This window comes from Mytilus californianus, unplaced genomic scaffold, assembly GCF_021869535.1.
Source record: "Mytilus californianus isolate M0D057914Y unplaced genomic scaffold, xbMytCali1.0.p SCAF_1, whole genome shotgun sequence".
NCBI classification, from domain to species: Eukaryota; Metazoa; Mollusca; class Bivalvia; order Mytilida; family Mytilidae; genus Mytilus; species Mytilus californianus.
In genome coordinates this window covers 82684271-82825146 of record NW_026262581.1, presented here as the reverse complement: position 1 = coordinate 82825146, position 140876 = coordinate 82684271, and the positions used below count along the sequence as shown (strand labels likewise).

The 140876-nt window shown below is 32.3% G+C and overlaps 4 protein-coding genes and 1 long non-coding RNA gene across 6 annotated transcripts; 1 reads left to right on the top strand and 4 right to left on the bottom strand.

The window, feature by feature from the left end:
• Positions 1–8061: 8061 nt before the first annotated feature.
• LOC127738107 (octopamine receptor beta-2R-like) lies at positions 8062–12834 on the bottom strand (the record flags this gene model as incomplete). The annotated part of the gene is made up of 2 exons (XM_052249226.1): positions 12607–12834; positions 8062–8166 (listed from the first exon to the last, which is right to left on the bottom strand). Coding segments are annotated over exons 1-2 (333 nt in total), but the record flags the coding sequence as incomplete, so codon positions are not given.
• A 32065-nt stretch (positions 12835–44899) lies between these two features.
• LOC127724895 (NADH dehydrogenase [ubiquinone] 1 alpha subcomplex subunit 7-like) lies at positions 44900–62196 on the bottom strand. Its single transcript, XM_052231901.1, has 4 exons — positions 62037–62196; positions 51069–51133; positions 49764–49925; positions 44900–45035 (listed from the first exon to the last, which is right to left on the bottom strand). The coding sequence occupies exons 1-4, from the start codon at positions 62112–62114 to the stop codon at positions 44981–44983; spliced, it is 360 nt and encodes a 119-aa protein (XP_052087861.1). The 5' UTR covers positions 62115–62196; the 3' UTR covers positions 44900–44980.
• A 1637-nt stretch (positions 62197–63833) lies between these two features.
• LOC127724877 (putative oxidoreductase YteT) lies at positions 63834–87242 on the bottom strand. Of its 2 annotated transcripts, none has more exons than XM_052231883.1 (12): positions 87147–87242; positions 85074–85192; positions 84517–84601; positions 83744–83817; positions 83036–83095; positions 81261–81425; positions 79317–79505; positions 70210–70308; positions 69274–69504; positions 67286–67352; positions 66557–66651; positions 63834–65854 (listed from the first exon to the last, which is right to left on the bottom strand). In XM_052231883.1, exons 2-12 carry the CDS (start codon positions 85185–85187, stop codon positions 65723–65725), a joined length of 1311 nt encoding a protein of 436 aa, XP_052087843.1. In that variant the 5' UTR covers positions 85188–85192; positions 87147–87242; the 3' UTR covers positions 63834–65722. The 2 variants fall into 2 exon arrangements, with proteins under 2 accessions (XP_052087843.1, XP_052087850.1); XM_052231890.1 differs by lacking the exon at positions 79317–79505 and adding an exon at positions 79093–79278.
• Positions 87243–87338: 96 nt separating this feature from the next.
• On the top strand, positions 87339–115867 carry LOC127724858 (GPI mannosyltransferase 3-like). The gene is made up of 8 exons (XM_052231868.1): positions 87339–87413; positions 90711–91087; positions 94455–94572; positions 96166–96392; positions 99417–99566; positions 106879–107136; positions 107847–108398; positions 111033–115867. The coding sequence occupies exons 2-8, from the start codon at positions 90756–90758 to the stop codon at positions 111325–111327; spliced, it is 1932 nt and encodes a 643-aa protein (XP_052087828.1). The 5' UTR covers positions 87339–87413; positions 90711–90755; the 3' UTR covers positions 111328–115867.
• Positions 101438–102820, bottom strand: LOC127724869 (uncharacterized). Its single transcript, XR_007992763.1, has 2 exons — positions 102568–102820; positions 101438–101884 (listed from the first exon to the last, which is right to left on the bottom strand). It is a non-coding gene; the product is annotated as an uncharacterized LOC127724869 (long non-coding RNA).
• Positions 115868–140876: the final 25009 nt, after the last annotated feature.

The window sequence follows — 140876 nt, the reverse complement described above, 5'->3', positions numbered from 1 at the left end:
TTGACAATATTAGTGGAAGCTTGTGAATATTTGTGTGTGTCTGTAGAGTCAAAGAATGGGACGTTTTTCAATGTTAATTTGCGTTGATTCGTGTCACTAAAACCTAAAAATTCGAGGCGAAGGCATTGATAAGTATAGTATCCGGGATATATCGATAGAAAGTTGGAATACTCGACAGTAAGCCTAGAACAAACAAAACATCGAAATGACGCTAATAAACTCTTAAATTACAGAAATCCTTTTGAGGAGTGTGGGAAAAAAATCCTAAGTGTTAATTTTTAGAAGTTGTAAGTTCCTGGAAGATCGTGGTTTTGATTAAAACTGTCAAAAAAAATTGTCTCTGTTTTATTTGTCGAATCTAGAGCTACCCTTCCCATTGCCTGTGCTCTTTAAAATGATACTGCTTCTTAGAATTTGACTATAAAGGTGTTACTTTTTTTTGAGACGTTACAGTATAATAGAATTTAGTTTAATATTAGCACTTTGATATGAAAAAGCCATATACCATTTAAAATAATAGTGTCTATTGTCTTTAACATAATCTCCACTCCTTCGCAACTCGATCATAAATAAAATTCTACGGGTACACAGTGTATATATAAACATCATTGAAAAAGCCTACATACGGTCAGTAACTGTATCATACACGTTAATATTATTTGACTGCACTGGGTTAAGTCCAATAACCTTTAAAAATCAGTTGATTTTCTTATTGAGCTTGTTGTTTTCGATTTTACCGTATGATGTGTCGTTTTTCTCACAAGCTGAACTTCTGAGAAAGTCAATATTTTACTCAAATTCAGAGTTTCATAGCTTCACGGATGTATCTTTAGGTTCTACATTTGTAACAACATTATGGTGAAATTCTGAACAATTTGGCCAACTTATGAATGTCTAAATAGGGGCTCTAAACCGTAATTTTGGTAAAGTTGAAAATTTTGAGTACTAGTATTTTAAAAAAATGAATGAGAACATTTTTGAAAAAAAAAATCGGAAGTAAAATTTTATTTTATTTTCAGTAATTTATTAATACATAATGGTTAAAGGTGTCATGGATTTAAATAAGTTTACGAAATATACCGGTAATACAATTTTTAAATTGATCCAAGTCTTCAACAACAATGTTTAACACTTAATAACATTTTAATGTTATAGTTATACATGTACTGTATGTAAATATCATTTAAGTAAATTATTTAGTCTCTTTGATTTGCAGGTTCTAATAGGATCCAACAACTTTCTAATTTCCAATTAATTTTTAACCTATGCAGGGAATAAGACAGGTGAAAATGGCCTTATACATATCTCTCTTTCTTCTATAATATGGGTAAGCGAACATATATTTATTGATTTGACATGTCTTTTTCCATCTCGGCCCTGGTATCACCCCAACACATATGAGAGCTCATATGAAGGCCAATATGGAAAAGTATGACATTGATCATTCCCTCCACTGAAATATTTTCATTATTACGAGGTTTCCCAAGTGTTCCGAACTATAGCCATTGACTATTATAATGTCAATGTCAGTTTTTCTTTTAGTGTTGCTGTTCTTTTTTGCTAAACAAATTCCGTCGTGTCATTTTGATAGGCGTTAACAAAACGAGAATCTCTTCTTTCGTCATAATAGTAATGTAAAACTTAGGATGCCCTTGAGAGCAGGACAGAATAAACGGTTATTTGCCCGCGGCAGAAATATGATTAGAGAAATTATATAGTCTTCACATATGCTATACCCAGTGTTTTCGCTACAAATATGCGCTAAAGAGCATAACGTTACTCATGATATTATCAATTAATTTTTGGTTGTCATGAATTATTTCTGATTTAGAAAAGTATAAATACGTATTAGGTAATGTTTAATCTAATAATTAATATACACGAATATCAAGATTTTGAACATGTCTTTGACTGTTGACCTTGAACTTAATATCCTGCTAATGACCCAAATACATCCGCCTGAGAAGTATTTTTGACATATGATGTATGACGGTATCATCGACATACCACTTATGTCAAACGTAAAAAGGGGGAAATCATTCTTATAAGATTTCTCCGGATTGATTCGGGGAAAATTAAACAGCTCAAACAGAGGAATTAAAGAACATTTTGTAAAAAAAAATAGTCGATATCTTTTACTGTTTCCGGGAAACGATAACAAGAAAACATTGAACGGGGAGATAAATCACATAAAAAAATGTCCGGTAGAACAGGCTGAATTTCAAAAGCGCAATATCTGTTCAATATCATATGTCAAATATCTTATCACCATGTTGCGAAACAAAAGCGACATTTCAGAAAAAAGTGTCAGATGATCACAACAAATTCAAAAGGTCTTTTACAGAAAAGTGGAAAGACCTTATTTAATTCCACACAGAAAGAGACGATCACATTTACCTAGCATAAAGCACGAACATAGGAACTATATTTGAGGACAAACGAATACGACCGACTAACAGATCAAATAAAGCAGAGGTTTAGGCGAAAAATTTTATTAAACATTACACTGTTGCTTCATATTTGAGCCCATTGTGAATTTTTGGACATGCATAGGACGATGCGAGTACTTCATAACCCTGGCTCCTTTACACACCCCCCCCCCCCCCTTTCCACCCCACCCAAACAGAATTCTCCAGGTACATACTTTTAATATAAACAGCACAGGAAAGGCTCTCAAACGGTCAGTGACTGCATATATCATTACATTTATATACTGTGACTGTGTTAATATATAGCATGGGTTCAATGTGCTTGTTGTTATCGATTTTACTTTATGGTGTGTTGTATTCTAAAAATAAAAAGTCAATCTTTACTAAAACAGAGTGGGAAGATACCAAAGTGATAAGTTATCACATGTCTCATGTACATGTATCTCAAGATATTAACAACATTAGGATAAGTTATCACATGTGTCATGTACATGTATCCCAAGGTTATAACAACATTAGGATAAGTTATCACATGTGTCATGTACATGTATCTCAAGGTTATAACAACATTAGGATAAGTTATCACATGTCTCATGTACATGTATCTCAAGGTTATAACAACATTAGGATAAGTTATCACATGTCTCATGTACATGTATCTCAAGGTTTTAACAACATTATGGCGTATTTTGTTACAATTTAATGAAATTTTAAGTCTAAACAGTTACTATAATTTTGGTAAACTTTTACAAATATTGAGTATCTAATCTCAAAAAAAAAAATGAAACGATGTTGAACTTTGTAAGTGTTGGTAAGTTTATGCATGCGAGGTACACTATTTGTTCGGATAAATCATCCGAATTTATTTAATCTAGAAACTTTATATCATACAGGAGAGGCAGAAGATACAAAAAGGATATTCAAACTCATAAGTTGAAAACAAACTGACACCACCATGGCAAAACTCATAAGTTGAAAACAAACTGACACCACCATGGCAAAAAAAAACTGCGAAAAGACAAACAACTGTCTACAAAACACAACAGCGAAAAACTAAACACTGAGCAGCACGAACCCCTCCAAAATCAAGGGTTATACATAAATATTAAAAGTGTGCATATTGCCATGATTTTAGTTTTTATCAAAATCTTTAAATCTTCCACAAATACTAGATATTTAATTCAGGCATGTTTGTATCGGACGAAAAGTTTGGTATCTTATTTGACAATGCCATTACATTATGAAGTAGATACATATAATATTAGCTATTGTTTTATCTGTCCCATATTCGCAAGTTGTTAACTGGATATGGGACTTACAATGACTGGATGTTGAACTGATTCATATTTTGGTGAAATTATGCATACTGGGTACATGGATTATCCCTCTAACTCCTCGTACAGTTTTAAAAATAATACTCAAATTTTCCTGCATTTTTGCGGATTCAGCAGAACATATAACAAGCCTTGTAGTTTCAGAAATGGCTTCGCAACTAATGCAAGTGCTAAAACGCTGTTAAATGAAAGAAAGGAAATCTGATGCGTTCAAATTGTATTTTAGCCAATTAGGTCAAATTTCAAACCTTTAATCAACCTCGTCAGTACTAGTACAATATATTTGTGTGAACAAATTACTGTTGATTATCATTTTATATTTTGTACAAGGGTTGTGAATCACAGCTTTATATTACATATTGCATACATATAATAACTTTAACGAAACCAATTTTACTTTACTAAAATGTGCATTTCGACAATTAATGTCTCGTCAGTCATGTGACATAATGGCAGTATATTGCAGAACATGTTGACAAACGAAAATGTATGAATCAGCTGATGTTAGGACAAATATGATACTGAAATAATACGTTTACTGTAAAATGTTTAACGCCTACTTATAGGAAATATTTGTAAGTTAAAAGCTTTAACAATGAATTCAATATTATATAAAACTGTAATCTGATAACGATTGATTAGAAAGATGTTTTGGGTTCTAATATGTTGATTTTGCTTGTTTTAGGTGAACATGTTATTGATAGGGTTGGGTTATTACATGATTGTTTCGTTACCACACTTTGTAAACGGTGTCCTCCACATTGTGCCTTCGCTTTTCGGTTTACTGTGACTTCACAACATGGCGACTGGCCATTAGTGTGGTCACTGTCAGTCGACAGCCATCTATTTTTATTTTAAAGATGACATTAATGTTGCAATGTTTTTTTTTATCAAAACAAGTGTGGACACAGATCAGTGTGGATAATATGATTGGATGTTTGACAGTGTTTTATATGACAAAAGGAGTTCTGTGTTTTATGTTTTATGTTTTCTACGTATTAACTGTGTTGCACAATGACAACCAACCTGAGCATTAGGAGTGTTGTTTATTTAATATTTAGTTTTTTTTATGTTCAACACGGGCATGGAAGAGACACTAATTGCATTAATTACCAAATGATTATGATAGAATATGTTCCACATCTTTGATTTTGGATACATTTTGTAGCTAGGAGAGGAACACATAATAGGTTCATTTTTTCATAATGTGATTTTTTCATATGGGAGATGGTATCTGAGAACATGTATTTGCTTACTATTTGTATGGTTCTATTTATATTACTTTGTGGTGGATCGTCAGTATCATAAGTAAAAGATTTCGTTTAAATGTCGAAATTGTTTCTCAGATTAGAAGACATTTAATGGTTTTTAGTAATGACAATGCCTGACATGATGATTGGGGCTAGATGAGCTAGAAAGTAAGCTTCTGTGTTATTTTTTTTATTAATTCTTTGAAAATATCTCCTACAAAGCTAGTCAAAGCAAAAAAAGTTTTGACCAGTATGAAAATGATATCAACAAAAGAACCTTTGTGAGCATGCTTCAAAGACTCATAACTAACTACAGAAGTCATCTGATAAAATTTCAAGTGGATATTATGAACATCTACTTAATATGTCTAAATATCTAAAAAAATTATAGTATTCAATATGAAAAAGGTATTGCAAAAATATTCTCTTTTCAATTTGTTTTTGTTATATGGATACAAATATAAGTGATACCAATACAGTAAGGCAGTTTTGTTGTGGTATGAAAGTGTAGTAATTAACATTTACTGTTAATTCACACAAATTAAGAAATAAACCAATGAATGATAAATGTTGAACATGGACAATGAAATATAGTTTTAGAAATCAATTAGGCCAGATAGGCTTTAGAAATTTTGGGTTTTTTTTTAACATACTGAATGACCATTTACACTCAGGACTGAGTCGTCAGTAGGCAGTACAGATGTATAAAAATAATGTGTAACAAAACAACCTAGCATCATATTGCTAGTAGCGCGAGTATCATTGTTTGGTAAATTTGTGCTTTTTTTTTAAATTTGGCTAATGGACAAAAAATGTTTGGTTCAAATCTAAATAAAATGCGTTTATCTCCCTATTACTTACATTGTACATAGAATGGATACTACTTTGACAATTCCTTGTACATGAGAGTTGTCTGTCAAATCTGTATTTCACAAAGAATGAATTGCATAACAATGAACTGAGCTCAAAGCAAAGCACTTTAATAATACACTTAGACAAAGAGCTCAATCCAGTGATATACTTTGTACAACAGGTCCTTCATGAACATCCTATCGGCCAAAACCATATTTCACAAACATGCCATGCTACATGGTTGGATCAGAAGTCCTGAAAAAGACATGAATTTTATTATCGTATTTTAAGTATATACACCGGTTAAAACTTTCACAAATTTGTGGTAAAATCATTCAGTATCTAGCAACTTGCTTCATGCACAAATTGATATAGGTTGAGTGCCCCTCTGTCGGAAATAAGAACATACCTCCGCCTAATTTTAGTTAACTGATGAAGAAACATTCAAAACTATAAAATGTTATCTAAGATTTGTCAGTGTCTATTTACCATCACCACTGAATCAATAATATATGTATATATATATAAGACTAACATTGACGTACATATATAAGACTAAAACTGACATTCGGTCTTTACTCCACCTTCATTCCTTAAGTCGTTTTCAAATCTGACTTCATGGACTTCATGATAAAATAAGATTCCATATCTACAACCAATGAAATACCCTTCTAATAGACTAGCCGCAATGAAATCCCAGTTTTCTAAAATAGTAGGTGGAACCTAAAACTCAAAAAATTTTAAACGATATATTTTAAATATTGCAAATACATGTAATAATAATTCTTCTCAAAAATTCGCTATATTTTTCCTTATTTTGTCTTTTGTTCGAAACTGTATATTGACCTCTAGATGTCTTTCAAATACATCCAGTTTGGTGTGGGTTGATGTTTGATTGTTGTACATGTTATATATATCGACGTGGGATTTGTTTATATGAATAACAACTATTCCCTTAAATTCAAATAAAATAGATGTAAATAAGAAATTATAGGCAACCATATGCATACCACCTTCAATAAACAGCTGCGCCATGAGCGTATGATACGCCCGTCACATTTACAAAGAATAAAGTTCACTTACTTCTCAATGTCATATTAGAAATTTAAGGGAGCTTACATCAATAAAAATAAACAATTCACCAAACTTTAATGAGAATTGCTGAAAAAAATTGTCCAAAACTGTAAAATCCCCCCTTTTTAATATATAAAACCCCATAACTTGGAAATGTAAACTGTAAAATTTATAAAATTCTAAAGGCAGCAGCTTACATCACTAGATATAAACAATTCACCAATGTTTCATGAGAACTGCTGAAAGCATTTTTGAATTATAGTCTGAAAATGGAAAATCCCCCTTTTTTTAAGAATAAACTCGGAAATGTAAAATCTAAAATTTATAAAAAATGAAAGGGAGCTCACGTCGATAGATATAAACAATTCACCAAAGTTTTATGCAAATTTATTAAAGCGTTTTTAAGTTAATGTCTGATATGTTGACGACGGACGGACAGACAGACGGACAACGGTATGCCATAATACGTCCCGTAAACAGGCCTATGAAAATGAGAAAACCCCATACTGTATATTCTGCTGTAAAAGAGCCCAACATGTTTATATTGGGATACAGTTTATATTGATATAAAGATTCGAGATTTATTAAAAAACCTTTCATGATATCATAATTATTTGCATTTGTTCTGTTGATTGATAGTGGTACATGTATAAGGACTGGGATGAAATCACTTATATATAGTTCTGATCAACAGTTTCATGGTAAATAAGTTGTAGTAGGTTGTTTGTAGTTTGCAGCATATTCAACTTTGAACATCTTTTTCAGGTCTGCAATCCATGTAATAATCTGTTTATGTGCTATGATTGCCAATGAGACAACTATCCACAGATGTTCAAATAACAAAGTTATTATAGGCAACCATACAGCCTTCAAAAATAAGAAATAACAAGTCCGACATGTTAAGTATGCAACAATTAAATTGAGAAAAGTAATGGCCTGATTTACAACTTATAAACAACAGGTTGGGAACCCCTCCCCTCAAAAAAAAAGTTATAAAGAAGATAAAAAAGAAGATGTACGGTAGCCTTTTTAACTTTTAAAGGGGAATCTGGAGGGGATTCATTACATTCGGAACAACTTTTCTAAAGGATGGATACAAATAAAAATTACAATATGTAATATGATTGCCAAGGAGACAACTATCAACAGAGGTTCAAATGACAAAGCAATTATAGGCAACCATACAGCCTTCAAAAATGAGGAAAACTGTCCTGACATTAAAAGTATGCATCAATACAATTGAGAAGAGTAATGGCCTGATTCACAATTCCACTTATAAACAGGTTGGGAACACCCCCCCCCCCCCCCCCCCCCCAAATGAGGGATATTTTGCGGTTTTAAAAAAAGGAAAAAAAGATGTAGCCTTTTTAACTTATAAAAGGGGGGATTCATTTAATACCATAGGAACACAACTTTTCTAAAAGATGATTCTACTTATTTTTAAAAAATAATAAATATTGAAGTCTATCTCAGGCATCTGGGAACAGACTCAACAGTATTTCTATACATGTATTAATATATTCCAAAATGTGGACAAATCCGACATCAAATGTTCTACTTGAATGACTTTAGTGGATGAGATCAAATTAAAAAGTTGCAGTGGTGATATACTCCAATGGCAGTCTTTCCTGCTAAAATGTCACGAGTAGAACGTGATATACCATTTTTAGGACTATATACTGTCCTTTATATTTAGGTCATTTTGACACAGCAAAATATAAAGAAAACGTTAACTATCGGGAAATTGAGTTCTTTTTCGCAAAATAAACCCACTTAAACTAAACTTTGAACGCAAACGAACCCTTAATGGCTAACAGATATTGGTATAAAGAATAGTCCATGGCGATTCTTGTTAACAGTTCATGAAATGTACACCGATTCTAATCTAATGTCAATGGAAGAAATTCCCGCGCGAATGTCATGACTGAGATAGACCAAAAAGAATTTTAGGTCTATGTATCATTCACATTCCGATCAATTTACTCAGTTAAAATAAAATATATATGTTAACTATATTTATATTGGTTTTGAATTTAGTTAATCTATCAGAAAAATGATTTATTTCTCGCAGACAACCCTCAATACTATACACCAACTCGACACTGAAGCTGAAAACCCCTAAAACATAATGGTATATGGAATCGTCCATACGGATTTCCTAATATTGATAAAGGTGAAATATGTAGATTCAGAATAGTGTACATAGAAATAAGATCAGAAATAAAGCCCGATGTAAGGTGAAAACAATAAAACAACTGTATAAAATCATTGTTTATCAAATTTGCTTGCATAAGAACCATGAAGTTAAAATTTATAACGATTACGTGTATCCTGTCAACCCCTGAAAAAATAATAATGTCTTCTTGACTACTTCCGCGCGGGGTGGACTGAAAAATTAATATTTTGTTATATAGTATGTTAACCATGAAGTTAAAATTTATAACGATTACGTGTATCCTGTCAACCCCTGAAAAAATAATAATAAAATTGAGAATGGAAATGGGGAATGTGTCAAAGAGACAACAGCCCGACCATAGAGCAGACAACAGCCGAAGGCCACCAATGGGTCTTCAATGCAGCGAGAAACTCCCGCACCCGAAGGCGTCCCTCAAATGTCTTCTTGACTACTTCCGCGCGGGGTGGACTGAAAAATTAATATTTTGTTATATAGTATGTTAATAAACATGCACATACAATGATCAGTTGTTGTAATGTTGTTAACTTTATTTATGCTTATTGATATATGTTAACGTGGAATTCGGGTAGTTGTTTTGGGGTTTCTGACAAGTGTGTTTTGCAATGGCATTCACATTCAGAATAAGGATGATGGTGTCAGTTTCTTATTGGTATAATGACGTGTTAGATGTTAAGTGTGTCGTCTAAGTTTATTTTTGAGGTTTATTATTCTATTGTTTGTAACCCTTTTTTATTACATTTGATTAGGCACAATGTTTGTTAATAGTGTCCTGAAAGTATATATTTTGGTAAAACTACTTTGTTGGTGGTGTCAAGTGTGAGTACGCTAACTCTTGCTAAATGGTGGTGCATTGTGTAAAACAAGTTTTCATAGTGACACAAAGGGTTTTTGTTGGCAGTGCGCTAGTTCAAATTTAACGAAATGCTAGTAATAACATGTTACACGGGTTGACAATTTACAAGAGGCAGAAGATATCAAAACTCATAGATCGAAGAGAGACTGATCTCGGGTGCTCCGAAAGGGTAAGTAGATCCTGCTTCATAAGAGTTATGGCCAATGAGGTTATTCTACCAGAAATAAATATTTACAGAACAGTTGATTAAGTATTACTAGTCCAATTGTTCAACACCCTCAGTTTGTGTAATTTTAGATGAAATAAAGGGTAATCAGGCTTTGTCTTTCTACCTTTCCGTGGAAATACCTTTCGATTTCGTTTTGATTTTTTCCGCCAGTTTTGTTTCTAAAATGTAGCTTTTGTTTCGCCGAAACAAGTCGATTAGATATTTTGTATATGGCATCGAACAATTATTGGGTTTTAGAAACTCATCCTGTTTACTGACCACTTTTCCATATGGAAGTTATCTCTTAGTATACTGTTTTGTTGATATGCTTCTCCTCAGTTACCTTGATTTTTTTCTCCAAAATCTTTGTTACTTCTTCAGGATGATCTGTTCAATTTTGATCGAAGCGATGTGGTTACATGTACCAAGAGTTATTTATCTTTTTGCGTTAGACATAAAGAGAATGTCAATGTAGCTCATTAAACGATTCCAGTGAGTGGTCAATACTATTCGTTTCATATTTTCAAGATGGACTTCACTATTAATTGTAGTATTACAGTGATAGGTGGAGGGAAATAAATAAAACCTTTTTTGTATGATTCAGTTTGTAACCGGAGAGCATGATACTTCTTACAAATCATCTTTGTCTCCTCCGGGAATCGAACCCGGGACCTCTGTGTTACAAGTCAGCGCGTTAACCGACTAAGCTAAAGAACTACTTCATTAGCTCAACCGCTTACGGCAGACTAAGTATCTACTACTGAAGGGAAGCAATCCCGTCACACTTCCCCCACCTCAAGAGTCATCATACCATTATGCCTCTCACACACATACCCTAGCTAGAAATCCTCTCTTACTACCGTGGGTTTTTTAGTTGGGCTCAAAATGTAACCGGAGAGCATGAGTCTTCTTACAAAATCATCTTTGTCTCCTCCGGGAATCAAACCCGGGACCTCTGTGTTACAAGTCAGCGCGTTAACCGACTAAGCTAAAGAAGTACTTCCTTAGCTCAACCGCTTACGACTGACTAAGTATCTACCCCCGAAGGGAAGCAAACCCGTCACAAGTTTTTTTTTTAAATTAATGATAATGCAATTCATAAAGGTGTAACAGATTTTAAACTAACTAAAGCAACAGCCCCCAATAAATGTTTACATAAAAGGGAAACAAATTATAAAACTAAGCAATATTTGATCTCGTTTTAATCAATGAATAATTTCTTGTCTATTCGATTGTGAGACAAAGAAATGTGTGAATGCAGGAAATGGAAATTTTGAAGAACCTTTACTTTTACAAGAGATAGTTCAGTCTAAACCAAGTCGATGACACCTTATTACACGAAGGACATTTGCAACCAAGTGATGAATGTGATGAATGTGATGAGAAAACTAAATACAAAATAAACTAAATGATTTTATTATTTCATAATATATAATATTATTTCATTAATAATCATCTGAATATTCTAACGAGAATGATATTGTTTTAGATTATTTTACACTTGCCCTACTTTTAAACAGATGCAATAGTTAGTTTTATATTCCCAATCGTATATCATCCATAGTTCTATCCGGAATTGGTAATACGTTTACAAAAATTGAATTCGATGCCTGCCTAGGTATTGGTAGTACTTGCACATGTCTTTTTTTATATTTCCAATCGTATATCATCCATAGTTCTACCCGGAATTGGCAATACGTTTACAAAAATTGAATTCGATGCCTGCCTAGGTATTGGTAGTACTTGCCCGTGTCTTCTTTTAAATCGTTTGAATAGTTTGAAATATACTGATCGTATATTCCCGTTGAATAATCCATACAACAAAGCGTTCATAGTACTGCACGTGTAGACCAAATAAACTGATATTGTGTGAAACATATCTGGAAGTGTCTCTTTTCTGAGCAAACATGTTATTCCAAACGGAATATACAACAACAAATAAGCAATCAACACACAAAACTGGAGTCTGATTGATGCAAGTTTATCTGAATTTCTATTTACTGTGTGAACATAACTTAAATGAATTCTTCTTCGACTTTCAGTGACGATGTGATATGTTCTCATGTAACACACAATTGTAACACCGACAGGTACAAATAAACATGCTGTTACGAAAACCCAAGAATACATCTTGCTTTCGAACCGGCTAAAAATACACATGTGCAGGGATCGATCAAAGATGACATTTTCTTCAAAATCAAAAACTAACGGAAGAACAAACGCCACATTCAACAGCATACAATAAACATATATGAAGACAGTGTTCACTGGACTAAAAACTGAGATAAAGTTCTGAGGATGACATATTTTTACGTATCTAGAAATACTAATCACCATGACATACTGGAGGCTGCTCGTAAACAACATATGGACCATTATTCCGTTGATTTTACACAGTGTTTTACTTACATACTCGCCATTTGTCAGAACTGTATACAAATTAAACGGCAAGAGACACGAAATGATAAGAAGATCTATAAACGCCAGTAATGCAACGAATACATTCATCATAACTCGGAGTTTCTTGTTCTTTAGGATTGTAAGTATGATCATAATGTTTCCCAGAATTCCAAATATCATCAATACAGAACATACAACCGTTATTGATATCCTCATTTCCTCTTCAAAAGTATCCATTGTGCTAATTTTTAAAACTAAATATGTTATCAGCTTGTCTTTATATATGGACAGCTGGATATTTTGATTTGACAGGTATGACTTTCACTAGTGACCAATGAAAATTCAACAGCAATGGAATTAATTCAAGATATTAAAGGATGGGTCTTCGCTAAAGTTCAAGTAATGGCCTATTATAACCTTTCAAAGGTAAGTTTTTTTCTCTCATAACACTCAATTAGCACAATGAAGCCTACCCATATAAGCAAAAAAAATCAATTTAGCATCTGCAAGCCTCTACAAGTATGATATGGTTTGCACGCCTCTACAAACGTAATACGGTTATATCCTTTGTTTCACTCAGCATTTATTAGAACCCAGACTGTTATAGATATATAGACAATTTAGTACTTACGATTTTTTACAAGAATCTCGTATCTACTGTCATGAAGATTGATAGAATACCAAAAAAAGATTTTAAATGATTTTGCACAAACTCAGAAAGCGGGTAAACATTTTTTAAAATGTTTACGCGATTTGTTCATCCTGCAAGTCTTTTTTTAAACAAAGAGAGATATGAATATCACAGTATAAATAAAATGTAATCACGTGATTAATCTTTAAGAACCACGAAAGGTTCATCTGATTTTTACACATAACTCAATAAGGATAAAAGTTTCATAAGAGTATTCAACGAGTTCCATACAGTGTATAGGTTTGACAGATACAACTACTTTTACAATATTTGGTCACTACAGGTTTAGTAGATTAAAATAACGTATGACCTCCTAAAGTCTCCCGCAATAATGTTTCAACTGGAGCCACGAATGACTATGACACAAATGCGTGGTTTGTAGTCATGAAACAGGATATTATTGACCACCTTGATAAGTGACCGAACCAAGTACTAGGGAAGAATATATCTGTTGTTACCCCTTTGTTTCACCATCTATAGTTAGTGTTTTACAAACATCTAAGACCAAACATAGCACCAAATATACACGAAAAAAAGTACATTTTGTAGAACACACAATGTATTTGGTTTTAAGAAGATTATTTAATTGACGTAACAGACCACAGCAAACTGAATAAATGACATGCAACTATTTACAATAACATAGTTAGATAGGTTTGGATGAATCTAAATGATAATTGTACTTATATGTCTTATATGTATACAAAAATGGCTTATATAACACATTTAACCCTCTTAATGCCAAAGCGACATATATGTCGTTTCAGTGTTGATGCCAAAGCGACATATAAGTCGTTTGGGGGTTTGATGCCAAGGCGACATATATGTCGTTTCAGCAATATTACAATAAGTATGTATTATAAATCAAAACTTTGCAACCTATACTACACTAAATAATTAATGCGTTATAACATTGTTGACCATCGGTCATCTAAGTGTATTTTGGAGCAATGACGTAATATCCATGACGTCATTGTGACGTTATAATTATGGCACAAGTAAATTGAGTTTTCTTTCTCTGAAAAAAAAACTTGTCTTCCAGCGGCAAACGACAACGTTGGTTTTTATATTTGCATGCACGCACATGACACTGATGCTGACGATTTAAAGATCGACATAAGAGCTGGAAACACAAGATAATTGAACAACAAGACCGGGCCGCCCTTTTCTTGGCATTGTAACTTACCAGACTAACATAATATAAAACACTTTATTAACCGCATATCCGACATATTCGCCAGGCTGTGTGTTGAAAAGTACTTTAGAAAGTTTCGCACATTACGCATGTTCGAATAGTAATGTTTATGTGTTTACCCTCTCAGTCCGAAACGGGAAATCGGTCCACCCATGAGAACGCACAGTTAGGAATCGCTAAATATCAAAAGAATATTGAGATTTGGAGTTATGAAAATTTAGAAAAACACTAATTTTAAACATGGAACTCAACAGAAATTCCCTAACATTGTCGATAAAATACACACTGCCAATGCCTACAGTTTCTTATCTAAATTGAGTTCCTTTTATCCAAATGGTGTTTGACTGATAAGCGACAAATACTTTACTTTAATTTGGTAAACAAAATTTCGTATTTATTAGTTTTCGATAATTGAAATTTAACCATGTTTTTAACTCCTTTTGATGTTTCAAAGTGTTCTTTATTGTTGCTAGCTGAGTTCCTGTCGTGAAGGAGGAAAGGTTTAATTCCATTTTTTACAAACATATATTTCGTGAACTTCTACTGTTTTATTTGTGTGAACACCGCAGGAAAAATATTTAACAAACATTTTAGAATGAAATCGTATCTTTAACATTATATGGTGCATTATTGACGGACAATTTCAGTCGGCTCCACATAGTTGATAGACGAAATATTTAATTCAAATTTTAAGTAAAGCTATTTTAAAACTGAATTTACGATTAATTAATTGCATGTCATTTAGTTCAGCGACCAATATTTTATACTTATAATATAAAAATAAGGGAATGTGGTATAACTGCAAATGAGACAACAATAAACCAAAGTTGAAAAGAAGTGGATGTCAGCAGCATTGCAGGCAACCGTACGGCCTTCAACGATGAGAAAAACAATACCACTAGTCGCCTATAGAAGGCCCCGAAATAAAAAAATGTGAAATAATTCAATTGAGAAAATTAATGACCTAATTCATAATACTACATAAGGTCTTATTAAATATAGACTAGACTGTAGTGAAAAACCTCATCTCTAATACTATATGGCTTATTCATACTCATGTTCAAGTATAACACACAAGTTTTTAATCATTTATTGAAAAAAAAATGAAAGTTACTGAATGTTTTTGATATTATTTTGGTATTTTTAGCCATGCATGCACCATCTGTATCCAGCTTGAAATTTTAAAGCCTGAGGGACCAGTATTTTTTATTTGAAGTCTGACTTTTCCGGATTTAACAGAAGCTAGGGATTTGAATTTCACTAAACAGATACCACAGACCTGGTCATGAAATATTCATAAATAAATTATAGAGAATAAACTGATGAAACAATATGTTCTCCGAGTGTTCGAAAGTCATTTTTGTAATTTAACTTAAAAGGATCTTGTCGATAATCGTACTTCTCTGTGCGATGATTCACATTAAAAAATACAAAATGAACACCCAATGTCTATGCATTCGTTAGAAGAGAACACGAAAAGATATATAAGAGGAGACACCCTCTACTGGCACAATTTTTTTTACACAAAACCAGCAGCGGTTATTACGGCCTCTAAAATCTGGAACTATTTTTTACCTTTTGATTCGGTTAATGATGTAAAATATACCATTTAGAAATGATATAAGTTGTTTTGCAGGTGAAGAATACAAGGAGTATGGGTACTAAAATTATTTTCGATAATAGTTACGGGCAATACTTTCTTTCATACTGTTTTTTATTTGCTGTACGTTTTTGAAATTGAGGTTGTTCTACAGAAATTTACACAAAATGAATCTTGTTACCTTCAATACCCCATCTCCAAGATAAAAAGAAGTGGTATAGGCCTACATCAAAAGACACAATAAATTAAAAAAAATCATGACAAACAGAGGTTGACAAACATTCAATACGCAATCACATCTATATAACTTCATATATTTAATAGTCCCGTGTCGAGACAAGTTAAGATAAATTTAAGCCCGTCTTCTGAATTTATTCCTAAACATTAAATGCAAGAAAAAAATGTTCTTACATGTAATATAAAAAAAAGACTACTGCTCACATGGTTTATGTATAGAGACAGCACAGGACAATGTTGCTAGGTTAAAATATCACGACATTACTCGCCTTCTTTTTTATCGGTAATTGTTAAATCAAAATGTTACTTATAGATAAATAAAAGTTCTTGAACATGGGGAAAAACGATTATAACTGACCTTTCATTACCCTTTTAGAAGAAATTATGTACAACTCCTTTTTATACAGTGGCCGAGAAGTATTTTTCACGAACAACTTTTGGCTATATATTACATTTTTTAAATATAAATTTTATAAAGTTATTTCTAATTGGATTTCAATCAACTAATAGAAAAAAATTATCACAAATCTAATATGTTTATAAGTAATATTTATCCTTGGACAATTATCTTTTACTGGTGATATAAACAATAATTTTTCATCCCGAAGTTTGTCATATACTTTACCCAAATTAGTTTGCAAAATATTAATATCAATGTTCACATCAGTAGAAAACAAAAACAATCGAAGATAAAACCCTAAAATATATTTTTAAAGACTGTTATGATATGAAAATATATAGCCAAAATTGTAGGTGGTAAATACGTATTGCATAATACTTTACAATATTCCCTTGCAATTAAAAAAAGAACTTTTAATAATTGGTCTTGCGTTTTGGAGAATTATATCAGCCGAAAATTTAAATGGGTAAAGTAATTAACACGTAAATTGCACAAATTCAACAGTATTTTCAAAAATGTATCAGTTAACTTTACATTCATGAGTCTCCTTGGTCCATCAAGAAGCAAATTTGTATAGAAAATTTTAATCGGTCAATTACATGATTAAGCATTATCAAAATGATCTCCTGGTCACCGCTATTGTGAATGCCGGTCGCGTAGAAAAAACAACTTTATAAATCAATATGAGAAAAAAAAAAACGCCAAAAAGACGACGTCAAAAGAATTTGGTACTGGCGACGTCAAATTGTCATTGCCCATTGGCAACGTCGAAACGTTGATTTTTTTAATGTGGCATCAAGAGGGTTAAGGATGTTCGCTACTCTCTTTCAAAATAACAAGCTTTTTAAAAGACTGTCATAAATTGATAGTATATAAATGAAGGAACTGAAAAAGCAGAAAAAAATGAAGGGTCCGTGTGCTTGTTTTCGAGATATAAGCCATTGAAAATTTGGCGGGAAATGATTCTCTCTAGACTTTTCATACATTTAACATTGGCACCTTTTTTCTTTCAAAAACATTGAAAAAGTAACAAGGATTTCATAAGGTTTTCAAATATGGCTTTTTAAACTATATGTTATAAAATCATGAAAAGAAAAGTAGGGTTTAGTGGACAAAATTTCTAAATGGAAAAACATGGATAAAACCAGAGGATTCCGAATATCTGACAAAAAATAAAAAACAAGAGGAGCGAACATCCTTAAGCATCGTCTGTTTACGTTTCCTTGTTGTGATGATTTTCGGTTTCACAAGCGTGTATTTTCCCGTAAAATGCTTATATTCTTACGTCATCGTTCTATGACGTCGGGTAGCTCATTCATGAAAAAGCATATGACGCGGGAGTACGATCGGAACAGCCCAAACAATATATTCATATTTTACCACGGGTGCGTACTCAAAGCGTTCGAAGAACGTCATGTTAGAATTGATGGTATATATTGTAAGTACACACTGGCTATCGAGTGCTCGAGTCGACACCTGAGATCGAAGGGTCACAGAGTTATGTTCGACGTTATAATTATAACACCGGCGAACCAAGACTTATTACAGGAGAAGTGAAACAAGTCTTTTTGAAATTATTGATGAATTATGATATCTGATACAAATATAACTTCTATATTTTGTTAATATACAGTCAAATAATCGCAGAGCAGAAGGAATGGTGAGTTGAGAGTCTATTACTGGTCTTGTCGGGTCCCAAAATTTGATTGGTCTTACATAGAAAAAAAAGGTCTTGTAAATGAACTATTGAATCATCTCAATCAACTGTTGAAAACAAAAGAGCATCACAATTTGAACTACAATGTATATACATCGTTGCTTATTGTATAATTTTACAACAAAACCAAGATACTCCACTGTGACCAGCAGAATGCATTTACCATATGCAACCACAACCTGGAAATACCATATAACATCACATGTACAGAATGATTATTAACGTGCACCAACAACCAACAGTCTAGTCACCGGCACCGGCAACCGATGAATCATCTTAAATGGTGGTTTTCTCGTTTAATTTCACTCCGTAAAGTAATGGCATTTTCCTGCGCATGTATCTTGTACTATTTGAGAGAATAAATGTCTTAGTTGTTCAGCCATACCTGTTATTACTATTGCCTTTCAAGTAAAGGATCCCAAAGGGTTGACTGCGGCATAGAAATACATACATGTATAGTGACTTTGACTTCCCCTGTCCGACAGTAAACCCATGCTGAAGAGGAGAGCCCGTTTACTTGTGAGGGATTTATAAAAAGATATTGTCACATCTGTCTGAATGGAATGTGGACGTCACATCCGATGCCTCGTGTAAGGTGAATGACCCGCAGTCTGCGCGTTAAAGAACACTTGTACCATCTCTTTTAGGGGTCTCAGGTGGTTTGTTGCGAGGCTACATCTCTGTAAGTGTCCCTATCCAACAGACTCTCTTGTTCTAGTAGCATTCAAGGTCACGACACTTTGCAAGCCTTTGATTTATTGATAATGTCTTTTGGTCCTGAATATGCATGAAATATTTGTAACTGGACGTCTGCCAAAAAACAATTTTTTGATCTCTAGATGATATCCTATCAATGCACAAATTCTCCAATACCACTTGACAGAAATCAACCAACTATATCAGAATTGGTTTTGGTTTTCCAAACATTTGTGCTCGATTTTACCTCAAGAGATATAAACATACATTTACGAATTACCGTATGTAATGGTTATAAGTAAAAGTAAGGCATGATTATAAATGACAATTTGTGACGAATTTTGCTATTTTTGCCAATCAAGAACTATAACCGATAGATAAAAAACTATCAGTAATATACAATTATAGCCTTTGTATGAGGTCGATACAAGGATATATTGACCTGAAAGAAGTATATTGACTGAGGACGAAGTCCGAGGTCGATATACTTCTTTGGGTCGATATATCCTGTATTGACCTCATCAATAGGCTATAATTGTTATATTATTAATTTCCGACCATATTTGTATCAAGATCCTGATTGATTTTTTGATTTTGTTGGAATTTTATAGATATCATATTGTCTCCTAGACAATAACAACATATAAATTGTTATTTCATTTACTTTTTTTTTTTACATCTTATGTATATGAAGATTTTTTTCTTCAAATAATCAATCATAGATATTTTTTTATAAAACTTTTAACAATATCATGAAATTCATTACATGACGTCACAAAGTATATCGGTTTTTAGATATTCTAAAAATATCCGTGCAATATGCTTTTTGCTGTGCAATATGCTTTTTGCTATCCGCCGTTTTCTCTCTACCTTCGAAAATATAGTTTAACATGTGACTATCTCTAAACGAATCAAATTAGTTAAAAAATACGAATTAATAATATTACAGGTTATACAAAAAACTTCATATAACTGAAACCATTGGATGATACCTTATAGCAGTTGTTGCCCTTACATCAATTTGTTTTACTAACTTTCATTATTTTGCAAATTATCCAGAAAACTATAACAGATAGGTAGAAGCATTAAATAGCAAAGATGATCAGTTATACAAGATGTACCGGGTTAAGTTTTATCTCCGCATTGATTTTAATTGACGTATACTAATACTATGTTACATCTGATTTTCCATTAGACAAAAAAAAAACAATTATAATGTTTTACTTCTTGAAGACTTGGATACATACATTGTTTAGAAGTGAAGAACTTTGACATTTGTATACAGGGGCGCTATCTTGATATTCTCTATATTTAAACACAAATCAATCTCTTTTACAGAATTTCATGTTTTAGTTGGTCTTTTTTCTGTTTGCATGACAATTTTTAACAAAAAAAGAAACAGTTGTTGAACTGTATATTTCATTAAAATCCATGTACAATCTTTTGATTACTTGTCATTTTGGAATTTATCAACAAATAGAATTACACAAATTGTACTGCCGCACATTTAAACTGTCGAAGAAATGTCAACTTGTTTGAAGGTATTTGTAAATAACCAGAACATGTTTACGTAAAATCAAAATATGTTGTTTTGCTAGAAATTATTGGATGCTGTCAGGTGTTATCGACCGAGGAAGTAATATTTCTTTTTGTTTCGAATATTTAACTTAAATTATAAGTAACCATTATAGCACAAAATGATTGATATGAGATTCAATGATTGCTGAATCAAATAAAGTGCAACTAAATAAAGTAATTTGAGAAACTGAATACACACTTAAAAATATTTCTATAACAAAATAGTAAAGACAAGAAATATTGCAATGAATGACATTACAGGATTAAGGATAAACGATCGACGAACGTACGTTACAACATTAGGAATGAACGCACGATGATTGCATTTTGCAAGGAAAACTTGCGGAAAGATAAACTACGAGCGCACGTACGATGAATGGACGATGAAAGAACGGAAAATGCACACTGAATGGACGATGCACGATGAATGCACTGAAAATATGTCAGTTTGAATTTTAGGGGTATGTACCCACAAGAAAAGACCACACGGAAAACCAGTTTCTCCTTTTAAGTACACTTAGTGTGGTCGCTAATAAGGGGATAGAAATAACGAAGACCTGGTATATATCCCTTAAACAATTTTTTAGGCACGTGCGACCTGTTTATCTGTATCTAGATTTTGGTATTTTTTTAGAAAACTTGAAAGAATTTGATAACGAACTATAACAGCATTGTCTCTTTGTTTATAGACCACGTTATTACTTTTTTTCCGTTTACTCAGGTTTTCATTTTTTAGAGGAGCCTGCTGTCTCGGTTAGGGTTAGCGTTAGGTTGGGTTTTGTTTTAATATTTAGGGTTAGGAGTTAGGAGTGGATAGATAAGAGTTAGTTTTAAGGTTCAGGTTAACTTAGTAAAGCTAAGGATTTTATAGTAGTAATTCTTATTTAAATATTTGGTAAGCCCCATATGGTTCGGGTCCCCTAAAGTAAACGAAGCCACCCCCACTAAAAAATGTTTTTTTATGTAGATGCGGAGCCAGACAGTGCATTAACAACTTCTGGTATTGAATGTTATGCACTGGTCTTAGCTTCTCTCATTCTTTTCTTTTCCTACAACAAACGGTTTACGGCGGATATGGTAAGAGCAATAACAAGCAAATGTCTTGTTAATGCACTTATCAATATATATCAGAAGTGAACTCACTCGAATATCAAAGGAAAAGTTACTATTCATGTTACGAATATTATATTAGAAAAAAGGGTTATGCACGTTGAAATTGGTATCACACGTTTATCATAAATTGTTTGAAGTACATAAATTAAAGATGATCATTTCCCATTTCGTTTGTCATTTCGTTTATCTTTTTATAGATTCCCTCAAACAGGCATTTTAAAGTGGTTTCAGAGATGACACATTTTAAATCCGCAATCCCTGCACTCTAAACAGATGTATATCAAACTTCCAGAACTTGAAGTTGTGCTCGTTTTGTTTTATGATTTGGGAAATCGCTGTTCTATATAGCGGTCACACATCTCAGATACTCGACCTGAACTTTTGCATGTCACACTTGTTTTGACCGCAATGAGTTTTGCAGTTCATATAAAGAGGTGGAAAGGCACCACTCAATCCTCTCTACACCATTCAACAATAATTAATAAAATTTGCAATTGTCTTCGTCACCAAGTGACTTTGTGCTATTCCAATTTTATTTTTTTATCACAATGATGTTTGTGTTATATCTTTGTTAAACGGGAAATCAGGCGACATAACATAAATTATGTCTCCCATCTAATACAGTCTCTACCGAAATTTTTTGTAAAAAAAGAGGCAAACGAAAGATACCAAAGGGATATTCAAACTCACAAGTCGAAAACAAACTGACAAAGCCATGAAAAAAAAACACAAAACACAACACAGAAAACTACAGACTGAGCAAAAAGAACCCCACCGAAAACCGATGGTGATCTCAGGAACTCCGGAAGGAACTCCGTAAGGGTAAGCAGATCTTGGCCTACGTGTGGCATCCGTTCGGGTTGTGCATGTAAGTACAAACCCGGTGATAAGTTTACTTCGGTAGGTCACATTCTAGGAAAAGAGGACGGAATTTGGTTACGACAATTGGAACATATTTGACAGATATTCTATAACGGTCAACATACTTGTGATGACCTCCGTTAAATTTTCGATTGGATGATTTCAACTTCCAACTTGAAACTCTTGGTTTAATAGCTTACATGTAAGCTGCGACCCTCGATCAAGGAAATCATGATAGGAAATGTAAGCTCTGGAATATCGTATCAACTAGGATATATATACTGCACATGCAAACGCTGCTGAAATTTTGATATATAGAAATGGAAAGTTCACAATCGGGAAGCTGAAATTATCTCTTTTGATGTAAAGTTTTGTTCTCAACTAAGTTAAACCCTTATTTTCAATTTCTAGATGTAAGTCAAGGTGAGAAGCAGATTGTAGGTATTCATATGGGCACCAATTGTGCCCCTTTAATAGCAGACTTTTTCCTGTACTGTTATGAATCACAGTTTATGGCCAAACTCAGTAAAAACCCGTCTCAATTCCATTTATTTTATAAATTCAACAACACTTACCGCTATCTTTATGAAATTTTTCGTTAAATAATTAAGAATTCTCTAAATTTAACCACAGCTACTTACTTTAACTAAATCAAATAACAACAGCAATAAGTGTCCTTTCCTAGTTTTAGATATTTCAGTTTTACACCAGAAACTCTACACAAAATTAAACTACAAAAGTAATGCATTTTCTTTCCTTATTGTTAATTTTCCTTTTTTTAGACGGTGATGTTCCTCTGGCACCGTCTTACGGTGTTTATATATCTCAACTCGTTCGTTATGCCCGTGTCTATAGTGACGTTTTGGTTTTCAGTGAGCTTAATCTATGTATTACTGGTAAATTATTAAATCGGGGATTTCGTTACCACAAATTACTTAAAACCTTTACTAAATTATTTCATAGATACAAAGATTTGGTTTACAAGTTTGACTGTACCTGTAAAAAACTTATTTCAGACGGAATAGCACATCCTAAATTTTACGGTGATGTGGTTTACCGAGCCCGGAAATTTATATACGATCCGGGTAAATTTATCAATCTTTTAAATAAATATTCTAAAAGGTTACCAATTCAACACTGTAGTTAGATCTTTGAATATTGTTTTTATTGGTATAAATATTGATTTTGTTATCAGTAAATTAAAATCAAATTTTTAGTTTTGTTATACACATATGCACTTTAACGGAACTACAATCTGTCGATCCCTTATTTTGGCATTGCACAAGGTTATGTTTTTCTCTGACTGTTAATGACGTCTTTACACTAAATCCATTGGATGTTGGATGTGTACTGATTGATATTTTAGTCTTAGATACATTTAGGGGTTTTATCAGTTGTTATTTGCTTTGAACTAGCTGTCAGTGACTGCGATTACTCTCAGATCTGTATTTAGTGTCCTTTTATGTTGTTAGGGATGAGGGTTGGATAAATACCCTGCCACGTCCGGTCTATGTTTATGTTTGATGTTTTTTGTGCTTTGAACCGACTTGATGAGTTAAGCTTTTTTCAACTGATTTTTATAGTTTGTTCTTATGATGTACTGTTACACCACTGTCCCATGTTAGGAGGAGGGTTGAGCGCTCACAAACATGTTTGACCACGCCACATTCTTTACAAAATGTATGTACCTGTCCCAAGTCATGAGCTTGTAGTTCAGTGGATGTTGTTTGTTCATTAATGTCATGTTTGTTTTTCGTTAATTGCTTTGTTATAAATAAGGCCGTTAGTTTTCTCAATTGAATTGTTTCATATTTTTTTATGTCGGGACCGTTTATATCCGACTATACGGTATGGGTAAGGCCGTACGGTTGCCTATAATTGCTTACATCCACTTTATTTGAACTTTGGTGGATCATTGTCTCATTGGCAATCATATCTCATCTCCTTATTTTTATATTAACTATATCTGGCGTATTCTTTATTTCATCAAGTTTATTATCAAGCTCGATGGGATAAATGCTTTCAACATAGTCACCACACTAAAAGGATTCCTTTAAGAAAAACCTATGTCTTACGAACCAGGACTAACACCAGATGTTTTTCTAACAACTCGGCTAATGCCTAGTATTTCTTTTAGGTATTGAGTTATATCATATCATAAGTCTACTTCTAATAATGGACTTTTGATCGCTAGGATAAGACTTATGATCATATTTCCATTAAGGTTATCAGTCAAAGTAATTAAAGGAACATACAAAATGATGATATGTAGAATAAAATCATGCTTCTTGAAAACAAAATACATAAGGATAACAGAAATTACAAAAATATATTTTGGCATTGCACAAGGTTGTGCCTTTCTCATACCAATTATGACGTCGTTTGTTCTAGATCCGTTGGATGTATACTGATTGATACTTTAATCTGGTTAAAACATGATTTAATTTGTTATTAGTTTTGAACTGGATATTAGTAACTGCAAGTATTCTTAAATTGGTTGGTTGTGTCTTGTGAATTTATGTTAGTTGTTTTTGTGTTAAATCACCAGAAACGTTGTAACCAATTTTTCTCTAACATTTATACTGTTAACCTAGATAAAAAAAATATATATAATGTACGTCCTTGTCTTTTTTATTGGTGGTTCATCTCTTTCATGGTCTTTACCAGGAGGAATTCCAACAGAAAACATATCATTTGCCAATAAAAATCTTTTTTCGTCATCAGCGTCCAGTTCCTCGATTTTCACATAACCACACCAAAGATTTATTCTCTTTGATTATGCAGTCGGATCATACAGTGATTAACGCATTACAAAATTAATTCTGAGGTTAATAAAATGATCATATGCTATAGATTGTAAGAGGATCAGGATATGCTATAGATTGTAAGAGGATCAGGATATGCTATAGATTGTAAGAGGATCAGGATATGCTATAGATTGTAAGAGGATGCTATAGATTGTAACAGGATCAGGATATGCTATAGATTGTAAGAGGATGTCATTCATTGCTTTATTCTTTAACTTTGTAGACCATTTCCCTCTGTTTATTTATCTTTAACTTTTTAGACCATTTCCCTCTGTTTATTTATCTTTAACTTTGTAGACCATTTCCCTCTGTTTATTTATCTTTAACTTTGTAGACCATTTCCCTCTGTTTATTTATCTTTAACTTTGTAGACCATTTCCCTCTGTTTATTTATTTTTAACTTTGTAGACCATTTCCCTCTGTTTATTTATCTTTAACTTTGTAGACCATTTCCCTCTGTTTATTTATTTTTAACTTTGTAGACCATTTCCCTCTGTTTATTTATCTTTAACTTTGTAGACCATTTCCCTCTGTTTATTTATCTTTAACTTTGTAGACCATTTCCCTCTGTTTATTTATCTTTAACTTTGTAGACCATTTCCCTCTGTTTATTTATCTTTAACTTTTTAGACCATTTCCCTCTGTTTATTTATCTTTACCCTCATTCTTTATTCTGTATATTTCAACGCACAATTATTCTCTATTTTCTTTTTGTTTGCCTATTTTCTCTAATCTTAATATTTGTTGCCATTTATTATGCACTTTTTGCCCATTATTCTCTATTCTGTAATTCCTTTCCAGACCCTCTTCTAATGTGTGTATTTCACTTCCTGACCAGCCAGCCGTCTCTCCTTTCGTTTGTTGACCAATATATTTAAACATCTTTGAAACTATGTTCAGGATTACAAGACACAGTATTCTTTCCCGTTTCTTTTATTGTTATCTTAACCTTGGATGTTGCGAAATACATTTCATTTAAGCACATAAATATGATGGCATTGTATATTCACAACTTAACACATCGGTGTCTAATTTACACACATCAAAATGGAAAAAAAAACCTCTGAGATTTTATTCTAGAGTTTGATTTGTTGCTCATCCTAATTTATGTTGTTTTTCACAATATTTGCTTAATATATCTTATGAGATTGTCCCAGGCTGTGCGGTGGCTTAAAAATGTTAAATGTAGTATTTATGTAAAAATCACGTCTGTGTACATGTGTAGTATTTACGTAAAAATCAGGATAAAAACAATGCATTTAACAGTCTTCAAAGAACCCATTCCTAAATAAAATACAACGGGTAGTCATTGTAATATCAAATGCAAATAAAATTATTTGCATGATTTTGTACTAACTCCTGTGGAGTCAACTGATCTTATCTTGCTGAAACTTTTTGCTTCTAAAGTTTCTATATATATGATTTGGTGCCACGATATCTCAGTAGCATGAGTTCGAATGTTGGGCTGTTGTTAAGACGAATTAATTTTCAGCCTTGTATCACCATCACTGCTGGTGATCCGATGGATAAAATCTGTTGTAGAGTCGTCACTGGTTCAGACGTACTTATATATAACTATACTATATATAAAAAGATGAGTTTGTCATATAGGTCATTAACTCCTATAAGAAATGAGATTATGGTCTCAGTCACACTGCACTCTTTGTTGATCTTGTTTGGATCATTTCTGCTGTTTCCAGTATCTTTATTACAGTTTTCAAGAGAGAACGCAAAATGTAAAAAAATGGTCAAAATTTAGGCACCCGAAAGGAGTCCTTTTCTACATCTTGCATTGCCAAGCATCTTGGCTATTTACAGTTTCTTCATATCTATTTTACTTCAAGATAAACTGGCCATTGGATCAGGTGAGATAAAAGGGAAAGTGAATAAAAACAGTTTTGACATAACAATTTGTAATGGGAGGGACAAATAAAACTTCGAATCCAAAAAATATAACTGGAACACATCATCAAATTGCAGGATTTTTTTTATTGACAACATATTTGTATGAAGTGTTTTTCAACAGACAATCAGCATTCTCCTATGAAAACCAAATGTGCCCCTCTGCTTGATTACTTGTTCATTTATTCTTATGAGGCAGACTTCATTCAGGAGCTTCTAAAAAAAACGTGAGTCACACATGTGTCCTGTATTACCTGGTGAAAAGTTTTCTTTTTAGGACTTTTTTTATGCACATACTATAGTTACTCTTTATGTTGCTGGTCATTTTTGCAATTTAAATGTTTAACCTTGCTCCTATAGTTTTTGAGATAACAGTCAAAACTGCAATAAAACAGTAAAAAATCAACGTGTAAGGGACATAAACTCCAAAAAAGGATGTAAAAAATTTCAGAAAAGATACCTTTTGTCAAGCTGATCATATTTTCAATTTATGATTTTAACCTAGTTCATATAGTTTTCAAAATAATAGCTAAATAATGCAAAAATAGGGAAAATGTACATTTCAGGGAAAATAACTCAAAATAAGGTTGACAAATTTTGTGAAATTTCAGGGAAGATCTAACTAGTGCTAATCATTTTTACCCCGTCGGTTTTTCTCTTATTGCTATAGTTTTAGAAATTTTGACCAATCATATAGTTTGACCCTTATGTTCTATTTTTAGACATGAAGGCCATTTTGGTTGAACAACCTGGACAAAAATCATAAACTTTATAGTTAACACCTAAAGAAGAAGCAAAAAAACTTTGGTTTCCATCCATTTAACATTTTCAGAGGAGTAAAGTTATGGACTAGGGACAGACGGACGGACGACGGGACACAAAGTGATGGCAAAAGTTTATTTGGCCTTTAAGGCCAGTTGGGCTAAAAACAAAAAGAAACTGACATTACTGCTTTCAAGGAAGCTATAGCATTAAGGGTTCCAAATGGTAAAGTTGAAGTGATCCCTTTGGAAAATTTTATAGAAGTTATGAAATATTTGTGTCACAGAGGACCATGGATATGTACCACTTGTCGTAACCATAGTCGTGTCTTTTTTGCCTCTATTGCGACATCACTGAATGAGATTTATCGATCATCAGATTTTTACTTGCATGACCAACTGGAGGGGTGCTCCTAGTGGAGCAGAAACCTCTTTACTCAGAGCACCTGAGTTCACCCCCAGTTTTTGGTTTGTTTTTTTGGCTCTATCTTAAGTTTTCTGTGTAATGTTTTGTTATTGTTATTTGTTGTTTTTCGGAAATAAACATGGCTTAAAAAGGCTGACTATCATTCACTGTCGCTAGCCAAGCCAATTATAAAAAAAGATAATAAATGGGATAACATCATAACTCTCGAGTCAGCAGACAGATGATTTTGGGAGCTGCTTTTGGACAAGGCTGTAAGGTTATTTCAAATAATCCGTTGGGCTAAAATTCTGTAAGATAATTCTTTTTTGAAGATAGGTGCATTCTTGTATGAATATCAAACAATCAATTAAAAAAATCAGTTTATCTAGAATTGTCTGTCCTGCTCTTGGCATTGATGGTGCAACAATACGCTTGGACACAGTAGCAGGGTTGTTTGTAAATAGAACAATGAATTATTGACTGAAATGCAGTGTACTTAACATTCATGATAAGCTTATAAAAAACATGAGCTGAAGTCTAGCTATTGCTAATAAGCTTATTTTATTTGAATACTAATGAAATGCAGAAAAAGAAAAAAAAACACGTTTTTTTTTCATGTGTTAAACCCTATGCAATAACTGCCTCATACCTATCATATAAAAGCTACTACAAAAGAAAAGTCAGGTTTCTTATCACGTACAAGTGACTAAAGCACTCAAAATCCTTGCGATAATCCTGCCTTAAATGAAATTTAAAAGATATGTAGGTTGTCATATGTCAAACAATACTCATCACTAAATATGATATTGAATAGACTGCTTTAACAAATACATTCCGTTTTGAATGTATGTGTCAAAATACATTAAAAAGATCACCGGTACTGTTATCCTCAAATTTGGACAATGCAGAGAGATAAAACAGTTGCACAAATGAAACCAGAACATGACAAGTAGATAAAGGTTAGGTGATTGTTTAAATTATGGAACCACAATTTCATCTAAATTATTAAGTCAGGGATTTCGTTACCAAAAATTACTTTAAACTTTTACTAAATTCTTCCATAGATATAAAGATTTGGTTTTTAAGTTAGGTTGTACCTGTAGAAAACTTATTTCAAACGGGATAGCACATCCTAACTTTTACGGAGATGTTGTTTACCGAGCCCGGAAATTTAGATACGATCCGGGTAAACTTATCTAACCTTTAAATAAAATTATTCTCAAAGGTTAACAATTCAACACTGTAATTTGATCTTTGAATATCGTTTTTATTGGTATTACTATTGATTTTGTTATCAGTAAATTGAAATCAAACTAAACATTATTTTTATATACATATGCACATTCATGACTCTACAATCTGTCGATACCTGTATTTTGGCATTGCACAAGGTAATGTTTTTCTCTGACTGTTAATGACGTCTTTTCGCTAAATCCATATGATGTTGGATGTGAACTGATTGATGCATGATTTTTTTTATTGGTTGTTATTGGCTTTGAACTAGCTGTCAGTAAGTGCGAGTATATCACTGCAGATAGATCTTGTCATGCTGATCATTTTTGCATGGTATCCTTTAACATTGTTCATATAGTTTTCAAAATAACAGCTAATAAAATGCTCCGCTGGGGCGCAGCTTGATACGACCGCAGAGGTCGAACCCTGAACAGTTGGGGCAAGTATGGACACAACATTCAAGCTTGATACAACACTGAATTTGGATTGTAATTAAATATTTGACACAGCATAGGTTTCTCACACAGAATGAAAGTGGTCTAAGAACTTAAAAAAATTTAATTTACCTATTCAAACCATATCATTATTATTTGCTTTTATATATAAATCAGAAATAACCAATTTAAAATTGAAAATTTTAAAGAAAAAAAAAGGAAAAAAAAAAATCCCTCCCCCCAATTTTTTGAACCCCCTTATGATTCATCACCCCCAAACTCAATCCTAGCTTTCCCTTTGTGATATGGAACCTTGTAGTACAATTTCATAAATATCCATACACTTACACACAAGTTATTGTCCTGAAACTAGAAAAATGCTTGTTTCTTGCCCCTTTTAGGCCCCAATTCCTAAAATTTTGAGGCAACTACCCCCAAAATCAATCCCAGCATTCCCTTTGTGGTATGGTACCTTGCAGTACAATTTCAGAGAGAGCCATACACTTGAACACAAGTTATTGTCTAGAAACTAGAAAAATGCTTGTTTTTTGGCCCCTTTTTGGCCCCAAATTACTAAACATTTAGGGCAATTACCCCCAAACTCAAACCCAGCTTTCCCTTTGTGAGATGGAACCTTGCAGTACAATTTCATAAAGATCCATACACTTACACACAAGTTATTGTCCTAGAAAAATGCTTGTTTTTTTGCCCTTTTATGGCCCCAAATTACTAAAATTTTGAGGGAATTACCCCCAAAATCAATCCCAGCCTTCCCTTTGTGGTATGATACCTTGCAGTACAATTTCAGAGAGATCCATACACTTGAACACAAGTTATTGTCTGGAAACTAGAAAAATGCTTATTTTTGGCCCCTTTTTGGCCCCAAATTCCGAAACTTTTGGGGCAATTACCCCCAAACTCAATTCCAGCTTTCCCTTTGTGATATGGAACCTTGTAGTACAATTTCATAAAGATCCATACACTTACACACAAGTTATTGTCATGAAACTAGAAAAATGCTTGTTTTTTGCCCCTTTTTGGCCCCTAATTCCTAAAATTTGGAAGCAATTACCCCCAAAATCAATCTCAGCATTCCCTTTGTGATATGGAACCTTGTGGTACAATGTCAGAGAGATCCATACACTTACACACAAGTTATGTCTGGAAGTTACAAAAATGCTTATTTTTGGCCCCTTTTTGGCCCCTAATTCCTTAACTGTTGGTACCATAACCCCCAAAATCAATCCCCACCTTCCTTTTGTGGTATTGAACCTTATGGTAAAATTTCATTGTGATCCATTCACTTAAACTAAAGTTAGAGTGCGAAAACTAATGTGTCTTCGGACGACGACGACGACTACGCCAACGTCATACCAATAAACGACCACAAACATTTTTTTAGGGTCGTAAAAAAATGTGAAAATTTTGGAAAATGTGCATATCAGGGACAGCAGACCTTGGGTCAATTACATGCAAAAGTAATTGATTACATTTCTTACATTAATTTTTAAATGTAATTAATTAAATCATAATTGCATTGAATTTCAAATGTATTTAATTACATCACAATTAATTACATTTCAATTACTTTTGTCCCCAGACATGCAAGAGCATGTAGAATAAAATCCTAATAAACAGCTGCGCCATGAGCGCATGATACGCCCGTCGTCTTGTGTGTGCATTTTTATGCAATAAGCATAAATAGTTTCTGACATGCGAAAAACCCCCCTTTTTTTTTTACAAAAAACTCAATATCTCTAAAATAAAATTTTGAATCAAAACCAAAAAGTATACAGATCTTTAGATTAATATAACTAAGAAGTGTGTAAAATTTTAAGCAATAATCATAAACCGTTTTTGAGATACGGCGCGACATGTGAAAACCCCCCCTTTTAAAAAAAATCAATATCTCAAAAACAAAATTTTGAATCAAAACCAAAAAGTATACAGATCTTTAGATTAATATAACTAAAAAGTGTGTAAAATTTTAAGCAATAATCATAAATTGTTTTTGAGATACGGCGCGACATGTGAACCCCCCCTTTTTTTTTTACAAAATACTCAATAACTCAAAAATAAAATTTTGAATCATCACCAAAAAGTATACAGATCTTAAGGTTAATATAACTAAGAAGTGTGTAAAGTTTTAAGCAATAATCATAAACTGTTTTTGAGATACGGCGCGACATGTGAAAAACCCCTCCCCCTTTTTTAACAAAATACTCAATATCTCTAAAATAAAATTTTGAATCATCACCAAAAAGTATACAGATCTTAAGATTAATATAACTAAGAAATGTGTAAAGATTTAAGCAATAATCATAAATTATTTTTGAGATACGGTGCGACATGTGAAAAAAAACACACACCTGTTTTAGTTACTAAGTCCCGTAACTCAAAAAGTTTTAATCTTATTTTCACCAAAAAGTATACAGATCGTATGACCATCATAAGAAACAACTATGTTAAGTTTCATGAAATTTGGATAAGTCATTCTCAAGTTACGGTGCGACATGTTTACGGCGGACAGACAGACAGACGGACGGACAGACGGACAGACGCCGGACATTTGTATACCATAATACGTCCCGTCAAAAATTTGACAGGCGTATAAAAATGACAACACACTAGAATGAAACTTTTATACACTATTTAACAGGGAAAATATTTGCACAAGCTTTGTTTTAAGTTTTCAAATTTCAAACGTCATTGTTACATTTAATAATCATTAGATTTTCAATGCTGATTATACACTGTGTATCATCGCCACCGGAAATTGGGTACTAACGAAGCGGAGAGAAATGGAAAAAAAAAGTAAACAAGGTAAGAATTCATTCAATTTAAAGCATTTCTACTGATTTGACGAGGGTACCGCTTAAGAAATGATTTTCTGATATATAATTCTTTAAATTATTAGGCCGATAAGTACAAAATTAAGACAATATTTTGTGTTATACTCCAAAGCTTGCCACTTAGTACCTGAAAATTTCGAGGTCGATTGTCCTCTGTCGCCCCATTGGCAAGATATTCAACTGTTTTTCATTATTTTTCCAGACACGTTTTTAGATTATGATAGTGTGACATCATATTGACTGAAATCTGTTGTCATAAAGATGTTTTTAAAGAATACAGACCAAAACATTGTTTGTTTATTGTACGGCGAATTGCAGGACGTTGTACGGCGAATTGCAAAATAACAACTTTTGTCTGTACGGCGTCTTGCAATATATTGTAATTTAAAAGATGAAATTAATCACTGTTTAGATAATATCAAGTGACGAAATTTTGGCTGTATCAAAGCTTTACCGGCTTACAAATATACAAAATAAACTACTTATCAACTATTATAAAATATATGCCGTTAATTTCGTTCAGAGGTCGTCGTTGCGTACCTCTATTTGACTTTTTGTTTTTAAATACAAAAAGTTTTTTTTCAACCATATTTTCCTAAATACATTCATATATCGTTATAATACTAACGACTGTTGTCTTATTTGTTGTCAAGGTGAAATTTTGTAAGTTCAATAAAAAAAAACCGACCATTCATCTTTTGTTGGCGCTGTTTTTTTTTTTTAAATATAAACAGTGGAGATGTTGTATGATTGCAAATAAGATAACTATCCACCAGGGTTAAATAAAGTGTATGTAAGCAATTATATGCTATCGTTTGGCCTTCAACAACGAAAAATCGTACCTTACAGTCGGCTATAAAAAGCCCCGACATGAAAATTGTGGAAGGATTCAACAAGAAAACTAACGGCCTAACTCATAACAAAACAATTAACGAAAAATAACAAATATGATAGAGATGAACCAACGACAACCACCAAACTACAGGCTCGTGGCTTCGGACAGACACATAAAGAATGTGCTGGGTTAAATAGATATAGGAAGATGTGGTATGAGTGCCAATGAGACAACTCTCCATCCAAGTCACAATTTATAAAAGTAAACCATTATAGGTCAAGGTACGGTCTTCAACATTGTTTATTGTTTATTTTTTAAATTTCTGAAATGAATAATTTGTTAAAAGAAAAGTGAAGAAAATACTTTGTTTTCATTGAAAATTACGAGAAATAAATCATGAATTGTGTTTCGAATTTATTTTCTTGTTTCTTATTGAAAATAAGATTGTATTTTTTTTTTTTAGTTTAAGTAAATTCAATCAATCTTTTTATTTACAGGGAAAAAATAATAAAAGACTGTTGCTAAGGCTGTTTGGCCTAAATTTAAATGAGTAGATGGAGGGGTAGTGAAAAGGAGTGTATTCGTCCGAATTTTCATTGTTACAGTAGTACATTTTCATGATTACTATGTATAATATTTCTCAGTAAATTTTAATGTGATGCTGTGCCAATTAAAATTAAAATTATATAATTAATACAAGTAAGACTTGCATTTGCCTTAAAAGATATAGCAGTACGTGATTATTTGTTTTCAAACACACCTTCTCTGTTTTGAAATTTATAAAGGTATGGATCTCGGCCTATCTGTTTGGTTGAATATAAATGTGAATTTATAGAGTTTCAAAATCAACAGTAAGCCCTATTTTTGTGTGTGTGTAAATAATCTAATCTTTAGATAGATGCTAAAATTAAAATCATTTTTCTAAATAAGAAGAAAAGAGTGCAACTTAAGCACGCCTGAATGTAAAAAGGTGTACCCGACTTATTCGTTCACGATAAGAATTTACCGATTTCGGTATTTTAACAAAACTGTTTACGAGGGCAAATAAATAAATGAACGCTATCAAATCAACATTTAAATTTACGTGGATTTTTCCAAAAGAATTTATGAGTATGTACCATCAGGATTCAAAAATATTTCAACCTGTCCTTATTAGATGTTATTTCATTATAATTCTTTAAACTTACAAGTCGAAGATGCTAGCTTTTGTGAATTGTATTAATAAGTATATAATATTAAGATGACAACCAAAAAAAATTTCATACAAGGTCATCTTTATTCTCAAGTAGAAAGTGTATATAAATAGTTTATGCCGTAACCACAGCCGGATTTGTATCCCTTGTATCGGATTCTTCTTTCATTCTTTCCAAAAATGATTAATCTAAGGTTAATATTTTTTAAAAATTTAAACAGTGTTAGCCACCGAGCTTGTTCATTTCTTTTTATATAGAGATGAATTTTTTTTTTAGAAAATTAATGTTCTTTATTCTAATATATTGGCTGTATCTGCCTTTTACAAATAAGACAATAACTGAAAAAGGAGACGTGGAATGGTTTTCACTGAGAGGACTTTCAAACACAGTCCAAATGAAATAGATTTGACCAACTATTGGTTACTATACACTTCACAATGAACAAAACCCATACCGTATCAAAATTGCCTGATTTATGACAAAATCATAAACAAATATGTCAGGCAGCAACTTACGCTATATTACATGTTCCTGACCAGGGACAGACACATATATATTGAGGCGGGCTTAAACATGTTTGTGAGCACTCAAACCTCCCTTAACATGGTGCCGTGGTGTAGCAATACAACATTTTTTTTTTGCAGAGAATGATAATTCATTTATACTTCATTTTATCTAAAAGTTGAAAGATAATTCATTCACTTAATGGTTCTAAATATTCAATGCGGAAAAATTCTCCTGCCATTACCTCCTTCCTTCCCTCCACCCACAACCCATCCCCGAAATGTGCATCACTTATATGCAAATGCTGACTAATGTTGTATGGTTAAAACATTTGGTTGAGGCAATCTAAAGTTTGAGAACAGAAACGACAGCTTTAGCTTTTTTTCATTTATAAAAGGCCATAACTCAAGAACGGTAACAGTGACGCTACCCAATCTATAACTTGATCTGTGTTTTGTGGTGATAAGCATTTCGTGTAAGTTTTAAAACATTTGGTTAAGGCATACTAAAGTTAGAGAACGGAAACCAATATTGGGACTTTCTGGACGAACGGGAGAGACGGGTCGGACGGACATGGGTAACATTTAACGCTACGTCAGGGCAGAACAACAGGTCTGTAAAACAGTGACATGCCTTTCCGAAAGTTACAACATTTGCCAGCTTTTGTATATGCCGTATTCATATTGTATACATCAGGTATGTAAAAGATGTAATAGGACTGTGTTCAAGCCTTATATTGTGTATACATCTTAAATGGTGTCAAGCGAATTGTATTTTTATCAAATGCATAATTAGATATTTGAACCTGATACTTTATTTTCTTTAAAAAGACGGCAAATAAATATTTTGAAATTAGCAAGTTGCCATACAGTTGAAAACAAGTTGCCATACAGTAAATTTGTCAACATGAGCAAGTTGCCGTACCCTAGACTTTATTTTTTATGGTCTTTATTCTTTAAAAACGTTCATTTTGACAACAAATTTCAGTAAATATGATGCCACACTATCATAATCTAAAAAAGTGTCTGGAAAAATAATGAAAAACAGTTGAATATCTTGCCAATGGGGCGACAGAGGACGATCGACCTCGAAATTTTCAGGTACTAAGTGGCAAGTTCTTGAGTATAACACAAAATCTTGTCTTAATTTTGTACTTATCGGCCTAATAATTTAAAGAATTATATATCAGAAAATCATTTCTTAAGCGGTACCCTCGTCAAATCAGTAGAAATGCTTTAAATTGAATGAATTCTTATCTTGTTTACTTTTTTTTCCATTTCTCGCCGCTTCGTTAGTACACAATTTCCGGTGGCGATGATACACAGTGTTATATGATTGCATTTTTTATTTTTATGGGAAAACATTTTTTATAGATACCGTAGAAAGGCTTGTATAGTCCGCGGTTTTATTCTCCAAAATTGGACCTTCCAGACGGGGTGCGGACTATAGAGTACAATAAGCAAGAAATAAGAGAAAAATTTCAATTTCGCGGTCGAGGTGGTTTGTTTACGTTCCGCCATCTTTGTTATTTCTATTGTAGAGGGCGTTCTTATCATTTTTCAAACTAATAATTTTAACTCATCCATATTAATAAGTTATTTCTATTCAATATCAAATTAATACTGATAAATATAATCAAAGCACTGTAAGCGCTGTAGGCAGTTAACCAAAAACCAAGGCAAACATAATTATGAAAACTGTGGCTATGTTGCTTCATTTTTTTTAAGATTTAAAGAACAAACATTAAACATTCATATATTGTGCATTTATGTTCATTTAATGAATTAATTATTAAGGCAAATAATTCATATTTTATCAAGGTTTTCCAAAGCAACGCATATATCAAGTATATTTTTAATGGTCATGTGTCTGCAGTGGTACAAGTTCGAAATGATTGCAGTTGTTCTAGTTGATAGTTAACGTTGGTATTAGTTGACTGTTAGTAGTTCAAGTTGACTTAGTACGAGCTTGTAATAGCATGCATGGACTTGTTTCCCTGGAAAGAAAACTGAGTTTGTGTTCTACAGTGCAAAAGTTATGAGACACAAATCAGACAAATGTTTACTACTACGGGGATCAAAGGTGAGGTCTGACTGACCTGCCCATAGTAAATGTAAATAACCCCCGCCTTCACCCCAAGTCCATGATGTCTAAGTTTGGAATAAAATGACAGGTGATTATAATAAAGTTGGTCAAACATTCTTGGGCTTGAAAGATATGTTTTCTTTAAAATGAGTCATATTAAAATGAAATTTTTTATAGAACCAGAAATTATTCAAAATATAATTAAAATAATTCTTTAAACCTACTCATTTTTTGCATCAATAAAATTTTATAATAAACAAGAAATAATTGTAACAGAATGCTGTTACGAAGTCTCCCAAACAAAGCTCCCATAATTATTCATTCCCATGGTCGCCTGACATTGGGCAAAGTCTAGTACACATTGATTAGGTCTAGTAAAGTGATATGCATATGTGATGCCTATGAGATTGACCTTGTATGTCATTCAAATCTGTTTGAAATGACGAACAGGAATGAATATGGTTTAGGAGTTGGTATCTCAAACTTTTACAAGTTCTTAAAACACACACAAGAGGGGATGGGGTGACCTTAGGGACTACCCCTATATTTCATTTGATTTTTTATGTTGTCCCATACATGAATATATATATGGTTTAGGGGTGGGGATCTCGGCCGTTATCAAGTTTTCAAACAGGAGGGGGTGGGGTGACCCCAGTGACTTCCCCTATATTTCATTTGATTTGTTATATTGCCAAATACATGAGTATATATGGTTTAGGGGTGGGGATCTCATCTGTTTCCAAGTTATCAAACAGGACAATATTTCATTTGATAAGTTCTGCTGTCCCATACATGAATATATATGGTTTAATTTAGAGGTCGGGATCTCGACTGTTTCCAAGTTCTCAAACAGGAGGGGTGGGGTGACTGCAGGGACTCCCCTATATTTCATTTGATTTGTTATATAGTCCCATACATGAATATATATGGTTTCGGGGTGAGGATCTCGACCATTTCCAAGTTCTCAAACAGGATGGTTTACAGTGACCATAGGAGCTGCCCCTATATTTCATTTGATTTGTTATATTGTCCCATACATGAATATATATGGTTTAGGGTGGGGATCTCGACGGTTTTCAAATTCTCAAACAGGAAGGGGTAGAGTGGCCCAAAGCACTCAACCTATATTTCATATGATTTGTTATATTGTCCCATACATGAATATATATGGTTAAGGGGTGGGGATCTCGAACGTTTCCAAGTTCTCAAACAGGAGGGGTGGGGTGACCCCCAAGGACTCCCCCTATATTTCATTTCATTTGTTATATTGTCACATACATGAATATGTATGGTTTATGGGATCATTATTTTTTTGTATGCTCCAATGAACAAATTATGTCTTTAAGAGAAAGGTATATACCTACATATTACACACAAAATCCTTCCCAATTGAAACTTACTGGTCTATTATCACACTGTAACGTGCCACTGCTAACAAAAGTGTGCATGTTTCTAAGACATATTGAAAAAATATTTTCATAATACAAAGCATGTTACAATAACTTCATATCCACGTTGCAATTAAGAATTTTGCAAACAAATCAACCAAATATGGTTTATTTCAATTTTATTGTATGATATCACTTATTTATTTATTGTGTGTCTTGCTTGTAAATGTATAAGTATATATGTAATTGTTAATGTAAAATTGTTATCCTCTTGTAGCACCATACGTGTGCTTAAGTTTAAATAAATTGTCTTGTCTTGTCTTGGGATCTTGACCGTTTCCAAATTCTCAAACAGGAGGGGTGGGGTGACCGCAGGGACTCCCTCTATATTTCATTTGATTTATTATATTGTCCCATACATGAATATATTTGGTTTAGGGGTGGGGATCTCGACCATTTCAAAGTTCCCAAACAGGAGGGTTGGGGTGACCCCAGGGACTCCCCTGTATTTCATTTGATTAGTTATATTGTCCCATACATGAATATATATGGTTTAGGGGTGGGGATCTCGACTGTTTCCAAGTTCTCAAACAGGAGGGGTGGGGTAACCCTAGGGACTTCCCCCTATATTTTATTTGATTAGTTATATAGTCCCATACATGAATATATATGGTTTAGGAGTGGGGATCTCATCCGTTTCAAAGTTATCAAACAGGAGGGGGTAGAGTGACCCAAAGGATTCAACCTATATATCATATGATTTGCTTACATTCAGGTATCATATAATCTAGTTGCACTATTTGTGAAAACAAAGTAAGAAACTTCCAGCTATTTTAACTGACCCTTCAAAATTGAGAAAAAAATTGCAGTAATATGTTTACACTTTAAAAGCATCTTACATGCATTATCAACATTTATCACTGATAAAGAAGATTTATACTGTCACCAGGAACATATATATTGTTAGATATACTGTTCCCAGCTGTCACATTGTATTGGATTTGGACATTAAAATTTGTCAGAAAGTAATTTTGAGTTTCTGTATCAAATATTTTTTGCTTTTTCTTTCTTTTACATATATCTTTTGGTTTCCATTTCTAGTGTTTATATTTATTTACCATGCATAGATGTATTTTGTCACCTGCCTGAAATTTTTTTTTTTGTAGTTGATCTCCAAAACCCGGAATTACCCTTATCCGCTTCCGGAATCGGACCCGATATTGTAATTGTCTACACGGCATCCATTGTTTTTCGATGTTGTTTTTGTCAGTCAGATACGATTTTACTCGAATTTACACATTACTTGTCGGCGATTATCTGTATAAAGCTAGCGGTTGAACAAAATGAACATCGCTGTTATGAATAATAAAGATGAAAATACGTTTTGAGATCGTTTATTTAGAGACTTTGGTAAAAAGGTTTGCAAAGTTATTTTTAATTTCTTTCAAGTGAAAGGTCCGTCGGGCGTAGCTAGTAACCAAGTCGAGAGTCCGATTGCAAAAGTGGAAGGTCGCGGACCTCGGACCACCGCTAATTTGAACCCCTGCCTCCAAATTGAAATGATACGAAAATTTCGTCTTCTAATTTGAAATTGCCGCCAACAGCATGAACAGTTGAACTAATTAATAGACTACTGACGTAGTTGTACCACGTATTGACGACAAACAATATTCCTACGACTTTTGCCATATCTAAACTACTTGTCTTTAAAGATTTTCGGCGATTAAATATTTCATACAATTGTTCTTTGACATCTTAGCCAAAAGCACAGGGGATAATAAACTACATAAGGATTCCTAATGTGCTCTACTTCCTATGTGCAACTTCAAAACTTTTGGGTGGTTCGACGATCATTTAAGGTTTTTTCTGGTCATATTTTTGTAATCCAGAATTAAAAGTATGAAAAAACTATTCAATTAGTTATAAATAACATTATATCCAGCTAGATAATAACAATGGCACGTATTTCAGCATTTATTGGGTAGAACACAAATCTAGGGTGCTCGCATAAGGCAGCTTAACTGCCTAAAAACTAAACCTTTCATTACAAATTTCTCGTTTCTTTTCAATGCATTGGTTGAAATAAACTGGTATCTGCTCGATTGAAACGATACAAACATAGTGAAAAAGACAACCGTAAACCAGCTTAGAATTTGTAAACTACAAAACGAAATCGGTTATTGTTCGTTCCGTTTTGGTGTTTCATACTGACTAATATGGTTTGTATTAGCTTAAGACCCTTCAAACATTAATGTGATAGATATATTAAAGACTGTTTTACAAAAGGATGGAACTGTTTTGCTTTCAAAGTCGTATTATAGTGATATCTGTTATGTACGGATTTCGACTCTCACCGGTTAATTTCTTCTTTTACACGTGCTTTTTAAACTTCCTGTTTAAACATACACAAGTTTCTAAATTGTTTTTTAAGTGAATTAAACTTATTTTAACAATCATGAAGCGTTCTAGAATCATTAACAAGCAGTTTCAGCTTCTGTTTGATGATGGAAAACAGGTTTTTCCAAGAAAATACCGCAAACGACCGCACAGGATTTGAAATTACCGGAGTTTCATTAGACCTTTTCTAACAGTTACAAAAAGTTTTTTTTCCTAAAATTTCGTGGGGAGAAGGGGGTGCGGACTATGTACCACTGCGAACTATACAAGCCTTTCTACGGTATATAAAAGAATATATTTTTCATTCTTAAAAAAGTTTCTACTAAAAATGTTAATTGAGATTATTCAAAAAGGTTTTCTTATTTACCTTATGTGAGTCCCATAATTTAAAGTAACTTTCAAACTTCCATTCTTTTTTACAGAAGAGCAATGATAGCATTTTACTTGGGACAGTAACTCAAAAAACTGTAAAACATGAATATTTTAGTGGTAATAACTCCAAAACTAGATGTTAGATTTTCTCCAATCTTCAGGGTGGATACAACTTGTCATGCTGATTATTTTAACATAACTCTTTTAATCTAGCTACTACGGATTTTGAAAAAAAAGGCAAGGATATGTATAAAAATGTTCAAAATCAACATTTCAGGGGCAATAACCCCAAAACAAAGAAGACATAATTTCCAAAATATTCAGGGTAGATAGAAACTGTTGTGCTAACCATTTTCATCCTGTCAGTTTTCTCTAATTGCTATAGGTTAAGAGATTTTAGCCAAAGCGGTAGTTTGATCCTAAATTTTATTTTTCGACAAGGGTATCATGTTGGTTTATCAACCTGGACGAAAATCACAATCTATATAGTTGACACCTCTAGATGAGGCAAACAAACTTTGGTTTCCATCCATTCAGTATTTCAGAGGAGAAGATTTTAAAAGAAAATTTATGGACAAGGGACAGGCAGACGACTGGATGCAAAGTGATGGCAAAAGCTTACATGGCCAGGTGAGCTAAAAATGGAAGGAAACTGGCATTATCGTTCAATTTCACTTTATGCTGTTAGATGATGTTCTTTTCAAAGAACATTCAAATTCGTGACATTGTTGGCTGTATCTATCCCAGTGATCTTGAAATATTGGGATAACGAACGTAAACTTGATCTGTGACTCATCAAAGTAGACTCACATACTAAAAATCAGTTCAGTATATGAAGCCGTTTAGAAAAATGTCTGTATAATTGTTCGTTGCGGAATGACAGAATGACGAAATGTCATAAGGGTAAAATTATATGGCCTCGACAACTGTGTTGCGGGGCCATTAAAAAGATGAGGTTAAATTTCCCATTGTAAACTATAAATCTGTGTACCAACATTCAAGCAATGCCTACTTATAAGAGAGCTGGTATATAAATCCAGGGTTGTGATTCTCATCTTGATTTTTCTTGATAGAGGATTATTGCTTACAAGGAAGCTATTTGTTCCAAATGGTAAAGTTGAAGTCATCCCTTTTGAAAGTTTTACAAATGTAATATAATGAGATATCAGTGTCACTGATGACCACCTATATGCCCCATTTGTCCTAAAAAATAATTGTATCCTCTTTGCCTCTATTGTGACATCACTGAATGAGACTTATCATCAGTATTTTATTTGCATAACCAACTGGAGGAGTGCTCCTCAGGGTTCAGGAACCTCTTTATTCAGCACCTGATTTACCCCCAGTTTTTGGTTGTTTGTTGTTTTGCTCAATCTTTAGTTTCCTGTGTAATGTTTTGTTATTGTTATTTGTCCTTTTGTTGGAAATAAACATGAATTAATAAATGGGGAATGTGTCCATGGGACACAGATGATGCCCCCGCTTGCATACTCAACAAAATTTACATTCTAGAGCTTTAAAATAGCTTTAATTTGTAAAATTTGTCTACTGTTAAGGTTAATTTAAGTTTTTAAACAAGAAAAGACAAACACAAAAGGTATAGTTTTAGAAATTTAACTAAAAAATGAGAATTTACACTTTGACATGGCATGTTTCTTCAAATCACTATTTTGTTGCATTTCAGTGGCAACTGCCAACCTTCATAAAATATTTATTTCTGAACCAATTTTCAAAACTAGCAGGCCAATTTTCTCATTTTATCTAGCAGAACACAGAAATCCATTAAAAATGGAAATTGAAAAAAAAATGTTTAACCTTAAGGTAGCAATACACAGTTAGAAATTTAGTTTTGCATTTTGGCCATGGTGAATTTTTTAAATATGAAAGTTTTTGTACAATAAAATTGATTTTTAGATAGTTGAAGAATAATATAGCCTTCCAAGTGGGTTTATATGAACATCTAGAATGTTTTAGCATGTTTTATAAGGTATCACTCTAATGGATTGAAATTCTCCTTTGCACCAAATTTTGGAGACTTTTGTGACATTTTCACCCCCCTTTTTGCAATATTTTGCATCAAATAAATGCAGATTGTTGCCATGGTTACACCAAAAAGAGATTATATTTCACCATTATAACTATTGGAAATCAAATCTATGGAAGATGCTCTTTCCATAAATATAAACATGTATAACACAAATATTAAGCCTTGGTTAAAAATTATGAGTGTCAATTTTAAGTTTTTTTTTCCTAACTGTGTATTGCTACCTTATGTTAGAGAAAGGAAACGAAAAATTCAGCAATTTTTCCATTTGTAAAGGGGCATAACTCTAGAAAGGTAAAAGTGACATCAAAATGAACTGCTTAAACAATCAGTTTTCTCTATCAAACTACAGTAAAACGATACCTAGTAATGTTATCCTCACCCAAGTTCAAACTTGATCTGTGTTTTGTGTTAATAAGCATTGTGTATAAGATTCATAACATTTGGTTGAGGCAAACTTAAGTTAGAGTACGGAAGGGAAAATTCAGCAATTTTTCCATTTGTAAAGGGGCATAACTCTAGAAAGGTAAAAGTGACGCCACCCAAATTCAAACTTGATCTGTGCTTTGTGGTAATAAGCATTGTGTATAAGTTTCATAACATTTGGTTGAGGCAAACTAAAGTTAGAGAACGGAAACCAATTTCAGGATGTATGACAGACATATGGACTTACAGAGGGACAAGGGTAAAACTTAATGCCCCTCAGCTACCTCGGGGGCATAAAAAGACTGACTATTATTCACTGTCGCTAACCAGGCCACTACAAAAAAGAGAAATAACTGGGCTAATATCCTAACTCTCAAATCAGATTAATGATTCCATAACGTGCTTTGGAATGGATGTCAATTCGATGAAGAACTACTTATCAATTAATCAAATATCAGTCTGATATTTGATACTCAGTACTACCAAGCCATACTCGAATATTGACATCCCTTGTTTTTGGACAAGGCTGTAATCTAAGTTGATATAATCTTTGAGGCTCATATACTGTAAGACAATTCTTCTTTAAAGATAAATGTATATTATTTTATAAATATCAAACAATCAATTAAGAAAGTCAGTTTAACTAATATTGTCTGTTATGCTCTTGGCATTGAAGGTGCAACAATACGCTTGGACACAGCAGCAGATTGTCTGAAAATACAAAAATATATTATTGACTAAAATGCAGTGTACTTAGCATTCATGATAAACTTACAAACATGAGCTTAACTGCAATTTAAAAGATCTATAGGCTTTAATGTGTCAAACAATAATTATCACTAAATATGATATCAAAATAGAATGCTTAAACACATGTGTCAAAATACAGTAAAACAATACCTAGAAGTGTTATCCTCAAATTTGAACGCAGCAGGTGGACAATATTTATAGGGTGCAATCAACAGTTTTTTTCTATGATGTCATATTTTGAGGGACCATGCATAAGTGACCCTTAGTGGTGGAATGGTTAATAAAGATACTTGTATAAAACTAGTTATCACTGGAATCAGAATTTTCTCTAGTTTATAATGAAATAAAAATAAAGTGTACTTTTAATATAATAAAAAAGTTCTTTTCAGAGAACCTGGGGGAAAAATTGCCTAATCTGAACATAAAAAACCTGAAATCAGGTCATGTGCATACCCATGTAGACATGATACAGGCACATTTCACACAATCAAAACTGTAAGAAATTCAAAGGTTTTTACCTGGCCTTTCAAAAAAATCTCGCTTCAGGGTACGGTTTCCTGCTTCGAAAAGAGCTACAGTGGCTGCAAATAGGTTTTCAATTTTCACTGCCAAAAAAACAGGATGTTTACAGTGTTGTCTCCCCTCAAAACATGTATATTTAATATTATTTTCAAAATTATTTTAATCATTCAACCTTTTTTAATTGAAAGCTAATTAACTAATTTTTACAATCAAATACAAATAAAATGCTCCGCAGGGCGCAGCTTGATACGACCGCAGAGGTCGAACCCTGAACAGTTTGGGCAAGTATGGACACAACATTCAAGCTTGATACAGCTCTGAATTTGGATTGTGATGAAATATTTGACACAGCATAGGTTTCTGACACAGAATGAATGTGGTCTAAGAACTTAAAAATTTTAAATTGGACATTCACCTATTATGGTCCAATATCCAAAATCTAAATACATGGTTAGATTCAGCATATCAAAGAACCCCAAGAATTCAATTTTTGATGAAATCAAACAAAGTTTAATTTTGGACCCTTTTGACCTCAATGTGGACAAAGTTGATAACGGGGCCCAAAAATCTAAATACATGGTTAGATTCAGCATATCAAAGAACCCCATATATTCAATTTTTGTTGAAATCAAACAAAGTTTAATTTTGGACCCCGATTTGGACCAACTTGAAAACTGGGCCCATAATCAAAAATCTAAATACATGTTTAGATTCAGCATATCAAAGAACACTAAAAATTCAATTTTTGTTAAAATCAAACTAAGTTTAATTTTGGAACCTTTGGACCTTAATGTATACCAATTTGAAAACGGAACCAAAAATTAAGAATCTAAATACACGGTTAGATTCGGCATATCAAAGAACCCCAATAATTCAATTTTTGATGAAATCAAACAAAGTTAAATTTTGGACCCTTTGGACCTCAATGTGGACCAATTTAAAAACGGGGCCCAAAATCCAAAAACTTAATACAAGGTTATATTCAGCATAATAAAGAACCCCAAGAATTCAAGAATAAAACCCCATTGAAATTGATCAAGAAATAAGCAATTTATAAGAAGTATCTTCTTTTGCACAATACTGTGCAATTGAATATTTCTTGCTATTGCGCAATACTGTACAATTGACAATTTCTTGCTATTGCGCAATATTGTGCTATTGGATATTTCTTGCTATTGCGCAATACTGTGCAATTGAAGATTTCTTGCTATTGCGCAATACTGTGCAATTGAAGATTTCTTGCTATTGTGCAATACTGTGCAATTGAAAATTTCTTGCTATTGCACAATACTTATTATATAAAAATTTACACATCCTGTTTGGTGTGTATCTCCTACCATATCATTATTATTTGCTTTTAAATATAAATCAGAAATAACCAACTTAAAATGGAAAATTTTAAAAGAAAAAAAAAGGAAAAAAAGAAAGAAAAAAAAATCCCCCCCCCCAAATTTTTTGAACCCCCTTATGATTCATCACCCCCAAACTCAATCCCAGCCTTCCCTTTGTGGTATGATACCTTGCAGTACAATTTCAGAGAGATCCATACACTGGAACACAAGTTATTGTCTTGAAACTAGAAAAATGCTTATTTTTGGCCCCTTTTTGGCCCCCAATTCCTAAACGTTTCAGGCAATTACCCCCAAACTCAATTCCAGCTTTCCCTTTGTGATATGAAACCTTGTAGTACAATTTCAAAAATATCCAAACACTTACACACAAGTTATTGTCATGAAACTAGAAAAATGCTTGTTTTTTGCCCCTTTTTTGGCCCCTAATTCCTAAAATTTTGAGGCAATTACCCCCAAAATCAATTACAATGTGTCTTCGGACGACGCCGGACGACGACGACGACGCCAACGTCATACCAATATACGACCAAAAATTTTTTAATTTTTGCGGTCGTATAAAAACATGTTACTTTTTCACCAATTAAGAAAATAAAAAGGGATTTCCCAACATGGTTATTCTTAGTCGGGGAATAACCCTAGTTTTTTATACAAAACTGTTTATAGCACCCATAGGTTATCGATGGTTTTTCAAACGAGAGGGTGTTTCTCAGCTACAATCTCATTGAAGGGCGATAGCCCAGAGATGAGATGTGGCCCTGAAACATTCTCGAGTTTGAAAGACCATTGATAATCTTTTTATCGCTATTTTGCCCATGACGTTGTTGACGTTTACATGTTTACACATGCGCCCTTACTTTCTGATGATAATTTTTTATCTCAAGCGAGTAGCATGATATGAAAAATTATCACGAAAAAGATCAAAGAAAAAATACACAAAATAATGATTATTTTCAATTTATTATTTATTTGACCTTTGATGTTTTTGTATTAACGATAAACAAATGACCAAAGGATAGGTAGGCTATTATTATACCCCTTAATGAAACTGTGAACATAATTTGACTTATTAAAATATCACTTTTGAGGGCAAATGACAATATGAGCAATCTCCTTCCTGGCAAGCTAGCACTGCACGAGACTATATAATAAATATGCCAATGGATAGTTACATGTATATCAAGCTCTATGACTTACAGTGCATATTACATGTACAAATAAAATCAGTAAATATAACTCTGCCTGAACATGATCAACAAATTTGGGTGACGGTTGCTAGTAATATTTCTTCTATTAACTGAGAGTGATCAACAAATTTGAGTTCTCACATAATATTTCATACATTAACTGTTTAAAACTTATACATTCATCAAAGAGTTGTGATTTGTAAAACAATGGATGGTTCACTGATGTTCTTCAATTTAGTGTACATATAATAAAATTACTCGTAACCCTAGGCCTTTAGATTCTGATAATCACAATTTATACTGTAATCAATGTACCGGTATTTTGAAGATATCAATAAAGAGGTATATTTGTATGTAAAAATTAGTATAATTTGTAAATAATATATCTTTTTGACATACACAACATGTTTTCATAGATTTTTTTTCTGTTTAAAGATGGAGTATAGGTTAGTGTGTTTAATGTTTACAACATATGGTTTTCTGAACCATGTGTTGTTCATAGTTGTTTGTTGTTTTTTTTAGAGGAGTCAGATGTAGGTGGTTAATATGGTCTGTTGTATAATGTGGTATTTTTTGGCATTTATCATTCTTCCTTTTTATGTATTATTAATTTTACACATTTCTGATCTGATTAAAATACAGATCCTCTATCCAAGCTTTGGTTACAAGGATCTGACAACACTCCATTTTATTTTCTGTTCTGGTAATTATTACATCAGCCAATGAAATTTCAGACTTCAAATTTTTAAGGTGTGTATTAATCCAACAAAACCAGATGTTCCCAGAAAGTAGAAAGGAGCATTTTAGATCCTTGTAAGCAAAGCTTGGATAAAGGATCTATATTTTAATCAGATTGACAACGTTCAATTCATGTTCAAAATTAATTATTCTTGCTAAATTTGTTTCTAATGTTTAAATTGTTGTAGTACAAAAGTGATGGCCATATACTGTCTCTAAAAGAATTGTGTTAGAAATTATGAAAAACAAGTATTAAAGGAATGTGCCAACTTTCCCTTTTCTGTTTCTAAAAGTTTCTAACACACAAATAAAAATGTTGCTTTCATAGACATATGCAAGTTTCTCTGCCTTTATAGTCCCATCATGGACATTTACATAAACTGTATTATAATAAGCATTGAGAAAAATACTTCAATCAGGAATTCTTCAAATCATCAATACACAGTTGTGACAAAAAATTAATATCAAAGGGAATTCCCCAAATCACCAATACTCAGTTGTATTATAACTCATAACTGCAAACTTTTCAAAATCTCCATGTAGGATTTTAAGTGCAAGAGGACCTAATGCTCTTCTTATATTGTCATAATTGTTTTTAATCTAATACTATATTGTTTGAATGAGTATATATGTGCTTAAATACCCTTTTAACTCATTTGAATGCCTGTTTTGATAACAACGAGAATTTCAAAATTTCAGGTCAACACTCTCTCATGAGGTATATCCTCCATAAATTGGGATAGTTGGCAGGCTGATAGTTCGAAGCATTTTTTACTAACCAGTAGTTAAATTTTCATGTTTGTACTATCCCATAAATGTTATACACAAGACATTTTTTTCTGTAATGATGTCACAAAAACATTGTGTTCTGACCCCACCCATCATTAGCTCACCCTGAAGTGCCAGATTCTATAGCTTTTCCTGCTGCTAATGCTACCTTTGCATTGTATACATTCTCTGGTGGCATACAAAATCGTCTTCCATCTCGCCCACAATATGCATTATCTGACAATTTATTAGAGGGACCATCAGGTAGACATGGTAATGGCTGTGTTCTGTAATGAATGAATGCAAATTTGTTTAAATTATTCCTGAAATGATGATGATGAATGGCTGTTTAAAGTCCAGCGGCAAATTAAATGCATATTTGAGACGAGAACATGTTAATGTAATATGAATATTAACCCTTCTTTTTACTAGACCAGCGTGCTGAGCCGAATTTTTTAATGTGCTAGATCACAAGGTAAACAGTCCTGCTTACCCAGACACATTATTCTGACTCCAAGCTGACCAGTCTTTGCTCTTACTCCTTAATGCTGCATGCTAAGTGGAGAAGCAGTCTAATTAAGAGGCAGCAAATACCAATTTTAAGTTTGACCCAGCTGTGGTTCGAACCCATGACCTCCCACCTTAATGGCGAACGCAAGACAACAGAGACGGTATATTTCGAAAATAATCATTCAAAATTTGTGTAGCATGATTGATTTTTCCCTTGAAACATTGAAAGTTGCAGTTGACAGTCAGTTGTGTTATGGTTTCCATGAATTATAAAACTGATTTAAAGATGTATGTATCAAATTTCTTGAGAGATAATGAATGCAAATATATCTGTCTGGTTCCTGTTGCTCAATATTAAGTTTATCTTTAGTGTTATGATGCAGACTGATGTTTGTAGTATTTTCCTCTTTTTCTTTTATTCATGGTATTGTCAGTCCTTGGGCTTAACATTTCATTTTAAACGTAAACTTGTTATCATTATTTTTCTTTTACTCTAATAAAATCTAATACCAGTCAGAGGAAATAAAACCTTTTTTTGCAATCTTAAGGAAGTTCTACCGATGTTTTAAATGTCTATTTTGTTAGTGTGTTTTTGGGTAGAGGTCTCAATGGAATATATTAAACGTCTTTTATATCTCCTTTTTTACAATGTTGTCATTTGGTTTATGTGTTTCCTTGGAAATGCTTGAGTTGCATTTAAATATATCAAATAAAACCACATCTTTTATTTGTATCTTATTACATTAAATCGAATGATGTGTTTTGGGTGTTTAGTACAATGGGTTGTTGTTTCATTAAAATTTACCATACGATCCTTTTATTCCTTTTTCATGTTTTTGCACTGAAGCCTTTCAGGTTTTTGTGTGTCCATTGGATGCACTGTCTCATTGATGCATACCCCATATTTATTTTATTCTTACCTTTTCACAACTTGATCTTCATATCTTAATGGTTCTCTATATACATTATTGTTAGATTTACTGGTCTACAACACAAAAAATGGGAATAATTAAATCCTTTCTGAACAAAAATAGTTTACCCCTAACAGTTTTCATAGTTTTGTCCTGTAAATAATATTGTTTACAGTTGTATGTGAATCTTTCAAAAAGAGATAAGATTATCTTTCAAAATAAGCTAACCTTTCATAGTTTTTTGTTTTGCTGTTAGGTATGGGCCATTCAGAGATCAGTAATAATTTACTCCAATTTTGCTTTTGACTTATATAGAGGTCTAAATTAGTATTTTAATGGGTTGGCTCCCTTTATTTTAAAACAATCTTTGCCTTTAACAGGTCAATTAACACAAATGATTAATCACAGACAAAACATATTTGACCTGAATCAAAATGTTGCAAAAATTGACTTTTTCAATGAAACTTTTTAACAGCACTACTAGCCAACTGTTACTCATTCTTCTTTTTTGCACTTTGTAATGTAACTATCTATAACAACTAAAATATGAACAAGATTGTTACACTGTAGCAAAATGTCCCCAATTCAGTTTCATGGTACAATATCAATAAAATGCTCTGCAGGGCACAGCTTGATAAGACTAGTACTGCAGAGGTTGAACCCTGAACAGTTGGTGCAAGTATGGACACTACATTCTAACTAAAATTTTGGACCCTTTAGACCTTAATATGGAATAATTCAAAAACAGGGCCCAAAATCCAAATTCGAAATACACGGTTAGATTAAGCATATTAAAGAACTCCAAGAATTCAAGACTTTTAATTAACCACAATTGAAATTGGTCAAGAAATAAGCAATTTATTCAAAGTATTACAAAAGTATTGTTTTGGCCCCTTTTTCCTAAACGGTTTCGGTCATAACCCCAAAAATCAATCCCAACCTACCTTTAATGGTATGGAACCTTGTGGCACAATTTCATAGTGGTCCATAGACTTATACGCAAGTTGTTGTCCAGAAATTAGAAAATCCTAGTCTTTTTTTCCCTTTTCGGCCCCTAATTCCAAACAGTTTGGGCCATGACCCCCAAAATCAATCCCAACATTTTTTTTGAGGTAAAGAACCTTGTGGTAAAATTTCATAGAGATCCATACACTTATACACAAGTTATTGTCCTGAAACAAGAAAAATGCTTGTTTTTGGCCCCTAATTCCTAAACAGCTAGGACAATAACCCCCAAAATCAATCCCAACCTTCCTATTGTGGTCAGGAAGCTTGTGCTACAATTCCATAGAGATCCATACACTTATTTTGACCTGTTTACCTATTATGTCTGTTTGTTTTGTTCACACATTGTTGTCAATGTAGTGGAATTTTGTGTGACTGTCATACAAGTGAGAGGTTTGGCTAGCTTTGAATCCAGGTTTAATCCACCATTTTCTACATAAGAAAATGCCTGTACCAAGTCAGGAATGTGACAGTTGTTTTCTATTCGTTTGATGTGTTTGAACTTTTGATTTTGCCAATTGTTAAGGGACTTTCCGTTTTGAATTTTTCTTGGAGTTCAGTATTTTTATTGTTTTACTTTTTATACTCAAGTTATTGTCTGGAAACCAAAATGTCTTCGGACTACAAAGTAAAATGCTTGTTTTTGGATCCTTTTTGGCCCCTTATTCCTAAACAGCTAGGACAATAACCCCTAAAATCAATCCCAACTGTCATATTGTGGTCTGACAAAAATGATGTCGTAATATGGTCAACTAATCCAACATAATAACTTAAGGGGTTTCTATAAAACAGCCTGACATGCCTGAGGAGTTGCATTCACTTTAGCATTATTACAATACTTGCTAACTTCTACATTGTCTCATTGGCTATCATACCACATCTTCTTATTTTTAAAAGTCAAATAACTCTCGTAAAAATGGTAAAATCATAATCACTAATGGTGGTCCTATATGGTGAAATATACATGGTGGCAAAGAATAGTACCATGTATTAGACGTTTCTGTCAAACATTGTTCTCAGAAGAGTTGCATTCATGAGGTTTTTTATTGTCACAATACTCCAGAAAATAGTCAATTAAGTCCCTTAAGAAATAAAATACTCCACAGGGCACAGGTTGGCAGCTTGAAACGACCGCAGAGGTATTTTGGCCCTTAATTCCTAAACAGTAAGGACCATAACCTCCAAAATCAACCGCAACATTCCTTTTTTTTGGTATGGAACCTTGTGGTTCAATTTCATTGAGATCCATAGACTTATACTTCAGCTATTGTCCAGAAACCAGAAAATCCTTGTTTTTTTTCTCCTTTTTCCTAAATGGTTTGGGCCATAACCCCTAAGATCAATACCAACCTTCCTTTTGAGGTATGGAACCTTGTGGCACAATTTCATAGAGATCCATACACTTATACAAAAGTTATTATCCAGAAAACAAGAAAAAAGCTTGTTATTGGCCCCTATATATTAATTCCTACACAGTTAGTACATGTAGTAATATAACCCCAAAATCAATCCCAACCTTCCTTTTGTGATATGAAACCTTGTGGTACAATTTCATAGAGATCCATATACAATGTACTTATTTTCATAGAGATCCATATACAATGTACTTATTTTCATAGAGATCCATATACAATGTACTTATAAGTTTTTGTCTGGAATCTAAATGTCCTCGGACAAGGATGATGCCAAACCATTATACGGCCGCAAATTTTTGCGGTCCTAGAAAAATTGTCTGATCAAAATGAGGGTATAATATGAACAACTTCACATGATGGCAAACAATGCTAACAAGTATGAGAGCTTTCTTTATATCAGCAGTTCAGGTATTTTCAGCTTGTTTTCAGTAACTGCAATTATTCTTTCATTTAGTTTAGTTTATTTTGTTTTGTATGTACATGTATTTGTGTTTTCCCCCATTATTAATCATTACAGAGTTAACTGTGCTGTTTAAAATGCATGATTTTATCTATAATATCTATATTTGATATAATTCTATAAAAGTTTTTAGGCCAATAAGAGCCCTTGGCTGACCTCCTCCTTTACAATAAATGCCTAGTTTGTATGTTTTACAACATTTGGTCTAGTAAGGGAAAGGAGGAAGTTCATTACAAGTTGTTGTATAACTAGAGATATAAAGGTATTTTTACTGGTTGAGTTGGGGAAGATCTTCTTTGGTTCAATTGGTTAGAGCGCTGCCTTTAAATCCAGAGATTGAGAGTTGTTCAACCCACCACGGTTTGTGCCTTTACCAAATCATCTATTTTCTGGGAACAGTCAGGTATTTTGGGTTGGTGTGGTCTGTTGTAAAGTCAACTTTCTTTGGTAAGGGAGCTACCATTTGATTTTTATAGGGGCTAGGATGAAAAATTTTGTCCTGCATTTTTTTTTTAGTTGTAATCTCTGTCCTGCCTTTTTATTTTTCACTCTATTTGGTCCTGCTTTTTTTATATTAGTTTATCCTGACTTTTTTTTACATAAATTGTCATCCTGCCTTTTTTTTTTGCAAAGTTGCTCATCCTGCCTTTTTTTCAAATTTCATCCTGAGCCCCCCCCCCCCCCCCCCCCTAAAAATCAAATGGTAGCTCCCTAATTACCACATCCTTCTTTAAGTATTGCTTGATTTCTGGACAAGTAAACTATATTCACATGCAATGACATTTGCATGGCATCATCCCGTTGATCATTTTTTGCTTATTAAATGTGTACAGGTGCTAAATTGCATTAATTTAAATGTTTATAGGTGCTTATTGCATAAATAACATCTTGGGGTTTCATTATCACCTGCCAAAGGCTGCCATTAAAAACTAACCTGACTGTGTAAAATTATTGAACAGCTGCAGCAAATATATAATTAAGGTCACATTTTCAAGGACTATTTGAATAAATAAGAAATATTCAGCGTGATAATTGTATGGACAAAATGTGGCAGTATAATTTCAAAGAGTAAGACTTTTAAAAATAGCTAAGACGTTTTCTGAGAAAAATGTTCACTACATCATAGGCTAAGATTGACCTCACTCATTACTGTGGCCAAGATTTGATGTTTAGCATGTATATAAATGTATGAATTTCGTTATTTCTATCAAAATCTATTATCATGATAATAGCTGTTTGAGTTTATTTCATCCTTGTTATAGCATACAATATATTTGAGTTTCCCTTTCTATTACAGTTGAGTCATAATTACTATAAGTAGTACATGAAACAGGAATTTAATAACAAGAGGCTCCAAGCCCAAGAAGCCTGTATCCATAACCTGTAAATTTTGCAAAAATTGATCCAATGCAATAAGAATATTTCCTAGAGTTTCAGGCAAAAATGTGTAAAAATAATCATTCAAAGGCAATAACTCCTAGCCTCCAAATTGTGGGCAAATTACATACATGTAATGCTGATTGGATGCTTATCTCAGGTCATGAGGTCACTGACGACAAGAAACTGGCTGATGCAAATGGCAGAGATTGCGAATGTTGACATTCTGTCAAGTCAGAAAATGGACAAACGGGACTTAACTAAGCTTACTCTTACAGTCAGGGATATAACTCTATAGGGTTATTACAGGAAATAACTTGCATGTGTTATTACAGATATTTTTATGAGTTGTCTACTCTTTAAACCTAAAATTTTCTAAATCTGTAATAACATATGTTTGTTATTTGTAAAATAAATCATCAAAATTTTAATTTTTAGTTGGCTCTAGGGAACTCTGGAAACTTTGCGCAGAAACTAAATGCATAGCCTTGATAACTAATTTTTGAATTAAATTAATACATTTATCATTAACCATGGTAAATCAATAAGACAAGGCTTTTAAGTGATAAACTTAGCTGTAATAACAAGGCTTAGTTATTAAAGGCATGCAACTTATTATATGAGACACTTGGGATTTACTGGGAAACTTGCGCAGAACCTCATTACATGCTCTGGTTATTATTTCTTACAATGAATTAAAATAAATTGTAATTAAGCATGATGTATGTCTGAGGCTCTGAGCAAATGCTTTGGAGTGATATAAAGAAGCTGTAATAACACCCTTTAGTTATTACAGGCCAATTTTTTCTGTAATATCATAGGTGTACTATGCATGATTGTCAAAATATGAACTGTTATATCTTTCTATAGTTAAGTATACATAAAGACAATAGCTATATCAATAGAACCTGTATACATTTTAACAAAACTAATGATGTGTATTGTCCCTTTGAAACATATAACATACATATGTTATCACAGGTCTTTGATTTTTTAGTCCACAATAACAAACATATGTTATTTTTCTCTAATAACCCTATAGAGTTATATCCTTGACTGTCTTAGCATGTATCTGCCCCAGTTACAATATTCAGGCCTTACACAAATAAAATAGAAAAGGTAATAAAGCGGGAACATGTGAAATAAGGGTAAACAGAAGTTGGGAACCGTCGTTCAGTCAGGGGACCCTCCCTGGTCAAACAATGAAGAAGAACTCTATATCATTATTCCCAGAGACCTTACTAGCAATATTTACATATAATATAGGTAATGTTTATCAAATGTCTTTGTATACGCGTTGGCTAACAGGTAATGACCAACGTGAAAGTAGAAGTGAGTGTTTTCTGAGTAGCCCCAAAAAAAGTTGTATGTACAAACCTACAGCCTATCCCCTTAACAGTAACAATATTGAGCTTTATGTGAGTTCTCTGGAAATCTTTGTCATGTTTGTATCAGGTCCTAGTTAGCTTTAACTGGTTTGTGATGTAATGAAAAGTTGTGTAATTTCGGAAACTTATCCAGTTAATCTAGATACAATAAAACATGCATTATACTTTATAGCAAAATCCAGTCAAGTTTTTCTTATTTTGAAACTTAAATGCATTTAAATTTTATTTGTCTAGGTCCAGCCATGGAAAACTTTTTTCCAGGTGCCCAGATGTTTCTGACTCAAGATTAAATTGTGTGGTGTAAATACGGCAATATCATATTGTGAATATAGTCAATATACATGGATTGTACCATCAGGATTTGAACTCTCAATCTCGGGATTTGAAGGCAGCGCTCAACCAATTCAGCAATTGACAGTCAGGGGAATTACTGAAATAAGTGATTTATCAAATCACTTATTTAAGTAGCAAATTTGAAATTTTGTCACAAATTGTGATTTTGTAGTTTTACCAAAATTTTAAACATATACATGTAGGTTAAGATTATATCTTATTATTAGTAAAATTGGAAAAAATGAACCTTTTTCTTCTTTTAAATAGCAAGGTTTATGCCTTTGAAGCAATCATTTAGCTGTAAATTCTATATTTGTTGAAAAAATGCTATAATGAAGGCTTTACATAATGAACTGATACTTTCTTAACAGATTTTTCCCAGCAGTGGGATTAATTTTTCTGTAAAATTCAAGGTTTCATCTTACAATTATATTTATGTAATAAAATTTTACTGTTCGAGATCAAAATTTCACTGTTCGGAGGTGTTGAAATTAGTGGGGTATTTGAAATAATAATACTTAAAGAAGTGATTTTTTGGAAGAAAATAGAGGTATGATACTTAAATAAGTGATTTTTATGCCATTATCCCAGATTCATTACAAGGTCATCACCTGACATGACCGGTCATCCCATCAACACAGATGTTGGTTCTGATAATTTTAGCAACATAATAAGTCCCTGGATCATTAGTATTGTATATTTAAAGCTACAATAAAATCAAATCATTTAGTCTAGTGATTTATTTGTACTACTTAAATAGGTGATTAAGAAAGACAACTCTTACTTCCAACATTTGTGGACAAAATGTTACTTGAATCAGTGATTTAAAAATCACTCATTTCAGTAAGCATGGTAATTATAAGTCCCCTGACTGATTGAGCCAAAGAAGATCTTCCCCAACTCAACCAGTAATAAAATGCTCCGCAGGGCGCAGCTTGATACGACCGCAGAGGTCGAACCCTGAACAGTTGGGGCAAGTATGGACACAACATTCAAGCTTGATACAGCTCTGAATTTGGATTGTGATTAAATATTTGACACAGCATAGGTTTCTGACACAGAATGAATGTGGTCTAAGAACTTAAAAATTTTAAATTGGACATTCACCTATTATGGTCCAATATCCAAAATCTAAATACATGGTTAGATTCAGCATATCAAAGAACCCCAAGAATTCAATTTTTGATGAAATCAAACAAAGTTTAATTTTGGACCCTTTTGACCTCAATGTGGACAAAGTTGATAACGGGGCCCAAAAATCTAAATACATGGTTAGATTCAGCATATCAAAGAACCCCATATATTCAATTTTTGTTGAAATCAAACAAAGTTTAATTTTGGACCCCGATTTGGACCAACTTGAAAACTGGGCCCATAATCAAAAATCTAAATACATGTTTAGATTCAGCATATCAAAGAACACTAAAAATTCAATTTTTGTTAAAATCAAACTAAGTTTAATTTTGGAACCTTTGGACCTTAATGTATACCAATTTGAAAACGGAACCAAAAATTAAGAATCTAAATACACGGTTAGATTCGGCATATCAAAGAACCCCAATAATTCAATTTTTGATGAAATCAAACAAAGTTAAATTTTGGACCCTTTGGACCTCAATGTGGACCAATTTAAAAACGGGGCCCAAAATCCAAAAACTTAATACAAGGTTATATTCAGCATAATAAAGAACCCCAAGAATTCAAGAATAAAACCCCATTGAAATTGATCAAGAAATAAGCAATTTATAAGAAGTATCTTCTTTTGCACAATACTGTGCAATTGAATATTTCTTGCTATTGCGCAATACTGTACAATTGACAATTTCTTGCTATTGCGCAATATTGTGCTATTGGATATTTCTTGCTATTGCGCAATACTGTGCAATTGAAGATTTCTTGCTATTGCGCATTATACTGTGCAATTGAAGATTTCTTGCTATTGTGCAATACTGTGCAATTGAAAATTTCTTGCTATTGCACAATACTTATATAAAAATTTACACATCCTGTTTGGTGTGTATCTCCTACCATATCATTATTATTTGCTTTTAAATATAAATCAGAAATAACCAACTTAAAATGGAAAATTTTAAAAGAAAAAAAAAAGGAAAAAAAGAAAGAAAAAAAAATCCCCCCCCCAAATTTTTTGAACCCCCTTATGATTCATCACCCCCAAACTCAATCCCAGCCTTCCCTTTGTGGTATGGTACCTTGCAGTACAATTTCAGAGAGATCCATACACTGGAACACAAGTTATTGTCTTGAAACTAGAAAAATGCTTATTTTTGGCCCCTTTTTGGCCCCCAATTCCTAAACGTTTCAGGCAATTACCCCCAAACTCAATTCCAGCTTTCCCTTTGTGATATGAAACCTTGTAGTACAATTTCAAAAATATCCAAACACTTACACACAAGTTATTGTCATGAAACTAGAAAAATGCTTGTTTTTTGCCCCTTTTTTGGCCCCTAATTCCTAAAATTTTGAGGCAATTACCCCCAAAATCAATTACAGCCTTCCCTTTGCGATATGGAACCTTGTGGTACAATGTCAGAGAGATCCATACACTTACACACAAGTTATTGTCTGAAAGTTACAAAAATGCTTATTTTTGGCCCCTTTTTGGCCCCTAATTCCTTAACTGTTGGTACCATATGGCAGATTCCATATAAGAAATTGAAATGTCTGTCAAAATGAATAAATAAATAAAAATAATTATTACTGTTATTTTAAAGATAATCTGTGAATGTTTTGAGGAATAATGATGTTAGAAGAAATTATAAAAATAATTTTTGGATATGATTAATTCCGTTTAAAGTAGAAATGATTAAAACAAGTTGAAAAAATGCAAAAATTTTGACAGAATTAACTCCCATTTTTTTACACAATGTTTATGTGTTGCAATGCTTTATGTTGACACTTGTATACTGGTATTTACTAGTGTAGTCTGGTTATTCAAACATCCCTGTTCCCAAATTTGTTACGTTTTTTAGTCAAAAACATCTGTGATATATATTTTTTTTCACTTTCAAATATCTTGCTTCATAGCTCAGTGTCTGTCAATAAATCTTATGTCAGGAACATCGCTGTAAAAAATTTCAAAATCATTGTAGGTTCCAATATATGCCAGTTAAAACTGTAAGTCATGCTGGGCATAAGAAAAAACACATATTGATTCTTTCATTTAACTTTATTCAAGCAATAGTTTTAACTTATATGTTTCCTACATAAGATCTGTCAAACTTGTTTTCTTATGTCTGAAACATTTGAATGTGCTAACAGTTAAAGTTCTTTGACCTGTCATGCCTGTAGTGAAATCTTGTTAGATGTTAGGCTGCAGTATTCTCCAGGAGTTTTAAAAATTACTTTCAACTAGGATTTGATTTCCAATGTCAGTCAAAAAAAACAAATATATATTGTCTGTCAAAATATCTTATGTATGAAAAATCTTATGTCAGAATCAAGTCTGTCAAAATCTTATGTCAGAAACTCAATTTGTCTGTCAAATCTTATGTCAGAAATAAAAAAGTCTGTCAAATCTTATGTCAGAAAAAATAAAGTCTGTCAAATCTTATGTCAGAAATAATAAAGTCTGTCAAATCTTATGTCAGAAAAAATAAAGTCTGTCAAATCTTATGTCAGAAACAATAAAGTCTGTCAAATCTTATGTCAGAAACATGATATTTAAGGCTTCGTTTATTTAAAAAGGATGATGCTCATAATTTTTTTTTGGGTCAAATTGTCTTTATCTTTATTAGTAAAGCATGTATTCAAAAACAGAAGTTCATTGCTTATGATTTTTGCCTAACGTGCTTATGGGAGTTGTTTCACTTTCTTATAAGGAATCTGCCATAACCCCCAAAATCAATCCCAACCTTCCTTTCGTGGTATTGAACCTTATGGTAAAATTTCATGGAGATCCATTCACTTAAACTAAAGTTAGAGTGCGAAAACCAATGTGTCTTCGGACGACGACGACGACGCCAACGTCATACTAATATACGACCAAAAAATTTTTAATTTTTGCGGTCGTATAAAAATACCTTTATATCTCTAGTTATACAACAATAACGTGAGGTTTAATGATGAACCTTAAGATTTTTCAATGTAAATTTATATTCCAAACAGGTTTTTAAAATTAACATAAAATAGATCAAAATAGAATAAAATAAAATGGAAAGTAATCAAGTTTTTCCTAAAAAATAAAGAAAAAGAACTCATTTGGGGGGTCTCACTAATTAGCGACAAGAAGCTTCAAGAAGAAAAATTTTAGCGTCAAGAAGCGACAAGTAGACTATTTACATGTGTAGCGACAAGAAAACTTAAAAAAAACCTGTTTCCAAATAAATATATTAAAAAAATATGCATTGACATTTTTTTTTAATATACGGGCACTAATCAAGTGATTTTCATTTTTTTTTTGTTATATTGATAGATGAAGAAGTTAAACATTTGTCATGAAAGAAGAAAGGGATTGTCTATTAAATATAACGAAGAGCAGCAAAGTCAGAGTATGAATAAATGAATGAAGATAAATATAAGAGTCTGCATAAATATAGAGGAGGACCTCGTGCAGGTGGTTAAATTATGCATAAACATGATAAATATCCTTTAATGAGGCAATACACAAAACAAAATGATGTAAAACATTCACGTTTTAATTCCGTTTTTCTTCTTGTTTGATTTCAATAATTTTAGTTCATTGCATTTATTTATCATTGATGATAATATAATTTTGACAGGGAAAACGTAATATTTGCTGTAGCAATTAGATCTATGTTTTAAAAATGTGTGATGCTTTATATTACTATTAAAAAATAACTTTTTCTATACATTTATATTTATTGATAGAATATTAACTTTCTTGTAGCTAAATTTGTTTTCTTGTCGCTATTATAGTCTTCTTGTCGCTTAAGTTCTTCTTATCGCTAATTAGTGAGACCGCGCATTTGGGTGATTAGTACACCCTGTTTATAGCGGCAAGAACTCAATTATTTTATACCTGTCTCAAAAGATCTCTTATGAAAGAGAGTAACGGGGTGACTTTTCTGCCAACTTGCGATACCTTGAAATTTGACATTTTCTCATTGAAACAAACGATCTGGTACCGAATAGAATTTGCAATGCTATTTTCTTTACAGAAGTTAAACAAGGAACCAGACTCAGCAAAATAATAGACACAAGTTCGGATATAGACTCTACCAACTTTCCGTATTGAAATGATAAAACGTGGACACACATTAATGTCTCACATACGTGCAATAGTAGTTGGTCTTATTTTTGATGAAGTTTTGTTCCTAAGTAGCATCAAATATTTGTCTGCATATAAGTGAATTGTACATTACTTTGCCTTTTGTTTGTGTACAAATGAACATTGTCTACTTTGAAAACTTCCAGCCTATTCAGTTTGAAAATTAGAAGCATAATTGTAGTATAATTACTATATAAAATAATCAAGGATTTGTATAGTAATCTTACTATACAAATCTTTCAAACAGCAAAAAAATCGTAAAAAAGAAAGAATTAAAAATAGGTATAAAGATGAAATAAGAGATTGTCATGATTTGTCCACATATAAGGAAACACCTTGCAGGTTGAAATATCATGTTAAATAACCTTTATCTCACCTGCTTTCTAAAGTTTTTTGCCAAAATCTTTCAAAAAAAGATGATTTCATCCTTCCCATTTCATAAATAGTCAAATTTTAAGGATTTTTCCTTTGAAAAACACAACATATTTGATGCCTCGTGTAAAGAGAGTGCCACGCTCTTTGCACGTTAAGAACCCTTGCAACAACTCTTTGAGGGGTCCGTAGGTGACCTGTTGCAAGGCTAAATTTCTGTCCCTATCCAAAATACCCTCATTTCCCGTGGCAGTCTAAATTTATCAGACCTTAATCGGAAGCCCCTATTAAAGAACCTACCTATTGTATTTATTGTTAATTTGTTCCTCGTCCTGAATATGCATGAAATATATGCCACTGGACGTTAAGCAACCAACAATCAATCAATCAATCAACAACATATTTGTAAATATCTGTCATTGGAATTAGAGGGGGGCCAGGGGGCCCGGCCCCCCCCCCCCCCCCCTTTCTGGGAAAAATTTGGTTGATTATATAGGGAATCACTGAAGCATGACCGGAGCGGGCCCCCTCTTAGGCAGTCAGTGGGCCCCACTTATGAAAATTTCTGGATCCGCCACTGCATAGTGTATTAAAAGGAGATGTTGAGTATATATCACTGTGACAGCTACTGAACCACAAAATAACCAAAAATCATCTAGAAGGAATCTGGTTGTTGGTGTTCTCTTTTGGATCATTTTACATTTTGTCATTCAGGGCATTTTATAGCATACTACATTGTATACAGATTATGTTTTACTTGTTGAAGACCATACAATCCCCTTTAGTTGCTTTAACCCTTGAGCTTTGGTCTCTGGTGGATAGTTGTCTCATTGGCAATTATACCACATCTCCTTGTTTTTTATAGACTTCAACAATGACAGGTGTCCACAATATGTGACTAGTCCAGCTCTAAATAGACCTCAGTCTATAAAAATTGTGAATGACTTTAACAGAAACAATCAAAGATCTGCCATCAACAGCCAACCCTCCACATAACAAAAATCATTATTTTGTTTTACCCTGCTGTTTACTGCAGTGTAAACAAAATGTCACCAAGTCTCTCAGTCATCATTTACTGCATGATCTCAAAGAATGATAGTAATAACATAAAGTAAAGATTGTATTTAAAAAATTCAGAAGTATTTGCACAATAACAATATAGCAAATAAATTAATATCTGAATCAATGATTTATTTTTAAAATATCAATGTATAATAAAAATAAAGTACCAATAAGTTAACAATTGACAATAATTCATTACATAACAAAACAAATATATTGATATATAACATAATATAATAAAACATATCTTAGAGTATTATTTTCATTATACTTTCATAGAAAATAATTTCCAAATGCTATAAATCATTCAGTGCAATAATTTTCCATATAATTAATGATGTCAATGTAAATGCCAATATGAAAAGTAGTATGAAAGTATTTCACCATCTTGAATCACAATTTTTAGCAAATGATTTTTCCAGATTTTTAATGAAATACACAGATTTGGTTGCTAAAATGCAATTCATTTGAAAGACTTTTCATTCAAAGGAGGTAAATTATGTGATTTTTATCTTATTACGACAGCTTATTTGCTTCATATGGGAGATAACTCAGATGATTCAATTTTATATAGGAATGTACAGTAAATTTTTCATTTTTGAAGTGTAGTCAGAACAATGTACAATGAACAAACTGTAGCTTGAAAACAAGCTCAGTGACATATACCCTTTCAACAAACAAAAATACAGATTTTTTCAAAAATACAGATTTTATTCATACTTTGCCAAAGTATTATAGTCTTGCTTTTTTCAAAAATATGACAAAAAGAATGGGTATATAACTTGTGGGATAAATGAAATTACTGCCAAGCAATGTACTGAATTGTGACATCCCATCATATTTGTCAAACTAAAGATTACATGCCATTTACATGGAAATGTTGGTTTATGCAAAGACAAGTTTTTAAATACATGTATATATCCCAAACATAAAAAGTAATAATATCACTACATAAACTTAAAAAAAGACTTACCAATATACAAATTTTACACTTTGCATTAGATATGAAATTTTCTAAGGCTTCTTGATGGCCTGAAACAGACCTAATATAGCAAGTCTGTACCAAATGGCTACTGAGCCAGTGTTCATATTTTTATCAATCATTCCCTCAACAATTTAAGACATACATAATAACATTTGAAAGAAAAAGAAAAGTTTTTGAACAAATATTTTAACATGGAATAATAAAAGTTGAAAATAATATAACTGTAACCTTGTATTGCAGAACAATGAATTTAAAATCCCTGAAACAAAACTATTCTGTCGATATCAATTCCCCTCTTTAAAACTGAAAGGACTATGGGTAATCTCATTGTTTGTAAACCAAAATGAAAGTAGCGTTACGTCATTGGTTGAATTTTCATTGTTTAGTAAGTTTTAAACCAATCACAACGTTTTGGTGTACGCTTCAGAAATTATTACCCAGAATGCATTAGATTCTGAAACAGCGAATTATACCTAACCTCTATTGATCAATCTAAAGTGACACATATGTGGAAAAACTTTTAAAAACCTACACACCTCTTATTTAGGATCTAATAAAGAAAGAATTCTCATGATCAAGCGTGAGTTTTTCCATTCTCAGATTGTTAAATTTATAAATATACAGTAAATATTTTAGTTGACTTGCAGGAAAATCCACCAAATTGGACAATATTATTTCAACAACTTCTATACCTTGTCAATCATTCATGATAAACTTGTAATTATAGTGCATTTTTTTTTTCAAAATTAGTAGTTATAAAGTAAATTAAATGTTTCAGTGATTCTATTTGTTAAAATTTTGTCATATCATTTATATATAAAACTTATTATTGATTTACAAAATTATCCACATTAAACCAAAATTGAATAGTATACATGTACAAACACTTCTTTAAAAATAACATAAGAGTTAAACTCAATAAAGTTCATACCCCGTTGATAATGAAATTTGCTGTAAATGATTTAATATGGTATATCTGATGTGTATCTCAAAATAAAAAGTTAAAACATAGTGAACATCAAGTAAATGTTCCATCCGGTGCCATGGATACTACTTTGTTTTCTTTTCTAGCTTTTTCAGCAGCAAACACCAACATATGGCTGTATAATGTCTCATCTGGTCCGGTCCGGATTTTTTCTAGATCATTTTGCTGTTAATAAAAAAAACAAGAGGATTTACTCTCCCAGATAAATTAATTAGTACAAAAATTTGTTTAAACCTCCAACATTTTCATGTGCCTGTGAGGACCTTGTCAGAGGTTATCTTATGTTATATCTCCATATTTTTGTCAATGGGGAGCTTGGTGAAGATGGAAAAATCTTTCATAGTCTCTGTACAAATTTATTCACAATTTTATTTAGAATTTAGGTGATTTGCAGGCATATGGTATCAACACCTGAATGTGTGAAGACATTATGTTGACCTTTAGTTGTCTTTTGTTTTTGTGGTGATGTGTTGCTGTCTCATTTATGTATACCCCACAGCTCCTTTTATGACTAAGATTTGCTTATTTTGCATCATCCAAAATGCCAAAATATTTCAATATCTAATGCAAACAATATTAACTGTATACCAGTACCTGAAAAGGAAAAATTAGCAACTTGCACAAACATAATCTGTGTGAAACTGATGCATTCATGGATTTGCAAAAATAAAAACCTGTGAAAAACAAACAAAACTTCTTAATAAAAAGTAAAATACCAAACTCCAAGGGAAATTCAAAACGGAAAGTCCTTTATCAAAATTCAAAAACAAAACCTCAAACAAATCAAACGAATGGAAAACAACTGTCATATTCCTGACATAAGTGCTTAATAAAAGAAAACCTAAATTATACTGTATGTATACATACAACAACAGCTTCAACAAAACTGTCCATACAGTAGAAATCAGCACCACCATGTCCTGATAAACCCTTCATCATTTTTGCTGTTGTATCAATTCTATCTGAAATACAAATTATTATCAACTATTATAGAAGTTATCTTATCATGAATTATTAAAAAAAAAAAGAAAAGATCAATTTCATATGTTAGTACATGTATATAAAAGAATGTTCAAATTATTCAATGCTGTTAAAATATAAATACTAGTTATTTAAACTTATTCTCCATTTATTCGAAATAAAAAATGTCAGTTTCATTTGATTAAGATTGTCTGTCTACCCAAGAATAATGCATATTGACTGCTGCAATGGCCAAACAGCACTAATTGATAAAAGAATAGGTTAACAATTTGTATGCTGTTTCCTCCAATATATCAAACCCAAACTTTTCAAAACTTTATCAAAAATCAAATTTTGAAAGGTTAGGACTTTTGGAGAAATAAATGTATTGGAGGGCACTTTTTGTTTTTGTAGAAAGCTAAAAATATGCGTGTAAAGAAATGCCCCTGCATAGTGCCTGATTTAGAAAGGTATGTGTCACCATCTAGGACACCATTTATTCTATTTTTGTCAAGTTTATAAACAATGGAAACTTTATATATTTTGAGGTTGGTGTCTTATCTTTAAGAAGATACCAGATCTTCCTCTGAAGTTTTAAATGCTTGTCAGAGTAATTTTACTGTGGAAGTTACCTACCATGATCTCCCCTTGTAAAATCATATAAAACAAGTGAGCGCCCTGCTCCATGGCATTGTAATTCTCCCTGAAAATAAAATTAATTTCATTTTATAAGCTTCATATATTTATCCTTTAGGTTCTTATCATGTTGATGAATTTTTTTAAAGAATTTACAGTCAATGGGATTTATAAGAAAACAATTTAAATATGAAAGTTTAATGTAAAATATTTCTTGTATGATTTGCCTATCTACAAACTTTTGAATGCTATTGGCTTGTAAAATTTCTTTTCTTGGTTAACACTTCGATATACCATGTTGCCTAAACTACTATCATTGCCTATGTAAACACTGTGTCAGTTTCAATCCGATATATTTGTACACGAAACACATGAATGGAATCCTGGGGTTTCACGAAAGGTGAAATTTTACTAGCTGAGAAACAGGGAATACAAATTTTCAAGTCTTTGGTTTGACCGAGTAGGGGTTTGATCCCACAGTCTGCCTGCTCCCCAGGTTAGGACCCTACCATGAGACCATCAAGAAGGTTACACATGTATTGTATATACAAGGCAAACAATATCAAATAAGAAATTAGCAATATACTGCATACAACACACAATATATTGCTGTATCTTTCTAAATCATTTGACAAACAAGGTAAAATGTAATCAAAGGCGTATTTATGGAGATTCATTTATGGTTAATCCAGACTTTTTACCGGTTCTACTACAAATTTTGTCTAGTTTGGGGGCCCTCTTTTTCAAAATCCTGGATCCGCATCTGGTAATCTTAAAAATTCATTGAATATAAAATTGAGAACAAAAATGGGGAATGTGTCAAAGAGACAACAACCCGACCATAGAGCAGACAACAGCCGAAGGCCACCAATGGGTCTTCAATGCAGCGAGAAACCCCCGCACCCGGAGGCGTCCTTCAGCTGGCCCCTAAACAAATATGTATACTAGTTCAGTGATAATGGACGTCATACTAAACTCCAAATTATACACAAGAAACTAAAAAAAAAATGATGCAAGACTAACAAAGGCCAGAGGCTCCTGACTTGGGACAGGCGCAAAAATGCGGCGGGGTTAAACATGTTTTTTGAGATCTCAATCCTCCCCCTATACCTCTAGCCAATGTAGAAAAAACAAACGCACAACAGTACGCACAGTAAAACTCAGTTTAAGAGAAGTCCAAGTCCGATATCAGAATAGGAAACACAAGAAAATAAACAAAATGACAATAATACATAAATAACAACAGACTACTAGCAGTTACTGACATGCCAGCTCTAGACCTCAATTAAAATGATTGAAAGATTATGTCTTCATCATATGAATATCAGGCACAATACCTCCTGTTAGGGGTTTAGTATTATACCATCATAAAATATATGAGAAGAACATAACCCGTGTCATGCCAACAACTGGTTTTAGAATAAATATGTTTAATTCCGATGCAAAGACCCTATAAGTGAATCAATATTAAAGCCAAAATATGCAATCTTTAATGACCTGACAACAGTATCGTAACTATATCCCTTCTTAATAAGTCTGTTTAAAGGTTTTGTTAGCTTTTGAGGTGAATACTGACATTTTTGTGCTTTGTAAAGAATATTACCATAAAAGATTGGATGTGAAATACCTGAACGTATAAGATGTCTGCATGTTGAGTTATATTTATGAATGATGTCCTTATACCGATGATAAAATTTAGTAAATGTTTTGACTAGTTTATGATATCGAAAACCCTGGTGTAATAATTTTTCAGTAATACATAAATTTCTCTCGCTAAAATCTAATATATTGTTACATACACGAGCGAAACTCTTCTTTATTTTTGTATATTACGTTTTACTGCAAACTAAAACACAACTTTGTGAATCTTTCTGTTAAAAAAATGTAATCAGTCAAAATCTATTATATCAACAAAGTGAAGGTCACATGATCCTCTGGCTGCAATCTATATTAGACTTCCAAATTCTACACAAGAAGTATATATTCACCTTAGTTCCAAACACTGTAACTTTTCTATCACAAATAGCTTCTGTAAATGCAATCATTGTCATATTTGCTGTAGCTCCATTTTTAAATTGCATGTTGACAACCTGGTTGGACATAACATCATTATCACAGTCATAAACACATTTCCCATAAGGCCCAGTCTTCAATAGTTCAGTTATATTTTCTATGTCTGGAGAGGAATGCAAAATGGACAAAGGCCAACCTTTGTGTCCCTGAAAACAAATTTCCAGCAATACATCACTATTAAATTACTGGTGTTCTCTGCTTTCATATTTATATACCTATACATTAGTGTGCATAATGTTTTTTTTTTATAATTATTCCAAAATATAAATTATATAACAAGAATATGTGTCTATAGAACACCATGGCCTACTCCCATTTTCCCATTTTCATGTTCAGTTTAAGCCATGAAATCTTGGTAAAAGCCCTAATTTGACTTCTTTTCACAATAAACATGTAAATTTGACAGCTAAATTCTAATAGCTCGATCTGGAATGAAAAATAATCAGAAAATTTTCAAAATCAAAGGTACCTTTAATAATTTCACCAATTTCAACAATTTTATACTCAAGTTAATGCACAACATGTGAAAAAAAAAAACTTTTTTAAGTGTGTGATTTGTGAAAAATTGCCTGCAATATGACGATTCAAGTTCCTGTGATCTTTAAAATTATCCAAGACTGTTTTATTTAAATTTTTTATTTGCTTAAAGTGACCTGAGGCAATTTTTAAAAATAAACTTGTGACTTAAGGAAGGCATTTTATGGAGCCCCAGCCTACTCTTCCTGAATTATTTTTTTTAGTTGTCACTTTAAATGAAAAAAATAGTTTAGGAAACAATTTACAACCTGTTTTACCAGACTGCGTATTCAATACAACAATGCAACTGTATCAGCACCAAACATAATACTCACATTAGCTAACTTTTCAAGGTAAACTTTTTTAGCAGAATATGGACAAACACGCTCTATAGATGATGGACAATCTAAACACCTGGATGCAGCTCCCTTTGGCTAAATCATAAAAAATTGACATTATATTAAAACAAAATTGATCCATTATATGCAGAAATTACCTGTTGACTGTTTGGCACTCTATGAATATAAGAAATGTGATGCATGTGGCAAAAAAATTCATCAAGAAATATTGTACATGTATTCATTGCTTCAATATTGTAATGTTATTAAAGTCTTATTTCATTGGTGACTGTCATGGCAACCCAAAAGTTTACAGATGTATAAATTCAACCTGTTTTCATTATGTCATGAGAATGAATGCTAATACAAGCAAAGCATTTTAGTAAGTCTTAATGAAATTTTGATCTCAACATAATTTTTTGCACATTTCATTGGAATAATAAGTAGTAAAGTTTTTTTTTACAAAGTTTATTTATATGTAAATTTTGCCTTTCATACACCCACAAACTCTGACTTAACTCCACAGCCACTTGTCTAAAAAAAAAAGCCTATACACTTTAATGTGTTATATTAAAGTATATAGGTAAGTTTTTTTTTCGGAGACAAGTGCCTGTGCTTAACTCGTAGTTTGAAAATGAGTTAGTCACTTTAACACATCAATTAACTCTTTAAAAACAACCTTAACTACTTTATTGTTTTAATATAGATTCTACCACAAAACCACATTGATTATGATATTTCTATGACACAAACTTTGTTGGTGGTTATCTTATGTCACATGTTTTTTGTTTTTTTTTTTATTTGGAGAAACTGATGTTGATGGCAAAACTTTGAATAATTTATTCAAACCTTTTATAAAATTAGAGCTTTAAATTTTATAGAGATATTGCAAAGAGTCACCATATAAAATAAGAAGATGTGGTATAATTGCCAATGAGAAAAATCTCCACCAGAGACCAAGTCTATTTATGAAGAATGTATGTTGCCATCTATATGTCTTTTGGTTATTTTTGCCTTCAGGTTGCTGTCTCATTGACATATTCCCAACAACTTTCATTCATATGTGGGAAATCTTGTGCTACAATTTTATAATCAATGTGTGGTTTATTAAAAATTTATCCAACTGGCCAGAACCGATATAAAAGCTCAACATGAATGTGTCCATAGTACATGGATGCCCCACTCGCACTATCATTTTCTATGTTCAGTGGACTATGAAATTGGGGTCAAAACTCTAATTTGGCATTAAAATTAGAAAGATCATATCATAGGGAACATGTGTACTAAGTTTCAAGTTGATTGGACTTCATCTTCATCAAAAACTACCTTGACCAAAAACTTTAACCTGGAGCGGGACAGATGGACGGACAAACAAACGAACGGACGCACAGACCAGAAAACATAATGCCCCTAGTACCCCCCTACTACTATTGTTGGTGGGGCATATAAAAGTCGAAATTTTAGCAGATTTCGAATTTTGATTGGAATCGTCACGTTTACGTTTGCCCATGATGGCAGATTTGTAAAAACAGGCTATTATTTGAACTTGGAATTATTTTTAATTATGGAATTTGCATAATTTCTTGTGCTGGAAATTTTTAATAAATTCCATGTTTATTCTGTACGTCAATGTTCTGTGCTGTGCACAACACTTTCTATTACACAGAAGATAGTACATTTCCAAAGAATGTATTGTGCCGCGCACAACACTATCTATACAAAATACATTATATGGAAAGTGTTATGAACCACTCAAAACATTATAATAACAAATAAACAAGGAATTTATCAAAAAATTCAAGCACAAGAAATTATGCAAATTCCATAATTAAAAATAATTCCAAGTTCAAATAACAGCCTGTTTAAAGTTCAATTTGAGACAAAGTCTTTATAACAGTCGGAGATTGTCATGATTGGATATTCTTCTTTATGATTTCAATTATAAAAACAGTTTTTAATATGAAAACAAGAATAGAGAACGCCCCCCTTATTTATTGGACAACTCAGCTATTCTCGGTGTTTTTCCTATATATTTCAATAAATTTTCCCCTTTAGAGTACCCCAGTATTTAACACGATGTACAGTGTTAAATAAAATAATATATATCATACTTATTCATTTATAAATATCCTTATTTGAAGAATAACTTTTAAATATCAGGATACTTTTTTAAACTGAATGCTCATTTAAAATAATATCTATAAAGCGTAATTAAATAGGATGTTGTTCCATACACGCTTACATGTTTGACCTCGTTTACCTCGTTTATGCATCATTAATTCTATTGATATTAAAGACAAGCTACGGACACCTCATCAAAGGTTACAAACCTGTAATCAGTGAATGATTTATGGCTTCAATATAACTTATTGAAGGGATAATTGTTTGACAGCTTGTTGTTATTTAAATAAAAGAAAACGTGTTTTTTCTACTTTAAATTTTATTGATGTACACAAGCTAAAGACCAAGCGGTACATTTATGTACCCAGAGGATTAGACTAACTGAGACACTTCAAAGTATCTGAAATATGCTGCTTCTGTTTTATTAAACCCAATTATGACCGAAATATCTTTGTGAAATAGATTGCCACAATTATAAACTAAAATGCTCAAACGGACATGCCCAAAGCCCCAAACGGACATTTTTATCGATCGATAGTTGGTAAAAATTGAAATGACCGTTTTATGAAAATGCCTTGAATAACAAAAAGTGGCAAACCAATTCTATTTGACCGTTTGAGGCTGAGAGCAGCCGGACTTTTTATGAAAGTTTCGGTCAAGTCCGGAATATATGACCGTTTTGGAAGCCCTGGCCCCTACTACTATTGTTGGTGGGGCATATAAAAGTTTTTTTTTTAATCAATTGAATTTAGTTGTCTTCTTAATTATTGTACTTACATATTTTTGCAAATGCATTATTGCTTTATGACTATGTCCATTTTCATGAACTGAATGATGATCTATAATATTTTTAAATTCCTTTTAAACTGACCTTAACACAGACATTTATAACATGTAAAATATGTAAAAGTTTGAAAGTCAATGAACCATGATGAGGAGGCGAGGCAATATAATCTCCTTGTAAATGAGATGTGCAAATGCTTATACAATTGCAGACCAAAATATCATTGACTTACCATTGGTGGTTCATCTTAAACTGACCTAATCACAAACTTTAACATGATAACTATGCAAAAGATTCAAAATCTATAGATCAAGACTGAGAGGGGAGTCCAATAATCTCCATGGAAATGATGTTGCCAATGATAACAACTGCATACCATATATCATTGACATATAGACTATAGTGGTTCCCCTTAAACTGACCTAATCACAAATTAATTCATTGTTGATGCCACTGACACCTCTTGAAACAGCATGTCTTATAGACTCGCTTTTTTTACTTTGTCAAGTCGAGATAAATACTGACATAAAAAAATGAACAAAACTATAAAGAATATATCGGTAAGTGAAAAATCATAACCAACAAGCATTCTGTGAGTATTGCATGGCAATACATAGTCCCCTACCGGTTAAAAATTCATTGTAATGGAGCAAACCTACCACTAAATTCTTCAAACAATTTACTAAAGAAAAGGAAAAAAATCCAAAATGTCATTTATCTTAATACAATGTCTTTTACAAATCTTTAAAAAAAAGATGAGTTATTTTTTATTGAACAGAAATCTAGTAATTAATAAGTATTTCATCAAAAATTTAATTCTAGGGAAAGTTAAAAATGAGTTAATTCCCTTTGAACAGAAATCTAGTAATTAATAAGTATTTCATCAAAAATTTAATTCTAGGGAAAGGGTTTTAACTGAACAAGGAGAAAAGCTAAAATCGTGAAAATCGAACTTGACCTGTAACTTGTCATGATATAACAATACACCAAATATCAAATCAATATCTTCAAGCATAAAGAAAAATAGTCTGGAAAACTGATTTGCTGGACTGACGGATGGACAGATGGACGGATGGACAGACAGACGGACAGAGTGCAAACCTAAAGTCGGTAGGGGACTAATAAAAGTTATCCAGCTAAATTTCCTTCCAGATGGACATTATGAAAAATCATGTTATCAAATTAGACATTTTTCCAATATATGAATTAAGCTATTTCACTACAGAGGATAAACAAATTAACAAAGAAAAACAATTTCTTAACCATTACTAACCATATCTAAATAGAACACATTCTGGTAAACTTGCCCTTCACTGTCACTTATTAAGATATACATGTTCAGTAATCAAAGTCATATGATACTTCAAATTTTAAAAAAGTTAAATATGTTTTATTTACCTTAATGGCTTAGTTTTATTATAAAATACATGTTAGTACATGAACTTTCTTTAAAAGGAAATAATTTATCTTATGAAAATATTCAGAAATGTCATGCTATTGAATTATTGTCTTTCCATACTCTAATATGCAGTGACCTTACCACAAGACCTCTCAATAGTACCTTGCAACTGCTAAGCACATTTCCAAGGGAAAAAGTAAACAAACATGGAATTGTTTCATATTTTTCATGTCAGGGCCTTTTATAGCTGACTATATGGCAAAGGTTTTTCTCATTTTTGAAGACATCCACTTCATTTGAAGTTTGGTGGATAGTTGTCTCATTGGCAATCATACCACATCTCCTTATTTTTATATGTATTACTTTTGGCTTCTGGAGAATAGTTGTCTCATTGGCAATCATACCACATCTCCTTATTTTTACATGGAAGTTAGATAGTGTTAATTGATTCTGAAAGAAAAAAATTAAAACACCAAATCAATTAACAACTGTTAATTATGACAAAGTTTAATAAACAAATAGAAACGCATGGAATTTATGTAAAAAAATTAAACATGGCTCTTTTGCATGTCTATCATCTCACTTATTTTTCACCTGTTCTATGATTATGTGTTGATTGTTCATTAAGGTCACGTTTTGTAAACTTTGGCAATAAAACACCAAAGTTAATTACTAAGCAAAGTTTTCACTGAATGAAATATTTTTTTCAATTATATGTTATGGATTTGTATTAAATGTAAAAAATCGTGCATAGAGAACTTAGATTAGTATATATTCATGCATTGGTTCAATAATTTCCATAACATTATAATTTCAAGAAATTTGATTCATTTAAGAATTGAATGCTTCTTTTTGTAACTTCATTGGGGTGTAAAAACGTTGACCGAAGTACATTTTGTATGAAGCACGGAAGCGCTTCATTCTAAAAATGTGCGCACGGTCAACGCTTTTACAACCCTATGAAGTTACAAAAAGAAGTATTCAATACTTATAATTACATGTTTTAGCTAGGATCATGAAAACACGATTTTTATCAAGTTTTTATTTAATTTACCTGTGCACTTTATTGTGGGACCTCGTGTCATCATGAATGATAAATTTCATTGTGTAATGAAGTTGATTAAGGAATAACGCGAGATTGCAGTTACAACTGTTAGCCAAACAGAATAACGTATTATAATGAAACATACATCTAATGTCATTATATATCTTTAAAACTTAATGCAGCATTGTATAACATGTGGTGAGTTCATAATACTCAACTATGAATATCTCAACATAGATGAAACATGACTGGTAGGAACTTTAGCTGGTATCTTTTCATAAATTTATAAGCTTTAGTTATTTATTTTCATAATAATGCTTTATATGGTGATGTTCCATAGTTGTTCAAAACATTTTAAATATAAATATATATGATTATATAGGTAATATTACTTTTGTTGAATTATTGCTTAGAAAACTTCCAAAGCACCAAAGGTAAGAAGAAGGGAGAATGCCATTATGGTTATATCTGAGGTACACTAATAAAAACAACACTTAACTGCTGATTAAAGAGCAGGTATATACAGATAAATATAAACACATCAGTCATGCAACTTGCAACAAAAAATCATTTTTCTATTTGCAGGATGCCACCTTAACAAATACCTTCTGAGTTGAGATATTTATTTCAACTTTGCCCTGAACAAATATTAGAAATGTTGATCATAACTTTTGTTATGATATATTGTCTATTTTTTTTTTGGTATTACTGTCCAGACATAACTATTGTCCATTTAAGATACAGTTAAGTTCAGAATAATATTTGCTGATTGAGCCTTACATTGGAAAAACATAGACCATTTATCACAAAAATCCATTACCTGAAGAAATGTATCAGTATCAGCAAATGGTTTAACTATGATATTAAGATAAGGAGATGTGGTATGATTGCCAATGAGACAACTATCGAACAGAGACCAAAGGATGATGATGTAATTAACTATATGTCACATTATTCCTTCCACAATGAGCAAAACCTATATTGTGTGGTAATATATAAAACATTTAAAAATGGTTAAACATGTCTGTGAGTGCTCAACCTTCCCCTAACTAATGGGACAGTGGTGTAACAGCACAACATTGTAACGACTGTAAAACTGTAAATAAAATGCTCCGCTGGGCGCAGCTTGATACGACCACAGAGGTCGAACCCTGAACAGTTGGGGCAAGTATGGACACAACATTCAAGCTTGATACAGCACTGAATTTGGATTGTGATTAAATATTTGACACAGCACAGGTTTCTGACACAGGATGAATGTGGTCTAAGAAAAATTTTTTAATTTACCTATTCAAACCATATCATTATTATTTGCTTTTATATATAAATCAGAAATAACCAATTTAAAACAGAAAATTTTAAAGAAAAAAAAAATTCCCCCCAAATTTTTTTAACCCCCTTATGATTCATCACCCCCAAACTCAATCCCAGCCTTCCCTGTGTGGTATGGTACCTGCAGTACAATTTCAGAGAGATCCATACTCTTGAACATAAGTTATTGTCTGGAAACTAGAAAAATGCTTGTTTTTAGCCCCTTTTTGGCCCCCAATTCCTAAACGTTTAGGGCAATTACCCCCAAACTCAAACCCAGCTTTCCCTTTGTGATATAGAACCTTGTAGTACAATTTCATGAAGATCCATACACTTACACACAAATTATTGTCCTGAAACTAGAAAAATGCTTGTTTTTTGCCCCTTTTTTGGCCCCTAATTCCTAAAATTTTGAAGCAATTACCCCCAAAATCAATCCCAGCCTTCCCTTTGTGGTATGGTACCTTGCAGTACAATTTCAGAGAGATCCATACACTTGAACACAAGTTATTGTCTGGAAACTATAAAAATGCTTGTTTTTTGCCCCTTTTTTGGCCCCTAATTCCTAAAATTTTGAGGCAATTACCCCCAAAAATCAATCCCAGCATTCCCTTTGTGATATGGAATCTTGTGGTACAATGTCAGAGAGATCCATACACTAACACACAAGTTATGTCTGGAAGTTACAAAAATGCTTATTTTTGGCCCCTTTTTGGCCCCTAATTCCTTAACTGTTGGTACCATAACCCCCAAAACCTTCCTTTTATGATATTGAACCTTATGGTAAAATTTCATAGAGATCCATTCACTTTAACTAAAGTTAGAGTGCGAAAACCAATGTGTCTTCAGACGATGACGACGACGACGCCAACGTCATACCAATATACGACCGCAAAAATTTTTTGCGGTCGTATAAAAACTATTGGAAAGTGCTGGACTCATCAGATTGGCACCAAGCACAAAGATCTTACAAAAAGACAAAACACACATCGTGCTGAAATAAGAGTACTTGCAGTTACTGAATAATGATTCAAAGCCAATTCCAACTAATACATAAACCAAGTTTTCTAGACTTATTATGTAATAAAACCATTGATAATTAAATAAATGGGGAATGTGTCCATGGGACACAGATGATGCCCCCGCTTCCATATCATATAAAGTTATAAAGGGACAACTGAAGAACGGTAAAAGTGAAGCTACCCAAATTTGTACTTGATCTGAGTTTTGTGGTAATAAGTATTGTGTATAAGTTTCATAACATTTAGTTGAGGCTAACTTAAGTTAGAGAACGGAAACAGAAAATTCAGCAATTTTTCCATTTATAAAGGGGCATAACTCTAGAATGGTTAAAGTGACACCCCCAATATTCGAACTTGATCTGTGTTTTGTGGTAATAAGCATTGTGTATAAGTTTCATAACATTTGGTTGAGGCTAACTTCAGAAAGAGAACAGAAACGAAAAATTCAGCAATTTTTCCATTTGTAAAGGGGCATAACTCTAAACGGTTAAAGTGTTGCCACCAAAATTGAAACTTGATCTATATTTTGTGGTAATAAGCATTGTGTATAAGTTTCATAACATTTGGCTGAGGCAAACTAAAGTTAGAGAATGGAAACTAAAAATTCAGCAATTTTTCCATTTGTAAAGGGGCATAACTCTAGAACGGTTAAGATGAAGCCACCAAATTTCAAACTTGATCTGTGTTGTGTGGTAATAAGCATTGTGTATAAGTTTCATAACATTTGGTTGAGGCAAACTAAAGTTAGAGAATGGAAACCAACTTTGGGATGTACGTATGTACGTACAGACGGACGGACAAGGGTAAAACTCAATGCCCCCTCCGCTACGGCAGGGGCATAAAAAGTATCTACATTTTAAATCTATCAAAAACATGGTCATATATTCTGTGAATGTTTTGGATTGTAATTATATGATATGTCCTTCATTAAAAGCAGATTGCACCCTAGCTGCACACAACATCGCCATATTCTATGGGAAATTTATGGAATGGATAGCTTAACTAGGATGGACTATATGACATACCCCTTTCATATCACAGCTTATTTGTATTTTTACTTTAAAAAATTTGCTGTTTTCTATAGAATGCATCACTTGATCGTTATAAAATATTCTAAATATTCAAAGCAGAGCAGAAAATGTACTATTCCCTGTGTTTTGCAAATTATTGTTATGAGAAAGCTTGCAGGAAAACTGACCTTATGTTCACGTGAGAAATGACTCAGATTACCAAATGATGAAATTTTCTCACAACGATTCTTTCCCATCCAAAAGTTAATCAGGTCAAGGTCATGACAACATTTCTGCAGCAAGGAATTTGAACTTTCCATTTCAATGCTCCAATTTCCTCTAACAAACGAATGTGCAAAATGCCAGTGGCCAACCTGAAAATTGTACATAATCCTTCAATTTCTTTACAAACCTTGTTGTCTTTTGAAAAATGGCTTAACTTGCCAAAAGATGAAATCTTTTCACATCTGTTTTTAGGTCCCATCCAATAATTAATAAGATCAAGGTCATGGCAACATTTAGCCAGTAAAGAACTAGAACTGTCCAATTCTTTATGCCAATTTCCTCTTACATAGGAATGTGCAAAATGCCAATGTCCTACCTGAAAAGGTCAATAGTACACAATGAGTAATAAAGCAGAGAAATAGTCACTACATCAATGATTTTTTTTGTTTATATTATCATAAATTGGTTTTAACTTACTTTGTCAATTTTCTAGATTTCTATTCCAGTTATGAAAAACTGACTTGTCAAAAGATCATTCTTTTGCTATACAAAATTCAATTATGCATTTTAAAATGAATGCACTAGAAATCAATCAACAAGGGAGATAACTGAGGTCAAAAATGGAAATATGATTAACCCTTACCATGCTGACTTGTTTTCTACACATGTAGTCTGTATGCTGAATTGTTTTGTTAAATTTTTCATAAAAATAGCTTCATTATTAATTTGTCCGTAACTTGATGATAAACGCTTTGATTGGTCCAAAACTTGATATCCATACAGTCGAAGCACTATATAATAATTTGTCACAATGGTTGCTATGGTAACAAACATTTTTGCTATTTTTTAGTATTTTTTTCATTAAAATGTATTTTACTGGCTAGCCTAGCTATATAATCATTTCTTATCCATCTAAATACATGTATAACTCTAAACTGCAGTAAACTGAAAATAACTGAAAATAAAAATACATATGTGACAAAAATGCGGAATTTTAATGTAAATAACATATGACTCACCCGTGTCAAGATGCTCTTATTCTCTTATTGTTAGAAGAAATTTATAAGATAACAAATTGTTGCTTTACTACAAACAGTCTCAACACTATAATAAACATGCAATAGCACATCAGAAATTAATTCAGTTTAAGTATTCAGTCAAATAAAAAGTGGTTGCTATGGTAACATCTTGGTTTCCTTAGTTTCAATTGCCAGAGAATTTGCATTATTAGGACGAATGAGTGACAGAAATTTGATATTTGTAACCAAGAAAGCAGGATATTTAATTTTTTGACAAATTTGACAACTCACTTTGTAATTCTTATTACCTCTGTTTCTGTCCAGGTTTGAATAATTTCAATTTATAACTAGTTTTTTCTTAGGCTTTATGATTATATGATGTTTTGATCAGTTTATGTAGTTTAAAACCTTAAGTAAAACCAGGTAATTAAGCTGTAATTGTAGGACAAAATTTACATCACTGTACATGTGATAATAGTGCTAAGGAGAAATCATTACATGTTTGCACAACTACTCTTAACATGCTGTCAAACTAGTAGGACTGCTTCTTGAAGGGTTTGGGTGGTTACTAAGTTGTATTACACTATACAGACTTTAACATCTTTAACATATCTTTTCTGATAAAGCAATGGGATTTTTTTTATGTTCCAAATAAATTGAGGTAATAGAAATACTCTTCCTTCATACAAACAACTATACTGACTATATGCTTCTGAATTTTAGGCAAGCAAAAACCTGCCAAATCATTGACTTTTGTAAGATCATTTGAATGTACACAACTTTTAAGTTTGGTTAACCCTTACCATGCAGACCCCTTCTTTTGACAGGTTTGACGTTATCGTTCTCAGTGCGGAACCCGTCTTTTGACGGGTTGCACTGGCAATTTTGTGACCTTTGCAAAAACATAACAAATTTTTAGCAAATTTATCGAATATGTTTTCAAAGTACATATATCAATATTAATGATTTGCAATCAAAATGGGTACAGTACAACTTATTGTTCCTGTTTGTCATTAATTAATACAGAAAAAATTTAAAGGACAAAGGACACATGGAATTGTTGTTTGACAGATCTTAATTGGAAATGTATTTCACCCTTTTGGATAACTTACAGGTTCTAAATGCTGTATATTAACAACATCCCCTATCCTACCACTGTCTATTATTTCTTTAATCTTCATGGCCCATGGACTGTATCTAAGTACATGACAAACTTGTAACAGTACACCTTCACTTTTACATGTTTTGACTATTTCCATGCATTCGTCTTCTGTTGGCTGTAATGAAAATAAGCATACAAATCATAATGAGTATAGTCAATATACTATAGCATATTCATCATAATTTATTTTTAAATAATAAAACAACAAAGTTGAAGAATGAAAGATCTTGTATTGCTCATCAGAAGTCAGTTTCACAAAAACATTTACGACTAAGATTGATCGTAAGTATACTGAATTGTCCATGACTTACGATCAATCTTAGTCGTAAGTATTTTTGTGGAACCGACTCCAGATACCTATGTTTAACAGGGAGTACCAATAGTGTACACTTGTATAAAAATAAGAAGATGTGATATGATTGCCAATGAGACATATTCCACCATAGATCGATTGACATAAAAATTAGCAACTATAGTGTACAACTTTCAACAATATAATCTTGGAAAAATGTGTGAGTCTTTCAAGCAACATGCATGTGGTCTCCTAATTAGATATAGGAAGATGTGAATGTATTAAGCAGAAATTGCAAAGTTCATGTTAAGGTTTTAGAAACCCAAAAAAATCTCTCCGATCAAATTTGTAAAGTAGGTTTACAACATTATGTCCTGAAGTTTTGTTGAATTCTGTTCTGACAGCTGTTTTCAAGGAGTTGTAGATTAACAAAGTGTGATGTGAATGACAATGATAATGAAAGACACTGAAGTCATGACAATACATGTAGCTTACACTAATTCAATTTGAAAAAATAGCTTAACATATGCAATAACATTTCATTAGCTTATTCAAGATCAGCTTAAAAACCCTTTACATTAAATAACCTCTACATAAATCAGATTTGTGAAATAGCAATAAGGCCAAGTAAATTTAATTAGTAGATTTTCATCCAAATTTTTGAAAAAAATGGGGTGGGTGGGAGGATTTTATTTTTTATTTTTTATTAGATATGAAACGCTCTTGTGACGTGTTCTTCATATATGCAAGTGTAATGATAAGGTTCTATCATGTATATACATGTATAACGAATCAAACATACAAAGAAATGCAAAAACCAAAATTTGAAACAGGATGTTATTAATGAAACGAAATTATCGACAGTTACCGGTAACGAAAATGAACAAAATCCGGAAATCGTAAATTTTTCAAAATAAAAAAAATTGGGGCGGAACGATTTCAGAGGGGCGGGCGGGGATGAAAATCTATCAATTAATTTTAATTGGCCTAATACTGCATTTAATGTAATCATTAATGTCTAATCCGACAGATAAGTTAGAAGCATACTTCACTGGACAAATCTCAAAACCACACTAAACAAAACTACAGTGGATTCATTATTTTTCGTGGGATACAACTTTTCTTGGATTTCGTAGGTAGAGTCTAACCACGAATTTCAATATTCAACAAAGTACAAATTTTCTATAGGCTTGTATGCAGACTTTGACAAAACCATCAAATCAAATATCTACAAATGTTTAATCTTTCCTCAATCCACAAAAATAATTGAATCCACATTATAGGTGTTTTAGGGTGTCTTCCATACTTTTTTTTTAAATATTCATATAACAAAACTTATTTGTTTCTATACTGTCGAAGAGAAATCATTACTTATTTATCTGTGTTTATATTCAAAGCCATCCCTATCACTATATTTGATTGTTTTTACTTACTGCCATTGGTTTTTCCAACAAAATATGGTACTTCAGTTTGGCAAATGCTACTGCTGGGTCCTGTGAAAATAAAAATGCACAGTGTTTATTGTTATTGAAGCTTTCATCGTAGAAAAGGGGGATTTGAACTAAAGGATAGTGATGGCAGCCATCACAGAGGGACCCAACTGGAGTTAACCAGTAACCAGTAGGTTATTTGATTCAAACATAGCTTATACCCATGGAAGGCACCTCTAATTTAACCGCAATAGATTCTAAAGCTGAAACAATTTTTGTACATATGCACAGTGATGACAAAGTTGAACTTAGTTTTAATTCTCGTCTCTTTACGTATAGTTTTCTACCTTGTACCTGACACACCTTCAAGTAGTGGTGAATATTCATGCCAAGTTTCATTACTCAGCTCCTAGGGCTAATTTTTATACACATGCACAGGGGTGATTAAGTTCAATTAAGTGTTTGACCTTGACCTTCACTGTAGGATTTTCTTCCTTGTATGTGACAAACCTTTCAGTAGTAGTAGTGAAAAATCATGTCAAGTTTTATTACTGAACTCGAAAGGGTTTAAAAGTTAAAGATAGGAAAATATTTTTCTACATATGCACTGGGGTGACTAAGTTTTTTACCTCGATGGGTACATAACAATGTGTAGTAAATTCTATGGAAAATATCCCTGAGAAACATTTTGAAATTATGAACTATAAATACCTTATGAAGTTTATCCTGAGTACATATTATTACACAGTCAGCAAACTTCTCTTTTTGTGCTGCATCTTTCCAGTCTTTATGAGAAACAAAAAAAAAATAGATTTAAATTTAAATAAAGCCATATCTTTCATGTGCAAGCTCATAAGGTACCAGTCTAAGGAAGGCAGGTCACAACAAATGGACACTTAGTTGACCAGTCTTTGCTTTACTACTAAATGCTGCATGCTTAATAGAAAAGCAGCAAGGCCTTTTTAAATTCAAAGTCTCTGATTTGACATAGTTCTGGATCATACCCATGTAATCTTAAGAAAAAAGTATTGCTTTTCATATCAATATTTGAAACCTCTCATATATGCATTTTATATATGTATGTATAAAGATAAAGGTTTGATTTCATACAAATGCATGCAAAACATCAAAGCAGTGAAAACATTTTCTTCTGATACAAAAATTAATCGTCTTTTCTGGCCATGCTGGTAATCCATTACTTTCAATAAATATCATTAACATTCATTTGTTCAATGGCAAATAATAATAAAGAGTAAAATTAAGTTATGATCAGTTAACATGTTAGTGATGTCAAGAAAACAGCCTAAGGCAACTAATGGATATTCAATGCAGCAAAAAAAATCCCACATCCAGAGGGGAGCTTAAGCTGGGCCTTTAACATATAAATGTACCAAAATGTAAAAAAGTCTTAGTTTTTATCTAACTTAATTTCATTTTAAAATCACAAATGTTGCATACCTTTTCTACCTTTTTGAAAAGTATACCTTTGAATATATTTTCTTTTGGAATCTTGTATTTGTCAACAAATTTATTTCGAAAGTCATCCCTAGGTTCTGCCACACCTATCACCTAGAAATATAGGTATGAAAAGTAACATGTTAAATTTTCTATTCTACATTAAAGGCAATAAGTAATTAAGATATCAAATACACAGGTTTCTGTAAATGTAATAAATCATTATGGTTACCTGGTTACTGAATACTGTTCTCAAATAAAATTTAAAAAATTGTGTTTGAATGGATGTGTGATTAAAAATTATATTCATGTTCCCCAAAATAGAAAAACAAAACCTGTTTTTTTAACCTATCATTTGCATAGATAAGAATAAAAGCTATAACTGATGATCTAAAAAAAACACCCTACTGTTGAGAATTGTATGTAAGCCTCTAGATTTCTTTTTTATTTCAATTAATTTGTTTATTTCGTCTCTATGATACATACTGTTAGTTACATCTCTTAGATATGTATGTACCAATACACATGATGGATACATTTATTTGTTTATAATTGTGGCCAATAAATTATTCATTTTGAATCCTACCTTGAACGGATGCCTATCACATAAGGCATAACTGGCATATCCACTTCCCCTGCATCCTGCTCCAATAACAACAGCTGTCACAACCTTCGTTTTTTCTGGTGCTGAATGAAACATTTTTCCTATAATGAAACAAACATGCCAACTTTTAGTGAGATCATAATAATGAGTGATGGATGCTTAAGATCATGTGGATTATATTAAATGGATATTTAGGATTAATAAATATATATACCCTCTTTGACTTGACTGCCATCCTGAGTTAGATTTGTATGGCTACATGGGAAGGTCAAATGAAGGTACAAAGTCATGTAGATGTAACAAATTGCAGAAAGATATGTTAATCTTCCTAAAACACTTTACTATGAGGAGACCTGTGACTCTTTGTCCTTACTCCTAAATATTGCATATATCAGTGACAGGGAATATATTTATACAATTCACGTTTATTCACTTAAAGATTTAAGTTATATTTAGATGTATAAGTATTTGCAAGACTGACGAGTTAAGCCTTTTACAACTGATTTTTACAGTTTGTTCTCATGTTGTACTGTTACACCACTGTCCCAGGTTAGGGGAGGGTTGGTGCCTTCAAACTAGTTTTAACCCCGCCACATTCTGTATGTGCCTGTCCCAAGTCAGGAGCCTGTAATTCAGTGGTTGTCGTTTGTTGCTGTGTTACATATTTGTTTTTTGTTCATTATTTTGTACATCAATTAGGCTGTTAGTTTTCTCCTTTGAATTGTTTTACACTTGTCATTTTGGGGCCTTTTATGGCTGACTATGCGGTATGGGCTTTGCTCATTGTTGAAGGCCGTACGGTGACCTATAGTTGTTAATTTCTGTATCATTTGGTCTCTTGTGGAGAGTTGTCTCATTGGCAATCATACCACATCTTCTTTTTATTATTTAATATTCTTTTCAAAGTTTGAATTATCTCCCCTTCATCTTTTTCAAAACTTATTTACAACTCCTTAATTTCTAAAGTTTTGGGAGATCAAAACATGCCTAAATAATTTATGGTTTGCTAATGATTTTTTACCTCAAGAACTAAACAAAGAAATCTCCACACGGATGTTAATTAACTATGCAATGCATTCAAATTTTGAATTTTGTTATAAAAAATGCAGTATTTTTAATTAGAAAACAGACAAATGAGATTTTTATTGTCCATGAAATTATACTTTTAAAATAGTAAAGACAATTATTAATGACAGACAATTAAGCATTCTGTTAGAGCAATTTACATTGTAGTGAACAGAGTGAAAATTTTATTCAATAAAACATTTTGTAAAAGGAGAAACTATTTTTTTTACTTTAAGTTAAAAAAAGTGTATTCTGACAAAAAGTCAGGACACTTAAGCTGCATCAATTGATGAGAGAAAAAGTAAATTTTGTCTCATTAAAAAAATGTATGGTGTAACGGAATAAATCTGTGTTTACATAAGAAATGATCATTAATCTAGATAGTATATAAGACATGTAAGAAGCAATTATAAATTGAAACATAACTCAATACTAGTATGTCTTGCAATACAGTCATGACAGTTATGAATACTTATTGGCCTACATGTACATCCTGTTCTTGCTTATATTTTGGAATTGCACAAGACCATGTTATTCTCAGCCGCTATTTATGACCTCCTTACACTCAATCTATTGGATGTGTACAGAATGATATTTAGAATAAGATTTTTATAAGTTTTAACATTTCTTTGTTCATCTTTTTTTTTTAAAGTGATTTGTGATCATTTCTTGTATGTTAAATTTTTATCCTGGGCATTTGTGTTTTAATGAAAAAACTTTTATCTGCATGTGATTTGTGAATTGATATTATGTTGTAAAGTGCTTAGAGTTATTTCATATTATATACTGTGCTGTTAAAAATACTGTATAATAATAATAATAAATAAGTTGATATCTAAATCTAGTAAAATATGATTTATTTGTTAGTTGTAATGAGCTTTGAACCAACTTTCAGTAACTGTGAGTTCTCTCAATTTTGTTCAGTGTTTTTTACTGAGTAACGTCTTGAAAATTACAGTTTCAAGGTTTATATATATATAATATCTTTACCTGATGCAATATATGATACGTTATATTATTTCAAAATACACACAAGATAAGTTCAGTGTTGTCATTACTATTTTTACAGATACAATATTAGAGTTATCCCCCTATTTCCCGGACAATCGTGATCACCAAAGCTCTTTCAATTGTGGGTTTGATAAATTATTGTAAGAATATCTTTGACGCCGATCATAAAAAAATATCAATGAATGTAATCGATTTTGGTTATCTCTCAGACTCCTGTCAGATCTTGTTGATGATTACACAGTCAAGGTATATAAACATTTCAATGTCTTTATTGAAAGCTAATGCAAAAGTTTATTTTCTGGAAAAGGTGAGATAGCACATCCCCAAGACATTAAATGGAGCAGTTACATATCCTGGCCTAGGGTCCTCTCCTGGCCCTTACAATGTATCTTGGTCAACTGCCAGGTAGAGAGATACATGTAGGAGCCTTAGCTTATTTGGCTGTTGGTATGAAGCCTAATCAGAAGAAACAGCTATGAACTTTTATCCCTATAGGGATTATGGTTTGATAGGGTAGCACCACAGGCACTTGTCTCAGAAAAACTTTCTACATGTGTATTTCTATTATCAGAATCATTCGTAATAGGCCTTCAAAGTGTTAATCTGTAATTATTTCATCTTCTCACAGCCCTTGGAAAATATTAATATCACAGTGAACATGGTGAATGATTAATTATAAAAGGTATATATTTCCCAAAAACCTGTTAGTTTTTCTCTGAATAGGACGTCGACTTATCTTCCAGATAGTAAATTTGTAAAAGAATCTGTGAAAAAATCTGATCTGATATATGTGTTATTTTAGGTATGTCTAATGAGTTACGAGTTTCTATTTTTAGACTCAAATTTTCCCATTCCATCAATGTCATTCAGACTCTCTGACCTATACATATAAAATTGAGATAACTCCAAAAAACATTTATTTTTAGCAATAAGATTTGACCAATCGGAAACTAAGATATGTATAAGAGAGGGGAAAGATATGAAAGGGACAATTATAGTTAACCATTTACATGATTTACTGCGAGATTGATATTTCCAAAGGGCTGGGAGAAGACGAAATAATTACGGTTGACATACTTGGGAGGCCTGCTACGATTGATTCCGACAACAAATTAAAGGTAGGCGTGTCACACGCCATAGGGTAGATGAATCAATGTTGATTTACGACATAACAAGTTTTAGTGGTGTTGACAACCGAGGAATCAAAATATAAGGAAAGTTCGTGACCGATTGTAATTTTTCAAATAAATTTTGGTGTTATATTACATGTAACATGATTAAGGTTACTGGTTACATAATAAAGGGAAAACAAATTTTTCAGAGACAAGTGCCTGTGGGTAGTACACTGCTAAGAAAAAAAACTGTGTTTACTGTACACTGACCCTACCAAATTTTTAAAGGCACTGGCTAAGATTACATTGAATCGTAACAATAACAAAAGAGTTATTGTAATACGTTGGGCACTAATTGCCGGAATGCTATAGGTTGGGTTAGGAACAGATTAATTACTAACATAACAATAAAATTGAGAATGGAAACAAGGAATGTGTCAAAGAGACGACAACCCAACCAAAGATCAGAAAACAGCCCATGGCCACCAATGGGTCTTCAACACAGCAAGAAAATACGGAACCCGGAGGCTGGCTGCAGCTGGCTCCTAAACAAAAATGTGTACTAGTTCAGCAAAAAATGGATGTCACACTAAACTCCAAAACACATAAATGAACAAAAATTTAAAAAAAATATACACATAATACAATGGCTTCCATTTTGCCAGATGCCAATGATCATCATGATGTTTAAAGGAAATTTCTGGCATTGATAGTGTGAAATGTTGTTTTCAAATATTGATAAGAAAGTTTTGATGCTGGTTAAAAATATTATTTGTTTGCCAAGCCTGGTAAAGGATAATGGCTTCAGGCTCACCATTCTACACTTCAATGCTGACAATGAAAGGACCTTCAGCATGTTCAGCATATGCTAAAGAAGATGCAAACTGACAGCAGGGACAAACTTAACTCTAAGATAATTTTCAGGCTTCTCAGTGTTAAGATTAATTAAGTACACACACTGTTACCGGTACAAGCTAGAGCCAAGTGTAGGAAAGGAAGCCTAGTCAGCTTGTATTACATGACCCAGTGTTCTAAGACGAAGTGCTGAAGTTATGACACAGTGCACTGTGCTTTAGTACATAACATCTTAATAAAGACAATGCTTTATCTTATGTATTATTATTAATAAGTAAACCATTGTAATTGTTTGTTAAAAGGGCCAAGTGAGCTTTTCTCATCACTTTGCATCCTTCTTTGTCGTCCGCTAACTTTTACAAAAATCTTCTTCTCAAACTACTGGACCAATTTTACTAAACTTGGCCACAATCATCATTGGGGTATATAGTTTAAAAAATGTGTCTGATGACCCCGCCCACCAACAAAGATGGTAGACATGGCTAAAGATAGAACATAGGGGTAAAATGCAAGTTTTGTCTATTATTTTGAAAACCGTTGTAGAGAAATTATGATAGGGCAAAAATGTTCAGAATGTTGAGCTCTACCAATTGTTCATTGAAGTCAAAACTGTGACTTCTTATGGAAGTTATTGCCCCTAAATGAGGATTTTTATGCCCCATTTTACCCTCTTTTGAGCAAAAATTAAAGAAGATAGACATTATAGAGAGAAAGTAAACAGACAAAATGATCAGCAATACAAGATCAACAAAAAAGAAATTTTTGTTATGAATTCTATTCTTTTCTGCAATGTTGGAGAGAGTCCATTGTTGATTATGCACATAGACCTACATGTAGGTCAGCAACACAGGCTCTTTAGAGCCTCTAGTTCATCTATTTATTATGTTATAGATGTAGGGCATATTTCTTTCTTATATCTCTAAGCCAATGACAATGAATACAAATAAAAAAGATGGAGGCATGAATAAAACACTATATGCTCTAACTTTCTCTTTTTTTTCCCTTTTTTTACTTAAAGGAAAGGTTAATTCAGTGCTTTATTTATGAGCAATCAACAATGAAAAACAAATTAAAAACAAAAACAGATTCTTCTCAATTATTCTTTCATCTGATATCATTTAAATAGGCAGGCTTTAACAAGGGTTCAGAACATTTATATGACATTCAGATGGAAGATAAGAAAAAGTAACACAAAAAAGACCATTTTTACATCAGAATGTTCGATATATGACAAAAAAAAGTTGATAAAAACCCTCCTGATCTGTCCTCCTGACCAAAATTTCCCAAGCTCCTGATCTGAATTTCACAGTCTATCACATGTATGTTTCATAGATCTTTATATTTTGGTTTAGATTTGAAAGCTTTTAAAGGAAATTGTTATTACAAATTTAGGTTAAATGATGGTTTCAAATCTTGAGATCATGTAACTCATAACTTGTTTATTTCATTATTGTTATAGTCTGTGATGCTTGTAGCAATTGAATTTGGTGAGTTTTGAAGACATTTTTTAACTGCGGTTCATGAGCTCAGTGGCATATACTTGAATTGTGAGTATCTCTATTTTTTATATTTGTAGGCATTAATATATGTGATGGAGCTTTAAACAGGATTCTCTGAAGAGATGACTAAAGATGGAAAAGGGTCAGCCACAATCCGCAGACGTAAAATAAAACACAGTCAGGATGATTTGAACAAAGCTCGCACAAGTTGCCCCAGCTCGCCAATCACATCTGATGATGAGCAACAGCATGAGGTGGATGAGGAAGAAGAGGGCTATTTGTTTGAGGATGAAATTCTTGGTCCATCGGTAGTGAAGAAGATTATGTCATCAGAAAAGACAATATTCTTGGGATTGCTGGCCTTCAGAATTTCTAATGCTCTGCTCATTCAAACGTCTTTTGTACCTGATGAATATTGGCAGTCACTTGAAGTTGCACATAATATGTCTTTTGGGTATGTAATTTATATTCACTGCAATTTTTTAAACTTTTTTTTTAAACAATTTAATTTCAACACTTATTTGTAAATTTTGTTTGAAAGAATGGACCAGGCACTACTATCAACAATAATCCTTGAAAACTATTAATTTTTTAGTTGCCTATAAAATGGTGTTAGCACAAAATGTGAAAAATGTGCTCCAGAAAATTTATTACCTATATTGAATATGTGTTCAAAAGACATTCTTTTTTGCATTATTTAAATTTTTTCTTATGATAGATCATTGATATTGCTATTGTGTTGTTTAAATTATATATTTTTTTTTCCAGACGATTCATTGCTTAATTTTGTACAAATGTGTATGGATAAAAATGTTTTATTTTATTATATTAAATAATATATGATATGAATACTTATGTGTTTACTTTGCAGGCAACTGATGACCAATATGGATAATATAATATTTTTATATTTCAGTTATATTGCTATTTTTTTCATTTTCCTTATACATGTAGAAATACTTCATGAAGTATGTCAATGAGCTCATTGATTATGTGAGAGTTAGACTTGTCAATATAAGTGAACTTCAGAGAACTTCCCTGACAGTCAGGGATATAACTCTATAGGGTTATTACAGAAAATATCTTACATGTGTTATTACAGATACTTTCATGAGTTGTCTACTCTTTAATCCTTAAATTTTCTAAATCTGTAATAACATATGTTTGTTATTTGTAAAATAAATCATAAATATTTAAATTTTTAGCGGGCTCTAGGGAACTCTTGAAACTTTGTGCAGAAACTAAATACATAGCCTACATAGTTAAGCTATTTCAGTTGATATTTTATAGTGTGTCTTTCTATGTTGTGATGTTACACTATTGTTTCAGAAAAAAGGGTGAAGGTTTGGTACCATTAAAACGTTTAAACCCACTGCATTTGTTTGCACCTGTCCTAAGTCAGGAATCTGATGTTCAGTAGTTGTCGTTTGTTGATGTGGTTCATAAGTGTTTCTCGTTTCTCGTTTTTTATATAGATTAGACAGTTGGTTTTCACGTTTGAATGGTTTTACACTAGTAATTTTTTGGGGCCCTTTATAGCTTACTGTTCGGTGTGAGCCAAGGCTCCGTGTTGAAGACCGTACTGTACCTATAATGGTTTACTTTTATAAATTTTGACTTGGATGGAGAGTTGTCTCATTGGCACCCATACCACATCTTCTTATATCTATTGATAACTAATTTTTGAATTAAATTAATACATTTTTCATTAACCATGGTAAATCAATGAGACAAGGCTTTTAAGGGATAAACTTAGCTGTAATAACAAGGCTTAGTTATTAAAGGCATGTAACTTATTATATGAGACACTTGGGATTTACTGGGAAGCTTGCGCAGAACCTCATTACATGCTCTGATCATTATTTCTTACAATAAATTAAAATACATTGTAATTAAGCATGATGTATGTCTGAGCAAATGCTTTGGACTGATGTAGAGAAGCTGTTATAACACCCTTTAGTTATTACAGGCATATTTTTTCTCTAATAACATAGGTGTACTATGCATGATTGGCAAACTATGAACTGTTAGATCTTTCTATAGTTAAGTATACATAAAGAGAATAGTAATATCAATAGATTTGATTTTTGGTGTTTTAACGCCACTTTTAAGCACTGCTTTTGGGCTATTTCGTGGCGGCCAGTTTTTATTGGTGGAGGAAGCCGGATCCGGAGTGCCTGGAGAAAACCACCGACCTTCGATAGGAAAACTGACAATCCTAGTCAATTAACTCGAACTCACAACCTCAGTGTTGACTGGCTAGTGATAACAGTAGTAACTACTTAGACCACTCTGCCACAGAGGCCCCTAATATCAATAGAACTTGTATACATTTTAACAAAACTAATGATGTATATTGTCCCTTTGAAACATATAACATACATATGCTATCATAGTTCTTTGATTTTTTAGTCCACAATAACAAATGCATGTTATTTTTCTCTAATAACCCTATAGAGTTATATCCTTGACTGCCTGATATGGACCATCTAAACTTGACCATTTTCCCCATCAGATACAAGGGTATATTTTTGTTTACAGGAACCAGTGATTTGTTAATGTGTTCACACATTACATACCTCATGTATTTGCATAATTTGAATGATTTGGGCATAACATCTATATGATGCCTTACAAAATGTATGTCAGTGCAAAAGGATAGTCACATGACATGGTTTTCCTATTTCATAGTTAAATGCTTGTATTATTAGTTTTTCTTTGTCATTGGTGGTGTAATATAAAGATTCAAGTGCATCAAAGAAATGCCAGGAAACATATAGATATAAGAAGATGTGGTATGAGTGCCAATGAGACAACCCTCCATCCAAGTCAAAATTTATATAAGTAAACCATTATAGGTCAAAGTACGGTCTTCAACACGGAGCTTTGGCTCACATCGAACAGCAAGCTATAAAGGGCCCCAAAAATTACTAGTGTAAAACCATTCAAATGGGAAAACCAACGGTCTAATCTATATAAAAAACAAGAAACAAGAAACACTTATGAACCACATCAACAAACGACAACTACTGAACATCCGATTCCTTACTTAGGACAGGTGCAAACAATTGCACCGGGTTTCAACGTTTTAATGGTACCAAACCTTCACCCTTATCTGAAACAATAGTGTAACATCACAAAATAGAAAAACACAATATCTATACATTGCTATAGGTCAAAATTTTAGGTCAGTGATCATAGATCATTTTAAAAAGTAACACCTTTTTTACTAATAAACTTTTAGTTACACAGTGAGTCACCATACCAATTAGATTCAAACTTTTCTTTTAAAAAGTTCATTGTGGTCCTTGCTGATTTAGGATTTAAAAAAACAAGTTACCATGAATTTGCATTTACACAACCACTATTTAAGTCTAGTGCTCAAAATAAGATCATAGTACATTTGTATAATTTACTATTATATATACCATATGTTTCAGGAATTAAATCTTTTAATTATTTGAAAGTCTTCTCTAAGCTTATAAGTAGGTACAAGTCTACCAAGTATTAAAAAGGCAAAACCAATAATTATTTTTCATTTTCTAATAAGGCTAGAGGTACTAACCCTCCTGAATTTAGCATGCCCTCTACCTGTGCTAATAACTTATTTACAGGAATACACTTATACTCCTAATGACAGGTTTCCAACACATTTTACTTTACCTCTTCAAATTTTACTGGATTTTGACCTGAGTGAGCATCTGGCATTTGCACTATCTAGGTACTATATATATCAATGTTGCTGTATGAAAATTGTGTTCATGTTCATGCACATAAATATAAAATATATACTTGGTAAATGTATTTTTTTGTTCTTTAAGGTATGGTTATTTAACTTGGGAATGGAAACATGGATTAAGGGGATACCTGTATCCTTTTGTATTTTCTTCTCTATACAAATTCCTATACATATTTGGACTAGATTCCAGAATATTGTTGGTAAGTTCATATAAAGTTAAAACTTATTTCATGCAAATTCCTTCATAGTTAAAAATTTACTGGTATGAAATTCTGAAGATCTTAACACCAAAAATGTTTCTTATGCAACTGCAAATTGTTACAATTGTTTTAAAAGTTATTCCTAATATTGGAATAATAATTTGTAGAGAATGATTTATATTTTTTTACTGATTGGAAGCTACATGAAAAAAATCTTTATGTTGTCAAAGAAGAAGAACAGAATTTTGATTAGCTTTTCATGTACTTTGATATATATTTCAATATTCTGAAGTTACACCATTTGTAAATACATGTACCAGTAAGTGTTAATTAATGATAACTTGTTTGGACTTTATTTATCTTAAGTTGTATTAACACTTGTTAGATATAATGTTGTTTCAGGGAAATAGCTTATTTCAGACAATTTTTTAGATGGACAATTTTCAGTGTTTTCAAAAAAAAAATTATTTTCTTTGTTTTTTTTTACGACCGCAAAAAAATTTTTGTGGTCGTATATTGGTATGACGTTGGCGTCGTCGTCGTCCGAAGACACATTTGTTTTCGCACTCTAACTTTAGTTTAAGTGAATGGATCTTTTGAAATTTTACCATAAGGTTCAATACCACAAAAGGAAGGTTGGGATTGATTTTGGGGGTTATGGTAATAAGGGGCCAAAAAGGGGCCAAAAATAAGCATTTTTGTAACTTCCAGACATAACTTGTGTGTTTGTGTATGGATCTCTCTGACATTGTACCACATGGTTCCATATCACAAAAGGAATGCTGGGATTGATTTTTGGGGTAATTGCCTCAAAATTTTAGGAATTAGGGGCCAAAAAAGGGGCAAAAAAAAAAGCATTTTTCTAGTTTCATGACAATAACTTGTGTGTAAGGGTATGGATCTTTCTGAAATTGTACTACAAGGTTCCATATCACAAAGGGAAAGCTGGAATTGAGTTTGGGGGTAATTGCCCAAAACGTTTAGGAATAAGGGGCCAAAAGGGGGCCAAAAATAAGCATTTTTCTAGTTTCCATACAATAACTTGCGTTCAAGTGTATGGATCTCTCTGAAATTGTACTGCAAGGTACTATACCACATAGGAAAGGCTGGGATTGATTTTGGGGGTAATTGCCTCAAAATTTTAGGAATTAGGGGCCATAAGGAAAAAAAAAACAAGCATTTTTCTAGTTTTAGGACAATAACTTGTGTAAGTGTATGGATCTTCCTGAAATTGTACTACAAGGTTCCATATCACAAAGGGAAAGCTGGAATTGAGTTTGGGGGTAATTGCCCAAAACGCTTAGGAATAAGGGGCCAAAAGGGGGCCAAAAATAAGCATTTTTCTAGTTTCCAGACAATAACTTGTGTTCAAGTATCAAGCTGCGCCCAGCGGAGCATTTTATTTTTTATGCTGAACATTTTCTAAAATGAATGGGACTACATGTATGACCAATGCCACATCTCATCCCATTTCAGTTTTTTACATGTAGGTTAGCAGATTTCAGCTCACAAAAGCAAATTGTTGGAACATCATATATGAAGATGTATTAAATATCACTAAGATACATGTATATGTTATACTTTTTGTTTTAGATAAAACTTCCAAGACTTCTTCAAGGAGTTTTTGCTGCTTTTGGTGACCTTTACCTTTTTAAGTTGTCATGGAAACTAACAGATCGAGCCACAGCACAGTGGTCACTATTCTGTCAGGTGACTTCTTGGTTCATGTTCTACTGTATCACCAGAACTCTTACAAACTCCATGGAAACAGTCCTAGTTACTGTAGCACTGTATTATTATCCATGGCCAAAGTGTAAAAGGTACATTTCTATACAACTTAATAAGAACAAAAATATTTCAAAATTTTGGTGAGTCCAACATTAAATTTATCCTGTTTTTGAAATTTCATTGAGTCCAAGCCAAAAAATGGTAAATCCATGACTCAACTAGAATTATTACCAGAACCCTGATGATAAGGCTTGGTGATTATAACAAATTTTGGCCCTTTCCAAATTTTCTGCCTGTCTTCATCTCAAAGTCACAGTGTTAGTTTTTATAAAACACATTAGATAATATGAACAAAGCTAGTAAGTTTATCCATATTGAAGCTAATGTTATATGAACTGAAATACAGTTTGATAAATAATTGATAATTCACAAATACAGGTAAAATATAAAACATATAATGTAAATTAAATTATTGATCAGCTTCAGATGGATGCAGTTATCAATTTGTTCTATGATTTATAAATAAGATATAAGATGGAAGTTTTGGAAACCGAAATTAATAAACGTGTAAGGTAATCTGGTAATCAATTATAGGGTAAAAAATAGTTAGGTTGAAATATAAATTGTATTACTAAAACATAAATAACTTCATGTACTTTACTATATTTATGTATCTCTGTATACATATATCATACTATACATCTATACTAATGGATAATTTCGATTCATTTATATGTTTCAGAGTTTAGTGTGACGTCCATTTTCTATGAACTAGTACACATTTTTGTTTAGGGGCCAGCTCCCCTTTTCATTCTCAATTTTAATAGACACACTTGATATATGTGTAGATTATGAATATACATGGGCAGGTACATGTACATGATACTTAAAAGTCTTGGTAAGAATGTGAACACAGTTTTCATTAATATAATTTAATTAACAAAGTATAGTACATTTACCTGTCATTTACATGTGTTTGCACTGGTTTCAAAGTTATAACCAAATATACACAAGTGTTAACTTATTTAAACTCTTTACCCAGAGCATTATAAACACTTGCATGACTTGTTATGTATATACATTGATATTGCGTAGATAAAACAGCTTGCTTCAGTTATTTTATCTTTAACAAGTGATATTCAATAAAACAGTTATATACACAGATGTTAACTTATTTGAACTCTTTACTTAAAGCATTAAAACACTTGCGTGACTTGTTAGGTATATAATTCTTTTTCATTTTGAAAAAGTACATTTTCAATACCTTTCTGAAAAATTTTAAATTCAAATTCAACAAAAATACACTACACTATCTTTTGAATTTATTCTTTCATCCATATTAAATCATTAATGATAAATGTGGAAAGGAGATGCAAAATTTCAGATCAGCTATAGTAATATATAAGAATATGCCTCAAAAATGAAAATTTACCCAATCTTTGGACAAGAGAATAAACACTTTTATAGTGAGATTATGGACATGAAAATTACTCTATGCCACCCTACAACTATTCATCTTCAGTGTCATGTAATTGTTTTCAAAATCTATAAGCAATCCTTAGAGGAGAAAATTAGTATATCTACAAATGTATGTTTGTACTTACAAAGGGGTTACTTTTGGGAAACAAGATCCTAGTTTTAGGTCTCTTCATATATTGGTCCCATGTTCTACAAGGATGAGGTGCAGTACGAGGGAGTGTCATCCTAAATGCTTTAAAAAAAAAAAAAAACATTTTATCCCGGATCCCAAAAAAATAATGAATTAATTCCCAATTCCCACAAATATAAAAGTCAGATTCCGAACTCTTGCAAAAAATTAAGGCCTAATCTGTACGTCCAGACAAAGGTCATTCCACCCCGCAAGGATAATAAGTCCATTTTATTAGAAGAATCTTTATTTGGTAATTTCTTCTGTTTCAAAAGATGTATACTTAAAATCTGAAACTTTGAATAAGATATGCAATTTAAACAAATTTCATTTTTGAATAAAGACTAAGAGAACCACTGTCACTGACATATATAGCTCATTTTATCCACTAATTAAATGCTTATTTTTCTAAAGAACTGCAATAAACTGTCTGCAATAGTGCTACATGTATATCAAGGGTTTTTTATGTCCACACTTTACCTAAATATGATTTGTACATGTATAAAAAATACATTTGTACATTGTCACTTTTTAATAGTTGTTTAAGCACCTAGAAAAGAGGGACGAAAGATACCAGAGGGACAGTCAAACACATAGATCGAAAACAAACTGACAACGCCATGGCCAGACAAACAGACAAATAATAGTACAGATGACACAACATAGAAAACTAAAGACTAAGCAACACGAACCCCACCAAAAACTGGGGATGATCTCAGGTGCTCCGGAAGGGTAAGCAGATCCTGCTCCAAATGTGGCACCCGTTGTGTTGCTTATGTTATTACAAATCCAGTAAATAGTCTAATTCGGTAGGTCACATTCGTGAAAAGGGAAGGGTATTGTAGTTACGACATAAGGAACATATCTGATATCTTCTGTGAAATGGTTATTCCATAATGGTCAACCAACTCGTGATGGTGTCCGTAAAATTTACGAAGGGATGATTTCAACTTCACCATTTGGAACTCTTGGTTTAATAGCTTCCTTGTGAGCAGCAATCCTCTATCAAGGAAATCATGATAGGAAATACAAGCCCAGGAATATCGTATCAATTGGGAGATATATACGCCGTATGCTGCTGGAATGTTGCTACATAGAAATGGAAAGTTCACAATTGGGAAGCTGAAATCATCTCTTTTGTCGTAAAGTTTTGTTTTCAACCGACCCTCATTGTCAATTTCTAGATGTAAGTCAAGATATGAGGCAGACTTAACTAGAATTGACAACACAGACATGGGCGAATAAAATCCATAAAATTGAAATCATTCAAATACTCTTCCAATCTTTCCACCAGTGATGTTGATCACTTTGATTTTCTTAGCAGTTAATAGAATTTAATTTAAACTGACCAATGTAAAAAACTTTGCTTTCCTATAAATGCTTTAATTTATGCAAGGAAGGTTAATAAACTGTCATGCATAAGATGATAGATGTTACTAATCATGCTTTCTTTTTTTTTTAATTTCAGTACATCCTTGACAAATTATTTAGTATTTGCATCATTATCTGTTCTAGTCCGACCAACAGCAGCCATCATTTGGTTGTTAATGTGTTCTTGGCATCTACAACAATCGTCTCACAACATATTCAAAATTCTTAAACAGTATTTTTTCATTGGGTAAGTTAACGTTATATTTGCTTATTATGCAATATTTTAATTTGTAATAGAAAAGAAAGGATATGGGGTATCCATCCATGACACGAAATCAGTTCATGCACAGCAAAAAACACAAAAAACAAAGGTTTTATTGCTGTTCTATATCTCAAAGTCAAAGTAGTTTCCTTTCAGGAACATGACCCAAACACATTTCAATGTACACATCCAAAACCAGGAACCTTGTCAGTGGCTGTCTTTAGTTTTATCTAGTGTTTTAATCCTTTAAAGAGTTTAGTGTTAAGGGAATACAATACAGTTACAGTGGAGGTAAGGTAAAGTAAACTGATCTTTTTCACGAGGTCAAAATGTGATATATGGGGAGATGAATTTTTTTTGACGGATTTATTCATTAGCTTGAAAATGAGTACATGGATCCTTCTTTTTTAAAATGACATTTTACTAGATTATGTTTGATGATTATTTGTTCTAAATTTTATAAACAAATCACCACTGATTTTATTATACGACCGCAAAAAAATTTTGTGGTCGTATATTGGTATGACGTTGGCGTCGTCGTCGTCGTTGTCCGGTCGTCGTCGTCCGAATACACCTTGGTTTTCGCACTCTAACTTTAGTTTAAGTGAATGGATCTTTTTGAAATTTGACCATAAGGTTAAATACCACAAAAGGAAGGTTGGGATTGATTTTGGGGGTAATGGTACCAACAGTTAAGGAATTAGGGGCCAAAAAGGGGCCAAAAATAAGCATTTTCTAGTTTCCAGACAATAACTGTGGAACAATGTATGGATCTCTCTGAAATTATACTACAAGTTTCCATACCACAAAGGGATGGTTAGGATTTGCTTTGGGGGGTTATGGCTCAAACCGTTTAGGAATTAGGGGCAAAAAAGGGGGAAAAACAAGGTTGTCCTGGTTAATGGACAAATACTTTAGTACAAAACATAATTTAAAGCAGTGTAAGGGAGATAAATCAAATACATCATTGAAATTATCTCCCTTACACTGCTTTTAAATTATGTATAAGGTGGCAGAAACCAGTTATTTTACAATACATCTTTAGAATTTCATGGATTTATGATTTTATTTTCTTGAAAATTCATTCAAGCTTATATACAAATAAAATGTATGGATTCAAGTAACTAAGATGTGTGCGTGCTTATGTGAATATATAGAAAACCTTTAAATTTGGGTGTCTGTCCAGCATGGATATTTTAAAATTTATAAATGCATTGCAAATAAGGCAAAAAATGTGATGCTCTGATACCAATCTAATCCTTACCTGCAGAATCCTGCTAAAAGCCGACAAGAATTTTAGGCAAAATTCAAGAGATAAATGATATTCAGTGAATTAGAGCCTTGTCCGAACCTATCCTTACCATCAAAATCTCAAGATATTTTTGTTTACATAAAACTGAAGTTTTTCCCCACTTTGATTGGATGCCGTCAAGTGAGGAGACCACAATTTTGACTTCTGATTGGACCCATTTGTGAAGGAAATCCCCAACCTGTGTATGCAACTACTTACTTGTGTAGTACAATAGCCTAGAATTTACATTCATTTATTTTTTCAGTCCACATGATGCAATTATATACCTCAATGCTTAACTATAACCAAATTTCTGCGTGGGACACATGTTCTGGTACACCAAAACTGGTACCTGCCACCTTTAACCACTTATTAAAAAGAATATATTTCCATTTTTTTAGTCTGATTGAGTTCTGTAGTCATTTGCCATTAAAAATACATGCAGTGCATATGGTTACGGCACAAAAAAAAACATTAATAGGCTTTGTAAGACCAAATTTATTAAAGCAATATTTGTGTCTTTTGCCGTCAAACTGCTTCGAATGCAAAAAAAATAGAAAAAAAGGATTGTGTTCATATTTAATAAATTTTATTGTGTGAGTTTTCTGGTACAGTGTATGAATTATCCAACAGTTCTCAAAAATACTTTAGTTTATTGTTTCATGCATGATATAAAACCACTTACAACTGATCTCAGGAAGTATTTTTCCATTGTTTGAGGTATTAAATAGTCTCAATTCTTGTCACTATCACTGTTCTGCTAACTGCAGTGCTGAAAAAGGCTTAGTTTTGAATAAACTAATATTTTTGGTACATATATTTCACTTTGTAGATCCATGCTGCACTAAACTAAGTGTACATTTATTCGCAATCAGTCTCATATCTCTTCTCCACATGAGCTAGCTGTGTAGGCCGCATGTTGAAATTTTAGAATTGCCACACTATTGCTGATGAGAGAGACCAGTTTTCTTATTTCTGTAGCCTGTCCTACAGTATCAACTATGTAGTAGACCTATAAAAAAAGAAGAATTCATATATTCATAGTTAAAAAGTAAATAAATAAGAAAATGTCCATATCATGTGAAATAAATCATTATAACAGGTAATATACAGTATAATCAGCTTTTTCTAGTGCTATGCTGAGGCTTATTTTACTTTTTTCTCTCGTTGTAATTGCTATTTCTATATATTTTATGATATAAAATCATTGTTTGGTGAATATAATCATTTTAAAACTAGTCAATTGAGTGTCATTGTTTGTATTGGTATACAGAGTTATCTGTCTTGATATTTGATAATTCTTAAAATCCATGTAAAAACTGTTTTCTTCCAAACAGACCTATACATTGACTGTGAATAAAAGAAATGTAACACCACACACCTGTAGAACCCTTAAAAAGGCACATTTTGTGATATGTTAAAATCATGTTTAGGCTTAAGGTGGCAGAAACCAGTTATTTTACAATACATCTTTAGAATTTCATGGATTTATGATTTTATTTTCTTGAAAATTCATTCAAGCTTATATACAAATAAAATGTATGGATTCAAGTAACTAAGATGTGTGCGTGCTTATGTGAATATATAGAAAACCTTTAAATTTGGGTGTCTGTCCAGCATGGATATTTTAAAATTTATAAATGCATTGCAAATAAGGCAAAAAATGTGATGCTCTGATACCAATCTAATCCTTACCTGCAGAATCCTGCTAAAAGCCGACAAGAATTTTAGGCAAAATTCAAGAGATAAATGATATTCAGTGAATTAGAGCCTTGTCCGAACCTATCCTTACCATCAAAATCTCAAGATATTTTTGTTTACATAAAACTGAAGTTTTTCCCCACTTTGATTGGATGCCGTCAAGTGAGGAGACCACAATTTTGACTTCTGATTGGACCCATTTGTGAAGGAAATCCCCAACCTGTGTATGCAACTACTTACTTGTGTAGTACAATAGCCTAGAATTTACATTCATTTATTTTTTCAGTCCACATGATGCAATTATATACCTCAATGCTTAACTATAACCAAATTTCTGCGTGGGACACATGTTCTGGTACACCAAAACTGGTACCTGCCACCTAAAGTAATGGTTAATGAACAATAAAGATAATTTAAAACAGTGTAAGGGAGGTAATCCAAATACAACGTTTTGGTTACTTCCCTTACACTGCTTTTAAATTATGTTTAAAAAAATACATATTTATAAAGGAAGACCAGTAAAAATATCTGCAAATGTTGCATCTTTTTTTTTTACAAAAAAATCCATATGAAAGATTTGACACTATATTTTTAATTCTATTATAAAATAGATTAAGTTAGCACTATGGTAAATTTAAATGGGTAATTATGGTTGCCAACTCCATTGGAAATTTGAATTGAGATTATGACCATATCTTGAGGGAAAGAATTTTTTTGGGGAAAAAAAGGGGGGGGGGGATAAAAAGAAATTGTGGGGGGTCAATTTTTTCTCATTTCAGATTTCAGAAATTAAAAAGAATTATTCTTCAAATATTTTTTTTTTTTCAAATTTCAAATATTGAAAAATTTCAAGAAGTAATCTTTAATTGCACAGTATGGCGCATTAGATTTGTAAAATCTTTGATCACATTTATTTATTTGTTATGCCTAATCTAACAGTGTATTTAGATTTTTAATTTTGGGTCCAGTTTTCAAATTGGTCTACATTAAGGTCCAAAGGGTCCAAAATTAAACTTTGTTTGATTTTAGCAAAAATTTAATATATGAGGTTCTTTGATATGCTAAATCTAAATATGTATTTAGATTTTTGATTTTTGGCCCAGTTTTCAAGTTGGTCCAAATTGGGGTCCAAAATTAAACTTTGTTTGATTTCAACAAAAATTGAATATATGGGGTTCTTTGATATGCTGAATCTAACCATGTATTTAGATTTTTTATTTGTGGACCCCGTTATCAAATTGGTTCATATTGAGGTCAAAAGGGTCCAAAATTAAACTTTTGTTTGATTTCATCTAAAATTGAATTATTGGGGTTCTTTGATATTCCAAATCTAACAGTGTATTTAGATTTTTAATTTTGGGTCCAGTTTTCAAATTGGTCTACATTAAGGTCCAAAGGGTCCAAAATTAAACTTAGTTTGATTTTAACAAAAATTGAATTCTTGGGGTTCTTTGATATGCTGAATCTAAACATGTGTTTAGATTTTTGATTATGGGCCCAGTTTTCAAGTTGGTCCAGTATTTAAACTTTGTTTGATTTCAACAAAAATTGAATATATGGGGTTCTTTGATATGCTGAATCTAAACATGTATTTAGATTTTTGATTATGGGCCCAGTTTTCAAGTTGGTCCAAATTGGGGTCCAAAATTAAACTTTGTTTGATTTCAACAAAAATTGAATATATGAGGTTCTTTGATATGCTGAATCTAACCATGTATTTAGATTTTTTATTTGTGGGCCCCGCTATCAAATTGGTTCATATTGAGGTCAAAAGGGTCTAAAATTAAACTTTGTTTGATTTCATGAAAAATTGAATTATTGGGGTTCTTTGATATGCCAAATCTAACCGTGTTTTTAGATTTTTAATTTGGGTCCCATTTTTTAAAATTGGTCTTCATTGAGGTCCAAAGGGTCCAAAATTAAACTTAGTTTGATTTTAGCAAAAATTGAATTATTGGGGTTCTTTGATATGCTAAATCTAAACATGTGTTTAGATTTTTGAATATGGGCCCAGTTTTCAAGTTGGTCCAAGTTGGGGTCCAAAATTAAACTTTTTTTGATTTCAACAAAAATTGAATATATGGGGTTCTTTGATATGCTGAATCTAACCATGAATTTAGATTTTTTATTTGTGGGCCCCGCTATCAAATTGGTTCATATTGAGGTCAAAAGGGTCCAAAATTAAACTTTGTTTGATTTCATCAAAAATTGAATTATTGGGGTTCTTTGATATTCCAAATCTAACAGTGTATTTAGATTTTTAATTTTGGGTCCAGTTTTCAAATTGGTCTACATTAAGGTCCAAAGGGTCCAAAATTAAACTTAGTTTGATTTTAACAAAAATTGAATTCTTGGGGTTCTTTGATATGCTGAATCTAAACATGTGTTTAGATTTTTGATTATGGGCCCAGTTTTCAAGTTGGTCCAGTATTTAAACTTTGTTTGATTTCAACAAAAATTGAATATATGGGGTTCTTTGATATGCTGAATCTAAACATGTATTTAGATTTTTGATTATGGGCCCAGTTTTCAAGTTGGTCCAAATTGGGGTCCAAAATTAAACTTTGTTTGATTTCAACAAAAATTGAATATATGAGGTTCTTTGATATGCTGAATCTAACCATGTATTTAGATTTTTTATTTGTGGGCCCCGCTATCAAATTGGTTCATATTGAGGTCAAAAGGGTCTAAAATTAAACTTTGTTTGATTTCATGAAAAATTGAATTATTGGGGTTCTTTGATATGCCAAATCTAACCGTGTTTTTAGATTTTTAATTTGGGTCCCATTTTTTAAAATTGGTCTTCATTGAGGTCCAAAGGGTCCAAAATTAAACTTAGTTTGATTTTAGCAAAAATTGAATTATTGGGGTTCTTTGATATGCTAAATCTAAACATGTGTTTAGATTTTTGAATATGGGCCCAGTTTTCAAGTTGGTCCAAGTTGGGGTCCAAAATTAAACTTTTTTTGATTTCAACAAAAATTGAATATATGGGGTTCTTTGATATGCTGAATCTAACCATGAATTTAGATTTTTTATTTGTGGGCCCCGCTATCAAATTGGTTCATATTGAGGTCAAAAGGGTCCAAAATTAAACTTTGTTTGATTTCATCAAAAATTGAATTATTGGGGTTCTTTGATATTCCAAATCTAACCGTGTATTTAGATTTTTAATTTTAAGTCCCGTTTTTTAAATTGGTCTACATTAAGGTCCAAAGGGTCCAAAATTAAACTTAGTTTGATTTTAGCAAAAATTGAATTATTGGGATTCTTTGATATGCTGAATCTAAACATGTGTTTAGATTTTTGATTATGGGCCCAGTTTTCAAGTTTGTCCAAGTTGGGGTCCAAAATTAAACTTTGTTTGATTTCAACAAAAATTGAAAATATGGGGTTCTTTGATATGCTGAATCTAACCATGTATTTTGATTTTGGACATTGGACCATAATAGGTAAATTAAAAAAATTCAAGTTCTTAGACCACATTCTTTCTGTGTCAGAAACCTATGCTGTGTCAAATATTTAATAACAATCCAAATTCAGAGCTGTATCAAGCTTGAATGTTGTGTCCATACTTGCCCCAACTGTTCAGGGTTCGACCTCTGAGGTCGTATCAAGCTGCGCCCCAGCGAAGCATTTTATTTTAATTAGATACAGTAAATATCCAACAAAAAATGTCTTTTTTTAATCTCTAAAATTATGAAAATTTGATAGAAATTAATTATTTCCAAAGAGTTGTTACAAGTAAGAGCATACATATTAAATATTTTAGCAAAAAACCGCTTGTGACCACAAAGTTCAAAATATGTCTATTTAAAGGATAGAAATGTCCAAGAAATCTAAATTTTTAGTAAATGTTTAAAATATCAACCCCATTTATCACTAAAAGTAGCATAAGATAGAAAAAAAATAACTGCGGTATCAAAACTGTAGTGTATTCCCTGAAATGCAGGTCTTATGTTATTCATAACTTGTCTTAAGACTTACATGTAGGATAATTTATAGCTTTACCTATTGTAAAGACCTTTAAGTTGGTCTGTTGTTGATCTCTCATGTCTATTCTGTGTATTTTCTTGTTTATGTGCATAGTTAGGTTAATTGCTATGTTATTGACAGGATACCACTCAACTCATTTTAATATTAATTATCAACTGCTTGGTTCAATCTTTGACTAAAAACTTTAAAAAATTGGATTGAAATGCTTGCTGTTCTCTGAAGTTGTAAAAAAAATTACCTAAATTAATTCTGGACATTCAAATTTCTGTTTACCTATTTCAATGTTAATTATTTATGAATTACTTGTAGTTCTGTCATGTTGGTGTTTAGCTGTATCATTGACCGTTGGTATTATGGAGACTGGATATTAGTGCAATACAACTTCATAGAATTTAATGTCCTAAAGGGAGGAGGTTCATTTTACGGGACACATCCATGGCATTGGTACATCACACAAGGTTATCCTGTCATCATGACCAGTCATCTTTTCCCTTTTGTAATGGGTGCATGGAAGGCCAGAAATAAAGTTCTCTTATTTCTCATTGTATGGATGATATTTTTCTACAGGTGAGTACAGAAACCACACAACAGAATTTCATGAAACTTTGTAGATAATGAGGACATACTATTTAGATGTGCATATCGTCAGGACATTATGATTCAATTTTTTTCTAGGATTTATGCCCTTTGCACTTAGAATATTGGCCTAAATATACTACTACAACAGTTTGTCATCGCAACTCCTCTGAAAACACACAACAGAATGTCATGAAACTTTGTAGATAATATGGACATACTATGTAGATGTGCATATCAACAGGAAATTATGATTCAATTCTTTTTCTAGGATTTATGCCCCTTTGAACTTAGAATTTTGGCCTAAATATACTACTGCAACAGTTTGTGATCGCAACTCCTCTGAAACCACACAACAGAATTTCGTGAATTTTTGTAGTTAATGAGGACATAACATGTAGATGTGCATATCCACAAGAAATTTTAATCAGTGGACTTTTGTAGGAGTTCTGAGTCTTTGAACCTATTAGGAATCTGGTGATATTTTGTTTGTCCAGTGACAGTGTGGGGGCTTGGGGTATGTGAGAGTGCTCAAAAAGGTTCTTTCATTTGACCTCTTTTGTCATTGAATGTGATTTCTGTAAAAAAATAACTGCTTCTGCATTGTCCATGTTGAATACAAAAGGACAGAGGCTGGTAGAACAAATATTAGGTACCAGTATATAAAATTTGAGTAATTATTATTTGCTTTTACCTTACAGCTTTTTATCACACAAGGAATTCAGATTCCTACTGCCTGCATTACCAATGTCAATGCATTATTGTGGAGTATACTTCAACAGTTTATGCAGAAAACCAAGAATTAAAAAGAAAAAGCTAAAGAAAAGGTCTGAAAGTAAACAAACAAAAACTACAAGTAGCTCAGACAGTCTAGTCAGCAGTGATGGCTCCACTACACCCATCATACACCAGTCAACTGGAACTGTACATGTCATTGATGGTGCCATTGATGAATCACAGGAAGTAGATGGGGCTTCTGAAGTCACTGACAAATCACAACCTTCTAGTCCATCCTCCAAATTATCCAGTGAAGATCCCTTTGAAAAACAACAAAGAAAACACAAACATAATTTGACAATGGCTAAATATTTAGTGTTCATATTGATTGGACTTAATTTGATACCCGCCATGTATTTTGGAGTGATGCATCAAAGGGGAACAACTGTTGTTATGAAGTACCTGTACGATGAAAGCCTAGAGAAGGATATGGATGTTTTATTTTTAATGCCCTGCCATTCCACACCTTATTACAGGTAAGAGCTACAAATATGGCTATCAATTTGTACAAACTTAAGTTATTATGGATTAATTTGTTAAAATTTCTGTACATGCAAGAAATATTTGCCACTAAACATAAAACATTATTTATTGAGAATACTCTGTAACTGAGAAATTTAAATTAAAAATTGCAGAAAATTGTGCCAAACATAACCCCATTAGTTATTTTCAATTTATGCTCTAACCTGAAACAAGATATTTAAAGAAAAAACTTTTTTCAGATACACCCTTGAATTTTAATCTTCTTTAACAATCATATTCTAATGGGGGACATTATGGAGAGCTTGTGATGGTGATGCCCCCGCCATCACCGGATGGGGCTTTAAGTGTTACCCTTGTCTGTCTATCTGTCAGTCAGTACTTACATCCCAAAATTGGTTTCCGTTCTCTAACTTTAGTTTACCTCAACCAAATATTATGAAACTTATACTCAATATAAAAATAAGGAGATGAGGTATGCTTGCCAATGAGACAACTATCCACCAAAGTTCAAAGAAGTGGATGTAAGCAATTATAGGCAACCACACGGCCTTCAACAATGAGAAAAACCCATACCAATATAGTCGGCTATAAAAGGCCCCATAAAAGATATGAAACAATTCAATTGAGAAAACTAACGGCCAAATTTATAACAAAACAATTACAGTAAAACCTGTAGAAACCGGCCGGCTGCAGGACTATGAAAAAGGGCCGGTTTGGACAGTGGGACGGTTTATTCAGGTTTCCATTTTGACCAGAAGTTAATGACTTGTGACGTCCAATATATTGCATGAAAAAAGTTATGTCTGATTGTAAATTATAAACTGATAAATACAAAACGTAATAACGTAATAACTTTGCAGAATCGTTGTTTTGAATCTTCTTATTCATTGACTATAGAAATTTAAGAATCTGGTTGTTCCTCGAATTAAAAAAAATAATATTTTAACCTTTTTTTACATATCCTCGTATGTCAAATAGACCTCGGTAGCATCGGTATCCGACTTGTCATTTTCACTTTCACTTTTTCATTGTTTTCATTTGCATCAGAATCCTCACGTTGTTTGAATTGTGACACGAAAGTTTCGTTTTACTTCCATCGTTCATTTCTGACGTTGGTTTAGCCGAATAAAAAGCCAGAATTTTATCAAACAAAATTTCACCACGATCGAAACGATGTACAGTGTACGATACCCATGGATTGTCGTCATCCATTATCAGTGTCATTGGTTTAGGGGTTCACAACAAGGAACCCAGGATTTCGAAAACACGATGTAAATTTCTTACTCCGCGATTTGAAAAAAAAAATCCAAGTTACAACGTAAGTTCTATCTGAGATATATTCGACGTGTCTTAGTTTAATTTACACTTTTATAGTGTTTCAATAATACAGCTTACTACTGTACCATGTGTAAGTTCACGGTTTAACACCTGACTAATTGATTATCCTGAAAAGCCATCTTGTATAAACAAATATGTTTTGATTGCATATCGATCAATACTGTTATCATTTAAAATTAATTAGACAGACCGGTTTTGACAGGTAATTATTGATGTAATTATGAGTATTGGAACTGCATCATTAAACCGTAATTCGGAATACACAGGGTCCGGTTTACAAAGGGTATTTTAACAAAGACTTTGAAGGGAAAAAAATGGGACTTTAATTTTCGGCCGGAATGGACAGGAAACCGGTTTATTCAGGGTCCGGTTTACTCAGGTTTGACTGTAACAACAAACAAAAAAATATGACCGACATTAACCAACGACAACCACTGAACTACAGGCTCCTGACTTGGGACAGGCACATAAAGAATGTGGCGGGGTTAAACATGTTTGTGAGCGCTCAACCCTCCCCCTAACCTGGGACAGTGGTGAAACAGCACAACATAAGAACAAACTATAAAAATCAGTTGAAAAAGGCTTAACTCATCAGACCAATACAAAGCGGAACAATAAAAAAAAAACACAGACCAAACGTGGCAGGGTGTTTATCCATCCCTCATCCCTAACAACAAAAGGACACTAAGTACAGATCTGAGAAAACTCGCAGTTATGCTTATTACCACACAGATCAAGTTCGAATAAGGGTGGTGTCACTTTTACCGTTCTCAAGTTATGTCCCTTTAATATCTTAATTATGTGAGATTACAAGGGCAAGGTCAACCTGGAGCTTGCTTCTCCAAGAGAAGTTTCTTGCTGTTGTTGTTGCTGAGCCATTGTCTTGATTCTGTGTTCTGTCTGTGTCTTGATCGTTTCATAAGCTACCAAAATGAAGATAGATATCTATAATTTCTATTTTACATCACAGTTTTCATGAAAAGCTTATTTAGTCTTCCTGTTGTTTCTTTGTCAACATTGACATTCTTCTTTCCAAAGCAGAAGTTCATTTGTAACAAAGAATAGTGCAGTAAATATAAAATACCAAGCACATGTATACAATTAATGTTTATAATCATTAAACTCTTAATAAATATATTCAAATGGAATTTAATATTGATAAATTCCATTGCTTATTACGACAACAGGCCAGACTTGCGGTCCTCTTACGTAACAACCTGCCCAGAGGGTGCGAAAATTTAAACACCCATTCTACCTAAATAGTAATTTTATCTTATTTGTTATTTTAGTTACCTACATCAGAATATTACCATGAGATTTCTCACATGTGAACCAAACCTGAAACAAGTAGAAGACTACATAGACGAAGCAGACGTATTTTATGAAGATCCAGAAGATTGGTTAAAAATAGAATATAAGCAGCAGAAGAGACAATTACCAAGTCATCTTGTTTATTTTAATACTCTACAGTTTGATATTTCTTTATTTTTATCTCAGAGTGGTTACAGACAGTGTGGGAAATTTTTCCATACACATTTACCGGAAGGTAGAACAGGCAGCCATGTTATTGTTAGTTGTAGATGATAATTGTTTTAACGTGTTATTTTTTTTATCAATCGGGACCATTTTGACTTGCATATCACTTAATAGCTTATTGGTTTTGTATAGCACGCAAATTCTTTAAAATAGTTGAGACCCCACTAAAAAAAAAGATAAAGATGTTGAATATGACACTTTTTCAAACAGAAATTACTGATAAATAAGAAAAAACTATGGAAATTGTTGAAAGAACAGAAAATTGCAATTAAATTTTATACTTTTTAATTTTATTAGGGTAAAAGAAAAAATAATAAAGAAACTTTTCATTTTTATTTTTTTCTAAGAATTGTTTTTGCGTTTAATATCTTTAAGGATTGTGGTATTTCCCCCGAAAGCGTGTAAAACTTTCTAAAATGATCATATGTTGTTTTTACTTTATATGTTACATTTGTTATTTGCTTTTTGACAACTTAAAATATTCTATGCAGAAAAAAAATCATCTTACTGCTGATGTTTCTAATTTTGTTGAAATATTTTTAATCATGATCATGATATAAAAATGATTATATCCGTCCAAGAAACAATTATGTGATATCTGTTCAAAATACAGTTGAGAAGTGGTAGTTTATATTTGATGCATTTTGGGTGAATTTTGATGTATGTGAGAATTTAGAGCTAGCAATTCACAGAATTCTGGTTTGTTATATTATATTCCATTAGACGTTAACTCCCTTGCAATAATTTTTTTTCAAATGTCAAAATGTTGTTTTTTTACACTGCTGTTCCCATTTATCATGTAAGATTAAAAAATTAAATTTTAAGAAGAACATCTGAATTGGTTATGAGATTGAGTTCATTTTTAAAGGTAATTTAAATAAGGGAAATAACTCTGTTTTTTTAGCAGAACATTTTGAAAGAATTTTAATATTTATTAAAGCATTGTTTTGGCTGTCATTCTGCAATGAAAAACTTTTTTATTGCCAGTTGGTATTTTCTTAAAATTTTTCTTTATCGTAAACAAAGATTGGGTTTTCAAAGCAGGCTTCTGCTGTTTTGGCAATTGGATATTTTGTTTGGAAAATAGTGGATTATTTATCTATAAGATTTTGAAGCTTTGTTCAGTTGAATTGTTTATTTTTCTAAATTGTAATTTAAAAAAATCAAATAATAGGAATATCATTTAATATAAATTCTGGATACCAACTTTAATAATAGAATCATGGCCTACCAGTTTACAAGAATTTCAGGGCCATAATTTGAAAGTTTCTAAAAATATATAGAGAGTAAAAAAAGCAGAATTTGACTTATTTTAGAAAAATGTTCAGTATTTGTTAATTTTTCCTTACTTTAGGACACTGTTCATCCTCCCCTTCCCCCTTACAAAAAAAAATAGGACAGCAGGGAAAATGAATCAATTTGTTCAATTTTTGTTGGTAAAATGACAATTCCATAATATAGGTGGATGCTAGAATCACAAACAATCATTTATAATCATAAATTACTATTGAGTGCAAAGAGTACTTAAAAGAATATATTCTCATTATAACAGCAATTTGTGTTATATTAACTACCGCAGCTTACATGTGACATCAGATCATTCTGTTTACATCATTCTGTTAACAACTGTTAGTACCAAATTAAAGGAAAAAAAGCATACTGGAGATAATTTGGCACTCATAAAATGAAATAATGTATGACACCATTAATAAAAGCATTGTTTTAATTACTGTGGATTCATTATTATTTGTTGGATACCAATTTTCGTGGATTTCGAGGCTACAGGTGAACCATGAATTTAAATGTTCAACTAAGTTCAAATTTTCTATAGGTTTGTATGCAGACTTTTGTAAAACCACAAAATCAAATATCCACGAAATACATTTGTCCTTAATCCACGAAAATTGGTACCCACAAAAATAAATGAATTCACAGTAAGAAGAAAGACTGGTGAATATTATCAATTCCTTGATGACACAATTTGACTTTGAAATCATTAAAGAAGTCACAAGAGAAATATTTTAGATTTGTAGCAAAATATGCGAATTTCAGGAACATTTTGGCAAAATTTACAATAAGCACAAGTGTTTCCACAAAAAGTATTTTGCCAGTGAATAGATAAACACAAATTAAATACATTTCCTGTGTGAATATTTTTCGGGGACAGTAGTTCTCTGTGATATTTCTACACATGTGAAAGTCTTAAAGTAAAAATGTTGCATTCAAATACAATAACCAATACAATGAATGCTAAATATACTCTTAGATTTCTTAAATATAATCAGCAAAACTGTCTTTGATTAGATTGATTTTTTGCTAATGTTAGATTTCTGTACTAAAACTTCTTTACGTACATACCAAAATTCTTAATATGCATTGTTTTAGCTGTTTACACTATGAAGTACAGTCCCATATAAAAATGAAGCAGTATTTTTTAAATGGCTAGAACAATAAATTAATACACTTTTTAATGATTATACATAAAGATTTAGTATATATGTGCACAGTGAAGTTTTCACAAGCATTTAATTTTCCATAATTTGTGTGTCACAAAATGGGAGATAATAGTACTTTCAGCTGATCTTAAATTGATTTGAAAACCGAAATGAAGTTATCATGAAAGAAATCATTTTTGTCTAGCCTTCGACTTTAGTCGAAAAAGCGAGACATAGCAATCCTACATTCCGTCGTCGTCAGCGGCGTCCACAAATATTCACTCTGTGGTTAAAGTTTTTGAAATTTTAATAACTTTCTTAAACTATCCTGGATTTCTACCAAACTTGGACAGAAGCTTGTTTATGATCATAAGATAGTATCCAGAAGTAAATTTTGTAAAAATAAAATTCCATTTTTTCCGTATTTTACTTTTAAATGGACTTAGATTTTCTGCCAGGAAACAACACATTCACTCTGTGGTTAAAGTTTTTAAAATTTTAATAACTTTCTTATACTATTTTGGATTTGTACCAAACTTGGACAGAAGCTTGTTTATGATCAAAAGCTAGTATCTAGAAGGAAATTTTGTAAAAAAATAAATCCATTTTTTCTGTATTTTACTTTTAAATGGACTTAGATTTTCTGCCAGGAAACAACATATTCACTCTGTGGTTAAAGTTTTTAAAATTTTAATAACTTTCTTATACTATTTTGGATTTGTACCAAACTTGGACAGAAGCTTGTTTATGATCAAATGCTAGTATCTAGAAGGAAATTTTGTTTTCTTCCAGTTAACATTACATTCAGTCTGCAGTTAAAGTTTTTAAACATTTATTAGATTCATAAACTATCCTGGAATTTTACCAAACTTGGACAGAAGCTTCTTACAACCAAAAGATAGTATCAAGAGGAATATTTTTATTGATTTACTTCCTCATTTTTGTTGAGCCTGCGATTAACAGAAAAAGTAGGCGAGACACTGGGTTCCGCGGAACCCTTACGAATTTTTAATTTCAAAGCTTCTCTTTCTGCCACTGATTTTAAGAAAATCATTTGTCATGCATGAGTTATTTCCCCTAATCATTTAATCTTTGTAAAAATTATCTTAAATCATCTTCACTAGCGAAGGGTTACGATCCAGTCACCTCCTCTCCAACCTTGGCAAATTAAGACAGCATTTGTGATCACAGTGCTGTGCCATCTATCAGTAGATAAAAGTCACGCCCATTAAGACTGCATCATTCTTGACCAATGACAGCATGTAAAAATGGTTGTGTCTAGTGTTTACAAATTTCGTGAAGCAGGAACCGAAAATATACGTTCACATTCCAACTTTTACGTGAGAAACATACCTGGGACATTCAATTAGTTGATTACGATCTTTAAAATTGTCACTAAATATCGTCCTAGGTTTTTGGGGTAAAGACTTGTTGCACAATCAGCACGTGGCAATTGTTTATTTACATTTTCTACATTTACATGTGATCATCTTAAAGCAGTTTTTTTATTGGAAGCAGCCAGTTACAACTGCGAGCAATGGAAATCATTACTTCGTGGATCCTAAATTCTATCTTAATCCGCCAAGGGTGGAGAGGAGGGGACTGGATCGTAACCCTGGGCTAGCGAAGGGGATCTGAGATGTGAAAGACGGAAGTTGGAAAAAACTAAACCAGTGAATTTTATCAGAAGAAATTGAAAGGCATGAGAAAATAATACATTTGTTAAGGGGAAATTTTAAATTTTTATAGAGAAAAGATAAATTTAGATATTGTTTGTCAATACAAACTATCCATCATTATCTGAATAAATATTCTGTCTTATCAAGCAGTCCTTAACTAAATCATTGTTAGAAATTATATTTTCAAAATGTCGGATATTACAATAGGGGATGCAACTCTCACAAAGGAAAAAAGTGTTGCCTGATATACATTGAGTTATATGATTGAAAACATGGAAATATTATTGTAAACCGATCAAACCTTTTATATATAAGTTTTAAAAAATATACTTATTTTCATCAGGTAATAAATTTTGTATGTATATGGCTTTAACACACTATTTTCTTACTTTGTGATAATTATTTGTTATATTATTATTTGTTGTTGTAGCAGTTTTATTTTTTTCAAATTATTTTAATAAAGAGATACATATATTTCATTTGTTTACTTACATACTGATAAGGTCCTCTGAATTTTTTAGGCATTCAAAATCTTCATGTTCATAGTGAAAACAAAGGTTAAACTTCAGTTAACCTTGAAAATGACATCTTTTGATAAATAATAAATGAATTTTATAGAGGATAAATATACATATTATTTCCTTAATCCAAATTTAACATCAAGATAAAAGCAACTGCCTTAATATGACTATGTTTATTGGTTCCTTTCAATATCCGAACTTTTTAAGAGATCAACTATAAAACGGTTAAATATGAAGCAATTTCGTATAAAATGATAAAATTTTCAAAACTAAATCTTTTATACCTGTGTGTCTATGAAAATAAGATGATGTGGGATGGGGTATTGCTCCCAAAACACATTCGCACCCTACATGTTCACCCCTGGGTTCATTCGCACCCTATTTTTATTGTTGTAGTAGCAATATCATTGTAAATAGTTTGATAGCTGTTTGGTATCTTCCACCTTTCTTTTACAGATCTTTACATGTCTTTAGAGATGAATGACTATATTCATAATTCATTTCGTCAAAACAATTCACAACATCAAAACCGGTGTACTTTTTAGCTCACCATGGCCCGAAGGGCCCCATGTGAGCTTATGCCATCACTTGGCGTCCTCCGTCTTCGTCGTAAACTATTTCAAAAATCTTCTCCTCTGAAACTACTGGGCCAAATACCTTCAAACTTTAACTAAATGTTCCTTAGGGTATCTAGTTTATAAATTGTATCCGAAGTTTTGATCCATCGACAAACATGGCCGCCATGGCTGAAAATAGAACATAGGGGTCAAATGCAGTTTTTGGCTTATATCTCAAAAACTAAAGCTTTTAGAGCAAATCTGACATGGGGTAAAATTGTTCAATTGGTCAAGATCTATAAGCTCTGAAATTTTCAGATGAATTGAACAACCCATTGTTGGGTTGCTGCCACAGAATTGGTAGTTTTAACAAAATTTTGCAGTTTTTTGTTGTTATTTTGAATGTTATTATAGATATATATAAACTGTAAGCAGCAATAATGTTCAGCAAAGTAAGATCTACAAAAATGTTAATATGACCATAATTGTCAATTGACCCCTAAAGGAGTTATTGCCCTTTAAAGACAATTTTACAGAATTTGTTCAAGTTTGCTAACATTTAAAAATCTTCTCCTCTGAAATACAGGTGAGCGATTCAGGCTCTTGAGAGCCTCTTGTTTATAAAGTCACTTTATTTTTAAATAAACTAATTATCTTTATTTTTTAGCAATACACGAACTAAAGCATGATTAAAAATTTATTCAAAACATAACCTTTAAACAGGGTGCCAACAGACTCAGGGTGCGAACATGAATGGGAGCGAAAGTGATTTTGGGCGAACTGACCTGGATTCATTGCCAATGAGACAACTCTTCACAAGAGACCAAATGACACAGATATTAACAACTAAAACCTGTCTTGTTTACCGGTTTTATGGACCCGTTTTTGGTGCTGTCTTTTTTTGCAGTTTACAAAAAGGGGGTATACTAAGATTTAAATAAAGCTGTTGTAGCCTTGGACAGAAGTTATTTTTAGCGGAAGGAACAGATAATTCTTTCAGCTTATTCAATCATCTGTCTCATTAAATATTTATTTGACCTTTTTACCTTCACAATAAAGAATGTCTAACAATTACTGACTGCCACACCCTTCAATCAGACTTGCATATATTGGAAAAAAGGGAGCAAGAATGGTTTTAAATGTCATTTAACTCAGACAAATGTGAAATCATCCACATAACAGGAAAGCTAAAAACAATCATCTTTAAATACAAACTACATGAGCATATATTCAAATCAACTGACATAGCTTAAAATCTTGGCGTTACCATTACCATTACAAACGATCCGACATGGAACTCACATATAAATAACATCACAAATAAAGCAAATGCATCATTAAGATTTATTAAAAGAAATGTAAAAACCAACAGCATAAAAACAAAAGAACTTGCTTACAAAACATATGTCAGACCAAAAATAGAATATTGTAGTGTTGTCTGGGACCCCTGGCAGAAAAAAACAAATACATAAAATTGAAATGATCCAGAGAAGAGCTGCCAGGTATACACTTAATCAGTACAGCTACTAAAGTAGTGTAACAGCCATGCTTTAACATCTGAGCTGGACGACACTACAACAAAGAAGAAATCTTGCATCATTCACCATGCTGTACAAAATTCAACATCAATTAGTATCCATCTCAAACAAGCAATACTTAGTACCATCAAAAGAACATAAATTTGTACAGCCATTCTCTCCCACAAATTACCATTTATATTCATTTTTTCTTAGAACAATAAGGTTATAGAATTCAATACCATACCAAGTAGCCAGTAGCCCAGATTTAGAAGCATTTAAGTCTGGTGCAAAATTACATATATATTGCTAGATCAAAATCATGTTTTTATCTATATACATGTACAAAAGTTTAAAAAAAATGTTTTGAAATTTATTGTAAATATGTTCAGATTTTGAAACTTTTTCCCTAGTATGTGCCTTCTTGTAATCTTCAACGTATTGAAGTTAAGAAGTATTATGTAGATAGATAGATAGAAAATTCTCCCGAAAACCAACATTACCTTTCACAAAAGATAATAGAAGACGACGTCCAATATTTCATCTATTTATATTTCATATGAGAAGATTGCATGAGAGATGTGTCATGCGTACATGTATAAAAGCAACGAACCTGGATGGAAAAAAACAAACTAGAGGTAACATAATAGAATAAGTAGAATGAAATAATTGTCATAGTCAACCTGGGAGACATAATATATTGACCCAGAGTCAACCAAATGCTACAGGCAAGTCCTGTATCAAGACTTACATTTTTAGATACGAAAAATCAACTGTATACAAATTTCATTATTAAGTTTATTTTTCAGCAGTGATTTTGGCAGTGGGTAAGAAAACATGTTTGATAAAATCTTAATACTGTTGACAGAGAGATATGAGGGTCGTAATGGGGGTTCTTTTTGACAAAAAAAAAAAACAATGATTTTGACGAATCATGCTTAATTCTTTCCAAAAATAACAGTAACGGATAATTATTTGAGATCTCTGATGAATCACAATTAAAGGGTATTTTGAAGAATCACGATAAAATTTTAACCAATTTGACGCAAACAGTAGCCGAAAATGAACGTTTGATGCCTGGCGGTAAAGGGCACTCCTACCCAGCAGTTTTCATTTCAGTAAAATTCACTGTGACCATGAAACATGAAAAATAAATGCAGTGAAGTTCTAATTGTTGAAATTTTAAGTCCAAAACCCGACACATAAAATAACCTGATATATATAGTATAAACTTACAAGCTGGCAAACATCTGATACGTTAAGGACACAGGTTGGCAAAAATCTGAAACATCAAGGATACAGGCTGGCAAACATCTGATGGGTTAAGGATACAGGTTTGCAAACATCTGAAACATTAAAGATACAGGCTGGCATACATATGATACATTAAGGATTATACAGACTGGCATAAATCTGATACATGAAGGATACAGGCTAATATGCATCTGATAGGTTAAGGATACAGATTGGCAAACTTCTGAAACATTAAAGATATAGGCTGGCATACATACATGTATGATAATATAGTAAGGATACAGGCTGGCATACATCTGATATAGTAAGGATACAGGCTGGCATACATCTGATATAGTAAGGATATATGCTGTCATACATCTGATTAAGTAAGGATACAGGCTGGCATACATCTGATATAGTAAGGATACAGACTGGAATACTTCCGAGTCATTAAAGATGTAGGCTGGCATATAATTTGGTTCAAGTACACAAGATGAACGTCTAAAATGAAAAGAACAGGTTTGAATTATGAGTTTGCACTGTTTTTGTGGTAGAATCATGCAAAATGTTTATATCCAGTTGAATTAAAGGTAAGATATCTGTACGAGTAATTTCCATTAAAAAATTTAAAACATTTGGGAAAACATAGTGAAGTACTAGTATACTAAATTTTAGTTGTCTCATGCTTTAAACTTTTAAATTGAATGATTGGGCAAAACACAGTTATTTTGTATTTAAATATAACACTGATTCAGATTCAGAATAAAAAATCCAGTGAATTTACATAGAGTTTACCAAATAATTTTTTTCAAGATTTACAGTTCTACAACTCTATATTATATATTACTGTGATAATGTAAATCTGTATACAACATTTACAAGCCATAAAACTGGATCCATCATATAATAAACAAAATACTGTATATCAAGAAATCTTTTAGTATCTAATTTTTGCTATTTCACAGTAGGCATTGAACTTTGCACTATTTTTTCGCAAACATTTTTCTTCATTAAAATACACTGTATAAGACCATGAAACATTAAAAATAAAAATAAATGTAGTGAAGATTTTACTGTCAAATTTAAGGTCCAAACCAAGAACAAAACCTGAAGTTAAAAAAAACCTGATATATAGTGTAAACTTACAGAATCTCAACCTTTATAAGAATCTTTGGCTTCCATTGGCTCTTTACAAGCACATCAGAAAACTATCAATTTATCAACTTTTGTCAATTAAAATAAAATTTACCAGAAATTGAGAGTAAAAACAACCATAAGATCAGCAATTCAGCATAGCATTCAAGTTATATACTGTGCTAAATGCATGCTATTGGTTGTGGTAGGGTGGTGCTGCTTTGTTAATCCATGCCATGCTCGCGCTTTCTTGTGTTTTGCCAATCAAAGGTTACAATTCATTTTGCTTTGAAACAGATTGTAAACACTGACAAGCAAATCTGTGCAATGCTGAACTTTCTAACATTATGGTGTTTTGCACTTAAATCATAGATTTTAACTTTGAAATGAACTTTCAAAACCCATTTAAGCATGTTATTAATTTTGTTTGAATTTCCTGCACCTACTTAAAGGTTGAGAGTACAATTGCAATATCATCGTCCAGTAACAAATGAAAAAGAAATTTTGAATTGATTTCATAATAACATTCTGATGTAAAAGTCCTGTAGCATCCATCTATAGGGAAGCAGGAAATGCTTGTATCCATGCTTTATTCCTGAATACAAAATTTATAAAATTATAGAAAAAACTTGAAACACATCTGGTGGTCAACATACCTTTTGTACTGTCTTCAGGAATAGTAACTAGATTTTATCAAGCTATAAATTATTCAAGTTGACAATTCCAGAGATTATCAAAGATCTTCCATTATAAGCACCAATTTCTCAGAAATGACAACATAAAAAACCAGAATAAGATTTGACAAAATATAACAACTATACATTGAGTCCTCATTTGGAACAAGCATGTGAATATGTTGCTGGGTTAAATTTTAAAAAATACAATGATATGTGTTTTTGTTTACATGTGCACAATTTTACAATTGTTTACCATCATCATATCACAACTCAATCTCAGGTTTCAGTATGATGTACAAATTTCTCCTTTGAAAAATTAAAACATATTTTGCTGATTAAAGGGAATTAACTATGTTATAAAATTGAAAATTCTAGTTAAGTAAGTTTTACAAAAGGTTTGGTAGGAAAAACTATTTTTATTCACTTACATATAGAATATTATTTCTGTAAAACCCTCTTCTTTTTTCCGCTCTTATAAGTTTGATTTAGTAAAGATGTATCAAACTTTATTTTAGTATACTTTAAATGTAATGGGAGATAACTCAAATTTTCAATGATAATGAAATTATTTCTTCCTTGGAAAATACAAATGTAATCGCTATATATAATAACATTTTCTTACCATTCATCAACCAAATTTCTTTCCTTTATGGCTTACTGTCTTGTCATTATGTAGTCATTCTGTTTCTTTAGATTCTTTATAAAACAGTAATAGCAAGATCCTACAAAACAGGATACCAAAGTTTTATTTTGATTCGGTTCACATATAACAATACAAACATAAGCTCTTGAGAGGATATAGCTGTCAGTGAATTTTCTCATTCAAATGTACTCTCTTTACAAAGCCATTGTCTATATCATTTATTTAATCTAGATGGTTTATGAAATCATTAGATTGATTGAAGGAATAGCTGTTTAAAATCAAGCTGGAATTTTAATTTTATTGTGATTAAAAAAACATCTTCAAGGAAAACAAATTTCAGGGTTTTTGCCACTAAATTTAATAATAAGTTCCTGAGAAAAAAACAGCACTTTTCATGACAAAAATAAAAATCAATTTGATTCTTACATGGTAAAGTAACAAAAACAGATTTAGAAAAAAAATATACTGTGATCTGACCACTTTACATGCAAGTTACAATAAATTACTTGTAATAGAATCCTTTCAACATTGAAAAAACGCAATGTAAAATTGATGTGTATTTATTCACAGGTACTTTAAAGGGGCATTAACTGTCAAATTCATGTTCACCTATTTGACTCAAATTCTCATATTTCATTTATAACATACTAAAACGTATATCCAAATTACAAAAAGTCTAAAATAAACAATTTACAATGCATGGACTCGATAATATGTATCCACATTTCGTGTGTATTTTAGTCTAGACGCAATCTAATTAACCATCGAGGTGAGCTTCGAAGACTGCCGACGGTCATATGACCTGATATAAACAAAAATATAGATATAAATAGATAGGGAACTTGTGCAATTTGATTTTTCTAGGTCTGTTTGATTTCATATTATAGGCTAAAAATATATGTTAATCATCGTTTTTACCTGTATAAGAATGAGGTTTTGTGGATCGATTCAGTCAATCAAATGGTTTACCCTCAGGTTTCACTTTTAATGTTTACATTCTTTTCCTTTTAATAACTGAACACCCTAATTTATGCATAACCCATCTCTAGCTAAGGGGTTAAATTGAAGTTCACATGAAAATGGACTCGATCAGGTCGAATTATTCACTTGCAAGTGAATAATTCATCAGCGATGTTTATTAGCTCATTTTGACAAAATTGAACCAAACTGTCTGCTAAAAGCGAATTATTATTTCACTATTTCACTTGCATTGATGATTGAACAAAACAAATCAGATTTTATTTTTTTCTATATCTCATAGCAAGTGCCCCTTTAATACTTTTTTCTAATTTTTTGTTTTTTTTGTTTTGTTTTTTTAAGGTTCATCATAACAAATGGACAAAAATGGCTGTCTTTACACCTCAAAAACTACTCTGAGTACAGACTAACCTGTGTAGTTTTATAAAGTTTTTAGGCCTGGCATCCACTAGATATATAAAATATAAGTGCATTTTGTGGTTCACAAAGTTAAATTCTTTTTTGGATTTTGATGGGAATTTTTTTCGTTCCTGCTGTTGGTGTAAAAATAAACATACACCTGAAATACATTTGATACTGTCCACTCAGTTACACCCTTTAACTCACCTATTGTTGTGTATATATCTATTGTCCTTCTATTGTCCATGTCAATCAAGGACAATCAATACAATACAATACAGTGGCGGATCTAGAGGGGGGTTCCGGGGGTTGGAACCCCCCTTTTTCTTGACGATCAATGCATTTGAATGGGGACATATAGTTAGAACCCCCCTTTATCCTGGGTTGGGAACCCCCCCCCCCCCCCCCTTTTAAAAATGGCTGGATCCTCCCCTGCAATACAGTTGTTACCTGAGAGGGAGCATCTCAAAGATTTAACCCAACTTAATTTATTTTTACACCTTCTGCAGGAGCAGAAAAAAATGCCCATCAAAATCCAAAAAAGATTTTATCTTTCTGAAACAAAAAATGCATTGAACTCTTATATATCTAGTGGATGCCGATGCCAGGCCTTAAAATTTTTCCAACTGGACAGGATAGTCTGTACTCAGAGTAGTTTTTGAGGTGTAAATACAGTCATTTTTGTCCATTTGTCATGATGAACCTTAAGAAGAATTTTTACTTATTTTCATTTCTTCAATGTGATTTTGCTCTTATAATATATGCTATTACAACAACATTAGTTTACATATGGCGCCCTAAAATATTAATATATAGGTATAAAAGGGGTCCATTCCCCAAGCACTTGTGCCTAAACAAGCAACGATGTTTTAGAACAGCTTTCCGTCCCTTCGTTTAACGTTTAGCCTTTAAATTTGGGAGAGGATGACATCTCTCCATTTGTTGCCCATTTTAGGTTGCACTTTGTAAATACAGCTGTTTCTCAAACCACGCCTCTTTTGGGGAGATATATAATATTCATAGATATGTTAATTTGTTAACGTACTGGTTCCCATTTATGATCTCTGTGTTTCATTTCATAGAGACATCACTTGGGAATGTAACCAGTATAGAAAAACATGGTAGCGCCTAAATTTTAATTCTTAGGAGGTCCAAAAATGGAGGTAAGGGTAGTATAGAATTTTAGTATAAGTTTAAACTCTTAGAAGTTCAGGGCATATAAATGTTGAAAATATGCCGCACAGCCCTATATTTTGACCTTTGAATAAAATAGTAGTGCATATAAACTTTCCGTTCTAGGATATTATTTTTCACGAAACTTCATAGTAAAAGTGTCACAGTTTTAGCCGCAAAGGGAGTTCCTATGGGAAATTGCATTGTCTATATTTACAGAATTGCAACCTATATAGGGTTAAAAATTAGAACATACAGAATTTCACAAAATCTTGTTTATCTCAGAGATTTTGAAGAATTTAACTCAATTATGAAGTTTTATAAATATTTCATGAAGATTGAGAAAATCCTGGGCCTAAACTATGATGAGTCAGCATAAATTCACAGTTTACAGTATGCATTGTTTACTTAAAGCCCTGAATTAAAAATAAATTCATAATATATGCCTATTTTTAATTTAAATTGTTTAGAAGTGCTTATATTTACTCTTCGCAGTCATTGCAACTCATTGATCCTTCTTAAATATTTTTGGTGGGGTGTTTTGTCCTGTCGATAACCCAAAAGTAAGCCGTAACACTTAAATGTGCTTTTTTGTGACTGCGGCATAAAAAGTACAAGCTAGAATTACAAAAAGACCTCAATAAAACTTTAAATAGTGTGTTCTATCCTGAATATGTACCAAATATTCCACATTGCTAGAAACAGGGAAAAAATTTACGAAATGTGAGGCCCCAGGGGCAAAAAACAGAGAAAAATGCCTCCCCCTGGGTCATAAAACAGATAATTTAACTTCTAAATGCTATGATTTTATTATTTTAAAGGTCTTTTGTAAAGAAAACAATAACTGTGCTAGGAAGTTATGCAAAAATAAGATGTAAGCAGTCATTTCTATCAAACTTTTAGTGAATTTATGCACCAGACTGATATCTTCATAAATACAACTTTTGCAAATATGGCTTTGTTTAAACACTTCTAGTTCATATATTAACTAACTTATGTTAGATATATGGTTAGGGATGATACTGTTGTAACATGAATTCTAAACTGACCATTTGAGGCAGAAATTGTGAACTTTCATTGACAAATAGGCATACAGTAAGATGTGGACTGGAGACACAGGCAGGATTGGATACTTTGTATAATCTTGAATGTTGGAATGATTAACTACTAAACATTACATCTAAAGTATTTTAAAATGCTTTCAATTTGTTATCAGAATAGTTTCAAACAGGTTTTAGACAGTTCATGTCAGAAAACATGCACATAGGGTAAGCTGGCAATAATTAAAGTCTTGTTTTCAAATTCTTAAAAAAAATGAAAAACAGGGGTAGGGGTATAAAATGTACTGTAAAAGGAAACTTAAGAGTATATGCAGTGATTTCTTTAAGGCTATAATTCTGATAAATAAGTATTGTTGTGAGAAAAAGTGTTTTTAGAGAGTTTCCTATTTGAATAAATGTTTGTATATAGGGTTAAAAATTAGAACATACAGAATTTCACAAAATCTTGTTTATCTCAGAGATTTTGAAGAATTTAACTCAATTATGAAGTTTTATAAATATTTCATGAAGATTGAGAAAATCCTGGGCCTAAACTATGATGAGTCAGCATAAATTCACAGTTTACAGTATGCATTGTTTACTTAAAGCCCTGAATTAAAAATAAATTCATAATATATGCCTATTTTTAATTTAAATTGTTTAGAAGTGCTTATATTTACTCTTCGCAGTCATTGCAACTCATTGATCCTTCTTAAATATTTTTGGTGGGGTGTTTTGTCCTGTCGATAACCCAAAAGTAAGCCGTAACACTTAAATGTGCTTTTTTTGTGACTGCGGCATAAAAAGTACAAGCTAGAATTACAAAAAGACCTCAATAAAACTTTAAATAGTGTGTTCTATCCTGAATATGTACCAAATATTCCACATTGCTAGAAACAGGGAAAAAATTTAGGAAATGTGTGAGGCCCCAGGGGCAAAAAACAGAGAAAAATGCCTCCCCCTGGGTCATAAAACAGATAATTTAACTTCTAAATGCTATGATTTTATTATTTTAAAGGTCTTTTGTAAAGAAAACAATAACTGTGCTAGGAAGTTATGCAAAAATAAGATGTAAGCAGTCATTTCTATCAAACTTTTAGTGAATTTATGCACCAGACTGATATCTTCATAAATACAACTTTTGCAAATATGGCTTTGTTTAAACACTTCTAGTTCATATATTAACTAACTTATGTTAGATATATGGTTAGGGATGATACTGTTGTAACATGAATTCTAAACTGACCATTTGAGGCAGAAATTGTGAACTTTCATTGACAAATAGGCATACAGTAAGATGTGGACTGGAGACACAGGCAGGATTGGATACTTTGTATAATCTTGAATGTTGGAATGATTAACTACTAAACATTACATCTAAAGTATTTTAAAATGCTTTCAATTTGTTATCAGAATAGTTTCAAACAGGTTTTAGACAGTTCATGTCAGAAAACATGCACATAGGGTAAGCTGGCAATAATTAAAGTCTTGTTTTCAAATTCTTTAAAAAATTGAAACAGGGCTAGGGGTATAAAATGTACTGTAAAAGGAAACTTAGAGTATATGCAGTGATTTCTTTAAGGCTATAATTCTGATAAATAAGTATTGTTGTGAGAAAAAGTGTTTTTAGAGAGTTTCCTATTTGAATAAATGTTTGTATATTTAAGACTATAAGACATGAAATGTCACTTTCATATGTATGAAAACATTTTTACTTACCTTTTGTTAAAATGTTTTTCGTCTGTTTCAGATTCTAAAATGTTGTTTCCCTTGTTTATGGTCAATAACTGAAAAAAAAATATTGACGAAACTTAAGATATTAACACTGGTATGTTCTATCGATGCTCAATCACAGTGTAGATACTATTCTGTACGCTATCCGGAAGTCGCGATTTTCGAAGCGAGAACTTTTTGGATCACATTTTAATATAATGGATATACTGAATTAAACGGTAAGTTGATCATCTGTACATTGCTTAATGATTAATTCAACTGACATCGATATCCTCAAATGGTTTAGAATTAAATTCAGCACATTCATTATTCGTATATTTGCCTTAATCAAGAGATTTTCAAGTGCATCACTAAGGAAAATCAGTCGGTGAACCTAAAAACAATCTTTTTACCCTCTTAGTGTACAAATTAACGTAAAAACCAGACGTAATTAACTAAATGAAGTATATTTCAAGTGGTGGTAAAAGTTTCAACCAGATCTTTGAAGCCAGAAATAAGAAAATTACACTTGTTTGAATTTCTCACTGTACGATCAGTCTCGCTTGTATATTTTGAAACTGTATGATCAGTCTTTATTTCACTGTATTCTAGTGGTGATTTCAAAGTTATTTACGATACATTAGAAGGTGGCATTTTTCTAAATAACACAAATATATTTCAATTCACATCCTAAAAAAATTATGAAACATGTTTTAGCTTGATGGGGTGAACTCGACTTACTACATTAAGTATAAGGATGTTTAAATGTTGCTAAAATAAGGGGAAGGTTTGTTGTATATATAAGTTTCAGAAATGTCCTCCGTTATACTTAAAATTGTTCAAACACACAGAATTAATTGTTATATAAAAATGCATGTATTTATGTAACAGTAAATTTGGTCCGGTAGTAAAATTTGTCCGCCAGACTTTTTTTTCTAGTTAATCAAGTCCATGACCAATATTTTACTAGGAATTTAAGTCCCAGGACAAATTTTTCTAGGTAAATAAGTCCATAGCTAGTAAAATATGTCTGGTACTTATTTTCCTAGGAAAAATTGTCCTAAAACTTGTTTTTCTAGTAATTTTTATTATATTATAAAAATTATTGAAAAAAAAAAAAAAAAAACATATTTTCTTAGTTAAGATTGGAAAGTTTCATTAATTTTTTCCTATTAAAATAAAGGACATGGTCGGATGTTATAACCTAGGCATGTTAATGACATGGACATGATGTCCTAGGAAAATTAGTCTGGGGACATAAATTTTATTAAAATATTAATACACAACTCTAAAACAATATTAAAACATAACATTTAAATTTAACTTTCAAAATAAAGGGAATGGACATTTTTACCTAGGAATATTAATAACATGGACATGATTTCCTAGGAAAATTAGTCTGGGACATGGATTTTATTAAAATATTAATGCACAACTCTTTAACAATATTAAAACATATAAATTGCATTTCCATTGTTTACATGTAAATAAGTTGTTTCATTAAAATTTTCCTTTTAAAATAAAGGGCATGGACGTTTTTACCTAGGAATATTAATGACATGGATATGATTTCCTAGGAAAATTAGTCTGGGGACATGAATTGTATTAAAAATATAAATACACAACTCTTAAACAAAATTAAAACTTAACATTTAAATTTCCAATATTGTTTAAATGTAAATGATTTGTTTCATTAATATGTTTCCTATAAAAAAAGGACATGGACGTTTTTACCTAGGAATATTAATGACATGGACTTGAATTCCTAGGAAAATTAGTCTGGGGACATAAATTACTAACATCGGACTAAAAATACTAGTAAATTCTGTAACCATGGACTTTTTATACTAGTAATATGTGTCCGCCCGGACATATTTTACCAGGACAAATTTATCTCTTACATTTACACACATTCGAGGCCGTACTGTAGCCTATAATTGATCACAGTTCCTTCACTTTGTTTTGGATGTAGAGCTTTCTCTTTGACACTCAATTGTACACCGCTTTGTAAAGCGGGGGTTTATAGTGATAATGAAGTCCGTCTTTCCGTTGGACCGGTACAATATGTTTCGTCGGTTTTGTAAGTGCATCTCCTCATAAACCACTTAAGGTTCATGTGGACCCTTTGGCTAAAATGGCTGCGTTTTTACCTCAAAATTTACTCTGAGTACAGACAAACCTGTGCATCTGGAAAAATTTTAAGGCATAGCATGTCCTAGATAAATAAAATTCAAATGCATTGTATGTTTTAGAAAATTTAAAACTTAACTAGATTTTGCAGTGCACTTTTTTTCGTCTCCACAGAAGATGATAAAATTAACAAACAGTTGAGTTTCACTTGATATGGTTCCACTCAGGTACACAGTTTGAATCACCAATAATTGTCAGGTATCTATTGTCCATCTATTGTCCATGTCAATCAATACAGTTCACTTCAATTATTACCTGTGGGGAAGTTCTCAAACCTCTTTCACAACTTAGTTTATTTTGCCACCTTCTGGAGGAATGAAAAAAAGTGCACTGCAAAATCCTGTTCAGTTTTTAATTTTCTAAAACATAAAATATATTTTAATTTTATTTATCTAGGGCATGCTATGCCTTAAAACTTTTCCAGATAAACAAGTTTGTCTGTAGTCAGAGTAAATTTTGAGGTGAAAATGCAGCCATTTTAGCCAAAGGGTCCACATGAACCTTAATATACATTGTGGGTTCCAGCCATTTTTAAATGGAGAGGGGGTCCAATCCAGGAGAAAAGGGATTCCAAATATATGTTCCCATACAAATGCCGTCTACAAAAATCATCAGAAATATATTTGTATTGTCTGATGAAAGAAATTACACGTTATAGTTCCCTGGACAGTTCATAATATCACATAGACACGTATATACCTCCAAATTGCCGTTGTTTCTTTTTCAAAATCACGACTGGTCATACAGTCAAAAAATCTGAAATCGCTTCTAGAATACAGTCAGTTCTAGACTGATCGTACAGTAATTTATTTTGGGATCCTCAAGGAAAACATAGTTTTTTATGGTAAATACGAAAAGAATATTGAAACAGTATATATTTAACTGTAAACTGATGCAAATATTTGCATTAAAAGATTATTTGCTTTGTACTACGAGATCTAGTCCGAGATTACTCTGACGTCCAACGGCTGTTTTGCCAGACAAGCTGGGGCCGTGGGACCACGGCCCCAGCTTGTCTGGCAAAACAGCCGTTGGACGTCAGAGTAATCTCGGACTATACGAGATCAAAATTGTCCATCGATTTCACTTTTTTCTTTCAAGTTGGTGTGATGCACACGTATATTTTATATTCTTATGCATGTTTTTGTTACAGTTACTCATATTTATGATGCTATACATACCTTGAAGATGTTTAAAGCACTTTTTAGATATAGGAGTAAATAAATGATGAGAAAAGTCACCGTAGGCAAAACCGTCCTGTTAGCCAGTTGGAAATCATCGCTTCGAAAATCGCGACTTCCAGATAGCGTACAGAATAGTATCTACACTGTGTCAATGTAACATTTGAGAATGAATTGCAAATTCAAATCGTGAATTCCATTCAAATTTCAAAAGATGAATGCGCAGAGAAGTTAAAACTCGGATAAGGGCATCTTCTGCTTGCTTTGACCTTGGCCACTGACAAAAGTTCACTCGATTTGAATTTTTATAAAAATAGTGATCAATAATGGAGCTACCATTTGATTTTTATGGGGCTAGGATGAAATTTCAAAAAAAGGCGCCGAGGACAGGAGTTTTGAGTAAAAAAAAAGCAGGATGACTAACTTGGTAGGATAAACTATTAAAAAAAAAGGCAAACCGAATAGAGAAAAAAATAAAAAGGCAGGACAGAGATTACAACTAAAAAAAAATGCAGGACAAAATTGTTCATCCTAGCGCCCCCCCCCCCCCCCCCCCCTAAAAATCAAATGGTAGCTCCCTAATAGATTGACTATTCCAAAAACTTGAAATCATATACCGAAATATCTCGAGCCATGAAGGCATATGTTTTTCTTTCCATATTGAGTGACTGCATATCATAAAAAGGCAGTTTCATCGAAAATTCAACGTCAGATGGTCTTTGTATCATATCCCTGAGACTACTATAACATAATGTGTGCTCAGCATATCCCAAATTTATGAAAAAAGATTTAAAAAGTCGTGTTTTGATCCATAAAACGAAAATAATCTTGGAAAATGTCAGGGGGTAAATATCTACCTTGTATGCGTAGCTTTACGAACAGCTGCATAGTTCACATCGAATGTTTTTCTTCTCTTAATTATGTCCGACTTGTTCGTCTGAAGACAAAGGGTTTCGGCGGGAAGTTTTCCACTGGCCAAAAATGAGGGTCACAAAAACATCTTCTAACCAATGAGAACCAACAAACCAAGACACACCCTTGGCAATAAAACTACTCACAAAATGCATTTGACCACATGCAGTCTTGTTGAACAATTAACTAATATGATCTCAAATCGAGCATAAAAAGGTAGCCTACGGACAAATTATAATAAAAAACGAAAATTTATTTTAATTCTGAATAAGTACGTGATTTTTTGTAATATGTATTTTTAACAGCATGTATATCACTCGAAATCTAAAACACGAACTAACCGGCGAAACTGTCCTAAAGTAAAACGGACGTACACCTGATGTCTAGATTCCATTATGGCAACCTGATTTAAATCTGTGTACGACTTTGCCCCCAGCAGAGCTATAGAAAAACAGTACATTAACGGGTGTTACACGGACACTTTTTAGATGATACACGGACACTTTTTAGTTGTTACACGGACACTTTTTATCAATAGAATCACGTGCATGATCAGTGAGTTCATGGGCACTTTAAATTTCAATTAGATTTGAACTTTTTGTTTCACCGACATATTTCCTGTCTTTTTAATTAAAATATTTACGTTAGCATCAATAACTATATTTTTTTTCAAACAATTCCAGTAACTTTTCATATTAGTACACTAAGGGATTGACCATTTAACTTCAAAAGGTGGGTTATGGTTTTTTCCTAAAAAAACATTTTGATCCCCAAATTTATGAGAAAAAATATATAATATATTATTTAGTTGAAAAACTAAATAATTTTCTTACTCAGAAAAGAACACACCCCCTTTTGAAGCTAAATGGTCGGTCCGTAAATGTGTTTTTTTTTTCAATATATGGACATGAATAGTATTCTGGACAATGCTGAAAGAAATACTGGTACCAACGTTTATATTTCAATAAAAAAGACAGGAAATATATATAAAAGAAATCAAATCTAATCAAAAGATAAAATCTCTATTAACTCACCAATGCACGATTGATCCTATAAATTAAAAGTGTCCGTGTAATACATGTTCAAATAGGCAGCAAATCTTGAAGAAAATCATTCAACTTATGTCATCAATTTTGGACGGTAGGCTCTGATTGGATCATATAATGACACGTGTTTAATCCTGATCAACACTATCAGAGACATATAATGAACATTTTTTTTAATCCAAAATATATGCCTATATATATCTAATAACAAGACAAAATCCATTTTTTCATAACATTTCATTCACTAATGAGATAGGAAATTCATTCTTTTGATACACTTATATAGTTATTGAATTCATATATATTGAATTCATATATTTGGCGGCAAACGTACGATTTGTACGAATTTTTTAGGGGGAATTTATCTTAACTCCCCCTTTTCCCCCAATAAAAATCAAATGGTAGCTTGCTTACCTCTGAAATCTTTTTTATACATTACTTACTTGCGAAGTTGCATTTCAAAAAGTCTCAAATGTGTATAACATTCACCTTTAACTTGAAATGGTTCTTTTTATAAAGTTATTAGATTCTTGATTTTTTTTAGAAAAAAACTCTCGGCTGAAGGGAAGTGATAAAAAAAATTGAGTTTAAACTGTAACTTACACTAACTGGTATATGGCCATTTAAGTTTCTAATATCTTTAGTTTGGCTACCTCTTCTAAATGTAAAATGTACTTCTTCCTTCTTGAAACGTCGTACAAGTCAGATACAAAACAAAGGTAACAAAAAACAGGCCGGAAACAACATGCCGTATAGTTTGTCTGCACTTGTAGTCTCGGACCTTGACCTGACTACTCGTGCAGAAAAAACTATCCGGCAACGGTTGTTACCGGCCTGTTTCTTTGTTACCTTTGTATTGTATCTAATACTGATCATAAGATCATAAGATCATAAGAATTTTATTAATCTAATCAAGAACCCATAAAGGGCATCATTTACAACAATATTAAGCACAATATGATTGGAAAAAAGAAAAACTATATCCTAATATAATACTATCATATATTGGACAGGATCAGAGCCTAACACATCATGTGTCTTACATAACATTAACAATAATTGCATAATAATTTTATATATTTTGTATCCACCTGGATCTTATTTCTAAACACTTAATTATATAATTGCCTAGGCACATAAGAGTTGGTAAATGCTCATTTGTGAACAGCCAGAAATATTTTTTATCCTTGGGTAATTCTTTAAAATTATTACAAAAACTGTTTACTTTATCCCATAATAATTTTCTCTGTTCGTTATATAAAGGACAACTTACTGTGAAATGGGTCTCATCTAATACATATAGACATGATCATAAATTTATTTCCTGACACATTTTGAACAACTTGAGTGCTTTGCCGACAAGTTACAAGGGAAAATTTGTGTACTAATTACCCAATATACAAACTTCCAAGAGCAGAAGACCGACGTTACTGCACTACCGGCGTCAAACAACCTACGTATTATTTAGTTCTCGTTTAGAATATGCATGAAATAATTGCAACTGGACGACTACTAAACAATACAATACAGTTAATTAATCGGTTTGAATGAATAAAATGGAAAAAAAATAACGAAGCAAATTATTTACAACAAAGCAATGCTATTTTACCGTCAATGTAACAGTGATATATAATTTGCAACAGATAAACTTTAATCATGTTTTACTAATTAATGCATTTTCAATCAGCTCACAGGCTGTATATGATACAGAAATTAATTTTTTTATTTTTTTTTTGTTGATTAAAATATTCAATTTTCTATATTTATACTACATATCTATCACTACTGCGCATGTCTCACCTAGTTTCTAGTGATTTTACCAACTTTGAGACAAACCCCCATTTTACTATCCACACTAAGGTTTCTAGTGATTTTACCAACTTTGAGACAAACCCCCATTTTACTATGCACACTAAGAAGTGTGGATAATAAAATGGGGGTTTGTCTCAAAGTTGGTAAAATCACTAGAAACTAGGTGAGACATGCGCAGTAGTGATAGATATGTAGTATAAATATAGAAAATTGAATATTTTAATCAACAAAAAAAAAAAATTAAAAAAAATGTCTGTATCATAATTAATTATACCCAAGCGCCTGTGTTTCTTAGTGTGGATAGTAAAATGGGGGTTTGTCTCAAAGTTGGTAAAATCACTAGAAACTAGGTGAGACATGCGCAGTAGTGATAGATATGTAGTATAAATATAGAAAATTGAATATCTAAATCAACAACAAAAAAATTTTAAAAAAATTTCTGTATCATATACCCAAGCGCCTGTGTTTCTTAGTGTGGATAGTAAAATGGGGGTTTGTCTCAAAGTTGGTAAAATCACTAGAAACTAGGTGAGACATGCGCAGTAGTGATAGATATGTAGTATAAATATAGAAAATTGAATATCTTAATCAACAAAAAATTTTTTTTTTAAATTTCTGTATCATATACCCAAGCGCCTGTGAGTTATTTTTGAAAACAACACGTTTACACGGAGAAATTAGCAGAAAACGATTTTATCGATTTCTACCTCCGCCATGTTGGGATCGTGGTAACCAGTTTAAATACCAGTGAATTTATCTTTCTACGGTTTTATTACACCAATAGGGGATGACTGGGGTTTACTGAAGAATATGGTCACTTGGACTTTTTTTAATTCGGTCGTAAAACGCATGGTCCGTTAAACTTTGGATATTTCGGATGTATAAATACACAGCCAATACCATTCGGAATGAGCTGGTTAAATCTGGTGCTTCGTGTAGGGATAATCCCACGCTCTCTGCAAGTAACGAATTCCTTGGCGTTACCGTCTACATCTATATCGTAAGTTGAACTATCAATCCTGACCAATACGCAAAGGTTCCTGTGGGCGCAAAAAGTAGAAGTAATTTAAAAAATAATGGAAAGAAGATACCCATTTGCTTTTCGTTTATCTGGCCTGAACTTATCCGGATTCCGTGTCGGTAACAGGAAAAATTCCCGCCGGCACAGCTCCAGTCCATCATTTGACTTACTTGGCAAATTGGGGAATTGAATAAGAAAGGCAAATTTTCTGCCCCTTTCTAACATACCTCTTTTTAAAGTGGCAGTCAAAATTTCCTGTCTCTAGTTTCTAGAAACGTTTTAGGTTTTCTCACCCTCAATATGCATGCAATGTTTGCCTCTGAACATTAAGGAAACATACAACAATAAGTCATCGTTGTTTTGAACGTTAAACATTAATTATGATGTGAGATATAATTAATACACAAACATTACAGCAGCACGTGAGCTTAAATTTGAACGTCCAGTATTATAACTGATGTTGGCCATTGGTATAAGGTGTGCTCCTGTATAAGTGACGTCTTATTGTATGATAGGATAAAAAAGAGTTTTTAAACACATTACATTGGCGGATTTAGGGATGGGGGCGTAGTTATATAATTTTTTAGCATAAAATCCTCAAAAATTATTTTGCATCGATCCGCTGGGCGATTTATATACAATTTTCGGCAAGTACGAACCCTTTTCAAAAATTAAGCAAAATATGGCCACGGCAATCTAGAATAAAGTGTTTGAATATAGTTTACGGACGCCATCAGGAGTTGGTTGGCCGTTATGGAATATCTGTTTCTCGTAACTATATACAATCCCATCCCCTTTTCCCCAAATGGTAACCTACCGAATTAAACTTATCACAGGGTTTGTACTTACATGAGCAACACAACGGGTGCCACATATGGAGCAGGATCTGCTTACCCTTCCGGAGCACCTGAGATCACCCCCCGTTTTTGGTGGGGTTCGTGTTGCTCAGTCTTCGGTTTTCGATGTTGTGTTTTGTGTACTGTTGTTTGTCTGTTTTTCTTTTTCTTTTTTAGCCATGGCGTTGGCAGTTTATTTTTGACTTATGAGTTTTAATGTCCCTTTTGGTATCTTTCGCCTCTCTTTTGACAACATTTTATAAAAAGTAAATCTACAGAAAATGAACATATCAAAAATAATTTATGTCTGCACATAAGTGCCGACTACTGAGCTGGTGATACCCTCGAGGACGACATGTCCTCCAGATGTGGTATCGACCAAGTGGTTGTAAAAACTCATAAAATATCCTCCTTTTCTAGTGGCAGATCTAATTTTCTGCAATTTATTCCTGTCGACCTACTTTTGCAGAATCTATATATAAGATTTATTGTAGATGCCTTCTACGGTATAAAGCATAGACAATTCATGTTTTGTTGTTTGTAGAATATTTTTTGAAAGCATAATTCATTTAATTGTTTCATAAAATGTAATGTTAAAATTTATTATACTTCACGTTAAAATGCCAGATTTTGATTGGCTAATACGAGGGAGATAATTTACTCTATCCCATGGTTGAGCGGGAGACAATTTTTTGAATGTCATCCTCTCGTGCAGACCAATCAAAAATCGATAAGTCAATGGATGATTAATTGAATTTACGTCAAATAATTAAAGACAATGCTCAAGTTATAAATACGTTTTGGCTCAGAACTTTTGCATAGACTGTCAAAATAAAAAATAAAACATCTTGCTTCAATTCTGTTTTGGCTCAGAACTTTTTCAGACTGTCAAAATAAATAAATTAAACATTTTGATTCAATTCTGTTGATTTTTCTAATACCTGTAACGTTGTTGTGTAAGTGATGTCATAGTAAAATACTTTTAAATTTAAAATTCAACAGTAAAAGACAATAATGACAGGACATTCAATATAATAAATTAAATAACACATAGCTGAGAGAGTGATAGAGCAGATTGGTACGCCTCGAAAAAAAATTGTCAATCTTAGTTGACGATGTTTTCTCGGGGTAAAAATCTGCTCTATCACCCTCTCAGCTATGTGTTGTTTATATATTGTCAGTACATTTTGTATTAATTAATCCATATCCAAAATAAGTATAAAAATGCTTCTTAATTGCAAACATATTTTTAAGTTACAAAATTTCATTAATTTGAACGACATGTAATCTCTGATGACGGTAAAAATAACATACAGTTGTACATTTACTGTTATTTCCCTAATTTTAGGGACAGTGAACTTGGTGTCCTGAAATCTGCAAGATTAATCCCTCCAACATTTTGTATGCACCTGTATCAATTCTAAGACCCGAAATTCAGTGGTTGTCGTTGGTTGCTGTCTGTCATATTTGTTTTTCGTTTTAGCATAAATCAGGCCGTTGGTTATCTCGTTTGCATTGTTCCACATTGTTATATGCGCTAAAATACTAGTAGGTATCGCTTTTCATCTATTGCTAAATACGAATTGCCTGCAAGTAAACTTGTATGTAGCGTGTATTTGAAAATTGTCTCTTAATTCAAGAAATCAATTTTGTTTTAATATAGACACATGCAACTTGAACGTACTCCTTGTACTATTCACGCAGACACATGTTGGTTCGTGTAAGGGGAAGCACGGACCACCAATAGCCTATAATCCGGTGGTTTTCGTTTGTTGCTGTCTGTCATTATTGTTTTTAGTTCATTATTCTAGGATAAATCAGGCCGTTGGTTTTGAAAAACTTTATGACCTAACCTTTGACATTGAACAGTTGAATTTCAACAGGATGTGATTCAAATTTTTCTTAGATTGTTTCCAGAGCCTTTTATAGCTTACGATACGGCATGAGTTTTGTTCATTGTTGAATGCCGTATGGATATCTATAGTTGTTCATTGTTGAATGCCGTATGGATATCTATAGTTGTTCATTGTTGAATGCCGTATGGATATCTATAGTTGTTCATTGTTGAATGCCGTATGGATATCTATAGTTGTTCATTGTTGAATGCCATATGGATATCTATAGTTGTTCATTGTTGTCGTTTGTTTCTTGGTGGATAGTTGTCTCATGTGTAATCCAACCACATCTTTCTCTTCATCTTTATATACACAGCCAATCAGTTTTTGTTAAGCGTTGCTAAATAGTGAAAGTTAAAATTGATCCTGACATTGAAGGAATGACTGATAACTATCTATTAATATAAACATATGAAGTAGTTGATAACAATAATAAACTAAAACTTTTCAGAGAAATAGTTTAATTTTTCAGATTTTTTATGTTTTTCTTCGATCATTAATTGAAATTGTAAAATCTAATTAAGTACTTTATTATTTAAGATAAGTAAGAATAGATGAAATGTGTCCATGTCGATAAAAAATTCCATTTCGTTCTTACATTTTAGGTTATGTGGATAAATTTCAAAATTGTAAATGTTCGTGGCATTTTATGAATAAAATCCATAATTAAAAAACACCCCCACATATATAAATTATTGGCGCAATTACATAGCATTAGGATCAGGTCTTTGTCCAAAGTATCCAGTGAATGTCTGCTGTGTTGGTGCGTTTAAGACAATCAGTGAGTTAATGTCAATGGTATATTTCATCACATGATATGGTGGCTTTTGGGTGGTTGTCACAGAACCAGGATTTATTGCACATGTCTCAAAGCAGAATCGGAAATTTTTGGTGCAAGTTTTAAAGCAAAGTTCGTCTTCGTCAGCATCAGTTGTTCTCTCTTTTGATTTACAGCGTCCGATTTTACAAGAATAGTATTCATCACCACATGAATTCCTACAGGAAGATATTGCAGCCGACACAATAGGGCTTATTGTTCTTTCATATAACTGGAAAGTTTGTTGTTGTGAGTATGATGTGTTGATGGTTATGGCTATCAGACAGAACCAGAGTAATGGTCGTTCCATTTTCTAAAAAATACAGTTCAATATATCTTTTTAGGTAGATATCATGGTATGCGTTAGTTAGACTGCACAGCTTGGATGACGACCCTTCTTGACCAAATCGGCGTAAGGTCACTTGAGGTGTGTAGTATAACTTACTAAATGTATGTATAGGATTGTGAGCAAATACACAAGCGTCACAAGTGCAACACTGAAACTTGGGTAATCTATTTTTGCATTAAATATTTTTGACTTCAAAATGATTTCTAATTGTCTGTTTTGACTATTTCACACTTTGAAACATTAAGTTTTCATTAGGACTCTGACAGTAGGTAAGAACCCCTTTCTCATTGTTGAAGATCGTCGACCTGGAGTCATTCTCATTCTAACCTTTTTAATGAATAGCTTTGTCCCTGGTATTCTTAACATGTCTCCTTGATTTTTATGTTGAAATCAACAAAAATAATCCTAAATATATTCAATGTCCGGCTTTCTTAACACATATACCGAATGCCCTTTTTAAATATGCTACATAGAAAGTCGTAGACAATTGTTCTCTTTATCTACATGTGTATGTATTATAACAGATGAGCAAATGGAATACGATAGCACATAAACTGTATGGTGTCTTTAAAAAAAGTGCGAGAATTTTGATGATGAGACATATTTACACAATATTTATTTGAGTATGTACAAAGAAACAATGGATTAAAGTTTGCTTGGTTGCTTGTTTGACCATGAAATAAATATTGAAAGAGAAATAATTATTTGCCAAAGTAGTCATGGAGCAAGTAACAAATGAATGACTGAAAAAAAACCTGTTTTCAAAACCATAAAAGTAAGAGGATGTGGTGTGATTGCCAATAAGACAACTCTCAACCAGAGACCAAATGATGTAGTTCGTTTCTACATGTGTATATTTACAAAAGCCAATAAAACGTTCCGTTTAACCATACAAACAAGCAAACTTTTATTTTTTTGTATCAAGCACACACTCGGATACTATAGCTTTAGTTGTCTCCGGTTTTTATACATACGAAGCTTGTTTCCATGTCCTTGATTTTATTCCTTGTCCAATATCGACATGCTTAATTTACAGAATTATTAGAGAGATATGCCCACATGTATATTACTAGTAATGTTTCTTCCATGTAAAATGTGACAGTCTTATCTAACAAGTAATCAAGTAGGTCACTAAGTTAGTTATATGAGATACTATATCGGAACTGAGAAAACAAGCTAAGGCCACACCAATTTGATAAATAGTTCTTTAGATTTTCCCGCTCCTGTTTTGGAGGAATTGACTTTTCAATGAGAAAAAATAATTACCGCTTCCGCAAATTTTTAGGCCGCCTGCCGTTCCAAATTTAGTTTCTCCTTGAAATTTTGTTTTCACATAGACGTTTTTTCTTGTGCATATATTGCTCCAATCGATTCAAACGCACGTGTGATAAATCGAATTGTAAATTAGTCTCGTTGCACCAGAGTTATCGTTCTTAATTGTAAATAGAAGGTCAAAAATTGGGATATCAACATGTAGCTGTGTCAGCTCATTGCCGTGGATAAGTAGTTACTGAACACATAGTTATCCGAAATGCATCTCGTTTTATCTAGTATGAAGATCCGTTCTAGGAGACAAATATTAGAAATCTGTCTTTAGATGACCACGATCACATCAATGTTCGTTTGAACCATCGTCATCCCGATCATTGTTTCAACACTAACAGACATAGACCTGAATCTGAATAAGTACGTTGCAGGGCCAGGATATAGCATCAATGGCAACGGAAGAGCTGGAAAATTGGTCCAACGATGTGATAGCAACCGAAGTTTTAAAGCTCTCAATTGTCTTGTCACACACGAGATTGTTTGGTAGTCTATTCCAATAAAATATTGTTC

Bases quoted from the DNA above. Each gene is read 5' to 3' on its own strand.
- LOC127724877 (XM_052231883.1), bottom strand. From the start codon at position 85,187: ATGTTTCATTCAGCACCAGAAAAAACGAAGGTTGTGACAGCTGTTGTT. The intron at 83,096-83,743 runs GTATTTATAGTT...TTATTTTCACAG, and splicing joins CTCAGGATAAACTTCATAAG to GACCCAGCAGTAGCATTTGC. The intron at 67,353-69,273 runs GTGAATATATAC...TTTTATTTTCAG, and splicing joins TTACAGTGTTTGGAACTAAG to GGAGAATTACAATGCCATGG.
- LOC127724858 (XM_052231868.1), top strand. From the start codon at position 90,756: ATGACTAAAGATGGAAAAGGGTCAGCCACAATCCGCAGACGTAAAATA. The intron at 91,088-94,454 runs GTATGTAATTTA...TTGTTCTTTAAG, and splicing joins GCACATAATATGTCTTTTGG to GTATGGTTATTTAACTTGGG. The intron at 94,573-96,165 runs GTAAGTTCATAT...TTTTTGTTTTAG, and splicing joins TAGATTCCAGAATATTGTTG to ATAAAACTTCCAAGACTTCT.
- LOC127724895 (XM_052231901.1), bottom strand. From the start codon at position 62,114: ATGTCAAATTTCAAGGTATCGCAAGTTGGCAGAAAAGTCACCCCGTTA. The intron at 49,926-51,068 runs GTAAGAATAAAA...CATTCATTACAG, and splicing joins GAAGATCAAGTTGTGAAAAG to AACACAGCCATTACCATGTC. The intron at 45,036-49,763 runs GTGAGCTAATGA...TTGTATTTTCAG, and splicing joins ATAGAATCTGGCACTTCAGG to ACAATCTGCTGCTGTGTCCA.